The sequence below is a fragment of the Macaca fascicularis genome, chromosome 6, assembly GCF_037993035.2.
Source record: "Macaca fascicularis isolate 582-1 chromosome 6, T2T-MFA8v1.1".
NCBI classification, from domain to species: domain Eukaryota; kingdom Metazoa; phylum Chordata; class Mammalia; order Primates; family Cercopithecidae; genus Macaca; species Macaca fascicularis.
The window spans coordinates 41300007-41419421 of NC_088380.1; the positions used below are offsets into that span (position 1 = coordinate 41300007).

Below are 119415 nucleotides of genomic sequence, written 5' to 3' on the forward strand. Positions count from 1 at the left end.
TAACTTACTTAGAATACGTTAGATCTTTTAGTACAATCAAGAGCTACCATTATTATAGAGTTTATATTACATCCTTCCATTCTGGTTGGTACAAAATGATCCCTCCTTGTGTGAGTTAGGAATTGTTAGACTTAGTGGTTTCTGGTGCTTCTCTCCCTCACTTGTACACAGCTCAGCTTCCAGTCAGCATTCAGCATAGATCAGCAAGAGCCCCCCTCTGCTGAGCTCCGGAGCTCTCATTCCTCCTTGTGCAGCTCCTTTGTCTCAAGCAGTTTACTCTCTAAATTCTAATGCCTTGACTCCCCAAACTGAGATTTTAGCTCTTCAATTCAGTGAAGCCAATGGACACTGTTTGAAATCCACCTACCTGTGCAGTGGCCTGGAAATTGCCACAAGGAAGTAAGCCGTGGCAAGTCTGAGTCTCGCCTCATTTGTTTCCCTTCTCTTGAGGATCAGAATCCTTCAATGACTGTTGTCAAATGTTGTCAAATCAACTAGAAGCTGATTAAGGTGGAAGAGGAAATCTAATTCCTATCACTCCATATTGGTCAAAAGCAGAAATTTCTTTAATATAATAGCATTTAAAATAAGTCTCTCATTCAAGTCCAAACATGAACTGTGTGGTGGTCTGCTTGCCAAAAGTGGAATGCAGCATCAATGAAGGTACTTTTTTATTTGTTTGTGTTTGAGACAGTGTTTTGCTCTGTCACCCAGGTTGGCGTGCAGTGGTGCCATCATGGCTCCCTGCAGCCTCAACCTCCTGGGCTCCAGTGATTTTCCCACCTCAGCCTCCCGAGTAGCTGGGACTATGGATGCATGCTACCATGATCAGCTAACTTTTTAAATTTTTGGTGGAGATTTTTAAATTTTTTAAATTTAAATCATTATGTTGTCCAGGTTGGTCTTGAACTCCTGAGTTCTAGCAGTCCTCCCATCTTGGCCTCCCAAAAGGCTGGGATTATAGGCGTGAACCACTGCCCTGGCCTCTGAGGGTATTTTCTGATTTCCACGCTGTTCAGTTTTGGGAACAAGCACTTCTCTTGGGAAGAAAGTAGCTTCATTTTATTATCCTAGTCATTTAAGCTTAAATTCTCAGAGTTTTCTTTGATTCACCGCTTTAAATCTTTCAAGCAAAATTATCTCTGTCATTTATCTTTTTTCTTTTTTTAAAAAATTATACTTCAAGTTCTACAGTACATGTGCACAACGTGCAGGTTTGTTACATATGTATACGTACGCCATGTTGGTGTGCTGCACCCATTAACTCGTCATTTACATTAGGTATATCTCCTAATGCTATCCCTCGCCCCCTTCCCCCACCCCATGACAGGCCCTGGTGTGGGATGTTTCCATTCCTGTGTCCAAGTGTTCTCATTGCTCAATTCCCACCTATTGTGAGAACATGTGGTGTTTGTTTTCTGTTCTTGCGATAGTTTGCTGAGAATGATGATTTCCAGTTTCATCCATGTCCCTACAAAGGACATGAACTCATCTTTTTTATGGCTGCATAGTATTCCATGGTGTATATGTGCCACATTTTCTTAATCCAGTCTGTCATTGATGGACATTTGGGTTGGTTCCACATCTTTGCTATTGTGAATAGTGCCGCAGTAAACATACGCGTGCATGTGTCTTTATAGCAGCATGATTTATAATCCTTTGGGTATATACCCAGTAATGGGATGGCTGGGTCAATTGGTATTTCTAGCTCTAGATGCTTGAAGAATCGCCAGACTGTCTTCCACAATGGTTGAACTAATTTACAGTCCCACCAACAGTGTAAAAGTGTTCCTATTTCTCCACATCCTCTCTAGCACCTGTTGTTTCCTGATGTTTTAATGATTGCCATCCTAACTGGTGTGAGATGGTATCTCATTGTGGTTTTGATTTGCATTTCTCTGATGGCCAGTGATGATGAGCATTTTTTCATGTGTCTGTTGGCTGCATAAATGCCTTCTTTTGAGAAGTGTCTGTTCATATCCTTTGCCCACTTTTTGATGGGTTTTTTTTTCTTGTAAATTTGTTTGAGTTCTTTGTAGATTCTGGATATTAGCCCTTTGTCAGATGAGTAGATTGCAACAATTTTCTCCCATTCTGTAGGTTGCCTGTTCACTCTGATGGTAGTTTCTTTTGCTGTGCAGAAGCTCTTTAGTTGAATTAGATCCCATTTGTCAATTTTGGCTTTTGTTGCCATTGCTTTTGATGTTTTAGACATGAAGTCCTTGCCCATGCCTATGTCCTGAATGGTATGCCCTACGTTTTCTTTTTGGGTTTTTATGGTTTTAGGTCTAACATTTAAGTCTCTAATCCACCTTGAATTAATTTTTTTATAAGGAGTAAGGAAGGGATCTAGTTTCAGCTTTCTACTTATGGCTAGCCAATTTTCCCAGCACCATTTATTAAATAGGGAATCCTTTCCCCATTTCTTGTTTCTCTCAGGTTTGTCAAAGATCAGATGGCTGTAGATGTGTGGTATTATTTCTGAGGACTCTGTTCTGTTCCATTGGTCTATATGCCTGTTTTGGTACCAGTACCATGCTGTTTTGGTTACTGTAGCCTTGTAGTATAGTTTGAAGTCAGGTAGCATGATGCCTCCAGCTTTGTTCTTTTGGCTTAGGATTCTGTTGGCAATGTGGGGTCTTTTCTGGTTCCATATGAACTTTAAAGCAGTTTTTTCCAATACTGTGAAGAAAGTCATTGGTAGCTTAATGGGGATGGCATTAAATCTATAAGTTACCTTGGGCAGTATGGCCATTTTCACAATATTGATTCTTCCTATCCATGAGCATGGTATGCTCTTCCATTTGTTTGTGTCCTCTTTGATTTCACTGAGCAGTGGTTTGTAGTTCTCCTTGAAGAGGTCGTTTACAGCCCTTGTCAGTTGGATTCCTAGATATTTTATTCTCTTTGAAGCTCTTGTGAATGGGAGTTCATTCATGATTTGCCTGTCTGTTACTAGTATATAAGAATGCTTGTGATTTTTGCACATTGATTTTGTATCCTGAGACTTTGCTGAAGTTGCTTATCAGCTTAAGGAGATTTTGGGCTGAGCAATGGGGTTTTCTAAATACACAGTCATGTCATCTGCAAACAGGGACAATTTGACTTCTTCTCTTCCTAACTGAATACCCTTGATTTCTTTCTCTTGCCTGATTGCCCTAGCCAGAACTTCCAACACTGTGTTGAATAGGAGTGGTGAGAGAGGGCATCCCTGTCTTGTGCCAGTTTTCAAAGGGAATGTTTCCAGTTTTTGCCCATTCGGTATGATATTGGCTGTGGATTTTTCATAAATAGCTCTTATCATTTTGAGATACATTCCATCAATACCAAATTTATTGAGAGTTTTTAGCATGAAGGTCTGTGGAATTTTGTCAAAGGCCTTTTCTGCATCTATTGAGATCATCATGTGGTTTTGGTCTTTGGTTCTGTTTATATGATGGATTACATTTATTGATTTGCATATGTTGATCCAGCCGTGCATCCCAGGGATGAAGCCCACTTGGTCATGGTGGATAAGCTTTTTGATGTGCTGCTGGATTCGGTTTGCCAGTATTTTATTGAGGATTTTTGCATTGATGTTCATGAGGGATATTGGTCTAAAATTCTCTTTTTTTGTTGTATCTCTGTCAGGCTTTGGTATCAGGATGATGTTGGCCTCATAAAATGAGTTAGGGAGGATTCCCTCTTTTTCTATTGTTTGGAATAGTTTCAGAAGGAATGGTACCAACTCCTCCTTGTACCTCTGGTAGAATTCGGCTGTGAATCTGTCTGATCCTGGACTTTTTGTGGTTGGTAGGCTATTAATAATTGCCTCAATTTCACAGCCTGCTATTGGTCTATTCAGGGATTCAACTCCTTCCTGGTTTAGTCTTGGGAGAGTGTAAGTGTCCAGGAAATTATCTATTTTTTTCTAGGTTTTCTAGTTTATTTGCATAGAAGTGTTTATAGTATTCTCTGAAGGTAGTTTGTATTTCTGTGGGGTCAGTGGTGATATCCCCTTTATCATTTCTTACTGCATCTAATTGATTCTTCTCTCTTTTCTTCTTTGTCTTGCTAGTGGTCTGTCAATTTTGTTGATCTTTTCAAAAAACCAGCTCCTGGGTTCATTGATTTTTTTGGAGGATTTTTTTGTGTCTCTATCTCCTTCAGTTCTGCTCTGCTCTTAGTTATTTCTTGCCTTCTGCTAGCTTTTGAATGTGTTTGCTCTTGCTTTGCTAGTTCTTTTAATTGTGATGTTAGGGTGTCAATTTTAGATCTTTCCTGCTTTCTCTTGTGGGCATTTAGTGCTATAAATTTCCCTCTACACACTCCTTTAAATGTGTCGCAGAGATTCTGGTGTGTTGTATCTTTGTTCTCATCGGTTTCATAGAACATCTTTATTTCTGCCTTCATTTTGTTATGTACCCAGTAGTCATTCAGGAGGAGGTTATTCAGTTTCCACGTAGTTGAGCGGTTTTGAGTGAGTTTCTTAATTCTGAGTTCTAGTTTGATTGCACTGTGGTCTGAGAGACAGTTTGTTATAATTTCTGTTCTTGTACATTTGCTGAGGAGTGCTTTACTTCCAACTATGTGGTCAGTTTTGGAATAAGTGTGATGTGGTGCTGAGAAGAATGTATATTCTGTTGACTCGGGGTGGAGAGTTCTGTAGATGTCTATTAGGTCTGCTTGGTGCAGAGCTGAGTTCAATTCCTGGGTATCCTTGTTAACTTTCTGTCTCATTGATCTGTCTAATGTTGACAGTGGGGTATTAAAGTCTCCCATTATTATTGTGTAGGAGTCTAAGTCTCTTTGTAAGTCTCTAAGGACTTGCTTTATGAATCTGGGTGCTCCTGTATTGGGTGCTTATATATTTAGGATAGTAAGCTATTCATGTTGAATTGATCCCTTTACCATTATGTAATGGCCTTCTTTGTCTCTTTTGATCTTTGATGGTTTAAAGTCTGTTTTATCAGAGACTGGGATTGTAACCCCTGCCTCTTTTTGGTTTCCATTTGCTTGATAGATCTTCCTCCATCCTTTTATTTTGAGCTGGTGTGTGTCTCTGCATGTGAGATGGGTCTCCTGAATACAGCACACTGATGGGTCTTGACTCTTTACCCAATTTGCTAGTCTGTGTCTCTTAATTGGAGCATATAGCTCTTTTACGTTTAAGGTTAATATTGTTATGTTTGAATTTGATCCTGTCATTATCATGTTAGCTGGTTATTTTGCCCATTAGTTGATGCAGTTTCTTCCTAGCATCGATGGTCTTTATATTTTGGCATGCTTTTGCAGTGGCTGGTACCGGTTGTTCCTTTCCATGTTTAGGGCTTCCTTCAGGAGCTGTTGTAGGGCTGGCCTGGTGGTGACAAAATCTCGCAGCATTTGTGTGTCTGTAACGGATTTTATTTCTCCTTTACTTATGAAAGTTAGTTTGTCTGGATATGAAATTCTGGGTTGAAAATCCGTTTCTTTAAGAATGTTGAGTATTGGCCCCTACTCTCTTCTGGCTTGTAGAATTTCTGCCAAGAGATCCGCTGATAGTCTGATAGGCTTCCCTTTGTGGGTAACCTGACCTTTCTCTCTGTCTGCCCTTAGCATTTTTTCCTTTATTTCAACTTTGGTGAATCTGACAATTATATGTCTTGGAGTTGCTCTTCTCCAGGAGTATCTTTGTGGTGTTCTCTGTATTTCCTGAATTTGAATGTTGGCCTGCCTTGCTAGCTTGGGGACATTCTCCTAGATAATATCCAGCAGAGTGTTTTCCAGCTTGGTTCCATTCTCCCCGTCACTTTCAGGCACACCAATCAGACGTAGATTTGGTGTTTTCACATAGTCCCTTATTTCTTGGAGGCTTTGTTCAATCCTTTTTACTCTTTTTTTCTAAACTTCTCCTCTTGCTTCGTTTCATTAATTCGATCTTCAATCACTGATACCCTTTTTTTCAGTTGATTGAATCAGTTACTGAAGCTTGTGTATTTGTCACGTAGTTCTTGTGCTGTGGTTTTCAGCTCTGTCAGGTCATTTAAGGACTTCTCTACATTGGTTATTCTAGTTAGCGATTCATCTAATATTTTTTCAAGGTTTTTAGCTTCTTTGCCATGGGTTCGAACTTCCTCTTTTAGCTCGGAGAAGTTTGATCATCTGAAGACTTCTTCTCTCAACTTGTCAAAGTCATTCTCCTTCCAGCTTTGTTCCATTACTGGCAAGGAGCTGCATTCCTTTGGAGGGGGAGAGGTGCTCTGATGTTTAGAATTTTCAGCTTTTCTGCTGTGTTTTTTCCCCATCTTTGTGGTTTTATCTACCTTTGGTCTTTGATGATGGTGATGTACACATGGGGTTTCAGTGTAGATGTCCTTTCTCTTTGTTAGTTTTCCTTCTAACAGTCTGCAGGACCCTCAGCTGCAGATCTGTTGGAGTTTGCTGGATGTCCACTCCAGACCCTGTTTGCCTGGGTATCAGCAGCGGAGGCTGCAGAACAGCAAATATTGCTGAACAGCAAATGTTCCTGCCTGATTGTTCCTCTGGAAGCTTTGTCTCAGAGGGGTACCCAGCCGTGTGAGGTGCCAGTCTGCCCCTACGGGGGATGCCTCCCAGTTAGGCTACTTCAGGGTCAGGGACCCACTTGAGGAGGCAGTCTGTCCGTTCTCAGATCTCAAATTCCATGCTGGGAGAGCCAATACTCTCTTTAAAGCTGTCAGACAGGGACATTTAAATCTGCAGAGGTTTCTGCTGCTTTTTGTTTGGCCATGCCCTGTCCCCAGAGGTGGAGTCTACAGAGGCAGGCAGGCCTCTTTGAGCTGTGGTGAGCTCCACCCAGTTCGAGCTTCCTGGCCACTTTATTTACCTACTCAAGTCTCAGCATTAGTGGGTGCCCCTCCCCCAGCCTTGCTGCAGTCTTGCAGTTAGAACTTAGACTGCTGAGCTAGCAATGAGGGAGGCTCCGTGGGTGTGGGACCCTCTGAGCCAGGAGCGGGATATATTCTCCTGGTTGCCCTTTGCTAAGACCCTTGGAAAAGCGCAATATTACAGTGTGAGTGACCCGATTCTCCAGGTGCTGTGTGTCATAGTTTCCGTTGGCTAGGAAAGGGAATTCTCTTACCCCTTGCACTTCCCGGGTGAGGCTATGCCTTACCCTGTTTTGGCTCTCACTCGGTGGGCTGCACCCACAGTCCTGCACCCTCTGTCTGACAGGCCCCAGTGAGATGAACCCGGTACCTTAGTTGGAAATGCAGAAATCCCCCATCTTCTGTGTTGCTCATACTGGGAACTGTAGCCTATAGCTTTTCCTATTTGGCTATCTTGGAACCGCCTCTGTGTCTTTTCTTTTTTGTTTCTTTTTTTTTTTTTTTTTTTTTTTGAGATGGAGTTTCACTCTTGTTGCCCAGGCTGGAGTGCAGTGGTGCAATGTCTGCTCACCACAACCTCTGCCTCCTGGGTTCAAGTGATTCTCCTGCCTCAGCCTCCTGAGTAGCTGGGATTACAGGTATGTACCACCATGCCTGACAAATTTTGTGTTTTTAGTAGACATGAGCTTTCTCCATGTTGGTCAGGCTGGTCTCAAACCTCCCAAAGTGCTAGGATTACAGGTGTGAGCCACTGCACCTGGCCACCTCTGTCATTTATTTATATATTTCCTTAGTCTAAAAACCATTCGGCTAGTGTCTGATTTACCAGTTTATCTATTCTGTTAATCATGTCCTAAAGTGCTGATATTATCATTTTGCTATCTGGATCAAGAACCCCTTTTGGTTACCCACTGTCTTCTGAATAAAGATTAACGTAATTTGTCATTCAACGTTTGGTCCCTTTGCTATTTGATCATCTTTATCTCTTAACAAAACATTTCTGCTATTGTCAAAAGGGCTTCACTTTGTCCTCTGTTGAATGTAACAGATCAGGAAACTGCCACCATCAAGCCCTGCCCACAGGCCTATCTGCCCCATCCACAGGACAGGCACATTCCCACTGTCTCTACCCTGAGCACAGCCTCTCAGGATTGGATAATGAATGGTTTTCTTACAATTCTACTGGAAGCAGAGTAAAGATAGATTCGAACACCCCCTATTCTCTTTGAAAAATTGAAAAAGTCCTGGTTAACCTGTACTGCAGGCTAATAAGCAGTTTCCCAGGCTCTCCATCTCCATGATAGAGCCTCTTTTGACCACTGTGCAGTTAAGAAAGTGCTAGGGTATTGACTATTTTAATCCTCAGACCCAGAGTATTTGGAGGAAGTGGTAGGTAATGTAAGAGAAGCAATTTCTTATCTTGTGTTTTTCAGTGGCTCCCAAACTGAAAAAGAAGCTATGAGTCACATATATTTGGAAAGTTATATTCCCCAAATTTATCTTGCCTTTAGGATAACCACATAGCTCAATAAATAAAATCCAGGACAGTTTGTCCAGAAGGAATACAAATAAGTAAGGATGTTTTTGTTGGATAGAGAAAGTCTGACAAAGTAGAAGTAGAAAGCAAATGTCCTTTTTTCAGGTCATGACTTGGTGATTATATACACACACAGACACACACATGTACATACACACACACACACACATTTTTGTAATGAATTCCACTGTCCCTCCCTCATGTTCCTCTCCACTCTGCCACATTTTCTACTTGGTTTAAGGGATACCAGCAGTGAATAAGATCCCTGGTTTAAGGGATACCAGCAATGAATAAGAAAGAGAAATCCCAAGAAATGATAATTCCCAGGCTGCAGCTACATAAAATTGTTTATCAGAAAGTTTTTCTCTGCCAGGACTTTTGATTAGCTCACAGGTTACTAGCCCTTCTAATTGACTATGCATTCTCTACTTCTATACTCAGGAACTCTGAAGGATGATGGCCGGGTTGGAGACTAGCTCAAGTAAGAGTAAAGCACCATTAGAAAACTTTGCTCTAATTTTAGAGCCTGGTGAGTGCTTCAGAAGTGCCTCTTTCTGTACTTTATCCTTTGAAACAGTGGCAGTACTGGGGCAATTCCAGTTGAGCAATTTCTCTGGCTTCTTTCACTGGAAGCCTATTTGTTTCTTCCTGTCTGAGATCTTTGTTCTTCTTTATTTCTGGTAAAACTGCCTTCATGGCAGGGTCAGCCAAACTAAACAGGCCTGATTTACCAGCAGAACATTGGCTTCCACTGTTGGGTTAAAGGGCAGAGTTCTGAGTATCAAAATAACAAAATTCAGAGTTCTTCAAAGCAGTGCTCAGCCATTAGGCAGTTCATGAACATTACAAAATCTCCATCCTAAAGTAAACATAAATTGAAAAATGATTATGTGTGCAAATAATAGTGAGAAAAACAACAGGAGTGAGACTAAAAGAAATCTGTAATTTCTCCAAGAATACTTGAACATGCTATTCCTCTGCAACTCTATTTCCACGAGACCCTCAAGGAGACTCTATTAGCCCCTTCTCACACTACTATGAAGAAATACTCAAGACTGGGCAATTTATAAAGGAAAGAGGTTTAATTGGCTCACAGTTCTGGAAGGATTCAGAAAACTTACAATCATGGGGGAAGGGGAAGCAAACACATCCTTCTTCACATGGCAGCAGGAAAAAGAAGTGCTGAGAAAAGGGGGAAAAGCCCCTTATAAAACCATCAGCTGTCATGAGAACTCACTTGCTATCATGAGAACAGCATGAGGGTCATTGCCCCCATCATTCATTTACCTCCCATCAGGTCCCTCCCATGACATGAGCATTATGGGAGCTACAATTCAAGATGAGATTTGGGTGAGGACACAGCCAAGCCATATTATTCTACCCCTGGCCTGTCCCAAATCTCACGTCCTCACATAAAACACAGTCATACCCTTCCAACAGTCCTATCAAGTCTTAACTTATTCCAGCATTAGCTCAAAAGTCCAAGTCCACAGTCTCATCTGAGACAAGGCAAGTCCCTTCTGCCTATGAGCCTGTAAAATCAAAAGCAATTTAGTTACTTTGTAGATACAATGGAGGTAGAGGCATTGGGTAAATACAACCATTCCAAATGAGAGAAACTGGCCAAAACAAAGTGGCTACAGGCCTCATGTAAATCTGAAATCCAATAGGGCAGTCATTAAGTCTTAAAGTTTCAAAATGATCTTCTTTGACTCCATGTCTCACATTCAGGGCATGCTGATGCAAGAGGAGGGCTCCCATGGCCTTAGGCAGTTCTGCCCCTGTGGCTTTGTGGGATACAGCCTCCCTTCCTGGCTGCTTTCATGGGCAGACATTGAGTGTCTGTGGCTTTTCCAGGTGCATGGTGCAAGATGTTAGTGGATCTACCATTCTGGGGTTTGGAGGACAGTGGCCCTCTTTTCACAGCTCCACTAGGCAGTACCCCAGTGGGGACTCTGTGTGGGGGCTCCGACCTCACATTTCTCTTCTGCACTACCCTAGCAGAGATTCTCTATGAGAGTTTTGTCCCTGCAGCAAACTTCTGCCTGGACATCCAGGTATTTCCATACCTCCTCTGAAATCTAGGTATAGGTTCCCAAACCTTAATTCTTGACATCTATGGACCTGCAAGCCCAACACCACATGTAAGCCACCAAGTCTTCAGGCTTGCACCCTCTGAAGCAACAGCCTGAGCTTTACATTGGCCCCTTTTAGCCATGGTTGGAGCTGAAGCAACTGGATTCAGGGCACCATGTCTCGAGGCTGCATAGAGCAGGGTAACCCTGGGACCTGTCCACGAAACCATTTTTCCCTCCTATGCCTCCAGGCTTGTGACGGAAGGGGCTGCCATGAAGGTCTCTGATATGCCCTGGAGACATTTTCCCCATTGTCTTGGTGATTAAAATTCAGCTCCTTGTTACTTAAGCAAATTTCTGCACCCAGCTTGAATTTCTTCCCAGAAAATAGGGTTTTCTTTTGTATCATATCATCAGGCTGCAAATTTTCCAAACTTTATGTTCCGCTTTTTATTGAATGCTTTGCCACCTAGAAATTTCTTCCTCCAGATACCATAAATAATCTCTCTCAAGTTCAAAGTTTCACAGATCTCTAGGTTGGGGCAAAATGCTGTCAGTATCTGCATAGCAAGAGTCACCTTTCCTCCAGTTCCCAACAAGTTCCTCATCTCCATCTGAGACCACCTCAGCCTGGACTTCTTTACCTATATCACTTGTCAGCATTTTAGTCAAAGCCATTCAACAAGTCTCTAGGAAGTTCCAAACTTTCCCACATTTTCCTGTCTTGTTCTGAGCCCTCTAAACTCTTCTAACCTCTGCCTGTTACCCAGTTCCAATGTCGCTTCCCCATTTTTGGGTATCTTTACAACAGCAACCCACTCTCTGCAGTACCAATTTACTGTATTAGTCCCTTCACATGCTGCTGTGAAGAAATACCCAAGATTGGGTAATTTATAAAGGAAAAAGGTTTACTTGACTCACAGTTCTGCATGGCTGAAAAGACCTCAGGAAACTTACAATCATCATGGGAGTGGAAGCAAACATGTCCCTCTTCACAAGGCAACAGGAGAGAGAAGTGCTGATCAAAGGGAGAAAAGCTCCTTACAAAACCATCAGATCTTGTGAGAACTCACTCGCTGTCATAAGAACAGCATGAGGGTACCCATCCCATCATTCAATTACTTTCCACTGGGTCCCTTCCACGACATATTGGGATTATGGGAACTATAATTCAAGATGATATTTATGTGAGGACACAGCAAAATCATATCAGAGACTCTCTCACTTGAGTAACCTGCCTGTGTTTGAACTATAGAAATGAACCACAGAGGGCCCTGGGGGAGTGACTGGAAAAAGAAGTATCAAGGAGGAGGACTAGTGACAACTCTCTGAGGGGGAAATGGTAGAAATATTTGTTGAGGATGAAAAAGAGATCTAAATGTGTCTCCTGTTACAAAGCCTGACTGTGGTGTACTATATGTTATGAGAGCAAGTGAGAAGACTTTGATGGGGTCTGGCAAGAGAAACAACTATGAAGCAGCCAGAGCAGGAGCACCAGATGCTGAGCTGAGATCTCCTGAATTAGAGGGGCCACCTCATCTTCAGTCTCCTATGAAGGGCAGCAATATTCACAGGGTCAGGAATACGGCCACATGGGGCTGAAATCATCAGCTGGGTTTATATACCAACCATTAAGTTTATGCTAATATTTGTGATTATAATGATAAATTTGCTAATATCATTAATATTTATATTGCATAGTTAACAATATAAATATTAATTAAACAATGATTCTGTGCTGGGCTTCTAAATGCTTTACTTGTGCTATAGAATGAATGTTTGTGTTTCCCTCTAATTCATTTGTTGAAGCCTAATGCCCAAGGTGATGGTATTAAGAGCTGGAGCCTTTGGAAGTGGATTAGGTTTCACCCTCATGAATGGGATTAGTGCCCTTATAATAGAGGCCTGAGGAAGTTTGTCTGCCTCTTCTACCATGTGAGGACACAGCAAGAAGGAACTGCAGGAAGGAACATACGAAGAACGAGCCCTCACCAGACACCAAATCTACTGGCACCTTGATCTTGGACTTCTCAGTCCCAGAACTGTGAGCATAAATTTTGTGGCTTGCAGATTACTAAGATATTTTGTCTTAGCATCCTGAATGGACTAACATATTTAGTCAGATAATAATAATCAAATTATTATCCTGATTTTACAGTTGTGGAAATTGAAGTACAGAGAGGTTAAGGGGTTTTTCAAAGTCAAATGGCTAGTAAGTGGTGGATCCAGGATTTGTGAGAAAGAGAGTCTTAGAACAAGTCTTAGAACTGTCTAAGATGAGGGTTTAGACAGTTAAAGTTTTCAGAGGCAATGTGTGTTATGTGTGGCCATTCTACCTAATCTCTATTAATCAATCTATGAGAAAGGCCCTATGCTGCATGCCAGGATGGGGGCTGTGGTGAAGATATATCAATACCCGACAAAGTCCTATGTGAATGAATTTATACTCCTGTCTAGGATGTCCTATAGTTCTGGGGTGGCTCAACCCAAATTCTATTAATACTTTTTGCCCTACATTCTGAAACTGTCCTGTGCAATACCATAATTACTAGCTATATATGACAATTTAAATTTCTGTTAATTAAATTAATTAGGTTTGATTTTTTAAAAATGATAAATAATAAAATTATTAAAATTAAATAAAATTAAAAATAGAATCCCTCAACTACCTACATTTCAAATGCTCAGTTGATGCACATGGCTAGTGACTACCATGTTGGTCAGTACAGAAAGAAAAAATGATTTCCATCATTGCAGAAGTTATATTGGATAGCACTATTTTGCAAGGTCATCTGACTTAAAATATCTGCCAAAAGATTTCAACTAAACCCATCTCTTTTGCCTTCTTTTTTTTTTTTTTTTTTTTGCTCTGTTTCACAGATGTTGTGCTTGGGAATAGCTTCTGACTCCATTAAGAAGTTAATGAAAGCCATTACCCAGAAAATGTACCTATGCAATTCTATGCAGAAATTCTTATACAACTTTGGTGGGATCATGGACTCTCTGTGTAACAGTTACCTACTGGTGCCTAGCAAATTACCTCAAAACCTAGTGGCTTAAAACACTGAAGTTTTATTATTTCACACAGTTTCATGGTTCAGGAATTTGGGAATAGCTTGGTTAATGATTCTGGTTAAAGATTCTCATTAGATTTTGCTGGAATTGCTAGATTTTGCTAATAAAAATATAAGATGCTCAGCTAAATTTGAATTCACGATAAACAAGAAATATCGTGATATTCTTGAATATCGTGAATCACGATAAACAAGTGTAATATATAACTAGGTTATATTTTTACCAAAAAAATTCAACATTTATCTGAAATTCAAATTTAACTGGGAAGGTGTATTTTATCTCAAAATCCTAGGTTGCAGTCAATGTGTGAGTGAGCTGGGGTTTCAATCATTTGTAGACTAACGGGTTCTTGGGTCCATTCCGGAGATGATTCACTTACATGCCTTGCAGCTCAGTGCTCATTGCTTGCAGGAGTTTTTTTGCTACATGGACCTCTCCACAAGGATGCTTGGGTGTCCTTACAGTACATCATGAATGAATCAAGAAAATGCACTATCACTTATGACCTTGTTTTGGAAGTCATATTCCATCACTACTGAAATATTGTATTGGTTGCACAGGTCAGTTTTATTCTTTGTAGGAGGGGACTTCCCAGGGGCATGAATACCAGGAAGCAGGAATCACTGGGGCTATCTGGGAGGTTGGCTCAATTCCTTGGAATTTATACACAGATTTTATAGAATGTGAGCTCCATGAAGGCAAAATTTTTCTATTTTCCCTCCCTGTTGTGGTTCCAGTGGCTATAACGATGTCTAATAAAATATATAAAATGCATTCAATAAATGTTTGCTAACTGAATAAAGAAATTAACTCCTTCTCCATAATCTCTTACCCAAAGGATTCTATTGCTCCCTAGGTTTTATATAAGAGCTTGGCAATGAAGATATTAGAATACAAGTAATAAAAATTTGCAGGGACATTCTAAAGTAATATATTAACAGTGGTGCTAATAAATGATCATGATAGTGCTTTTAAGTGAGTGCCAGTATCTGTGTTAGAAACTTCATTTTAGGGCTAGGGGCTGTGGCTTATACCTGTAATCCCAGCACTTTGGGAGGCCAAAGTGGGTGGATCACCTGAGGTCAGGAGTTCAAGACCAGCCTGACCAACACGGTGAAACTCTGTCTCTACTAAAAGATACAAAAATTAGCTAGGCATGGTGGTGGGTGCCTGTAATCCCAGCTACTCAGGAGGCTGAGGCAGGAGAACGGTGTGAACCCAGAAGATGGAGCTTGCAGTGAGCCGAGATTGTACCCCTGCACTTCAGCCTGGGTGACAGAGCCAGACTCCATCTCAAAAAAAAAAAAAAAAAAAAAGGAAACTTCTTTTTAAGTACATAATTTCATGTATGTGACCACTCACTTATGCATTGTGAAAAACAAGAAATAATAATGATCTCGATACTATGAAGAAATGAATGCACTCACGCACACACATATACACGTGCTTGTGTGTGTGCATATGCACTATTGCTCTGGGATAAAAGCAGAAAGGAAATGATGACATTTAATAGAATGTCAGACAGGGTCTTTTGTAGAAAAGCTCCTGGCATAGTCTTGATACATAAATTATAACCTGGGAGAGAATAGGTAGGTTAAAGTTTATCATAAGACTGATTTTAAAAAGAGGAGTGTGGGTAGTAATTCAAAGCTGACAAAGATCTGAGAGGAAAGGGCTACATGTGGAAAATAACAGTGGACCTCTTTTTAGTGGCAGCAGAATTGTGTGGGTCAAGTTCTGCCACTTTTTGATATCTGCTGGGACTTACTTTCTCAAGATAGAGGGTTATCTTAGGCAAAGCCATGTGGCTGTCACTATCCAAATCACAGGTTATTCCTGAAGTGAACTTGTGGGATTTGCTTTTTGCTAATGGAAGCCACCAAGGAGATTCTTTTTATTATTATTATTATTATTATTATTATTATTATTATTATTATTATACTTTAAGTTCTAGGGTACATGTGCATAACGTGCAGGTTTGTTACATATGTATACTTGTGACATGTTGGTGTGCTGCACCCATCAACTCGTCAGCACCCATCAACTCATCAGCACCCATCAACTCGTCATTTACATCAGGTATAACTCCCAATGCAATCTCTCCCCCCTCCCCCCTCCCCATGATAGGCCCCGGTGTGTGATGTTCCCCTTCTTGAGTCCAAGTGATCTCATTGTTCAGTTCCCACCTATGAGTGAGAACATGCGGTGTTTGGTTTTCTGTTCTTGTGATAGTTTGCTGAGAATGATGGTTTCCAGCTGCATCCATGTCCCTACAAAGGACACAAACTCATCCTTTTTTATGGCTGCATAGTATTCCATGGTGTATATGTGCCACATTTTCTTAATCCAGTCTGTCACTGATGGACATTTAGGTTGATTCCAAGTCTTTGCTATTGTGAATAGTGCCGCAATAAACATACGTGAGCATGTGTCTAGAGGAAGAAATATACCAACACTTCAATATCCCCATCCTAGGCAGCATCTCTTTCCTCAAAATGCTGCAAGTTTGTGAGGTAATAGGATGAAGACAGGAGTCAGATATAGGAAAAGCCAGCAGTTTATTTCTTGATGGCTTACAGAGGAATGCTTGTCTCTTTACACCTTCTCAGGAGGGTCTGCAAAGCAGCCTCAGCTGCTCTCTGGACACGAATACATGGATCTCGACGAAGAGCTTGGAGCCCTGAAATGGCAAGAATAGCAAATAAGCACATGAGGAGAGTCAGAGCCCAGCAAGAAGGGCAAACCAAGCCAAGGCCCAACTTTTTAGCACTGAGGGTCAGATCCAAGTGGGGCTCAGGTCCTCATGCTCGAATTTTATCTTAAAAAGGTAGAATGTGGAACTACAAGAACTGCTTTTAACATTGAAATAAGGGAAGAGAAGCCCTGACCTTGTGATCAGTAGGTTTAGGCAATTGGAAAGTTGTAGTCTATTGGTGTTTCTGATGCCTGCAAAGAGCTGGAGCTGGAGGTTGCTTTATACCCTGGAGAAATTCTAGTGTCTAGAGAGCATCAGATACAATAACTGGTGCTAAGATTTTCAAGTTCTGGGCTCACGTAGAACTTAGAGTAGCAATATTTTCTCTTTTCCTAAGAATGTAACAATATGCTGGGAAGAAACTAGGTTGGTACTCACGTGTGATCAGTTGTTCTCTGTCTAGTAACTCCACATATTGGCTGGTCAAATTGAGAATAATGGCATCTAAAGTTAATAGGAGACAATGTTACTGATTTCATTATAGAGGAAGAAGCCATGAAAAGTAGATCAGGTTAGACTCTGCACCTGGTAAGAAGGTAAATGGTAGGCTGGTGAATGAGCAAACTATATGACTTCCTTTGCACCCCCTAAAATGATGTCAGGGTGACTTCTATTGGGTCCAGAGTGCCATGCCTGCAAGTAGTCACTTATCCAGAATATTTGGCAGAGTTCACAGAATGATCTTCTGAGGAGGCTAGTTGTTGTTGGGATTTCAAGTGTGTGTAAGATAGAATCTCTGTCTTCAAAAAATGTATAATATAGTTGGGGGGATCATATATATGAGTCAAGAAGGAACCCTCATATTTTTAATTTGGTCTTAAAGGTGGTGAAGGGAGTGGGCCTGTAGTCTCTTGGCTGAATTAGTTGGAACAGGCTTCAAAGTAAGACTTAGAATTTCATGATAGAAGGATCTTTAGAGACTTACTTATGTTTTATTTTATACATCAGACAGAGAGGTAACATAAAGTTAAGTCAATTTCCAGAATCACATGGCAGAGCCAGGGGTTGCTGGCCCCCACATGAACATACTTCCCACTTGTATCATGTTACCAAAGCTCTCAGCTTGAACTGAGCTTTGGATGTTGAGTGTGGGTTATCTTATGAGATGAGGTGAAGAAAAATATTTATGTAAGAGCAGCAGCTGGGAGCAAAGAAGGAGCAGGACTTGGAGCCAGAAGGAGCATGAAGGGCTCAGATGGGAGGAGAATTAGTGTAGGTGAGTCAGGAGAGGTCATGAGTTTTCACTGCAAAAGGAAGCAGGTTTCTTTGCGGGAGGATGTTACAAGATGTAAGATAAAAGCCCTTCCTGAGATTTAATAAAAAAGGTTATATTGGTCATACTAGTGTTTATACTGGACAGCTTCTGGTCAAAGCAAAACCAGATGGAAAGAGCAGACATATCTGGGTAGGAAATGGGGGTGTGTACTCACCTGTGAGTTTGACAGCTGCACTCCTGATCACCTCCCAGCTGCTAGTGAAGAAGGTGAAGGAGTGTGTGTGGAGGATCCACAGAATTTCCTGGCTTTTCTTGGCCTAGAAGAGATGTGAATTACAAAGAGAGCAACTGGAAAGTGAACCTTTGTGACATTCAGCATCCTATAGGTCCTCAGAATGGATCTGTAAAGGCCAGTGAGCACTCATACAGCCATAAATTAATTGACTGCAAATTGTCTTATGCGTATTTTGATCTACATTTAATCAGGAAGGCATCAGAGTTTAAGGGATTAATCAACTGATATGAATTTTAGGAACCGAGGAGAACATATCCCAGTCAGGACTTGGGAATGGAGCAGAGGGTCCTGTGGCAGGATACCAAGGATCACTGCCATCCTTCCAAGGCAGTTCTGGCTCTGGCCAGAGATTCCTTGCTACATTGTTTGCCCTTCTAGGATTTATCTAGACCCTTGTCCTGCCTGTTTTGGAGGCGGCATCTATTGGACACTCACCAGTTTCACACAGAATTGCCTATAGAAATCCCTGACCCTTGGTAGATCCTGATCAAGGAGATGGTCTAATACCCCGTAGAGTTCCTGGAGGCCCAAAAAGGGAATGCAGACCATCAAGACATCACGGCAAGCCTGGAAAACAGAGTTTTCTGCATCACAGTCCAGAACATTAGGATCTCATTCCAGAAGGGAAAAAATGCTGAACAGTACTGGGAAAGAAGCAGTAAAAGTCAGTGGTGTGAATGGCTTTATAGTCATTGCTGGCACCTTCCCAGTTTCAAGGATGGAAGAGTAAACTCGGGAAGAGACAGCAAGAAGAACCTAGAATTGGAGAAGAGGTTTTCAGATTCAGTTCTAAGGGGTGACTTTAGATCTGGCACTTTAGATCTGGCTTCTGGTGCAGCTAGACCAGGTTTATTGGTGCTTCTCAGCCATGGGGAGAGCAGGAGGTGCAGGTGTCTGTGGAGAGCACTTACAACTCCAATCTTGGGGTTGGGATCCCAAAGGTGCAGAAGGAATGAGATCAGGCTCTTTTTTATTTCTTCAGCAAAAAAAATCTTCCACCTTCTTCCTGTTAGGGATGCCAGGTCCTCAAATAAGAAGATGGCAGTCAATCTCACATCATCCTGCTCCTGTGGTGACGAATGCATGTCGTGGTGAATATCCTCTCAGATGCCATTCCCTGCCAGCACACTCTCAGCTCTAATCCCACCCTTCCCACTTCAGCAAAAGAAGGCTGGAACCCAGGCACTGGTCCATCATAGTCACAGCCTCTAAATGTTCCAAGAACTCGTTTTCCTTCCCGAAGCTTTCTCTCCACACTACATGAGTTTAAAAAAACCCTGGGTCTGGGGTTTATGTGATGCCAGAGAGTTGATTTCTGTCTTTGAGTAGCCAGTGGGGAAGTGTGAGGATGACCACAGGAATGATACACAGGGGTACTCATAGACAAAGCCAGGGAGGGCTTCTGCCAGTTGTGTATTTTACTTAGTTTGGTTGCGTTACTAACTTAGAATTATGAGGTCTCTAATCTTAATTGTCCAAGGCCTAGTACTGTTCTCCATGACACCAAATATTTTCTAAAGGGATTACAGGCAGTTTGGGAATTTGGGCCTTGGTTCTTAGAGAGGTTAAACACAGAAGTGCCTAGCTCTACTCTTGAGTATGTGAAGTTATGGAACTTTCTTTTTTTTTTTTTTGTCTAGGATGGCAAGCAATGATTTTAGGAAACCAAGAGAGGCCAGGTGCGGTGGCTCATGACTGTAATCCCAGCACTTTGGGAGGCTGATGCGGGTGGATCACTTGAGGTCAGGAGTTTGAGACCAGCCTGGCCAAAATGGTAAAACTTTGTATCTACTAAAAATATATAAATTAGCCAGTCCTGGTGGTGTGTGCCTGTAGTCACAGCTACTTGGTAGGCTGAGGCACAAGAATTGCTTTAATCTGAAAGGAGGAGGCTGCAGTGAGCCAAGATCATGCCACTGAATTCCAGTGGTGAAGGAGCGGGACTCTGTGTCAAAAAAAAAAAAAAAAAAAAAGAAAAAAGAAAACAAGAGAAAGGTGGTGGAGGAAGATGGCCTCCTGTTTTCTCGTTAGAGTTATGTTTCAGAGTTCCGACAGGGAAGAAATGAAGCGAGATGAATTTCATGGAAGTTTTTTTACTTTTAGGCCCAGAAAACCAGTTTAAAATACCCATATGAACAAAGAGGGATTAAAGAAAAAGCAGTCCTGAATAGCAGAATATTATTTAGATCCACAATAAAGTTAATATAGATCTTCTAAAAAAATGATGATTTGTTGGGAAAAGGCCGGAAAAGCTCAGATGTGACCTTGTATAATGAAAATGAAAGTAGAAACACATTCTTTAGATTTATTAGGAATAAGGTCAGGATATATTTTTAAAAGATATCTCTTTAGAAAGGGAAAGCTAACCAAAAACAAGGTACTAGAAAAGTAGAGAAGCATCTAGTTAAAAAAGTTTGAATTTTGCAAAATCAATGAGCTAATGATAGGTCCAGGAAAAATCGACCAATCGGGATGATGAAAAATCTGAAAGAAAAAGTGGCAAAAGGGTTTTGGGTGCTGGGAGAAATATTAGAGAACGTCTAGTCCAATGACCTCATGTTTGCTTGAGAACATTGAGTCACAGAGGGAAAAGCGATTGCTCAGGGTGACAGGGTAGGGAATAGTAGCAAGAAGGGAACGGAGCATGTGGCAGCAGCCACATTTTCTGTTCTGTCATTTCATTCAAGTGTCACCATGTTTTGAAAAGTCTAATAAAGTATTTAAATATTGAAAGAACCAAAGAAAGGAAACTTGGAGATTATAGAGAGCTATGCTTAATCTACAGAAAAATATCAGGGCAATAGATCATAGAGTTAAATATACTTATGTAAAGATGGCATTACTGGAGAACAAATAAGAGCCAAAGTTTTGTCCAACTTTACTTTTATGCAAACATGATGGAGTTGACACCTATTAGAGATGAGCAAGGTCTGAGCTAACAACCAGTAAGACTTTAGCACATTTTATCCTTCTCTGATGACACTGAGAAATAGTATCTTGACCACGAAATTGTTAAGTGGACTTGTGATTTACTGGAGGCTCAGATCTAAAAGAATGATTATCAGATCAACAACAATCCAGGAAACTTAACAGCTGGGGTTCTGAAGGAGTGACTTCAGCCCTGTGCAATGAAGAAAAAGAATAGCATTGTTACTTTTACCCCAGTAAGCATTTTTGAGGACAAGATAATTAAAAGTTGCTGTTTTTTTTTTGTTGTTGTTGTTGTTTGTTTTTTTTGGAGACAGAGTTTCACTCTTGTCGCCCAGGCTGGAGTGCAGTGGCATGATCTTGGCTCACTGCAACCTCTGCCTCCTGTGTTCAAGCGATTCTCCTATCTCAGTCTCTTGAGTAGCTGGGATTACAGGCACGCACCAGCACACCTGGCTAATTTTTGTATTTTTACTAGAGGTGGGGTTTCACCATGTTGGCCAGGCTGGTCTCAAACTCCTGACCTCAAGTGATCCATCAGCCTCAGCCTCCCAAAGTGCTGGGATTACAGGCATGAGCCACCATGCCTGGCCTAAAAGTGATACTGGTTAATTGGAGGAAGTAGTTGGAAACAAGCAGAAAGATATTTTCAAAGGCCAGGTTTAGGCTAGCACACACACAAGAAAAACCGCAAAAATACAAAACTGAAGAATGCTGTGGGCATATATTACAGACTAAAATCTAGAGGTTCATATAGTTAGCATGTCAAGATCAGGAAGAGAGGGCAAAATTTTAAAAAAATGAAGCAAAGAAATAGGAAAAGGTTGGATTTGAGAGATAATATTTCCTTAGATTCTATTCAATACTTCTTGAGCCTCATTTAGAGGTCCAACTCAGTCACAGGCTTGCAAAATATTTAATGAGCAGAAAAATTAGGTTTATGATGAATAATGAGGGAAATGAAGACTTCTCAAGTCTGCAGACTGTACGGTAACTAGGTAATCGAATAAAGCCTTAATGTTTATGAAGAATGCACTAGAGAAGGCAACTAGCAGTTTTCCATCTCCTTTGACAATAGCACACGAGGAAGCAGATTTAGATTACAAAATAATAGGTTTGGGTTAAAAATATTTTTACATCGATGGCAATGAATAACCAAAAATAAATACTAAAATGTGCTTCCTGGAAGGCATAAGGGAAAATTACCCTCTGCCTAGGACTGCTCACTGATCTTTTTTTGAAATTGGGATTATGGAGCAGGCAAACTTTTTCTCTAAAAGGCCAGACAGTAAATAGTTTAAACTCTGTGGATCCTAAGGTCTCTGTAACAGCCAATCAACCCTGTTAGTGGAGTGTAAAGGCAGCAATAGACAATAAGTAATCAATGAGTATGACTGTGTTCCAATAAAATTTTATTTACAAGAACAGGCTGTGGGTGGGATTTGGTCCATGGACTGCAGCTTACTGACGCCTAGATAAAATGAGTCTCTGAATGTTGGAAGTGGAAAGATAGTGTTAGAAGCAACATTGTCTTTACTCAGGTCCTAGTTCGTCTTTGAGCACTGTCATAATTTATGCTTCCCCCTAAAGCAACCTTGAGATGAGGACTTAGGTGCAAGTAATTTATTTGGGAGGTGAGCCCAGGAAGCAGGTCGGGGAGTGGGAATGAGATAGGAAAGGGAGGAAAGCCAAGAAAGGAAGTATTAATGAGTGTGTCACTGTTATGAACAAGTGGAGCTCAATCTTTCTGAGGGGTGAGGAAGCCGGGAAATTTATCTACAAACTCTTGTTTCTTATTGTTTGAGGGTCCTTCCCAGGGCATTTCTTCCCCCAACAATTCTGGCTCACTCAGCTTAGATCAATCATGACTGCCAAGCCACAGAGCACCCTCAGGCAGGGAGACACAGGAAGCCATCAGCTTGTATGGAGATTGTGCAGGTGACCTGTCTGGGGCAGGTCAAGGAACATGGGTGGGACACTGACAATGTCTTCTGTGAACACTACCTAAACCTTTTTCTGTTCCTTAACTTCTGGAGGGAAGATTCCTAAACAGGCTCACTTACATCTTCAAAGAAGGTCCTTGTTTGCAGCACTATTTCCTTGAAGTAGAAGCTCACGTCTCGGTCTGTGAGCAGATTCAGGATTTGTTTTAGAGCCTTCAAGCTTTCACAGACGACTTCGGTGCGAGCCAGGTGATACAGGCCTCTGATGATAGATTCTAGCATTAACTGCTTATGTTTCTTCACCTATTTTGAAATAAGACCTCTTAATCTTCAAAATTGTTCTGCGCATATCTGGAATAGGGAAGGAGTCCTCAGACAAGAGGACTGAAATTTTGTCAGGGTCACATGTACTTCAACCCAAGAACTACTACTTCAGCAATGTATCTGGATTTCCAATTAATTTTTATGCAACTACTAGGTGTGGGTTAGGAAGTAATTATTTCAAAACTCGACTTAAGTGAACCTTTTCCCCTTAGAACGCCTTTTACCTTGTGAGGAGCCCCAGATGCTGTGTTGCCGAGCCCTCGGATAGCCATCTGCCTCAGAGTGGCGTTGGAGTCCCAGGCACTTTGATCCATCAAGATCAGCACATCTCGCAGATTCCCATGCTTCCAAAGGATTGGCTCCTTCATGAGCTGAAACCAACACACTCCTCCCCTTTAGTTAAGGGTGTGGCCCCCTACTTCAGGAGAGTGCCAAAGACATCATAAGTACAATTAAAGAGAGGACCCCACTGCTTGTGGAGCAGAGGAGGAAGCCCTCTGGGGAACCAGCAAGTCTTGCTGAGGCTGAGCTCTAGATTTGAGCAGCGCACAGGTCAGGCTTAGGTGGTGCTGTGAACCCGGTTACCTGCATAAGAGATGTCTAGTCTCAATGGAAAACGGGGCAGGGAAAACAGGAATGACTGAAAGTTTTCCTTCTCTGGATTGGCTGGAATAGTCTTTAGGCCAGAATTTGAAGCATCAGTGCTACAATGCTTTGTTTCATCCCTCACAGATTTATTGTCCCCCTTTCTCTGTCTTGTGCAAACTAGAGGGCAGGAGGTGGGTGAGGTGGTTTATTTTTCCTCTTTCACCCCCTGCTTAGGTACCATATCTCTGGCAGTAGCTGGTCTCTCCTCTATTAAAGCCCCCCACTTTGAAGTCTCTCTTCCCTGGTTCCAGTGCACACTGGGCTCCAGACCCTAAGAGAAATACCCCAAGGGGACCCAGTGAGTGTGCTCTGGGGGCTGCTCTCCCTTGCCTCAGAGAAGAAAGCGGTGCCGGTTATCCGGTAGCTCTCCGAGGAGGAGGTGAGAGATGAGAGCAGCTGTTCCATGATGTCCAGTATGACTCCGTGTTGCCACACTGCCATGCTCCTAGAAAATGCACGTTTTAGCAGAGACTTATTTTTCTAAACAATGGAGGAAAGCTTAGTCTATTTGTTCATCAGGCAAGTAATTTGTCTAAAAAGGAATGCTTGGCTGGGGGTGGTGGCTCATGCCTGAAATCCTAGCACTTTGGGAGGCTGAGGCAGGTGGATTGCCTGAGCTCAGAAGTTCGAGACCAGCCTGGGCAACGCGGTGAAACCGCGTCTCTACTAAAATACAAAAAATTAGCCAGACATGGTGGTGTGCGCCTGTAGTCCCAGCAACTCAGGAGGCTGAGGCAGGAGAATTGTTTGAACCTGGGAGGCAGAGGTTGCAGTCAGCTGAGATTGCCCCACTACACACTCCAGCCTGGGCGAAGAGCAAGACTCTTGTCTCAAAAAAAAAAAAAAAAAAAAAAAGAGAGAGAGAGAGAGAGAGAGACACTTGATGAAAGCCCACCAGGGCTCAAATTTTAAAATGACCTATCCAACTGTCCAATTTAAATGTAGTTTGAAATCCCATCAAAAAGCAGGCTAAGGACATGAATAGATAATTCTCAAAAGAAGATATACAAATGGCCAACAAACATACGGAAAAATGCTCAACATCACTAATGATCAGGGAAATGCAAATCAAAACCACAATGCGATACCACCTCACTCCTGTAAGAATGACCATAATAAAAAAAAAAAAGATGTTGGCATGGATGCCATAAAAAGAGAACACTTTTTCACTGTTGGTGGGAATGCAAACTAGTACAACCACTATGGAACAGTGGAGCTTCTTAAAGAACTAAAAGTAGATCTACCGGTTGATCTAGCAATCCCACTACTAGGTATATCTACCCAGAGGAAAAGAAGTCATTATACAAAAAAGATACTTGCACACGCATGTTTACAGCAGCACAATTTGCAATTGCAAAAATATAAAACCAGTCCAAATGCCCATTAATCAATGAGTGGATAAAGAAAATGTGGTGTGCATATATATATATATAGAAATACTACTCAGCCATAAAAAGGAGTGAAATAATGGCATTCACAGCAACCCAGATGGAACTGGAGACTATTATTCTATGTGAAGTAACTCAGGAATGGAAAAGCAAACGTTGTATGTTCTGTCTCATATGTGGGAGCTAAGCTATTAGGATGCAAAGACATAAGAATGATACATTGGACTTTGGGGGTTTGGGGGAAGGAGCAGGAGTGGGGTGAGGGATAAGAGACTACACATTGGGTACAGTGTACACTCCTCAGGTGATGGGTGCACCAAAATCTCAGAAATCATCACTAAAGAACTTATTCATGTAATCAAACATGACCTGTTCCCCCAAAATCTAATGAAATTTAAAAAAAAATTTTTTTTGAAAGGCTGATTAAGAAAATGTTCAACAGAATTCTAGGTATGTGAATATTAAATATTTCTTTCAAAAAATAAGTATAGTTTGTCTAAAGATGTTCACCTGAATCATGTTTCTTGAGGTGAGTGGTGTGTGTGGGGCTGATCTTACCGTCCCTTCCCACTCCCTTTTCCTTCTTCCCTGTTTGTCCTCCTTCGACTATTAGTCCTAAGTGAATCATTATGCTCAGTGAAGTTGCCTGTATTGCACGTTTTTTTTTTCTGTTTTTGTTTGTTTGTTTGTTTTTGTTTTTTGTTTTCTTCTTTGTATCTGGTTCTAGAAAGTCTGCACATTACCTGGCCAGTGAACATACGCCTATGTGATGTGTACTAGGACTGCTGAGGAGAGTCCATAAGTTGTCCCCCTCATCAGATTCCTTTGCAAGGCCTTCTCTCATGGCTTGGGCTTGCAAACATCTTAGAGTAGCAGTTGAAAGCCTAAAGAAGACAGTCAGCGTTACAAAACTAAGTCAACCCTTATAGGGAATTGCAAATTCCCAAGTTTACCTTCCCACTCCTCACAATGCTTTCCCACCGCTGGACTAGGGGATGTTGTATAAGGGAAAAACAGGCAGCCCTATGCTCACATTTTAGCCTTAGGATCCTTGGGGACATTCAGATGACGTGGGTCAGTAAGTAACGCCACAAAATCTTGTCAACACTCCCCCCATGAGAAAAAATAAGCCATAAGAATAAAAAGTGAAAAATACCATATTTCACTGATTCTAAAACAGCATCTCTAAAATCAGGATGCATCCTGCAGTAGATGTGTGTTACAATTGTTCTTGGCCAGACAGTACTTGTGACGTAGTTGCTATTGTCTGTGCATTCACATCTGTTGCCTGTTAAGGTATAGCTCTTTATATTACCATCATTTTAGTAAAGTTACATGTATTATTGGAACTATTACTTTTAATAGTACAATCAGCAATTACTTTTGCACCAACCTAATACATGTGTTGAATCTAAATGGTGTTTAAAATGTCTTTAAAAATGTTGCACTGTAATTTTACATTGGAATGAAAAGTTCTGCAAAAAGCAAGGAAACAGAATGATGTGATATAAAATGAAAATTTATACCTCATAATCCTAAAAGAGTTCTTTTGATAAGTACAGAATAAAAATTTTAAAGTTTAAGAAAGCATTGATTCACTGCTTACTTTGGAGTCCTTTTCTCTTTTCTCAATGGTATGCAAAAATGCTTTTTTTCAATTGCTGAAGTCTCAGAATTTATGAAATATGGTATTTATTTTTATTTTTCTTCTTTCCCTGGTAGACTTGAAGATCACAAGAGTCCAGCCTCTTTAGGAAGATCTCAATGATAGAAACCAAAGATAATACAGTAGTTCCTCTAGGAAAGAAAGCATAGACCCTCATTCTTTGAGTGACTATTCTGTGTAGCTACACTGGATACTGGCTCAAGAAGAACTATGGTGTCATGGCTTAGGGACAGTAGAGCCTTGTTTCTTCATGGACAATGGATGTTATGACAGAAAGGGCAGACCCTGACTTCTGCAATGCTGCTCCTGGAGTCTGGGATTGGGACCTCTGTGGAAGATGCTTCCTGATTGGCCGTTTACCTGCAGGGGTCTGGGATCTGCTGCTGTTCTCCCTGCTGCATCACATGCCGCCTGCGGCTCCAGGAAGACGTGGGCATCTTCTGGCCCAGTGTGCAGCTAACCAGCTTCAGGAGGAGAGTGAACAGCTCTGAATACAAGCCGGTGACAGAGGTGCCTATTGAGATCACTTCATACATAGCACAGGCCACCTGAGAGGAGAAAGGGCCTCTTGGTCAGGCCGTCTCATCTCCTCCAACACCATCTTCTGTCTGGGCTGATGTTCAACTTTGTTTTCTCCACCAGTAAAAACACATAGAAATGGGAGGGTTTATTGTCTGGAAATTTCTCAACTCAGGGACTGCCATGTCAGTCCTGTGACTGCCAGGGGATACTAGTCATGTAAAATAAAATGTTTTCAGCACTGGGGTTTTTCGACAAAAAAGGGTCCTTCGGATATCTTCTAGACTAATCTAGAAATATAGATACATAGATTTTGGGGGTGGGGGTTGATGAGAAATTTGCTTCAAAAAATGATCAGCCACAGACAAAAGTACAGCCATAACTATAAACTGAATAAAGTTAGGGTATGAGAGAAGGAGGTGTCATTAATGTGAGAGCACCAAGCTCCAGGTGGGGATAGATCATAGAGGATGGCGCAGTCTCAGGCAAGTGATGGGTTCAGGCTGTCCAACTCACTGAAATTGCCTCAACCCTGGCGATGTCATCTTCTAACTCGGTCTCCAGTTTGTCTATTAAGGCTTGCAAGAGTTTCCCACTGGAGGCTGGCTTTTCAGCCAGCGCCTTCCACAATGTTTTTGTGTCCCTAGGTTGGCAAAGCAGGAAATTGGTAGATAAGGCACAACCCCTCAGGCTCTAAGCTTCTCCATCTGACTCACTCTAAAATCACATTATGACTAATCACAATTTCAAGGGCAGATGGACATGCTGCCATGCCTGGGGATAAGAAAGATGTTTTACATAACAATTCAGCAACCTAGCCTTGGGTTACAGAACTTTGTTAAAGTCCACTAAGATGGGAACCTCTCATGTAGGTGCATTCTAGGCCACCAGAAAGAGGAGAATATTCACTTTTTAATATTCTCTTATTCCTATGGCATATGGTTAAAAATATTATTATGCAATACATATATATCTTATATATATGAAAAGCACTTGGAAAAACCTCATTTGTGATTCAAATACCAATTGTTAAATTGTTATTCAGATGAGCTATTTTCAGCCTTTGTTTGCTATCTTGCTCTCAAACCATAAATCCCTCCCCAAGGCCTTTCTGAGTGGCCTTCTCTAGGAGAAGGAATCAGTTCAATAAGAATCTACCTGTCAAAGGGCAGAGGCTTCTGTAAAAGGTTGTCAACAACTGTTTCCATGTGAAAGCTGGCTATCTGGGAGATGGCTTCTAGCATGAACTGAAAACTTTCTTCTTTTTGTCTGAGGACTGGCATGTGATGGTAAATTGTGCTTAAGATCTCCAATAGCTAAAGAGAAAAAAGCGAAGTCAAACATTAAGTTGCCATTTTCCCTCTATGTGAATGACTCAGAACAGGTACCTGTCGTGGGTGGGCAGTTGATGAATTCTAAATAATGTTAAAAATAATAATTGATTTCACATGTGGCCTATTTCTCACTCGGGAGGATTATTCATGAATTGGGTATTTATTCCTAATTCAATTTAGGAAACATTTTGTGAAAGAGTGTATTATGACAGTTGCTGTGTTTGCCATTGTTGCAATTTACCAAAGATGAAAAAGATGTACCCCTTTTGCAAAAAGAGTGAGTGATCCAATAAAAAATATCAATCATAGACCTAAAGTCCTGTACTTCAAGGCAGTCTATGGCAAATGGTATACATGAGGTGCATACAACCAGAATCCAGGAGGAACTGATTCACATTGGAGGGCCATTTGGTTTGGGTCTTGAAGCATTTGTAGCAATTTCAAAAGGCAAGGTGGAGACAGATGGTGGGGAAGGGCATCCTTGTCAGAAAGAAGAAAAACAGATAAAGATGTGAAGTTAAAAGACATGAGAATAGGTGGAGCACAGAGGATTTTTAGGGCAGTGCAACCACTCTGTATGATCTTATACTGGTGGATACATGTCATTACACATTTGTCAAACCCATGACTGTACAACACCAGGAGTGAACCCTAAACCCTAAAGTCCATGGACCTGTGGACTTTGGGTGATAATGATGTGTAATTGTAGGTTTACGGATCATAACAAATCTACTCTGGCGGGAGATACTGATAGTCGGGAGGCTGTGTGCATGTAAAGGGAGTGGGTAGATGGGAACTGTGCTTAATTTTGCTGTGAACCTAAAACTGCTCTAAAAAATCTATTTTTTAAAAAATCATGGGAACATGGGCATAAGAAAATGCTGAGATTCCTAGTGTAGGAGAATGGTCCAGGCTGGAGTGTAGAGAGAACAAGGGTAATAAAAGGAAGATGACTTTATAGAAAAGATGAACCCAGATCTCAGAGTACTGAATGCCACCTTTATGAATTTGGATGTTAATCTGTGGGCAGTAGGGAATGATATCACACATTTGGATTTTTGACATGGACAAAGGCATATATCTATGCTAAAGTAACTTTGCTTCTAGTAGACATTTCTCTCTCTTATTTTGGATAGACATTTAAGTTAGACATTAATTTAAAATATATTTTCTCTGAATTACAACTCCTTAGTTATAAATAGCCCCCCTTTATGATTACCACAGATTCCCAGCTCAATGATGGTTGGAGAGTATTTAGGTCCCTATTGTAAGCCTTTGCCTACTGTGTGAACAACTCTTTATGCTATACACTCAAATATATGGACATTCCACATTTATCAATTTATCAGTTTTGGCTGTCCAGTGCCTACCACGTAGTATATACTCAATAAATATTTTCAAAAAGACTTATTGAAAAGTAATCAGCACAGAAGAAATTTTCAATGCCCTTGACACAAAAGCTGTGCTTTGGAGAGTCTTTAAATTGAGAGTAGTTGACTGGACCATAGGGACAAGAACTTCTTTCTCTTACTCCCTTTGAATTGCTTTCATTTAGGTAAAGATTTTTTTTTTTTTTTTTTGAGACAGAGTCTTGCTCTGTTGTCCAGACTGGAGAGCAGTAGCACAATCTCAGCTCACTACAACCTGTGCCTCCCTGGTTCAAGTGATTCTCCTGCCTCAGCCTCCCAAGTAGCTGGGATTACAGGCACCTGTCACTATGCCCAGCTAATTTTTGTATTTTTAGTAGAGACAAGGTTTCTCCATGTTGCTCAGGCTGGTCTCAAACTCCTGTCCTCAAGTGATCCACCTGCCTTGGCTTCCCAAAGTACTGGGATTACAGGTGTTAGCCACCTCACTCAGCCCATTTTTCTCTTCTTATTAATGTTTGAATAACTTGTATTCTATTTTTGACTTCAGAAGAGAAAAGAGAGGTATCTCCACTTGGAGCTCTTAACCAAGCTTCCTGAATTTAAATCTTGTTCATTCTGCTTAACTCTCCAGTTGGGAAGAAGAATTGAGGACTTTCCCCAGTCCAATGGTTATCAGACAATAAACACTATGGGGTGTGGGAGAAAAGCCTGAAGAGTAGCAGTGAAATTAGAAACTCCTGCCCTTGGTGGTTGTCTCTAAGGCATCCACATGGTCACTCTTATCCTTACAGCTCTAACAACCCAGTTTTCAATCATCCAAATGGCCTTGTTTCAAAGATGCTTCCTCTAGCCAGAGTGAGACAGTTTGAAAAGCTTTTATATTAAAAGACAAGAGACGCAATTGAGACAGGACCTCAACATGAGCCTTGTTGTTAAACACACAATGTGGGTCTCTAATGAGGCCTCTTGAGGCTGTGCAAGCCTTTGCATGCCGCCCATCAGTGGACAAACAGAGGCAGTGGCTGACTTGGCATTTTAGAAGTGATAGAATTCTGCTCAGTTGTAAAACTGGCTATCAGTTCACCTGATCTTCCAGAGCAGCTCCCTGCTCCTTCAGGACAGTGATCATCCATATGCCACAGGCCTTTGTGCATGTGGGGTTGAGGCTCTCCAGACCATCCAGCATTTCCTCTAAGAACATCAGAATTTCTTCATTTGGGATGAATTTACTGACAATCTGAAAATGCACCCAGAAAGATTCATGTAATCAACCACCCCATTTTATATCTAGATACTTACAACATGCTGTTATGGTTTGTTTTAGGGTATTAGAAGCCACTGAACTTTTCAACAGTTTTGACTGAGGCCCCAGAAACTAGAGAAAATACTAGAACAGGGCATAGACATGACCTGTTATTACTAAGCAAACTTTCCATGGAGTTGTCTTTTTATCATTTCATATTTATTGAATCCGAAGCCTGCTAAGGCAATTTCCTCTCCAAGCCTAAAGTTATAGCATACTACATAGGGAAAAATAATGTAGAATGCTTATATAGCAATATATACATTATAAATTCCTTTTACATACATTCCTATATCATAGAAACATGTCTTGAATCTGCCACATAATACTTAAACCTTGAGAATTCAGGAAAATCTATCAATATGTACTAATTACCATGCTGAATAGTCAGGTGGTGGACAATGTACATATGGAGTATGGATTATTATGAGCCTTGTTTCTTGCTCTTCCATATTTCAATATTAAGAACAGTCCATAAAAGGTCAATAAAATGGAAGAACTTTGCAATTGTTATCTCTAGGTGCAAGCACTATACAGAATGCTCGGTTGATAGCAGTGTGTGAATTTGAGTGTGTATGTCTGTGTGTGTGCATTAATGAAAAAGGAGTGGGAGGGCAGGTGAAAAGCTGGTGTTTGAATGAGTTCCAGGATCATTATCTGGGGAATTAACTAAGCAAAATGGTAATGATTATGAGTTTGTAGACATGAGAAAGTTCCTATTTACAGTGGTCTTCCCCTTGCATTAAGTGGCCGGATGATATTGTGAAGATATGAGCTCCTTTCCTTGAATATTTGCACATCCAAGCCATTCGCTGAGTTATTATGGTTCTAAGATCAAAGGACTATGCCATGGCTACCATTCTATGTAACTCCAAATGCTTGTCTGTTGTCCAAGCTTCATGATTAGCTGTTTTGTCTCACAGTGGGTTGGATGTTGATTCAGGAGCAAAGGAAAGAAGGGAGCTCATGTTTTTGAGCACCTATTATGTGTCGGGCCCCTTTTAAGGCATTTGACATATGTTCCCTTCCTGTCCCCCAAATGGCTTCTCTGTCATTTGCTGATCAACTACTCGTGTCTCTGCTACAGCCACCTTCCTTGGTCCCAATTGCCTCATTTGATAGCTGGAGTCTTGCAGTTTCCTCCAAACTGACTTCCCTAATTTTGCTCTTAACAGTCTACATTCAAGTCTCCACATAGCTGCCAGAGTGGCCCTTCAGAAATGTAAGTCTTGTTGTGTTTTTCCTCTCAGAACCACTCTTAGCCTAGAAGAGGCATTTGCACACAGGGATATGAGCCCCGTCCTCAAGATATTTCACTTCTCTCTTTAAGTATATTGTCATAACGTACTGATTTTGCTGGATCCTTTACTGCCACCTGTGGAAAATTGCCATTAACATCAATATAAATCTGTAATGTCTACATTATGAGTGATGTTGTCACACATGAGGGTGCCTTTTTGCATTTCAAAATTGGCATAATTATGTGTAGTGGCCTGACTCTTCTCAGAACCCTCCACTGGCTTTTGATTTCAAATAGAGCAAAAAAAAAGTTCCTTAAAAAGGCTCAGGAGGCCCTTGGATCAGCCTCTGGTTATCTTTTGGATCTCATTACTCCCTCTTTCTATACTTCAGGGGCTTTGCACTTGCTGTTTTCCCTCTGCCTGGAATTCTCTTTTCCAGATATTTCCATGATTATCTCTTTCAGGGTGTCCTTCTCCAGAGGATCACTTCATACCTATTCTTTATTCCCTTTCTTGACTTTATTCTTCTTGGTTATCATTATCTGATGTTTATTTTTTGGATTTCCTTAACTAAGATGCAAGCTCAGCGAAACAGGAATTGTATTTTCTGCTTTCTTAGTGCCTAGAATAGAGCTTTGCATATGGTAGGTGCTCAGGAGAAGGGAGGTAAGTGAATGCATGACTGAATGAGTGATTGAATTGATCGGCCAGTCCTCACAACAACTACAAAATGGTCTTTTGTTTTTGTTTCTTGAGGATGAGGAGACTGAACTTCAATCAGTGCACACAGAGTGCATCTGATTAACTCCAAAGCTCTTGTTCCTTCCACTCCAACCCACAGCATCCCACATTCTGGGGAAGAACACTTGGTCTACAAAGTTTCCCACCATATGAAATGATCAGTAGTGAGTGTTGACTAGGCATGTGTACTCAGAGTTAGAAAATGACAGGACCATGAGTCCTTCAATCAGCTTGAATATCTATCTTCCTTTGCAGTGGGGAGTATGTAGCTTACCCATTTGGAAATCAATCCAGAATCTTTATATCCACTGGCCACTCCTCCATATTTATTACCTTAGCTATTTTAGAAGAAATCTTGATCTGAACCTGCACGTCATCACTTTCCAGCCCTTCCTGCAAACCCTGCAGTCTTTCCACTTCCAGGCGAATGCCTAAAATCAACAAAGGGAGAAATGTTTAAGCATTCAAAGACCTGATAGGGGTTGACGAGGCTGGCTACATTTTGATATGACTCTAAATTAGCTGCTGTCCGATGAGAGGGTGAACATAAGCGCTAACACATACTGAGGGGTTTCTACATGCTGGGCACCATGCAAACACTCTGCATACAACGATCTCATTTATTACTCATAAGCATTATCTGAGGTAGACTCTCCTATTCCCTTCTTGGTTTTGCAGATGAGAAGGTGGGAACAGAGATGTGAAGATATGGCCCAAGGCACATGGTGAATAAAAATAGGAGAGTCTGAATTTGAGCCCTGGTCTGTCTGACACAAATGCCCAGGCTCCAACTACTCTGCTATGCTGCTATCTCTCTTGGATTTCTATTCTTCAGTGAGCTCCCTCATTGGGGAAACTGAAAAGTAACTATTGTAATGAGAAGTTTACATCAGCAACTGTGTAAGTGATTGTTGATATCAATTTGTAAATGCAGGCCTAACCAATAAAGATTTTGTTTGTTATTTGAATGTATATTAATCATGGAAACTAACACATGAACCATTCTACGGAAGGCAGCCTAGCCCAGTGCAATACATGTGGACTTTGAAGTCAGATGCGCCTGAGCTCAAAACCCAGATACTCTACTTTCAGTGGTCCAAGTAACTGGAAACTTCTTAATTTCAGATTCTCCCCTTTCAAAACTAAGTGAGAAATGTCCATGAGTATCGATGGGTATTTAATTTAGCATCACACTTGTTACTTGTGTCTAGTAGGTATTTTAGTAGTACATGTTCTTTCTCTCCACCATGCTTGTTTGGTCCATCAGGGAAAATGTCAATGTAAATTACAAAGTATGGGAGTTTTATTAACAAAGAGTGTTTGAGGACCTGAATTTTTCATATTTTAGGAAAATGAAGTAGGCTAAAGGAAAAATAGGTAGAACAATAATAGAATCCAAATTCCTTTCTTCCTATGAGTTCCCTACTGGCATATTTCTGTTATTACTGTAATGGTTTTTGTTTTGTTTTGGTTTGGTTTTTTTGAGACAGTCTCCCAGGCTGGAGTGCACAGGTACGATCTTGGCTCACTGCAACCTCTGCTTTCCAGGTTCAAGTGATTCTCTTGCCTCAGCCTCCCAAGTAGCTGGGATTACAGGCATCCACCACCACCTCTGGCTACTTTTTTGTATTTTTGGTAGATGATGGGGTTTCACCATGTTGGCCAGGCTGGTCTTGAACTCCTGACCTCAAGTGACCCACAGACTTTGGGCTCCCAAAGTGCTGGGATTACAGGGTGAACCACCACGCCCAGCCTGGAATGGTTCTTTAGTTCTCACTTCCTTAATTCTGCTTTTTTCCTGACTTGGTAAAAACATATATCCTTAATTATCTTCCTATATCCCAAAGGACTTTCATACCTACTTTGATTCTGCTGAAGAGTTTTTTCTTTTCTTTTGACTGACTATCTCTCTTCCCCTAACCAAATCCTACCTTTTGGCTTTAACACGCTTATAAAATGTGAATATTGGAACTGTAATATCTCTGTGTCCCCAGCATTAGAACAGTGCCTGACACATGGAAAGGCACTCAACAAATATTTTGAATACCTAAAAGAATGATGTGTGGAACACAGGCAGGCATGAGATGACATTAAGTCTAGACTGTTTCTGGCTGCGCCTGCTCTGCAGAACTGCACACACACAATGTAGAGCTATCCTTGATGAAACATGGACTCAATTAACCTGGACAGGAAGCCCTGATTGTTGGTTTCAGCCTGAGACGGAGGTTTAAAAATTCCTAATATCTGTGGTATTGACAGTTATTCACATGTACTTGGAGAGCAGGAGGAGCTCCTGCTCTGAAAATTTCCACAATGTTCTGTCTCTTGGAGAGCTTTGAAAGGCACTTAGTACCATGATAATACTGCAATTTTCTCCTGAAGAAAACCATGTGATAGAGGAAGCATTGCTAATATGCCCAATTGCTTAGTGATTTAAATCGGAGACTCTCAAAACATTTTACCTACTTTAATGGATCTTTATAATGCTTTGGTGTTATTATCTCTATTTTAAAAAATGGGAAAACAGAGCCACTGAGGAAAGAAATACTTGTTTCAGATCTAGGAGACAGATTCTGTGATATAATTAAGGTATTAAAACAGAAATTGCTGAACTGGAGAGGGAAGGAGGAACAGAGAGAGAGAGAGACAGAGAGAGACAGACTGAGAGAGAGATGGGGAGGGGAGAGGAGAGGAGAAAAGGAGGAAAATGAGGAAAGAAGAGACAGGAGAGGGGAGAAAGGAGAGAGACATAGGTGCATAGGAGAAAAGCTGAGAATAAAAGAAGATGGGTTTCTTTTCTTCATTTGTGGGCTCCCCACCTTTCCCTCACCTTTTATATAGAACAGACCAATAGTTGAGCTAGCAGCCGCCTGACGGATGGTGGGCAGGGTATCACAGGAGTGAGGAGCCAGGAGTCCAAGCAGTGAACCAATTTTAAAGTTCTCTGGTGCCTGCAGGATAAAGGAGGCACCCTGTTGTGATGAGGTAGCTTGGTCATATCCCAGGATATTCCCAACACTGGATCTCAAGTCTCTTATTTTCTCTCTGCAGGTCCTTGGAATGAAATCTGATCTTGCACTTTCTCCTACAAGATGCCTATTTTTAAGGGCAGTGGAAAAGTAAGCATGCATGTAAAGACAACCCAGTAGCTCAATTTGTATGTGTGAGCTGCACTCTGAAGTTAGAGCTCTCTCCAAAAATACTTCAAAAAGCACTTTGCTCTGAGATGCAAGATCCACCATGCAGGAGTTTTGGATTCCAGACGTCTCAGAGATCCCTGCCGTTCACAAGCAATAAAGTCTATTCATTCCAGGGGATTACTTACCACGATATCATTTGTCAGCACTTTCGCGGTGATCTGGAAGGCTCTTTCTCTTTCCCACTCTTTTTGTGAAACAAGCCACATTCGGAGAAGCTGTTGGTCAAAGAATAAATGTTCTTTCTTTAGTATTCTTCATATTCATCTAGTTTCATATTCTCTCTTTCTGTCTCTGCCTCTTCTGTAACAGGGTGCTCGCCTCCCCACAATTTTTAAGTAGATGGCTGTATGTGGGGTGTGGGTGGGTCCAGCTGGATGTCTTCATGTGAGGAAAATGCAGTAGAGTTTGGAGTGAACATTGAAGAACAGGTTAGGGAGAATGAGAATCAGTTTGAGTAGAGGCTCTACTCACATTAAACATTTCCTGACAGTCCTCTGCATTCACATTATCCCACATCATGGTCTTCAGAAGTTTTCCTAGGGCATCCATGGATCGTTCATAGAGAAACTGAAATCAAATACATGTGTGTAAGTCTCAGGCTGGGGTGAGAAAGTAAGGTCCCACTGCAGATTTTCATTCTGCTTAGGCCTCACTAGTGCATACTTGAATGTGCTCCTTGTCCTTGTCTGTCTGGCCTTCACTTTTCAGATTTTCCAGAGGTGGAAGGGGCAGCAGCCTCCGAGTATTCTCTTCAAGAATGTTAAGGTGATCTTGTAGTGACAGCTGAGGTTTCAGTTTACTGAAATGAGAACCAGGTGGAGGAATGGATATTACAACGACCAACAGAACATACCCAGTGGAGTTCCCAAGAACTGCCAATCACGTCTGACCATGTGACTAATGTGTCACATTTTCTGACATGTTGGGACGTTGAGAGAGGTGGTAACAGGAGTAGGGAGAGATGGGAACGTAGAATCACACTGCATTGGTGAGCATAGTCAATACACCTCCATTCTTTAGATTGATGAACAAATCACCACTCACTTTGTGTTCCTTAACACTTTATTACATGATCTGTGACCGCTTTAACCCACTTGTTTTCTCCGTCTTGTGTGTGTGTATGAGAGAGAGTGTGAGAAAGAGAGAGAGAGAGAATGACAGAGAGATATATATGTATCTCCTCAACTAGATTGTAGGTCTGCAGCAGTGACTTTTATCAGTTTCATGTGCCTTTTCATGTTCTAAATAGTGCCACATATACTATAGGTTCTTATGAATGCAAAAGTGAACAAATGACACTGGAGTGTTTCTTCCTTTCTGCCTTTCTTTCAAATGTTTACTATAGACTTCTTAAGGATATGAAAAAGTCTAGACATGACTTGGGAAAATGCACATGTTCAATAAGGCTGAAAAACCCCATTTACTTTTAAATAAATGTAAGTTAAGACAATAAGATACCATTAGTCAGCTACCAAATTAGCAAAGCAATTAAAAATGATGACACCATCAGGGAAATAAGGTTCTCTTAGAGAGGAATAAAATTCAGTACCAGCTGGGAAAGCTCTATGTAGTATTCTCGTCTTTATTGTCTGGCTCACTGCTAATCAATGTATCAAAGTATAATTTATGTATAGTAAGCTGCATCCATTAAAACAATTTTGAGCAGGGCGCGGTGGCTCAAGCCTGTAATCCCAGCACTTTGGGAGGCCGAGACGGGTGGATCACGAGGTCAGGAGATCGAGACCATCCTGGCTAACATGGTGAAACCCCGTCTCTACTCAAAAATACAAAAACTAGCCGGGCGAGGTGGCGGGCGCCTGTAGTCCCAGCTACTCGGGAGGCTGAGGCAGGAGAATGGCGTAAACCCGGGAGGCGGAGCTTGCAGTGAGCTGAGATCCGGCCACTGCACTCCAGCCTGGGGGACAGAGCGAGACTCCGTCTCAAAAAAAAAAAAAAAAAAAAAAACAATTTTGAGAGATATTCGTACTTACGAAAACACTGACGGTTAGATAACCAATATAGAATATTTCTATCATACTTTATTTTTTTTCTATTCCCCTTTGCAGGTTATCTTTTCCTCCCCCTTGACAACCACTGATTTGCTTGCTGTCATTAGAGATTAGTTTTCAAGTTCTACAGCTGTGCTGTCTCTAGCCACATGTGCTGGTGAACATGAGTTGTGGGCTGATCCGGATTAAGATGCAATGTAAGTGTAACACATGGGATTTTGAAGATTTAGTATGAAGAATAATATAAATTATACAATTTTAAAATACTGAATATATGTTGAAATAATATAATAAATATATTGGATCAAATAAAATATACTATTAAAATTAATTTAATCATTTCTTTTCACTGTTTTAAAAGTGGTTACCAGACAGTTTTAAATGACATATGTGACTTGCATTGTATTTCTACTTGACAACACTCTTCCAGAGCCTGGTTAATTCTTAATTCATCTTCAAGATTGATTTATTTGAGATTTCTACAAACCTCTCTCATTTTGTTAACATGGCAACCTGTACTTTCTCTTATCTTGCCTCTTACCACATTTGGAGAAATTACGTGGGTGCTTCTTACATCCGTTTCCCCCAGTAGGCTGAAACTCTGTCAGGGGAGGGTCATATCTTGTTCATCATCACTCTTTTGCAACCGAGTTCACTGACTGATATGACATAGATGCCACTTAATAATATTTATTGAATAAAACTATCAACTATTATACTTAAAAGTTCAGAAAATAATTTTTTGCACAAAGGTGTTCATCAAAGTATTATTTATAGTTTTTAAAATAGGCAACAATTATATATAGCAATAGGAGGTTGGTTCAGTAAGATGAGACATATTTATACAAAACACTAGGCAGCCATTAAAGATATATTTGTTACCTCAACGTAATCAACACCATATGTTAAAAGCTTATAACTAACATTATACTCAATGGTGAAAGGCTGAAAACATCCCCTGTAAGATCAAGAATAAGGCAAGGATACCATTTTTACAAGTTCTATTTAGCATAGTACTGGAAGTCCTAGCCAGAGCAATTAGGTAAGGAAAAATTAAAAAGGCATCTAAATTAGAAAATTAGAAGTAAAACTATCTCTGTTTAGAGATGACATAGTCTTATATGTAGGAACCCTAATGACTCTACCAAAAAACTGTGAGAACTAATAAATGAATTCAGCAAAGTTGCGAGATACAAAATCAACCTACAAAAATCTGTTGCATTTCTACATACAACTGATTTGTTAAGAAATGAACAAACTGAAAAGGAAATGAACAATTCCATTTACAGCAGCATCAAAAAGAATAAAGTACTTAGGAATAAACTTAACCAAGTGAAACACAGAAACCCACTAAACATTGTTGAAAGAAATGAAAGAAGGCACAAATAATGGAAAGGCATCCTGTGTTCATGAATTAAACAATAATGTAAAGATGATGAGATCTTAATATTGTTAAGATTAGATCTACAGAGTTAATGTAATTCCTATCAAAATACCAAAGGTGCTTTTTGTAGAAATAGAAAAATTCATCCTAAAATTCACAAGAAATCTCTAGAGACCCTAAATAGCCAAAACAATTTTGAAGAAGAACAAAGTTGGAGGTCTTATATTTACTGATTTCAAAACTTTTTACAAAAGCACAGTAATCAAAATAGTATGTAACTGGCATAAAGTTAGACATGTAGGCCAGGTGTGGTGGTAGGAATCTGTACTCCCAGCATTTTGGGAGGCTGAGGTGGGCTGACAGCTTGAGCCCAGGAGTTCGAGACCAGCCTAGACAACATGGCAAAACTATGTCTCTACAAAAATAGAAAAATGAGCTGGGTGTGGTGGTGCTCACCTGTGGTCCCAGATACTTGGGAGGCTGAGGAGGGAGAATCACTTGAGCCCAGGAGGTCAAGGGTGCAGTAAGCCGAGACTGTGCCACTGCACTCCAGCCTGGGTGACAGAGTAAGACTCCGTCTCAAAAAACAAAAACAAAAAAAGAGACATATGAATCCATGGAATAGAATAAAGAGCTCATAATAAACCATTAAATGAACTACGACAAGGGTACCAAGACCATTCCATGGGGAAAGGACAATTTTTTAAAAAACAAATTTTATTGAGTATATTTAAGGTTTACAACATGATGTTATCAGATATACATAGGAAAAGGTTACCATAGTGAAACAAATTAACATAGCCATCATCTCACATAGTTATCCATTTCTCTTCTACCCGCTCCCACCTCTGCCCCATGGCAAGACCAAAAGTAGGAGCAGCTATAATCTACTCACTTAGCAAAATCCTTAATACAATACAGTATTATTCAATATAGTCCTAGGTTGTACATTATTAGATCTTTAGACTGGTTCATCAGACTTCCTTGCTACTTTATATCTTTTGACTTACATTTTCCATTTCCCACCCACCACTAGAATAAAACAGTAGCCACTGTTTTTTATTCTCCATTTCTGTATATCTGACATTTAAAAAAATTCCACATACAAGTGAGATTATACAATATTTCTTTTCTGTGTCTGGCTTATTTTACATAGTATAATGTTGTACAGGTCCACTCATGTTGTAGTAAATGTCAGGATCTCCTTTTTAAAGGCTGAGTAATATTCCATTATGGGCATAAATATCACAATGTCTTTATCCATTCATTCATTGACAGACACCGAGGTTGTTTCTACATCTGAGCTATTGTTAATAATGCTGCAATAAATATGGAAGTACAGATAACTTAAAATTTTTTTAATTTAAAAAGCTATATGGGTACAAGTTGTTTTTGGTTACATGGATGAGCTGTATAGTAGTGAAGTCTGAGATTTTAGTGTACTTGTTACCCAAAGGGTGTACATTGTACCCCAATAGGTAATTTTTCATCTCTCAGGGAGTGCAGATATCTTTATGAGGTGGTAATTTCATTTCCTTTGGGTATATACACAGAAGAGAAATTGCTGGGTCACATAGTAATTCTATTTTTAATTTCTTTTGGGCCCTCTATCCTGTTTTCCATAATGGATGCACCAATTTACATTCCCACCAACAGTGTGCAAGGGTTTCCCTTTCTCTACATTCTTGCTAACATGTGTTAGGGTTTCTTTTTGATAACAGCTATCTTAGCAGGTATGAGGTAATATATCAGAGCAGTTTTTATTTGTATTTCCATAATTATGAGTGATATTGAGTATTTTTCATTTGCCTTTTAGCTATTTGCATGTTTTCTTTTGAGAAATGTCTACTCTGGTCCTTCGTCCATTTTTAAATCAGGTTATATATTTTCTTGCTATTGAGTTGTATGAGTTCTTTTTAATTTTGGATATTAACTCCTAATCAGATACATGGTTTGCAAATATTTTTTCCAATCCATAGGTTGCCTTTTCATTTTGTTGACTATTCCCTTTGTGCTGCAGAAACTTTATAGTTTGATGTAGTGGCATTTATTTGTTTTTCCTTTTGTAGGCCAAGCTTTTGATGTGAGGACAATCTTTATAAGAAACGTCGTTGGAAAAACTGAATATCCACATGCAAAAGAGTTAAGTTGGACCCTTATGTTACACCATATGCTAAAATAAACTCACAATGGATCAAAGATCTAAATGTAAGAGCTAAAGCTATGAAACTCTAAGAAGAAAACATAGGGAAAAGCTTCATGATCTTGAATTTGACAGTGATTTCTTGAAACACAGGCAAGAAAAGGAAAAATAGACAAATGGACTACTTAAAAATTATAAACTTCTGTGCATTTGGGGAATACAAAAGAGGGAGTGAGAGTGGGGAGCAAGGTTGAAAAAAGCTACTTATTGGGTACTATGCTCACTATCTGGGTGACAGATTCATTTGTACCCCAAGTCTCAGCATCATGCAATATAGAAACTTGCACATGTACTCCCAAATATAAAATAAAGGTTGAAAAAACAAACTGAAATAAAACTTTTGTGAATCAAAGGATAGAATCAGCAGAGTGAAAAGGCAACTTATTAGATGGGATAATGTATTTGCAAATCATACATCTGATAAGAGGTTAATGTCCAGAATAAATTTAAAAAATACTATAATTAAACAACAAAACACCAAACAACTTGATTTTAAAAATATGGAAAGGACTTGAGTAGACATTTCTCCATAAAAAATATACAAATAGCTAAAAAACCTATGAAATGATGTTCAACATAACTAATCATTAGGATAATGCAAATCAAAACCACAAGAAAATACCACCTCATACCCCAAAGTTTTGGGTCACAAAAATCAATATACACAAATCAGTAGCTCTACTATATACCAACAATAGTCCCTTTTACAGCAGCTGAAAAATAATTAAATACCTAGAAATATACTTAACCAAGGAAGTGAAAGATCTCTATGAGGAAAACTACAAAACACTGCTAAAAGAAATCATAGATAACACAAACAAATGGAAACACATCCCATACTCAAGGAAGGGAAGAATCAATATTGTGAAAATGCCCGTACTGCCCAAAGTAATCTACAAATTCAATGCAATTCTCATTAAAATACGATCATCATTTTTCATAGGACATAGGATAAACAATCCTAAAATTCATATGGAATAAAAAAGAGCCCACATAGCCAAAGCAATAGTAAGAAAAAAGAACAAATCTGGAGTCATTACATTACCTGACTTTATACAAAACTATAGTTACTGAAACAGCATAGCACTGGTGTAAAAATAGGCACTTAGACTGATGGAACAGAATAGAGAACCCAAAAATAAAGCCAAGTACTTTTAGCCAACAATATGAATGTACTTAACAATACTGAACTGTACACTTAAAAATGACTGATTATAAATTTTATATTTTATTTATTTTGCCACAATTAAACATCAACAAAAACTAAAAACTAAGAAAAGTATGATGTTTGTGAAGAATTGGTGATAATGTGGAAATATGTAAGGTGAAGTTAGAAAAAGCAGGATGAAAAATCATATGCAGAGTAGAATCTCAACTCTGTTATAAAAATGGAGGACTACAAATAAAGACTTAAAGGAATGTATTAGCACATTTTCACAGTGCTATAAAGAAACACCCAAGACTAGGTAATTTGTAAAGGAAAGAGGTTTAATTGACTCACAGTTCCACATGGCTCAGGAAGCCTCAGGAAACTTACAATTGTGGCCGAAGGCAAAGGGAAAGCAGGTACGTCTTCACAATGCAGCAGAAGAGAGTAAGCATGTGAAGGAGGAACTGCCAAACACTTATAAAACTATCAGATCTCATGAAAACTCACTCACTATCACGAGAACAGCATGGGGGAAACACTCCCACGATCTAATCGCCCCCTTCCCTTCACACGTGGAGATTACAGGTCTCTCTCTCAACATTTGGGGATTACAATTCGAGATGAGATTTGGGTGGGGACACAAAGTCAAACCACATCAAGGAAATAGACCAGAGTTTTAGCAACAGGGGCACGATGGGTGGTTTTTATTATTTCTTAAAAATTTTGTGTGGTTTCCCAATCTTTACAGAGGACTTCTATTTCTTTTTCTTTTTGTTTCTTCATCTTTTATTTTAGGTTCAGAGGGTACATGTGTAGGTTTGTTTTATGGGTAAATTGCATGTCATGAGGATTTGGTGTACAGATTATCTCATCAATAAGCATAGAACTAGATAGATAGTTTTTAAATTCTCACCCTCCTCCCAACCTCCACCCACAACTAGGCCCCAGTGTCTATTATTTCCTTATTTGTTTCCATGTGTACTCAATATTTACCTCCCACTTATAAAATTAGTGGTATTTGGTTTTCCTGCATTAATTTGCTTAGGTTTATGGCTTCCAGCTCCATTCGTGTTACTGCAAAAGACAGATTTAATTCTTTTGTGTGACTGTATAGTATTCTATGGTGTAATGTATCACATTTTCTTTATCCAGTCTACCATGGATGGACATCTAGTTTATTTCAAGTCTTTGCTGCTGTGAATAGTGCTGCAATGAATATATGCATGCATATGTCTTTATGGTAGAGCTATTTATATCCCCTGGGTATATACCAAGGAATGGGATTGCTGGGTTGAATTGTAGCTCTCTTTTGTGAGATATCTAAACTGCTTTCCACAATGGCTGAACTAGTTTACATTCCCAGCTGCAGTGTATAAGTGTTCCCTTTTCTCCACAACCTTATCAGCATCTTCCTTTGAGTTTTTAGTAATAGCCATTCTGATTGGCATGAGATGCTATCTTATTGTGGTTTTAACTTCTATTTATTTTACTGCAGGGTGAAAATATTATTTTTAAATTGTGCTAAAAATTATTTTCTTTTTCAGGATTATTGCTGCTAACCAACCAGAATGTGATTAGGGCTTTCATAAGATTTTAATTGAAAGTTTAAAATTTGCTTGGAGGCCAGGATCTAGAAAGAGGAATTTCCTTTTGCAGAGAAATTTTAGTCCATATATCAATACATGTAATTCATCTGAGTAGCTCTTCAGTCTCTGTCAGTCATCAAATGACCAATCTCTCAGCCAGATCCGTAACTCTTTGGAAGGAGAAAAAGCCCCAATTTGAAGCTCTTATTAATGAACTATGTTCAGTTTTTGGAGTGTGTACCGAAGTCTGCACTAATAGGTGTTAGTTGATCAGGAGGAGGATAATTGGGAAAATACTTTTTCAATAAAAACAACAAACAATTATCTACCTGAGATATCTAATGGCGATTAAGGCTTTCCACCGAACAGGGCTAGCTAAGGAATCCAGGGGCTCGCCTCTAATGAAGTCCTGCAACACAAATAAGGAGATCAAATGTTTCAGAAAGGCTCAGGAAAGTTTCCAGATGCAGCTGCAATCTCATCGGACCATTGGGTGCCCTGGGTCATAAACAAGGCAGAGATCTGTTATGTGGGACTGGTGAAGTCTATTCACTTTTTAAAAAGATAGCCCTGACGTCTTGGTAATAGAATACTCAGGACCTTCCTTATTCCCTCTCTGCACACTCACCAGCATGTAACCAATCAGCATCTCCTTGTAGGAAAACTGGAACCCCTGATCCTCAGCATCTTGGACAGCAATGCCAATCTCAGTGATGCTTCTTGTGAAACTCATTTGCAGATCCATATCCTAAAGAAAAAGCATTCACAACGCAAGTCAAGGTCTAAGGCACCACACTCAGGTCTATTAATATGTGACCTAGCTTTGAAATATGTTCCCAGACAGGAGTGAGGATCTTTGCTTCCTTTGCCATCTCTACTCCAGACTAGGGTTTAAGTTTCAGGGAAAGTGAGAAACAAAGGCCATTTTTCCTCCCTACCACACACAATAGAATGAAAGTTCTCTAGAGCAGTGGTTTTCAAACCTTTTTGACCATAAACAACAGTAGAAAACGTTTACAATTCCACCTAATATCTATATGCCCCAAATATGTTTAATATATAACAGAAATAATAGTTATAGTTTTTATATGTAAAGTACTCTGTTATTTCATTAAAGAATTTTTCTGTTTTTGACCTATTAAACTGATTTCATGGTCAACTGGTGGGTCACAACCCAAAGTTTGAAAAACGTTGCTTTAGTTTATAGCTCAACTTCTAAAGACCCTGGAACCAGAATATAGTCCCTTGTTCTGCCCTGGATTAGGATGATGGATTCTGACTTCAGAACTGGATTTTTACATGTTGGAAATCTTTCAAATGGAATCAAATCAAAAGAACATCTTTGCTTGGCATACTTCAGGGGGGCATTTATCTATCTATCTATCTATCTATCTATCTATCTATCTATCTATCTATCTTATCTATCATCTATATCTCCTACCTTGTTCATCACAGACATGCCAAGAACCTAAAAAAAAATAAAGGCAAAATTAGATTCTCAATGAGTAGCAGTCAGATATACACTCAACCCAACAAAATGACCCACCCATCAACCTGAAGGAAAACAGTAAAGCAGAAGGTAGAGCCTTGCCAAGGGGGGTCTTGCCAAGGGGAGGGAGGCAATTCACTTCTTCCATTTTTAAAGTGAGACCTTGTACATTTGCAGAGTCTTTCCCCCAGGTGAATCATGAGTAAGCTGCAGAAGGCAGGTTAGAGACCTCAAGTCTTGGGTTTTTAGCCTTCACAATCATTTAAAGAGGCTCAACAGACTTTGGTAAGGAAGGGTAAAGGCTCTTAGGGAAATGAGAAGTGAAAAATTATAAAATGAAAAGTCAAAGGGCAGCTAACTCTGGAACTGTGAGTACAGTGAGTTCTGCTATAACATTTGTGTTGAAAATGCAGATTTGTTCCAATGAGATTGACATACTGTATCAGAGAATACTTTTAGTACATGCTGAATTCACATTTGCTTGTGTGCAGTTTCCTCGGTGAGAGGAAAGGTGCACAGGTGAACCGAGCCACGTAGGAATACTCAAAGCATACACATGCACACACCCCATGAATCTACCAGCTACCTCAGTTTACTGTGTGTTATGAGTCTTTCCCATCCAAATCTGGTATTACAACAATCCATTAGACTTCAGATAACCCTCCTTCCTTTTACCATTTCATAGGAAATTCCAACCTTCATAACTGACCTCAGGTGTTTCAAGGTAAAATGCCATTTTTTAGGTAGCATTTCTGTATTTTTAATTTTTTGTAAAAAAATTCCTATTCACTGGCAAAATGATTGCATACACAGGAAACCCGAAAAACTCCACCAAAAGACTGCTGGAGCTGATTAATGATTTCAGTAAGGTTTCAGGATACAAAGTCAATGTATAAAAATCAGTAGCATTTTCATACACCAAAAATGTCCAGGCTGAGAGTCAAATCAAGAACATAATCTCATTTACAGTAGCCACAAAGAAAATGAAATACCTAGGAATACAGTTAACCAAGGTCATGAAAGATCCTTATGAGAACTACAAAACACTGCTGAAAGAAATCAGAGATGACACAAATAAATGAAAAAACATTCCATGCTCACAGATAGGAAGAATCAATATTGTTAGAATGATCATACTGCCCAAAGCAATTTACAGATTCATTGGTATTCCTATCAAATTACCAATGTCACTCTTCACAGAATTAGAAAAAAACTATTGTAAAATTCATATGGAACAACAAAAAAAGCCTGAATAGCCAAAGCAATACTAAGATGGAAGTATCATACTACCTGACTTCAAACTATACTATAAGGCTATAGTAATCAAAACAGCATGGTGCTGGCACAAAAACAGACACATAAACCAATAGAACAGAATAGAAAACTCAGAAATAAAGCCATACACCATATGATCTTTGACAAAGTTGACAACAACAACAAAGAAGTAATAGGAAAAGGACTCTCTATTCTATAAATAATGTTGCTGGGATAACTGGCTAACCATATGCAGATAAGTGAAACTAGACCCTTATCTTTCACTATGTATCAAAATTAACTCAAGATAGATTAAATATTTAATTGACAAATGGGATCTAATTAAACTAAAGAGCTTCTGCACAGCAAAAGAAAATATCAACAGAGTAAACAGACAACCTACAGAATGGGAGAAAATATCCTCAAACTATGCATCTGACAAAGGTCTACTATCCAGAATCTATAAGGAACTTCAACAAATCAACACGCAAAGAACAAACAACCCCAATAAAAAGTGGACAAAGGACATGAACAGACACTTCTCAAAAGAGGACATATAAGTGGTCAACAAACATGAAAAAATGCTCATCATCACTAACCATCATAGATATGCAAATCAAACCCACAATGAAATACTGTCTTATAGTGGTTAGAATGGCTATTACAAAAAAGGTAAAAACAAACAAACAAACAAAACAGAAGCTGGTGAGGTTGGGGAGAAAAGGGAATGTTTATACACTGTTGACGGGAATGTAAATTAGTTCAGTCACTGTGGAAAGCAGATTGGAGATTTCTCAAAGAACTTAAAACAGAGCTACCATTCTATCCAGTGATTCCATTACTGGTAATGTACTTAAAAAATAGATCATTTTACCAAAAAGACACATGCACTCATATGTTCATTGCTGCATTATTCACAATAGCAAAGACATGGAATCAACCATGGAGGACTGGATTAAAAATGTGGGATACACACACACACACACACACACACACCCCATATTTACATAGTTTGGCTGTATCCCCACCCAAATCTCATCTTGAATTCCCATATGTTATGTAAGGGACTTGGTGGGAGGTAATTGAATCATGGGAGCAAGTCTTTCCTATGCTGTTCTCATTATAGTGAATAAGCCTCATGAGATCTGATGATTATATAAGTGGGGAGTTTCCCTGCACAAGCTCTCTTCTCTTGTCTGCTGCCACATGAGACGTGCCTTTCACCTTCTGCTGTGATTGTGAGGCATCCCCAGCCACATGGAACTGTAAGTCCATTAAACATTGTTTTCTTCCAAGTCTCAGGTATGTCTTTATCAGCATAGTGAAAATGGACTAATACAGTACATATACCATGGATTACTATACAGCCATAAAAAATAATAATATCATGTCTTTTGCAGCAACATGGATGGAGCTGGAGGCCATAATACTAAAAATTAATGCAGGGACAGAAAACAAAATAAGTGTGAGCTAAATATTGAGCACATAATCATGGGAACAAGACACTGTGGACTATTAGAGGAGGACAAGGGTAAAAAAACTAACTGTGGGGTACTATGCTCACTACCTGGATGCAATATACCCATGCAACACACCTGCACGTGTACCTCCTGTATCTAAAAGTTGAAAAAAAAATTCAATGGGAAATAATTTTGTTCAGATCTATGAAAAGAAATAATCTGTCCAGGAGGGGCTTCTAAATTTCTAAAGAGTGTGTCACTGATGGAGTTTTTTGAGTGTTATGCCTCAACCTCATTTCCTCCTTATGTTTTTACCTATATTATCTTGTGTATATGTTGTTATAGCAGAACGGACTGTACCCTGAAAGTCTATAGTAATGTTTATCTTAATCATTCTTATTTTCTTTCCTCTTTTATTTATTTATTTTTAGAGATAAGGTATTGCTCTGTCACCCAGGCTAGAGTGCACTGGGACTAATGGTATGTACCACCCCACCTGGGCAATTGTTTTATTTATTTATTCTTATAGATGAGGTCTTGATACTTTTCCCTGGCTGATTTCAACCCCCTGGTCTCAAGTGGTCCTCCAACTTTGTCCTCACAAAGGGCTGAGATTACAGGCTTAAAAAATAATTTCTTGTAGAGATGAAGCCACACTATGTTGCTCAGACTGGTCTCTAACTCCTGGCCTCAAGTGATCTTCCCACCTTGGACTCTCAAAGTGGTGGGATTACAGCCATGAGCCACCTTGCTTGGCTCCTCTCTCTTGTATTTTCCTCATAATGTTCCTCAATTACTGACTATAAATTAATGTAACATAAAACATATTTTATTATGTTTTCTATTTTCATCATTGCTTATCAGATTTTGGGGGCATCAGAATCAACTCTTGAGGAGCATGTTGAAAATACAAATTCAGTGATTCAACTCTGAAGACTGGGATTCATTAGGCATCTCTATTTTTGACAGGCTCTCCAGGCAATTCTTATGCAACTAAGGTGTGAGGAAGACTGCCCTATACCCTTCCACTAGCATATACTGATGACTACAATTTCATGAGTCCTTATGAGTCTATTCTTATCACACGTACATATGAATAAATTTGAAGAGCACTTATGCATCAACATGTGGTTTGTGGAGACACAGACCAGAAGCTAAAGGAGTCAGCAAGGTGCTGACAATCTAACAGGAGAAGCAGATGTGCATATAATCAATGAAAGCCTCCTACATCGATCTATAAATAATCACTTGACCCTTTAAGCATATAGATTTCCAGAGTTTTCCCAAGACTTACTGAAGTAACTTCTCTAGAAAACAACTCTAGGAAGCTATATTTTAAACTTGATTCTTATGTGATTCTTAGGTGGCCAGCCTGGTATCTGTCAGCAAAATGGATGAATTCACAACATGTATAAAGCAATTTATTAAAGATACAAATAAAATGCTATGGAAGACAGAATGATCAGATAAATTTCAACCTGGTTTGGTGGCTCTGAAGGTAGAACATTCTTCGTATGTTTGAGAAGCATCAAGGAGGGTCAGGGTGGCTGGGATGAATGTGGAGAGGAAGACAGTGCAACATAGGTGAACTGAAAAGCCTGACGAATGACCTATTTTATTCACTTAAAGTATGTATATGACACTTACTATTTGTGAGACACTGTTCAAGGTAATTTGTAAGTCTTATCACATAAAAAGTTAAAGAACTACCATGGGCTAACACTTCTGATACTATTACAAGGAAGTAATAAGCCAGGTGCCCTAAAATAGTACAGGAGTAACTGTTTTAAGTTCAAACATGGGTGAGATCACCATGGATATGATTGATCTGGGATAATCACACATCACAGCAGTGGTAGGACATGAACAGCTCAGGGCCTTAGGAAAGAAAATAGATTACCTGATGCTATTTTAAAATGAATTTTTCTGTTCCCATATGTTCTCATTTCCCAAACATAGCAGATCCTATCTATCTTTCTTTTGGCCTGTATCCTTTGAGCCTGAAGGATGCAGCCATCCATGTTGCTGCAAAACACATGTTTTATTCTTTTTTTATGGCTGCGTAGTAATCCATGAGACATTTACTGTATTAGTCTGTTTTCACGCTGCTGATAAAAACATACCCAAGACTGGGAAGGAAAAAAAGCTTCCCAGGGGCTGAGTCCCTGCAAGTTTTAGGAACCCCAGCCTAGAAATGGAGGCAGTCCTGCAATGGGCGTTACCTGAGAGCACTGGCCATGAAGTAACAGGACTTGGGATATGATGTCTTGATTAAGTCTGGAGAGAAGTTGCTTCTTGGGAGCATGGAGGGCCACAGCTCCATAGATGACCATGACATCTGTCTTGGTCAGGCTCTTTTTCCCAGAAAAAAGGCTCTGAAGACCAGGAAAGGGAGATGTGAAAAATGTGACTGAAGGAGTTTTATTTTCTCTCATGTTTTTTTCCTAATCCCATGGACCACTATAGGGATAAGAAACTGAACTGGGATGATTCAAATAAGTCTAAAATGAATGTATTTTTGCCTGTTTAAATGTAAACACGCAGGATGGTCCTGTGGGACGATCAGGGCTTCAGAGAGATAACTGGGAGAAGCTTTTGTTAATTATTTACTTATCAGGCCCCTTTCCTTCAAGGTAAGCAGAGTATACATGAGAGGAGCTATTCCTGAAGGCTGAGCGGTTGGCAGAGCAGCAAACCTAGGCACATGCAGAGCGCATTTAGGATCTTCCAGATCAGCTTTAGGGTCAGAGAAAATAGACTTTTCATATAGCTGATCATCCTGCAAAGACTAGGCTTAGACGGTTCTGACCTGGAATAAGAACCTGGCGACAGGAGTAAGCGTAATGTAGAGAAAGGATATTCACTGAAGAAATCGGGGTTGTCTGGCCTTGCAATCCTGACAACCTTGAAGAAGATGATTCTTCTTACCTTACATCGATTCATGAAAAACTTTTCCTGATTTTGAAATGTTTTAAGTACTTTTAAAACAATATCCAAATGGTTCTCGGCACAGTATCCTAAAATAGATGTGATTCCCTAAAATCAGAGAAGGTATGACATTTTGAGTTTAACCATTTATTTACTCAACAAATACTTACTGAGCACCTATTATGGGCCAGGTACCCTTTTAGGTGCTGAGGGTACAGTAGTTTGCAGAACATACCAAAGTCCCCATCTTTGTGAAGTATACAACCAGGAGAACTGACAGGGAAGGAATAGGGAAGTGAAATAAGTAAACACATCAATTCAGTAAACAGGTAAATATACAGCGTGTGTGCCAGATGGTGATGAGTGCTACGAAGATAAGTAAAGCAGGAATAGGTAATGAGGATTGGGGGAAGTTTGCATTTTTAAAATAGGATAGTCAGAGATGGTCTCATGGACAAGGTGACAATAAGCAGAGCCCTGAAATGAGTGAGGGAGTGAGCCATTAGACTATCTGGAAAGGAGAGTTTCAATCAGAGAGAAGGTAAGTGCAAAGCTCCTGAAGTCCACTGAGAGGGCTGAGTGAGCAGTCAGGGAGGAGAGCAGTGCAAAATGAGTCAGACTGGAGGCGGGAGGTTCGTCATAGTAGGGCCGTTTAGGCTATCCCCAAGATTTTGGACTTGTAATCTATGATTTGCTGGGACGCTAATGGAGGTTTTTTCCAGCTTGAATTAACTGATGCTTTTAAAGAATCATTCTGTTCCTGAAACTTTATTGTATCTTAAGAGGTTAAATTTCTGAAAGTCGGCAGCTCTTGTTTCACACTCAGGTTATATATTCCGGCTGTCCCCACCTCTCTTGTCCAAAGCTGATTTCACCAGAGTTCCTTCATGGCAATTTGCTCCTGAAACCTGTTATATGTCTGTCATTCAGTTGCATAACCCTGCCAGAGCCATTATGAAAACTCATAGACTAGATCATTCTTGTAGAGTCTAGATAATAATCGTTCTAGTATGAAGCTAGAATTGGAGCTCTGGCATCACATGATTGAAAACATTATGCTTAGGAGATTGAAAACCAAATAGGTTTGGTGGGTTATGAAAGTCACGTGTTAACAGTTTATTCATCCAGAGGTCATTTACTAAGCCACTTTAGTATGTAAGACATATTCAAGGACTTAAAATTAAGTCAAAAAGGCATTTGAGAAGCTCAATTGGACGTCATAACTTTTTATTTTTTTATTTTTTGAGACGGAGTCTCACACTGTCACCCGGGCTGGAGTGCAGTGGTGCAATCTCAGCTCACTGCAACCTCCGCCTCCTGGGTTCATGTGATTCTCTTGCCTCAGCCTCCCGAGTAGCTGGAATTACAGGTGCATACCACCACACCCGGCTAATTTTTTGTATTTTTAGTAGAGACGGGGTTTCACTATGTTGACCAGACTGGTCTCTAACTCCTGACCTCATGATCCGCCTATCTCGGCCTCCCAAAGTGCTGGGATTATAGTCGTAAGCCACTGTGCCCAGTCACAATTTATTTTTTAAGTCTGTGAAACTCTCAGAGCTTGAATGCTTATTATATGCTTATATCTAAAATCAAGTTACTTTGTTTCCTAACCCATACCAGAGCTAAGATGGAAAAAAAATGATATTGAGATGGTGCCAATAGCAATAAATGATGATAATATCTGACAAGAAAAAAGGAAATAATAGTAACATAAAAGCAGTTTCAAAAGTTCAGTGAGGTCTAGTGGTTTCTGGTCATTTAATGTGTGAGAAAGAACCCTAAATATCTCATAATTTCTGAGGAGAAAGTATAACACACTATACTTTTTTTATACTGGTGGTCTTTATCAGCCTGGGAACTATTTTTTGTTGGTTTGTTTGTTTTAAAATATACATCTTCAGTGGGGCGTGGTGGCTCACGCCTGTAATCCCAGCACTTTGGAAGGCCAAGGTGGGTGGATCACCTGAGGTCAGGAGTTCAAGACCAGCCTGGCCAACATGGCGAAACCCTATATGTTAAAAATATAAAATTAGCCGGGCATGGTGGCAGATGCCTGTAATCCCAGCTACTTGGGAGAATGAGGCAGGAGAATAGCTTGAACCCGGGAGGCGGAGGTTGCAGTGAACCAAGATCCTGCCACTGCACTCCACCCCAGGTGACAGAGTGAGACTCTGTCTCAACAACAAAAACAACAGCAACAAAATGCACATCTTCTGCTTCCTCCATATTTACATATGCTCTATAGCCACAGGCTATGGTAGGAAGTAGGTAAAGCTTTGCAGAAACACTTCAGGTTATCTTTACATTCTCTCTAGATTAGTCTAAAAGTAGCTTTCAGCTTGTAAATTCAATCATTTTGATGCTCACAATCATGCTGTGAGTCAAGCTAAGGTCAAAATATATCAAATATACTCTCGTTAGGTAAGAATTATTGAAATTGATTTTTCAATATTTTCACGAACTTGGCTAAAAATGAAGTATTGATTTTTAAATAGAAAAGCCTAACTTTTCTGAAAAATTCTGTTAGGCTATTCTGAGTGTATTAATTGATAATTCTGATTAAGTAGAACATTATTATAAAAGCTGTCAGATGTTTTGTGGGTAGGATTAGTTGTTATCATCATAAGAGGAAATTGAGAGCAAGGGGTCCCACCTGTCTTTGATCCCCCAGTTGGCTGGGAGCAGTCAGAAACTCCTTAATCTGTGAGTTTACAAAGTCTGAATCTTGGCAGGATGCTAAGGTGGTTCCCAAGGCTTTCCAAAGGAATTTCTGGAAAACAAAAGATAAGCAAAGGATTTTAAAGGTTGGAAAGCAAGATTCTGATGAAGAGTGGAAAGAGTTAAAATAATCATCTGAAGGAAAGAAATTGGGGTGACTTAATCCACTTAATAACCAGGTACCTCAAGCATTCTGTCTTCTTCAGAGTGTTTCCTTACTCCAGGCTCTGCCCGCTGTCTGTGCTCTCCTATGTTCTTCTCTACTTTGTGCCCTGCCCCTAAAATATTCTTCACTCTCCATTGTAATTTTTTATTTTCTTGCTTGTCTCCATGCTTAGGATTTGGGTTCATTGTAGCAAAGGGTCTTATTCATTATTTCCACTGTATAGTTCCTGGTTGTTTATATGTGCTCAACAAATGCTCATTGAACATGCTCAATAAAAAGAGGGTTTTGTGTTGTTGTTGTTGTTGTTGTTTTTTAGATAGAGTCTCACCCTGTTTGCCCAGGCTAGAGTGTAGTGGTATGATCTCAGCTTACTGCAACCTCTGCCTCCTAGGTTCAAGTGATTTTTTTTCCTCAGCCTCCTGAGTAGCCAAGATTACAGGCATGTGCCACCATGCCCGGTTAATTTTTGTATTTTTAGTGGAGATGGGGTTTTACCATGTTGACCAGGCTGATGTCAAACTCCTGGTCTCAAGGGATCTGCCTGCTTCAGCCTCCCAAAGTGCTGGGATTTCAGGTGTGAGCCACCTTGCCCAACTGGTTATTTTGAAGATGGCTTTAATTTTTTTATAAGGTTCAAATCATTCCTAGCCATATAGTATCAGATTGGCATTTATTTAGAATCTCCATATTGTCACACACAAGAGACAAAACTGGCTAGTTGGTGATTGACTTCAAGGACTCTGCATAGCTGGCAGGACTGTTCCTAATGAGTGGTCATTATTGACCATAGGAGAATCTGTGGAGCAGGAGGACAGGACATTCTAATAGACACAGACCAAGTTAAATTAGTACATTCAGGAGAAATGTGCAGCTCAGTCTGGCTTGAAATAAGAGGGGTGCATAAGGTTAAAAAGAGGTGGAGCAGTTGCTGTTATCTCAACTCCCAGAGTGACAGTGGCCTCAATCAAAGTGAGAATCTGACCAGGTCGCATCCACCCCACTTTCACTTATTCAGGTCAAAGTCCCTATAATAAGGAAATTATACTGGAGAAAACTGTGTACAATACAGATGTAAATACAATTTGGGGACGAAGCTGCTAAAGTCTATTTAAGCCCACCTTGGAGGAAAGAGTGGAAAGAACCTGGGAAAGTCGTGCTGCAGGAAAAAATTGATGTCATGAAGGGAAAAGTTCGACTTAGGTGTAAAATATTAGTCTTAGTGCCTCCCAGTCCTGCTGACCTGTTGCTTCTCTGCAGATTTTGGTCCAGTGCATAGTACATTCCTGCTTTGGTGCTTCACATGGAATCCAAGAAATCAGGAGCCTAGCACTGGGAGAAAATGTGGTAGGGTGCAAAAATAGCAACTTTTCTATCCTACTTCTGTCCATGCCTCCTTACCATGGGGTGTTGCAGCTCCTTCAATCAAAAAAGGAGTCTATTTTTCCATTTATTTGAACCTGGGCTGGCTTTTTGACTTGCTTTGGCCAATAGAATGTGGCAAAAATGATAATGGGCCAGTTCTGAGCCTATGTTGTAACCAAGCGAGTGAGAGAGAAATGCCGCACTTTGAGACGAATTCAGGAGTCCTTTATCAGCCAGCGACTGAGAGACAGCTAACGCACGAAATTCTCTCGGCCTAAAGAAGGGGCTAGATTTGCTTTTATACTTTGGTTTAGAGAGGGGAGGGGGATTCTAGCTATAGCATTCTTACAGAAGTAAAACAGACAAAAAAGTTAAAAAGACAAATGGTTATAGGAAAACAAACAGTTCCAGGTGCAGGGACTTTAAATTCATCACAGGGTGATAGGTGTGGGGGCTCTGGGTATTATCTGCCAGACACAAAAGCAGAGGCTTTATTGTATTCTCTGCCAAGTGAACTCCTGGGAACTGCGGACATTACTTGCCTCAGTACCTTTTTAGTTAATTGCACTCTTTGATATGTTGAGAGTCAGCTTGCACAAGTTAAGTCCTTCAGGAAGAGGGTGGGTAAGGAGCCCTTGATGTCTTGTAAATGAAGGAGCCAAGGGTTTTCTCAGCTAATGGAGAGCCTACTCATATTAAAATAAGGTGAAGTATTTAAGGGAGAGTCTATTCATGTTAAATACAAGGTTGGTTATTACACCTATACCTCAAGAGTCCTTACATACTTTGTTGCTATCACCCTGAGAGTTAGCTTGGGCTAGCTTGCTAGAGGATGAGAGAACAACAGGAACAGAAATCAACTGTGCTATTTAAGATGCATCATAGGCTGGTGGTGTGGTGGCTCACACCTGTAATCCCAGCATTTTGGGAGGCTGACGTGGGCGGATCATGAGGTCAGCAGATCAAGACCATCCTGGCTAACATGGTGAAGCCCCATCTCTACTAAAAATACAAATAAATATATTTGCATTTTACAAATATATTTTGTATATTTTTATATACAAATATACATTTGTATTTGAGTTGGGTGTGGTGGCATATGCCTGTAGTCTCAGCTACTCAGAAGGCTGGGGCAGGAGAATTGCTTGAACCCAGGAGGCAGAGATTGCAGTGGGCCAAGATCGCGCCACTGCACTCCAGCCTGGGTGACAGAGCAATAGTCCATCTCAAAAAAAAAAAAGATGCATCATATACCAGCCAACCTCAAGTATACCTTGTAAGCCTAGTTAAGATTAGATGACTACCCACCTGAGCCCAGCCCAAAGTGTCAAGGTATAAAATTGTGAGATAAATAGGTAGCTATTATTTTAAGCCACTAGGGTTAGTTTGTGATTCAGCAGAAGCTAATTAGTACATTCTTACTTTACTCTTGTTCAGCGTAAGGCTTGAGAGCATCTCGGCAGCTAATTACTAAAATTGCTCTGCCTACCAGTACCACCATTATTCTGGAATAATCTTGTGAGTCTGGAAGCTGTTGAATACATGGCATGGACCTTTGAAGAGAGTAGTGGTTCTCCCACACGGAGTTTGAGATCTGAGAATGGACAGACTGCCTGCTCAAGTGGGTCCCTGACCCCCAAGTAGCCTAACTGGGAGATACACCCACAAGGGGAAGACTGACACCTCACACCTCACACAGCCAGGTACCCCTCTGAGACGAAGCTTCCAGAGGAATGATCAGGCAGCAACATTTGCTGTTCAGCATTATTCACTCTTCTGCAGCCTCCGCTGCCAATACCCAGGCAAACAGGGTCTGGAGTGGACATCCAGCAAACTCCAACAGACCTGCAGCTGAGAGTCCTGACTGTCAGAAGGAAAACTAACAAACAGAAAGGACATCCACACCAAAACCCCATCTGTACATCACCATCATCAAAGACCAAAAGTAGACAAAACCACAAAGATGGGGAAAAAGCAGTGTAAAAAAGCTGAAAATTCTAAAAATCATAGCACCTCTACCCCTCCAAAGGAATGCAGCTCCTTGCCAGCAACAGAACAAAGCTGGATGGAGAATGTCTTTGACGAGTTGAGAGAAGAAGGCTTCAGACAATCAAACTTCTCTGAGCTAAAGGAGGAAGTTCAAATCCAAATCAAAGAAGCTAAAAACCTTGAATAAAGATTTGACAAATGGCTAACTAGAATAACCAACATAGAGAAGTCCTTAAATGACCTGATAGAGCTGAAAACCATGACACGAGAACTACGTGACAAATGCACAAGCTTCAGTAACCGACTCGATTAACTGGAAGAAAGGGTATCAGTGATTGAAGATCAAATGAATGAAATGAAATGACAAGAGAAGTTCAGAGAAAAAAAGAGTAAAAAGAAATGAACAAAGCCTCCACAAAATACGGGACTATATGAAAAGACCAAATCTATATCTGATTGGTGTACTTGAAAGTGACAGAGAGAATGGAACCAAGTTGGAAAACACTCTGCAGGATATTATCCAGGAGAACTTCCCCAACCTAACAAGGCACACCAACATTCAAATTCAGGAAATACAGAGAACATCACAAAGATACTCCTCGAGAAGAGCAACTCCAAGACACATAATCATCAGATTCACCAAAGTTGAAATGAAGGAAAAAATCTTAAGGGCAGTCAGAGAGAAAGGTTGGGTTACCCAAAAAGGGAAGCCTATCAGACTAACAGCTGATCTCTCAGCAGAAACTCTACAAGTCAGAAGAGAGCGGGGGGCCAATGTTCAACATTCTTAAAGAAAAGAATTTTCAAATCAGAATTTCATGTCCAGACAAATAAGTTTCATAAGTGAAGGAGAAATAAAATCCTTTATAGACAAGCAAATGCTTAGAGATTTTGTCACCACCAGGCCTGCCCTACAAGAGATCCTGAAGGAAGCACTAAACATGGAAAGGAAAAACCGGTACCAGCCACTGCAAACACGTGCCAAAATGTAAAGACCCTCGATGTGAGGAAGAAACTGCATCAACAAATGGGCAAAATAACCAGCTAACATCATAATAACAGGATCAAATTCACACATAACAATATTAACCTTAAATGTAAATGGGCTAAGTGCTCCAATTAAAAGACACAGACTGGTAAATTGGATAAAGAGTCAAGACCCACCAGTGTGCTGTAGTCAGGAGACCCATCTCACATGCAGAGACGTACATGGCTCAAAATAAAGGGATGGAGGAAGATCTACTAAGCAAATGGAAAACAAAAAAAGGCAGGGGTTGCAATCCTAGTCTCTGATAAAACAGACTTTAAACCAACAAAGATCAAAAGAGACAAAGAAGGCCATTACATAATGGTAAAGGGATCAATTCAACAAGAAGAGCTAACTATCCTAAATATATATGCACCCAATACAGGAGCACCCAGATTCATAAAGCAAGTCCTTAGAGACTTAAAAGAGACTTAGACTCCCACACAATAATAATGAGAGACTTTAACACCCCCCTGTCAACATTAGACAGATCAACGAGACAGAAAGTAAACAAGGATATCCAGGAATTGAACTCAACTCTGCACCAAGCAGACCTAATAGACCTGTACAGAACTCTCCACCCCAAATCAACAGAATATACATTCTTCTCAGCACCACATCGCACTTATTCCAAAATTGACCACATAGTTGGAAGTAAAGCACTCCTCAGCAAATGTAAAAGAACAGAAAATATAACAAACTGTCTGTCAGACCACAGTGCAATCAAATTAGAACTCAGGATTAAGAAGCTCAATCAAAACTGCTCAACTACATGGAAACTGAACAACCTGCTCCTGAATGACTACTGGATACATAATGAAATGAAGACAGAAATAAAGATGTTCTTTGAAACCAATGAGAACAAAGATACAACACACCAGAATCTCTGGGACACTATTAAAGCAGTGTGTAGAGGGAAATTTATAGCACTAAATGCCCACAAGAGAAAGCAAGAAAGATCTAAACTTGACACCCTAACATCACAATTAAAAGAACTAGAGAAGCAAGAGCCAACATATTCAAAAGCTAGCAGAAGGCAAGAAATAACTAAGATCAGAGCAGAACTGAAGGAGATAGAGACACAAGAAACCCTTCAAAAAATCAATGAATCCAGGAGTTGGTTTTTTGAAAAGATCAACAAAATTGATAGACTGCTAGCAAGACTAATAAAGAAGAAAGGAGAGAAGAATGAAAAGACGCAATAAAATAATGATAAATTGATATCACCACCAACCCCACAGAAATACAAACTATCATCAGAGAATACTATAAACACCTCTACACAAATAAAGCAGAAAACCTAGGAGAAATGGATAAATTCCTGGACACATACACTCTCCCAAGACTAAACCAGGAAGAAGTTGAATCCCTGAATACACCAATAACAGGCTCTGAAACTGAGGCAATAATTAATAGCCTACCAACCAAAAAAAGTCCAAGATCAGACGGATTCACAGCTGAATTCTACTAGAGGTACAGGGAGGAGCTAGTACCACTCCTTCTGAAACAATTCCAATCAGTAGAAAAAGAGGGAATCCTCCCTAACTCATTTTGTGAGGCCAACATCATCCTGATACCAAAGCCTGGCAGAGACACAACAAAAAAAAGAGAATTTTAGACCAATATCCCTGATAAGCATTGATGCAAATATCCTCAATAAAATACTGGCAAACTGAATCCAGCAGCACATCAAAAAGCTTATCCACCATGATCAAGTGGGCTTCATCCCTGGGATTCAAGGCTGGTTCAATATATGTAAATCAATAAATGTAATCCAGCATATAAACAGAATCAAAGACAAAAAACCCATGATGATCTCAATAGATGCAGGAAAGGCCTTTGACAAAATTCCACAGACCTTCATGCTAAAATCTCTCAATAAATTCAGTATTGATCTAACATATCTGAAAGCAATAATAGCTATTTATGATAAACCCACAGCAAATATCATACTGAATGAGCAAAAACTGCAAGCATTCCCTTTGAAAACTGGCACAAGACAAGGATGCCCTCTCTTACCACTCCTATTCAACATAGTGTTGGAAGTTCTGGGTGGGGCAATCAGGCAAGAGAAAGAAATAAAGGGTATTCAATTAGGAAAAGAGGAAGTCAAATTGTCCCTGTTTGCAGATGACATGATTGTATATTGAGAAAACCCCATTGTCTCAGCCCAAAATCTCCTTAAGCTGAGAAGCAACTTCAGCAAAGTCTCAGGATACAAAATCAATGTGCAAAAATTGCAAGCATTCTTATACACCAATAACAGACAAACAGAGAGCCAAATAATGAATGAACTCCCATTCACAATTGCTTCAAAGAGAATAAAATACCTAGGAATCCAACTTACAAGGGATGTGACAGACCTCTTCAAGGAGAACTACAAACCACTGCTCAGTGAAATAAAAGAGGACACAAACAAATGGATGAACATTCCATGCTCATGGGTAGGAAGAATCAATATCATGAAAATGGTCATACTGTCCAAGGTAATTTATAGATTCAATGCCATCCCCATTAAGCTACCAATGACTTTCTTCACATAACTGTAAAAAATTACTTTAAGGTTCATATGGAACCAAAAAAAGCCCATATTGCCAAGACAGTCCTAAGCCAAAAGAACAAACCTGGAGGCATCATGCTACCTGACTTCAAACTATACTACAAGGCTATAGTAACCAAAACAGCACGGTACTGGTACCAAAACAGACATATAGACCAATGGAACAGAACAGAGCCCTCAGAAATAATACCACACATCTACAGCCATCTGGTCTTTGACAAACATGACAAAAACAAGAAATGGGGAAAGGATTCCCTATTTAATAAACGGTGCTGGGAAAACTGGCCAGCCATAAGTAAAAAGTTGAAACTGGATCCCTTCCTTACACTTTATACAAAAATTAATTCAAGATGGATTAGAGACTTAAATTTTAGACCTAATACCATAAAAACCCTAGAAGAAAACCTAGGCAATACCATTCAGGACATAGGCATGGGCAAGGACTTCATGTCTAAAACACCAAAAGCAATTGCAACAAAAGCCAAAATTGACAAATGGGATCTCATTAAACTAAAGAGCTTCTGCACAGTGAAAGAAACTACCATCAGAGTGAACAGGCAACCTACAGAATGGGAGAAAATTGTTGCAATCTACTCATCTGACAAAGGGCTAATATCCAGAACCTACAAAGAACTCAAACAAATTTACAAGAAAAAAAACAAACAATCCCATCAAAAAGTGGGCAAAGGATATGAACAGACACTTCTCAAAAGAAGACGTTTATGCAGCCAATAGACACATGAAAAAATGCTCATCATCACTGGCCATCAGAGAAATGCAAATCAAAACCACAATGAGATACCATCTCACACCAGTTAGAATGGTGATCATTAAAAAGTCAGGAAACAACAGGTGCTGGAGAGGATGTGGAGAAATAGGAGCACTTTTACACTGTTAGTGGGACTCTAAACTGGTTCAACCATTATGCAAAACAGTGTGGCGATTCCTCAAGGATCTAGAACTAGAAATACCATTTGACCCAGCCATCCCATTACTGGGTATATACCCAAAGGATTATAAATCATGCTCCTATAAAGACACATGCACCGGTATGTTTACTGCAGCATTATTCACAATAGTGAAGACTTGGAACCAACCCAAATGTCCATCAATGACAGACTGGGTTAAGGAAATGTGGCACATATACACCATGGAATACTATGCAGCCATAAAAAATGATGAGTTCATGTCCTTTGTAGGGACATGGATGCAGCTGGAAACCATCATTCTCAGGAAACTATTGCAAGGACAGAAAACCAATCACCGCATGTTCTCACTCATAGGTGGGAATTGAACAATGAGAACACTTGGACACAGGAAGGGAACATCACACACCAGGGCCTGTCGTGTGGTAGGGGGAGTGGGGAAGGGTAGCATTAGGAGATATACCTAATGTAAATGATGAGTTAATGGGTGCAGCACACCAATATGGCACATGTATATATATGTAATAAACCTGCATGTTGGGCACATGCAGCCTAGAACATAAAGTATAATAATAAAAAAAAAATACATGGCATGACATGACGTGCACAGAGCTAGTTTGTATTATAAGAAGATAGAGCATTACTCACCAAATCTTTCCCATGTGTGTTGGTGGGTTTGATAAACCCATATGGAAAATCAGTACTCTGCACCAAACTAGAGAGTTTGAAAATTACATATGTGAGGAGAATTTTGAAAATTACATATGTCAGTCAAAGATTGATAATGAATAATTTGTGGAAAGAAATACTGAGTACTGGAACTGAGAAACGTAAATATTTTTCCAGGAAAATAAACTTATGAATGGTATTAACATAATAAAGACTATGTTAAAAGACCATGTTCCAAGATACTATTACATGAAGCACACGCCCTGTGTTAAGCACTTCACCAGGGACTTTATATACTGTATGTCATTGAACCCTCAGAATACTACAACCCTCAGAGGTGGGTATTGTTTCTATTTTATTGATGAGTATGTTGAGCATCCAGAGAGATAAAATAATTTACCTAAAGCCCCATTAGTATTAAGTAGGGGGGAAACTGGCTCCAAACCCCATTGGGAATGGATGGCTACAAGGTGGAAGGTTAGGTAGGGGCCATTTAGAGACAGAGGGATAGAAGAACTGACTTTAAAAACATGGAAAAGAATAATGTTTGAAAAATACTTTATTGCTCTGACTTGTCCTGTTAACCGACACATGGATGTGGGGCCTTTAATCATTGTTCTCCATGGCCGTACCTCTTTGTCACTGGAAATTAAAACATATTTCTTTGGGCACCCTTTCCTAGAAGTAGCTTTTGAGTATTATTTTAGCTATAAGCCTATGTTAAATTGTAGTAGATTCTTTTTGATAGCCAGCATCACAAGACTGGCATAATGGAAGCCAAGACAGAAGCTGACATTAAGCATTGCTGTTAGCCTTCCAGTATCTATTCTTCTTCCTCCTCTAGAAAGAACCTCTGAATATTAGTCAGGCACATATCTATCTTATCTACCTCTCAGTCTTCCTCGCAGATATGTGAGGCCATACAAGTAAATTTGGGCCAAATGTGAGGTGCAGAGAAGGTAGTATTCAGCTTTCAGCTAGTGGCCTTAAAAAGAAGGAACTCTTTTTTCTAAATGTGCCTCCCTCCCTTTGATTGTAATACAGACAAGATGGAGCTATAGAAGCCATTTTGGATCACAGGTAAAAGCTAAGGTTTCCCCCTTAGCTGAAAAACCAACCTTCTCAATGGAGGTATTGCTGTAACTGCCCATTTGTTGTTTGAAATCCCGAGTCAGTTGAATGGTCCAGGCCACGTCATCGATCTTCCACAAGGATTCTTTGAGCAACTGTTGTAGGAAGTGGAAGTTAGATATGAATATGACAGTTTCATGTGCTTACTTGGTATTTTTTTGGTTACTTATCTTTTAAAAGTTTAAATCTATTTTAAACAGTATTATTACTTTTCCCATAAAATAATTAATTCCTTTGAAACATTCCTGTTAGTTTATTCTAAAAAACATTTTATGATATGTTCTGAATTTGCATGGAGAATAAGATACACAGAATGTGGAAAAGCAACTTCCTTTTCTTCCTTTAAATAAACATTGCTAAAAGACCTAAAATAGAAACTAATCTAATCTGAAACTTAAATTTGGCATTTTTCTAGTTTTGATAGATTTGGAAAAACTCCATTTGTTAATATTAATTTAACTTATTACATACTTAAAAAAAAAAAAACCCAAACAGGATAGAGATTTTTGGAATCAAGAATTAAATGTCTTAAAGAACAGGCACATTTCAATGTACATTTCTGCAAACTTCAACTCTAGTAACTAAAGATTCGTGGTTTTACCAATATCTATGAGACGGGGTCACATCAATCCTTTGAATCCATGTCCTTTTTCTTTGAACAATACATAGAAAGGTGTTCTTTTTTCTTTTTGACAAACACATTGCAATATATATATTATTTCTCCTATATTTTTTCAACTTAAAGCTTAGAAAAGGACACAATGCCAAACAAAACCAATGAAAGGATGTGTATGTATGCTCTTAATAGGAGCTCATTCATGGGTTCTTTAAAGAAACTAAACAGTTTTGGAAATTTAAGAGAAGAAGACATGGGCAGACAGTTTTGGGGAAAAAAAGACCAGAAATATATTCAAAATTGGAAGAGGAAAAGGAACTGTTGTCAAGGCTTCCCATTAGAAAAAAAAATATTTTTCTCCCTAGTAGAGATAGTTATTTTAAAACGGTAGCAGAAGAAAATCTGGTGGGAATTTTGAGAGAGGGAATGGAACATAAAAGAACCATAAATATAGGAGAGAGGTGGATCCTAGAATTGAGGACCAGGAGAGTAGAGCAGTCACTTTCTTTTTTTTTTTTTTTTTTTTAATTTATTTATTATTATTATACTTTAAGTTGTAGGGTACATGTGCATAACGTGCAGGTTTGTTACATATGTATACTTGTGCCATGTTGGTTTGCTGCACCCATCAACTCGTCATTTACATCAGGTATAACTCCCAATGCAATCCCTCCCCCCTCCCCCCTCCCCAAGATAGGCCCCTGTGTGTGATGTTCCCCTTCCTGAGTCCAAGTGATCTCATTGTTCAGTTCCCACCTATGAGTGAGAACATGCGGTGTTTGGTTTTCTGTTCTTGTGATAGTTTGCTAAGAATGATGGTTTCCAGCTGCATCCATGTCCCTACAAAGGACACAAACTCATCCTTTTTGATGGCTGCATAGTATTCCATGGTGTATATGTGCCACATTTTCTTAATCCAGTCTGTCACTGATGGACATTTGGGTTGATTCCAAGTCTTTGCTATTGTGAATGGTGCTGCAATAAACATACGTGTGCATGTGTCTTTATAGCAGCATGATTTATAATCCTTTGGGTATATACCCAGTAATGGGATGGCTGGGTCATATGGTACATCTAGTTCTAGATCCTTGAGGAATTGCCATACTGTTTTCCATAATGGTTGAACTAGTTTACAATCCCACCAACAGTGTAAAAGTGTTCCTATTTCTCCACATCCTCTCCAGCACCTGTTGTTTCCTGACTTTTTAATGATGGCCATTCTAACTGGTGTGAGATGGTATCTCATTGTGGTTTTGATTTGCATTTCTCTGATGGTCAGTGATGATGAGCATTTTTTCATGTGTCTGTTGGCTGTATGAATGTCTTCTTTTGAGAAATGTCTGTTCATATCCTTTGCCCACTTTTTGATGGGGTTGTTTGTTTTTTTCTTGTAAATTTGTTTGAGTTCTTTGTAGGTTCTGGATATTAGCCCTTTGTCAGATGAGTAGATTGCAACAATTTTCTCCCATTCTGTAGGTTGCCTGTTCACTCTGATGGTAGTTTCTTTTGCTGTGCAGAAGCTCTTTAGTTTAATGAGATCCCATTTGTCAATTTTGGCTTTTGCTGCTGTTGCTTTTGGTGTTTTAGACATGAAGTCCTTGCCCATGCCTATGTACTTTCAAATCATATATTGGATAAGAATCACTGATGGAAACCTTTAAAACATGCCAGTTCTCAGGTACCACCCCCAGAGATTCTGAATCTGGAAGGATGGAGATAGAAGGTAGAGGAGGTGCTGTGGAGAGATCATTGAAAACTGACTCTTCTAAGAAGCCATAGGTAATTCCTAGGTAGGTGCCTTATAAACTGAAAACCTATATTAAAAGCTCCCTATCTGTGGGCTTCTTCCCTCCTGCAAGTTTCTGAAGTCACATCTTTGTAAAGTCAATGTCCACCGCCTGTCTGCAATTTACTATTTCTGGGATTTGGTATCACCTGTAGTGCTGTTAGTTGTAAAGCTCCAAGAAGTTTATGGGTGAGAGAGGAAATTCGTTTTTGGAAATGGGATACAATGTGGCCGTTTGTTTTCTAGACATTAGGAAAAAGACATTAAGCCACAAATAGAAGAGGACATACAGTTGTGTTTAGGGGCACGGAAGTGGAAATTATGTTAATCTGTGCTTCATTATGTGGCTGGTAAAAGAATAAAGTTGCAAGAAGTAAAAAGTTGAAAATTAGAGAAGATTTAAGAAAGACACAGGAAAAATATTGCTAAGTAAAATCTTCAAAACTGTCTGAAACTTACCCAAGTGGATTTAAGATTGTTGTCCAAATTATGGCAATTTAAAGAACGTTATCCTTAAGTGATCACTTATAACATTCTAGTTCTTTTCCAAAGAAAAGAAAAGGTTATTATCCTCGGGAATCTAGTTCCTTTAATTTAGGATGGGTAACTTTAGCTGATTTCATCATGCCATTATCAACAATTATTCTAGAAGCCAGCCTTACCTGAAGCAGCATGGTTTCCCATAGAACGGTACTGATGTTCTTTCCTAGAAACAAAAATTGATGTAATAATCGCAAAAAAAACCAAAAAACAAAAAACAAACACAAAAACCACCCCTAGACTCAAATTCTCCTGGCCAGGCCTCCAGTGGTGCTGGAGTTCAATTTTAAGCTTTCTTTTTGCTCATAATGCTTATCTGAAATCAAATATACTACATTGGCTAGGTAGAGAGAAGGTCTTCAATCCATCATAAAAATCCAGGCTTTCCGCTAATTTCGATGACTACTGAAATGACCATATTTTGATATTCTAACATGATTAATAACTTTTTAGAACAGTACTAAAATAGAATTTCTCTAGATACAAGAAAAAGACAAGCGCGAAAGTAAAAATTCCCGTTAAGAATGTTACCCACTAGGTCTTCTTGTAGTATGAATATTGGCAGAGAAACAGAACATAAGGAGTCAAGAAGAAAAAAAATAGCTATCTACCTTGCATATCAAGTTCATTGTTTTTATTGCCTAAAATGAGCAATAATGGCTTTACACAGCGAAATGGTGCATCATTTCTTTATGTTCCTGCCCTGCTGGGTAAAGACCTGGCCCCACTCCCTCGTACCTTCCAGAGGCTGCAGAAGCTCAGGTAAACGTATTTTCCATAGGTCTACCAATTTTGGGTGAATGATCTCAGGCAGTATCTTCAAAAGCCCTATTGCACCAGCCCCACGTAACTCCCCTAAACTGGCAGGCATAGATATTACCTGAAGGATAGAAGAGAAAGAGCTTATCAATTTCAGGGGCCTTTAAAAGGCCCACTTATTTTTTCCTTTTACCATTGTTCCAATTCCTTTGATTTCTGCATTGGATAATCTTTTAACAAATCATCACAGTCTGTTCTTATTTATTCTAGAATGAAGCTAATACTTAGCCCTTCTCCCATTTCCTTTTCCCTGAGGATGAAGGTGAAAAATACATGGAAAGCACCAACCAAAAATAAATGGAAAGAAGACTTAGATATATCAATTAATTAAATAAAGACACGAGGAAAGAGTGCTTGAGTAAATGATCCATATGGGGCCAAAGAGAGAGATGGGAAATCCAAACAACAGATGTGGAATTTGTTTGATGGTACGTACGAATGCGATTCAGTATATGCTCACTTTAAAATTATAAGTAAAGTTTAACAAGTATTTCAGAGTGGGAAGGTAATCGTGTGAATAATAAATACTCATGAATGTCACTAGTATAGCAGAAATTTATTATGCTTTTTTAGTGTTTCTTTTTGTTTGGAGTCTCCATGTAATTTATATTAGCATTGATTTGGAACTGAATTATCCTTATCAACTTAAATTTGCTGTAGTTTGGTTCTTTGTAACTCACTCACCAGAAGTCTGGCCAGTAGCTGCTGTGGTGAAGGAAGTTTCACTAGAAAGAGAAAGCAATTTTCATCATCACTGTAGGGGTTAGAGATTGGGGTTGGGTTTAAGATCAAAGCACTGTAGCCTTCCTGGAAATGGATCCCTCATAATAGAAAAGCTTTTCTGTGTTTATGAATGTACAGACCAGCTCCCGTAGAGATGACAAGTGCTGTTGACTCCTTGGCACTGTGCTTCTTCTTCTCCTCTGCCATAATCAGGATTCTGATGATACTAAACAGGGGCTCCAGAGCTTCTGTGTATTCTGCAGGTACCACAAAGGTCAGGATCCTTGGCCACAGCACCTGTGGAAAATAGGGCAAGATGCAAGGATTACTTATTCTTTTCCATTACTTCTCCCTGGTCCTCACTAGATGTTTTTCTCTGATGTAGAAGCTTTTATCCTGTTATTATTTTGCTTTTCGGGCCAAGTCAAGATGAGATCATTAAATGAAGCCTCTGCATAGCACATTCATTTTCAGGTGTTAGCCGTAGTGAGTGTTGGTCAGTGTTTCTCCATGGGGATGTTGCTGGAATGTGGGGCAGGACAATTCTTTGTCATGAGGGACTGCTCCAGACACTAGGGGAATGCTGGCATCCCTGGGCCCCACTCACCAAGTGCCAGTATTCCTCTTGTCAGTGTGACAACCAAAAATCTCCCAAGTACTTCCCAAAACTCCAGGATTGGAGTGTGACTGCCCCAGTGAGAAGCTTGGGAGAGGATAGTGAATGGGCTGCTACTGTCCTCTGTGCTTCAGGCTCTGACCTGCCTGCTCTGGAAGTCTGAAACATTGTGTTTCTTTAGTATGTTTTATATCCTTTAGAAAACTCTCTTGTGGTAATGGAAACCTTGGTGTCAACTTGTACTCTTCTCTCTTCTTTGTCATCTATATTTAATCACCAGACTCAGTCTTTTTTTCATTGTAAGATCTCTTGTGCCCTTCCATGTCTCATTTCTATTGTAATGACATTGCTGTAGTTCCTACAAGTTGCATCTGATCTCCTAGACAGTCTCTTTGCTGTTAGTCTACTCATGTGTGAATCTACTGATTCCCTACAATTATCATTTTAAATGTTTAGCTCTTGCTTAAAATTCTCACTGGTTTATCAACCATAAGGTAAAAGTTTGGCATTCCAGGCCCTTTAGGGTTTGACCCTAGATTATTTTTGTCATCATTTACTTCTATATCAAAAAGTCTTAAACTTTAGTATGTATCAGAAATATTGGAACTTAGTTGATTGTAGACTTTTGGTCTCTATGTCCAGTTTTGCTGATTCAGTAGGTCTGGTATGTGACCTGGAAATCTGCATTTTAAGTAAATATCTCAGATAACTCAGGAACCACATATCATCCTAGATGAAGCCTCTGATCTACTACTTAAATGGTGTGGTCTGTTGTTTGTCTTCTGATTGTGCTATGTACTTCTGGGCACTACAGATTCTAAGGCTCTTCCCCTTGAGTTTCAAATGAATCAGGTCTCCAGTGAGGCCTGAGAATGGCTGCTTTTAACACTTTCCCAGATGGAATAGGGTAAGTTGGCATTGGTTGCATTAAAACCACTACTTAGTATTACTGTATGCATTAGAGGAAGAAGAGAAATCATATACTAATATTATATATATAAATTGTCATGAACTATCCAGATGTAAGATACTTTATATTAATTATCTTAATTAATTCAACATCTGTTTTTGAGGAAGCACTATGTGCTGGACACAGTATTGCCATACACCTCCTCTAGTCAGAGCATCAGGAAGCTGATGACAAATGGAGCACAAACTCATGCCTTTATTCTTACACAGACTGGACTTTAAGAAGGTGATCAAAGTAACTGTAAGTGGTGACAAAAGACCCCTTACCTGAGGCATTCCAATGACCAGTGGGTCCAGGGTTTTTAAGACCTCAAGGCTTGTTTCTCGGACAGATTCCTCTTCCTTTTCATTCTCATGAAAGTTAGTTTTCACTGGTTTCTCCTTTAAGAAAGGTCAAACAGGTGACTTGTTAGTGACTCCTAAGGTTAGTCTCCTCTGTCTTTCCTTGGGTGCATTCTCAGACTCTGGAGTAAAGGATGTAGTCCCCCAACTTAAGTGGCTCATGGAACCTAGAAACCTAGAATTCCTTGGAGGAATTAGTTGCGAAACACATCCCTTGCTAAAAGAGAGAAACAGAAATTGTGAGGCTCCTTTAACTGCAGATATCCCCTCTCTTTCTCAGACCTTTGTCATTGTCTTCAGGGCAACATTTTCAAAGCGTGCTTCTTTGTGGAGGGAACTGTGATTTCAGTTGCAACTAATTTGCTAAAATCACAGAGATCATAAGCGCATATTTTTCAGTCAATTGATCCAAAGAAAGCTGACCTCAGTTGCTGTGGTCTGAGTGTTTGTGTTTTCCCAAAATTCGTATGTTGAAATCCGAACGCCCAAGGTGATGGTATTAGGAGGTGTGGTCTTTGGAAGATGATTAGGTCATAAGAGAAAGGCCCTCGTGTTTGGAATTCATGCCCTCATGAAGGAGACCCTGGAGAGCTAGCTATTCCCTTCCACGGTGAGAAGGCACCATCTGTTAGGAAGGAGACACTCATTGGACAGTCTTGGACTTCCCCGCATCTTGAACTGTGAGAAGTAAATATTTTCTGTTTATAAACCATCATTTCACGGTATTTTCCTTTATATATGGTGAGTGTTTCTAAAGGATTTTAAAAGCCTGCTCCATCAGCATACAGCTTTTTCTCATTTATATAACAGATACATTTCTGTTTGTGCACAGCAAAGGGTTAGAACCCTAATAAACTTGTTTATGATTTCAGAAGTATGCTGTTTTAGAAATGCACTTCATAGAACTTACTTCACTGCTCCATGGTATTTTGCTATGGCAGCCTGAATGAACTAAGACATCATTGCAGCAAGTATTGATATCTCTTTTGCTTTCTCTGAAGCAATCCAGTTTCTGTGCCCCTCTCCAGACAATCCCAATCCAAGCTTTTGGTGGCTAGGTTAACTTAGAGAAAACTGATTTAACTTATCTTGTGCTTATTATAAGTTAGAGGTCATTTTAGAAAAAAAAAAAAAAAAGAACTGAGAAAACTAGAGGCTGTAAAAAATATCAGCAAAAGTGACAAGATTAAAATATTACTTCCAAATCAGTTATTTAATTGAACTCTAGTCATTTTTATTGTTTTTTTAAATGTATTTTTTTTTACTCTACTCCTGTGACAGATTAAGGACCCTAACAGTTTTTTAAAAAGAAACATAGTTGAGCGAACTGTACTTTTTATAGTGCATCACTCAGAACTGTAGCCTCTGCATACCAGATTCCTGTTCAACGTTGCAGACTGGGAGAAGACATAATCAATCAATGGCCATCCTTCCCGAGCTTCAATATAGGACTTTTCACACATGGTTTGGATGAGGAGAAGAACAGAATTTCTTACCTAGGGTAAGAACAACGCAATAGCAACATTTTACTATGTTTTGCAGAAGGGAAATTTACCTTCCTTTTTTCTATAATCTTAAGGATAATTAAGTGGGAACAATTTTGAAAAAGGAACATAAATTGAGTAATGTTAATACAGGTTGAATAATCCTTATCCAAAATGCTTGGGATCAGAAGTGTTAAAATTTTGGAATTTTTTTCAAATTTTGAAATGTTTTCATTATACTTACTGGTTGAGCATTCCTAATCTGAAAATCCAAATTCCAAAATACTATAATGAGCATTTTCTCTGAGCATGACCTTTGAGTGTCATGTTGGCTCAAAAAGTTTTGAATTTGGAAGCATTTCAGATTTCCTTTGGATTAGGGATGCTCAACCTGTAGAAAGTGACTGATAGGTTATGAAAGAGTCACCAGAAATGCTCTCTTTAGGCAAAATCTTTCTCCTTGGTTCCCAAAGACATATTGTCTATCACTATAGATTATGAATTGTTGGGTAACTTTGGGCTAAAACACTGCTTAGCTTTTAAAATACTCAATGAAAGATAACGTATTGAACTACAGGTCCACACCTGCTTATTCGCAATTTCAAAGTCCAAACAACTATGAAAACTGGAATTTTGTTTCTTAAGTTTAGTGCCAACTCATTTGGTGGCAAACCCAAACTGAACTGTTTTAAAGCTATTTGTAATCTTATTCTATGCTGTGTGGATATGCATTAATTTTCTTGCAGAAATATTCATGGATTTTGATTGTGGGTTACTATCAGAGAAATGTTTTTCTAAAAGCTGAAAAATTGTCAATTCTGAAATATATCTGGCCCCAGAAATTAGAGTGAAGTTTTATGAACTTGTATTATAGTATTTATAATAATTTGGTTTTAATTTGTTTATTATGTTGCTTCTCTGGTGAATAGAAACCTGAGAACCAATCCCTTAGTGAACAGGCCTTTGAAAAGAGAGTGGGAAGAAAAAAACCATTTTGAACAGGGAAGCAGAGTTATATGGTGGCCAAAACAATTAGCATAAAGACTCTGAGTAGTCTACCTAGAGAAGAGGTACACCTTTTCTCTATTTTTGCCTGGGGAGTTGGCCTTCCTCAAAGATCTGTGCTCTTTATGCTATCCTAAACTCTTCTCGTAATTCTTCTTTTGTCTTTTGTCAGTTACAAGGCCAGGTTTTTTTGTATAATCACTCTATTGCTTTTTATTGCAAAGCTTTTACTATTTTAAACGTAGTCACTGGCAGTCAAAGTTTCCTAAAAGAATTTATTCCTCTTAATTGGCTTCTGTCTAGCATTTTATTCCAAACAAAATGTGGTATTCTTACAAAAATGTAATAATTGATAATGTTTCTTGTTTTCCCAGTATAAGTTCTATAACTTCTAACATAGAATCCCCCCACCTTTTTTTTTTTTTTTTTTTTTTTTAAAAAAAAGAGAGAGTCTCACTCTCTTGCCCAGGTTGGAGTGCAGTGGTGTAATCTGGGCTCACTGCAACCTCCACCTCCCGGGCTCAAGTGATTCTTGTGCCTCAGCCTCATGAGTAGTTGGGATTACAGGCGTGAGCCACCACACCTGGCTAATTTTTGTATTTTCAGTAGAGATGGGGTTTCACCACATTGACCAGGCTGGTCTCGAACTCCTGACCTCAAATGATCCACCTACCTCAGCCTCCCAAAGCACTGGGATTGCAGGCGTGAGTCACTGTGCCTTAGAACACTTTAATCAAATAATCAGAAATATTGAGCAATCCACTATGTGCATTACTTGCTCTAGGTGGTGCCTGGTTGGAAATTAGGATGTCTATGCTAAGAACAAGGTTTAGGGATTATTATTTCCTGAATGAAGATACATTATCTTTATAATTAACAAGTAAGTTTTAAACTATCTGAAGTACATTGGCATAGTGAGATACAGTCTCTTTGCTCTTATTCTACTCATGTGTTAATCCACTGATGTCCTACAATTATTTTAAATAAGCAAAAATCTTCCTTTCACTGAGATGTCCTTTAGCTGTGTGTACTTTAGGCCTCTACCTTGATGAAGTTTATCTTTTTGGAAAAGATGGAGTTCTTTGAAAAACGGAATTGACCACAGAGTTCTTTATAAAATAGTCTCATAAGTAGGTCATTAAAGAATCAAAGTAATTTCATTTATTCTTAAAGCTACCATCGACAAAAGTTTCTATTAATTCTCTTACTTTTGTATTGAGATCACCCATGACGATTTTGACTGTTCTTTCTATTGAAATGATGTGATCCCTCAACCTGGGCTCTGAAAGACAGAGGGAGAAACTGAGAGGCCTGACTCAACAGAAGCACAGTATGTGCTAGGATTGACGAAAAGCTATTCGAATTATGGCACATAATTGCGAAGTCTCTTGTCTTTAACAACTTATTTGTTTTCAATTCCCTCCCATCCTCTTTGTTTCCAAATCTTTAATGATGTCCAGTGCTTTCTTTGTTTCTTATTACATTTGTTTCATTTTGTTTAAAATGTTAGGTTCCATAGTGGTTTCAATATATCATTCCTGGTAGATCAGATCTAAATATTGTGAGACTGCTTCATATTCATCTGCTGATTCTTCAGTAAATCAAAGTGCTAACTGAATGTTAAAAAACTATATCATACTATGCAAAAACTAATTTTTGTATTTTAGCAAGTCTAAGATATCACCAATTTTATGATGTACCATTATTTCATATTGCACCAAAAAATAGTGGCTAATTATAATTAAAGATGCATTCAATTGTAAGATGCATTCGATGTTATGAAAATATGTACTTCCTGGAATAAAATATGGCAATTCATTAAATTCTGCTTTTTTGTAACCATATCAATCTCTAGAGAATTGTACACTCTCTCCCACCCACCCCTTGATATTGGACCATTTAACCAACCTACAAGAGCTTCTAAATTCTAACTTTAATTCTCAAAAATTCTGCTCATTCTTCTCAACTGGGTGCATCCATAAATGTTATGAAAGAAGTGAAGTAACTAAAGATGCCTGTTAAAAGGAATTATAGATTGTGGAAGATTGAGAAGACAGAGTTTCATTTGCACATGATGTTATATAAGCATCCAAAAGATGTAGAATAGGATTAAAGAGTGCATAGGCTTCAGTCTGCTTCTTGGCATGAAATAAACCACGTTGGTTTCGACCCTCTTGCTTACCCTCAGCACTGACAGCCGATCTTAACAAAGTCAAGATTCCCATTCGAATGGCTTCATTATTACTTCTTATTTGTTCATCAAAAAATTCCATCAGCTCTCCAGGATTGGAATGGGCTGCAGGTTCAAGAAACACTAGGGCTGTAAGAACTCATTTTCATCTTTGGTAAAATACTTGTGAATGGGAGGAGGGAAATTCACCATGAAGATTATCCAAGGCACTCTTCAGTTGGTAATTTGATTTTATTATGTCCATGCTTCTTCAGTGTCACAGAATTAATCAAGCAGTTTGGTTCCTAAGAGAGCTTGCTATGCCTAGGCCATTTCTGTTCATATCCGTGAATGTGGCCTTATTTAAAAATGAGGGTCTTTGCAGATATAATGAGGTTAAGAAGGTTATTACAGTGGGCCTGAATTTAATATGACTGGTGTCCTTATAAGAAAAGGAGAAGAGACATGGGGCACAGTGAGAACACCATGTGAAGATGGAGGGAGAGAGGGCAGTGATGCTTCCCCAGCTGTGAGAGCTGCAGGCGTTGAAGCAGGGAGGGGTGAAAAAAGGCCTGGCTAGAGGACAGTGGTTTATTCTAGAAAGTATCATGGGTAAGGTGAATTAGTTAGGCAGGGATTGGGGAGAAGAAGAAAGTATAACGACAAAGGGGCCAGTCAGGAGAGAAGTAGAAAGTTATGCATACACATGACAGAAAGATATGCAAGGAGGTAGAAGTGATGTAGTATTTGGGGGAGTGAGGAGGTTCAGGAGGTATTGGATTGCTGCTATCCCTCCTCCTCAGGAACTGTATGGGAGCATAGTTTTGTATTCTGACCCTGGGATTTTGGTGCCCCCCGTGCATCCCATGTCAGGCCTTCTAATCAGGTGATATAACGTAAGGTCAAGATAAAGAAGGATAGAGTGGAGGACAGAGAGAGAGAGAGAGAGAGATACAGAGTGACTGATGGTTAAAGAGATGTAGACATTAAGAGATAACCAGGAAGAAAAAAGAGTGACTTTGGATTTGACACAGACTCAAATAATCTCAAATATCAAAAAAAAAAAAAAAAAAAAAAAAAGAAAGAAAGAAAAAAGAAATTTCCTATTTTTAGGGTTGTCAACTCATTCCAGTTTTCCTGGGACTTCCTTGGTTTGAGAACTGAAAATTTTATCTCCCTGGACCTATCCCAGTCGTGGGAACCCTGGCATCCTTGGCCATTCTTCCTGTCCTGCTCCTCCTGGGAACTTGTGGGGAGAGGGGCAGGCACAGAAAACTGTGAGTTAAAGAAACAGTGTGTGTGTGTTTGTGTGTGTGAAAGTAAGTTAATGCGACGGTTTGCCCTCCTTTTACCATTGTCATCATCATCACTTGGGGACATTTTTATTAAAAGCCTTCTGGATGCTGGTCCTACCTAGAATGAGAAAACAGCTTGAAGCTTCCATTTCATTTTCCTTTACTGGAGGCTCTGGAGCTCTGCAGATCTGAATGGGGGTGGAAATCAGGTGGTAGATGTTAAAAACAGAAAACAGGTTGAAATTAAAAATCGGAGTTGACAGCATGGTCTTCTTACCTGCTGCAGTAAATTGATAAAGATGGATCTTCTCAAACTCCTTGGCAGGCCAATGTCATACAGAACTGCTGCAGTCAGTATTTGCTTTAGACTCTAAAGTGGAAACTCCCACAGGTTAGTTGGAGGCTGCCAGGAAAGCAGCTGCACAGGATGTGGAAGGCAAATAATTGTGTTCTGAGAGAAAAACAAGCTCCTCATCTTCCTGCAGTTACAAGTTTTCTTGAATGATTCTGGCCCCTTCTACCCGGTTCAGTGCCTCAGCAGCTTGGAACGAACATCCTCTTTTATTTTTTTTTGAGACGGAGCCTTGTTCTGTCACCCAGGCTGGAGTGCAATGGCACGATCTCGGCTCACTGCAACCTCCGCCTCCCGGGTTCAAGCGATTCTCCTGCCTCAGCCTCCCAAGTAGCTGGTACTCTATGGGCAAGCACCACCACGCCCAGCTAATTTTTGCATTTTTAGTAGAGATGGGGTTTCATCATTATGGCCAGTCTGGTCTCAAACTCCTGACCTCAAGTGATTCACCCGCCTCTGCCTCCCAAAGTGCTGAGATTACAGTTGTGAGCCACTGAGCCAGGCCCAGAATGAACATTCTTAATCCCTTTCTGAAGTTCCCTTCATCCAGTGATACAATCCTTTTCCTATCTCATATTCTTCGAGAGATATTTAAATTCAGCTGCCCAAACAGGAGTTTAAGCTGCTTCGGCTCTTTTGAGACTTACTAGCCTCTGGGAGGGTTGCATGCGGGTTCTCTGATTCAGTTCCTTTAGGGTATGACTCTTACCTGAGTGACATGGAAATCAATCTCTTTGTCTTTATACTGGCTCAGGAGCCAGGGCACCTGGCCCAGAGCGTATCCGCAGAAGTCTTCCCGATGCAGCAGCAAGCTCACCGTGGGCCCGTGGGCCTTAATGATGCTCAAAGTCTGTACAGGCAGCAAACAAATACCATTTCTGAGACTTCCTTGGGTTTTTCATGGGTTTTCAGAACACCAAGAGCTTTAGGTACGCCCCAAAACTTTCCTCGCTGCTTTCAGTCAAGAAATAGTTCTTTAAATTCTTTAAAATCTTTTAAAAATGTTCAGATTAAGATCATTGCATGGGACAGAGCTGTATTTGTATTTACCTCTGTATTTATACTGATACTCATTTCAATACTTGCCCTTCTCTCCTATTTTTTATTTTATTGTATTTTTTTGAAACAGAGTCTCACTTTGTTGCCTAGGCTGGAGTGCAGTGGCACGATCTGAGCTCACTGCAACCTCCGCCTCCCAGGTTCAAGCAATTCTCCCCACCTCAGCCTCCTGAGTAGCTGGGATTATAGGCGTCCACCACCATGCCTGGCTAATTTTTGTAATACCAGATTGTATTTTATTTTATTATATTATATTTATTTTATTTTATTTTATTTTATTGAGACAGAGCTTTTCTATTTTTTAAACCTCTCTCTAATAGTCACTTTCTTTCAGTGTATTAAGCAATAGAACTTACCTCATTACTTAAAGAATCTTTAAGCTGTTGTGGTGGCTCATGCCTGTAATCTCAGCACTTTGGGAGGCTGAGGCAGGCAGATTGCCTGAGGTCAGGAAATTGAGACCAGCCTGACCAACATGGTGAAACCCCCATCTCTACTAAAAATACAAAAAGTAGCTGGGTATGGTGGTGGGTACCTGTAATCCCAGCTACTTGGGAGGCTGAGGCAGAAGAATAACTTGAACCTGGGAGGTGGAGCTTGCAGTGAGTGGAGATGGAGCCGCTGTACTCCAGCCTGGTTGACAGAGTGAGACTCCATCTCAAAAAAAAAAAAAAGAATCTTCATTGATTCCAGCTCACTTTGACCCCAACTATTACCCCCACCTGACTCTGTTTCTCTTTCCTGCCCTTGGAGCAAAGGGTTTCCAAGGTATGGTCTATATTTGCTATTTCTACTTCTCAGCTCCCATTCACCTCCCAATCCACTAGAATCTTGCTGCCATTCAGTGTAGAAAATCAACAACTTCCAGATTATGAAATATAAATGTGATAAATTCTGATTATAAAAATGTAGAAATCACAAATGTTATGATGAAGAAAACGTAATACACATAGTACTCATGGATAAACACTGGTATATTTTAGTATATTTTTTATTTATTTGACTTATTCTTTCCTATGTTTTCTGTGAATTTTAATTTATTAAAGATGACATCATTCTTACAGAGTTCTATATTCTGCCTTTTCTATCTAATGTTTGACAATTTTTTGTATCAGCTACATTTTACAACAAATCATCTCAAAACTTAATGGCTAATGGCAACTATCATTTATTTCATTAAAGACTATGTATTAGCTGGGTGGTTCTTTCACCATACATTTCCAAGCAATGGACACTTGTCAAGATTTTTCTTGAGTGCTGTAACACTCAGGACTAGATCTTTGCTTCTTGAAAACTTCTCCTTTCTAAGCTTCTAAGACCTCATTCTACTTCACTTTCCTACATTCTTAGCACATTCCGTATTCTCCATCATGAGTTCTTCTCCCTTGCTTTCCCCTTAATATTGATGCCCTCCAGAACTCTATTTTTGCCACTTTCCCACTCTATATACTCGCTTTAAACAACTCCATCTAAATCCACTTATTTGGTTGTTACTTATGCAATGATGATACTCAAATCTGTATGTTCAGTTTTTGCTTTTCTTTTTAAACTCCAAATGTGAATATCCTCAAACCTACTAATATCTCCACTTGACAGTACCATAGGTGTTCAAATCAAAATGTCTACATCAAACCCATTTTGTACTGTTCCATATTTGTAATTCCTCCTCGTTTAAATTGATGATCCCAAGATCACCTGAGTCAGAAACCTAGGAAACCATCCCAGGTGTTTCCATTGTAATAAGCTTCCAAATGATGCCAAGTGCTGGTCATTCTATTCTTCAGCATCTGACTACTCTGATCAGTTCCACAAACACTGTGTTAATTGATCTCTTTACCACTTATGAGCTGGAATATTTCTATAGCCTTCTAGCCAATAGTCTTATCTTAGTCCACCCCATACCCCTCTATTTTTAATGTTGATATTAGAATGATTTTGCTACTACAGTACTCAAATCCTTGCTTAAAACCTTTCAAGCATTTCTTGTTTATTAAAAAAAAGTCCAAACTTGTATGTAGCAGCTAAGGCTCTTCATTATATGACTAAGACCATCTTTTTGGTTTCATTTCTTTCTGCCTTATATCTTTTTTTCTCTCTTCCCTTCCCTGTCTCCCATCACACTAACTCAGGTGTGCCTGATCCCCCATTTTCAACCTCTGCCTCAGTAAGTTTTAGTCCCTCTGTAGGGAATGCATCTTCGCTGTGGTGAGCAGCTTCATGGGCTGCAAGGATCAATTCCAATGCTGCAGCTCACCAGGGCAGTTAAGTGCTTCCCTCTCTGTGCATCCTTCTCACTTTGTGTACCTTCTGTGCACTTGCCTGGCTCTTCCTGTGGGGAGCAAGGAGAGTAGTCGTTAAACAGATGCATTGAATTTGTTTTCCAGGTGCCTTGAAGAAAACACTTCCCTACAGAATATTTTTAAAGTTCCATGTTGCTAATGATTTAACTACCTCAGGATGTTAAAAAAATAAATGCTTTAATAGTTTAAAGTGTTGAAAAGAAACTAGAGAAAGTTGCTAAGTGTTAAACTTTTTATAATAAAGCAATGAAGAGACCTAAATAGGATATCATTTAGCCTTCTTAAAAAAACTATAGCAGTTAAGCAAGATAAAGGGAAGACACTTTTAAAGCAAGATATGTGTGAATGTACATTGTAATCTATTCTTTACAAGGACAAGGCACTGCAGTATTTTGAAGCAGCCAAGTATATTCTTTAGATGTTATTTTATTTAATCATGATATTCTTAGACACAAGAAGCATCTGTGAACTGCTATTTTTCCTAATTAGTGACTCAGCTCATATATGAGTTTTAATATATAAAACGTGAAATATCTAACTTTTTGGGTTTTCTTTACTCATTTTATCTTATTGATTGTTCTTTCCACGTACTGAAATGTCAGTTTCATGAGTGTGGGATTTTGATTTATTTAATTCCTGCTATAACCTCAGGATCTGGAACAGTGTCTGGCATGTCATGGGGATTCAATAAACATTAACTGAAAGAATAAATAAATGGTGATTTGAAATAGGTGGAAAAAAAAGAAAAAATGGATGAATCTCATAAAATACAACCAATGGCTTCCAAAAATACTGACTATAACTATCATGTTACAAACAGAAGAGAAATTTCAACCAGCATGTAGGGACATCCAGCTTGAGGCATCCTGAGGCCCACTCACCTGCATGGGTGAGGCCGAAGGAGCCCACTTCTCCATTATATACCGGAACAGCATGAAGATCTTGTCAGACAGTCGGTTGGCATCCAGTCTCGGGTAGGGAAAATCTCTCCAGTGGTTGACATATTTGTAAATGGCTTTGCTGAATTTCTCAAGGGCTGCATTTAAAACACACAACCACAGACTGAGAAAAATATAAAAATGGGACAGACGATAAAATAATTTGAGAAGAGAGTGCTGATGATTAGTAAATATGCAATGGTTTTTATATGATCTTACGACTGCATCAAATACACATATGGAAAGTACTCAGCCACAATAGTGAAATGCAAATTAAAAGCATAATAAGACACTACTATCCAGAATGTCTAAAATTTAAGACTGTCAATGCCAAGTGTAGACTAAGGTGCAGTTGCTATTCTCACATACTGCCGTGGTTCAAGCATTTGGCAGGACTCTTTGGCACTATCTAACAAAGTTGAATATGCATTCTATTTGACCCAACTATTCCAGTCTTATGTATATAGCCATTAGATATGTGTAGATATGAGCACTAAAAGTTTGTACAAGAATCCATTCATATTAGCTTTTTGTTTTGGTAATAGCCCCAAACAGAATATAGTATAAATATCTGCTAATAGGTAGAATTCTATTACATTCTATAGACATGTAAAAGAATACAGAAATAAAAATGGGTGATAGCTCCACAGAACAACATGGATGAGTCTTACAAACAGGCAAAGCTAATGGTGTTTGAAGTTAGGACTGTGGTTACCCTTTGAAGGTAACATGAGGGGGCTTCTGGGCTCTGACAATCTCCCACTTCTTGACCTAAGTGGTGGCCACATGGGCAACTTCACTTTGAAAGAACTCATCAACATGTACACTTCTGATTTGCGTGCTCTTCTGTGTCTATCTTTTACTTCAATAAAATTAAAAAGAAATCTAGGCCTGCCAAAATACCATTGGGGCAGTGAATCCACATATATTTGCATGAAATGCATAAAATAATAATATTATTTTCTTCAGCCCTTGTGTGCTACTTATTTTGCTCACATTCACAAAATACCCTGGAAAAGACCCTGAGCATGTTATAGCAGTAGAGCTGGCCATTTATTGGCTCATTCATGGTCTCTCCAAACTCCCTATAATTTCTTTGAGAATCTCCTGCTATACTTTCTAATAATTTATTTCTTGGTGTATGTGTGCATGTGTGTGTGCGTTTCTAACTGACTTGTAAGCAACCTGAAGTAAGGGATGATGTCTTGCTGGTTCATGGTATGTGAAGCAGCCAGCACAATGTCTGCTAATTTGCTGATTGATCAAATGACTAGGTATGAATGAATGGATGGATGGCTGAATGGCTGGCTGGATGGATAGTTATTTTTTATACCTTTTCTTTAGTTGCAGTCAGGCAAAAAGTTGCTTTAAGACCAAAGGGCGCTTAGATAATTTTATAACACAGAGAATTCCCTTAGTAATGTTCATGAGGATTTCCAGTTTTATTTAATTTTACATTCTTGGTTGTTAATATTAAATGTAGAAATGCTGTTAGAGGTTCCAAAGTTTTTTTTTGCAGGAACACAGTGTTAGCTATGATAATAAGTAGGAATAGTAAAAAATATTGAAAGTAGGTTAGTCTAGTATAGTTGCACAGGTCCTTGAGTCAGACTGTCATAGTTGACAGTCTTAGCTCTGCCATGTACTGGCTGTGTGACCTGAGGCAAGCTGTTTGAAACTTTCTAAGTCCAATGTTCTCACTTGTAAAATGGTGAAAAACATGCTACCCATCTAATGTGGTTGCTGTGAGAGTTAAATGAAATAGTAATCTTTTTATTTTTATTTTTTATTTATTATTTTTTTTGAGACAGTCTCGCTCTGTCGCCCAGGCTGGAGTGCAGTGGCGCGATCAAGGTTCACTGCAAGCTCTGCTTCCCAGGTTCACGCTATTCTCCTGCCTCAGCCTCCTGAGTAGCTGGGACTACAGGTGCCCGCCACCACGCCTGACTAATTTTTTGTATTTTTAGTAGAGATGGGGTTTCGCCATGTTAGCCAGATGGTCTCATCTCCCGACCTTGTGATCCGCCCACCTCGGCCTCCCAAAGTGCTGGGATTACAGATGTGAGCCACCGTGCTCTGCATGAAATAGTAATCTTAAAATACCCAGGGCAGTGCCCAGGCACACAGCAAGTTCTCAATATATATGAGATAAAAATATTACTTTGATGACAGAACAAGAAGAAATGGGAAAGATGGAATAGAAGAACCTTTGTTAATAAGTAAAGAAGACATTCCTGACAGTGTGGGCTTTTAAATTACAAAATAGTAGTGTTAGGGTATGTTGGAAGTGGAAGGGAACGTAGCAATCACTTATTCTGATGTTTTTGGAGTTGAAACTGGGACTGAGAGAAGGGCAGGGTCACTTGGTGGCTCAGTGGCTGAGCAGAGTCAAGAGACCAGGTCTCCAGTCTCATCCAAGAAACCTCCCTGTACACTGTAAACACTACTTCCTAGGAATTCCAAGGCACGTTTTTCTCTGTAGGCTCTTGATTTCTGTGACGTATTTCAGTTTTGGATAGAGGAGTTTGTGACCATAGTTTGCTTGCCTGTTTTTCTTGATTTTATGATTGCTTGTAGTTTGGTTACTTTGTTTCGTTATCATTATTACAATATTGCATTATAATCAGATGCCAAAATTTAACCTATGCTAAGAACTGGTAGGTGCTGACAATCATTGCCAAGAAAGTATCCTCCAATTAGAGAAGGAGGTCAGTTGAAATGGAAGTTTGTACAGGGCAGTGAAGAGTGTAGACTGGGTGGTCCCATAGACCTGGGTTTGAATGCCACCTCTGTATCTCATTGACTGTGTCATCATTTTGGGAAAGTTCCTTACTTTCCTTGCACCTCAGTGTCTCCTCTATACAATGGGAAAATAGTACTTATCTTGCAGAATTGCTGTGATGATTGAATGAGATAACTCCCCTGCTGAGGACTTTCCATGTGGTAGGCACTCAAAAAGTGGTAGCTATTATTATTCAAAAGGACAAGATTGGAATTAAAGGGAAAATAAGACTTTTGCTTAATTTGTAAGACAGTTCACAGTCTGGTTTTAAGCAAAAAGGAAATCATCGGGATACCCACCAATACAGAAAGTCCCCTTCATCCTTTCATCCTCGGCCAGCCTGAGCATGGTTTGCATGGTGAGCAGGGTCATCATCATGAAGGGAATACTCTGGGACACTGCAGTGAGGGGCAGAAAGGAGAGAGGTGTTATTTGTCTTCTCAAATTTGGGGTTCTGTGACTCCAAATCAACAAAAAGCATTTCAGGGCTGCATGGAGGAGGCAGATGAGGTGTAGTAGAAAGATGTTTCTATAATTCCCCCATCTCTGCCCCACTTTAATACCAGGCTATAGTTAGATAATCAAGGAGGGGCTGATTGAAAATAAGGTTCTAGCTACACAGCCATTTGTACCTGTTGTTAAGTGGCAGTTGCTTATTTGGAAGGCAGCTATTCTCACCACTATACCATCAATGCTGCCAGCAATTGCTTAGTTGGATAATTAATTTATTAATGTCAATCTCTCCCACCAGATCTTCCCTGTATCCCCAAAGTATATGTAAATATATATAACAGATGATTCCTAAATATCTGTTAAATACAGTAGTGTAGAAATAAATGATAGGGATCCCTATTTCATGAAAGTGTTCAGTGGTTAGTAGAATATACCTTACAGAAAATGTGCTTCTGCAAATGCAAAGCTGGATGAAGGGGAAGGTGAGGATGGGAGAGTGGCCAAATTCAGAGCAGTCTAGACTAGTGGCTGGGCAGCAGAATCGTCCATGCTCATTTTGAATAGCTGCCCATATCCCTCTATCAATATTTCTTGGTAGAGAAGAAGGTAGAGATGCTAGCTCTTCTACCATTTGCTCCCATTTAGCTTTTAGACAATTAGCAGTTGTCATTTCCCAGGGAAAACATGGAGAATAGTCCCACTATACCATAGCTGGCTGCCAATTCAGCCAGGGCAAGCACAACGAATTCATTTGGTAGCTCTAAGATCTTGAAGTTACTTTGTACTTCATACATCACAGAGTTGAAATCATGTGCAGCAAGAGACACCAAAACCTCACCAGCTAGCATTCTGATTTCTCTGAGCATCTGAAGAGGAAAAGAAAAATAACAATAACAACTGAAAAAGGGGTAGAGTGAGGCTATGGAGGGGAACTAGTCAGCATAATATTTATGTATGTATTTATTTATTTTTAAAATTACAGATTCACGGGCTACGTGTGCCGGTTGGCCACATGGTTCAACTGTGTAATGGTGAGATTTGGGCTTCTAGTGGACCCTCACCATTCCTCCCACCTTCCCTTCTTTTGGAGTCTGTGAAAACGTCTACTGACCCCCAAATCTGCAAGAACACTATTAAAACTAGTTTTTTAAAGTGCAATCAAGTTACCTCTGCTTTCCCAGCAACTGACACCTACCAAGAATCTTTCACCATGGTTTTCTAGCAGCCCGTTCTCTACTATCCAGCCATACTATTTATAAGCTACTCTAGCGTTGGGACGAAGGGAGAACAGGCTGTTACAAAACCGTAGTGAGAAACGCTTGGTAGGTGTCAGTAGCTGGGAAAGCAGAGGTAATTTGAATACGTTGAAAATGCTGGTTTTAACAGAGTTCTAGTAAACTTGGAGGTCAGTAGCTGTTTTCTTGCTGATTGATCTGGTACCATGAACACAGGACTTATATTTTATGTTTAAGAGATGCAAATTACTGTGGTTGAAAGACTGAAAGGAAAAGTGAAAGGAAATGAGCTAGGAATTGAGAGCTTTGGTTTCAGTGTTAATCTGGCCTAATTATCTCCAATATTGATGGTACTGGGAAAGACTTCCGATTTTGGTGATGGTGAGCTAGGTAAATTTGATCAACTCCTCCTCCTGAGGAAAATAAAAAAGACCCAGATAAGATATAAAAATATATACTCATAAAGCCATCAGCAAACTCACAATATAGGTTGGAACGAATTACTGAGTTGAGGCCTGGAAATGATTATTGATCTAGAGAGATAAGCCCTGCATTTGAGACTGTTTTGTTGCATTTTGAAGCAATAGTCAGAGTTCAGAGCCAACCAGTGGTGAGACTCTGCTCATCCCACCTCTTGTCTTTTGGGCTAAGACACCAAAGGGCTGTGCTCAGATGAAAGGTTAAATTGGTGTTCTCATGAATAACAATCCAATTTTGAGTTATAGAAGTGACCCAGAAATCTCAAGCCCTGAAAGCATCATAAATTGTTAGTGCCATTGGCGGGAACAAGTAATTCTTCTTTCTGGAAGAGATAACATCATCCTAGGATTCAAATTATTTCTACAAATTATTATTTTTTGCTATGTTGTCTATCAGACAATCTAAGATAAGTAGGTACATAAAAAATAAGTCATAAAGAAGCCAAGAAAATTGGTTTCTAGTTCTGTCAATAGACAGCTATGTTCCTTTGAAAAAAATATATCTCTAATTGTGAACTTCCTCTTCTAAAAGGAGGTTGGATAATATCACCTCTAAAATAACTCTTATCTTTGCCTCAGTTTCCTCATCTGTGAAGGAGTAAATATCAGGCATTATAAGGATATCCAAGTTACTGCAAAGAACAAATACAAGTGATTTGTGGTCCTGGCAACAGTGTAGAACAGTCCACATGGGTGCAGTTGGATCACTTAAAGACCCTTTTCACCATCATGAACCAAACTTACATTGTTGTCTCTCATGTCCTTAGAAGCATAATAAATCAACTGTTGGACAATTGCATCATCCAAGATGTCAGTATTCTGAATAACAGAAGTGAGATGACTGTAAATGTCTTCCTGTGAACATACAAAGGCATACATAGAAATTTGGATTGCAAAACTAAAGAATCAAATGAAGTCCTAATGAATAACACCATTAAAGTAAGCAATTTATCTTTTCTACACAATGAATTTCATATTATATGCCTTAATTAAGACTTTCTTTTTTTTTTTTTTTTTTTTAAGGTGGAGTTTCACTCATTTTGGCCAGGTCAGAGTGCAATGGCATGTTCTCAGCTCACTGTAACCTCCGCCTCCTGGGTTCAAGGGATTCTCCTGCCTCAGCCTCCTGAGTAGCCAGGACTACAGGTGTGTGCCACCATGCCCGACTAATTTTTGTATTTTTAGTAGAGACGGGGTTTTGCCATGTTGGCTAGGCTGGTCTCGAACTCCTGACCTCAGGTGATCCACTTGCCTTGGCCTCCCAAAGTGCTGGGATTACAGGCATGAGCCACCGTGCCTGGCCTTAATTGAGGCTTTCTGAACATAACGTGCATCTTTAGGAGTCAAAGGCTACAGAGCAAAGTTAATTCTAGAAACTATTTTAACTTGGCTACATTTCTATGGCAAGATCTGATTGAAGACCAGGATAGGCTACCTGCCATTCCATGTCTTTTGAAAATCACTGTTGTGGGACACTCAGGGGAATGGAAATGGCTGTCAGCCTAATTGCTGCCCTTACTACCAGGGAGTGATATGGTACTAGGGAACACACTGTAACTCCCCAAGAGGCTGCTAAACTATGAAACTGGATCCTAAGGGACATTTACAGGCCCTTGTTTCATTCATGCCTCTGCAGACAGAAAGTTGTGGACAACCTTTTAGACAGGGCCTCCGGTTGTGTGGCTTGACTCGATGCCCTGTGTGAGGGCTCTTGTAAATCTTTTAGGTGGCTATGTGTCCTCTGGAAGACAAGAGACTGGTGTTCTGAAATCTCCAACAGCTTCAACATGTACCTCCAGCCACTGCACCCATGCTTAAGTTGTTAAATAGCATCCTTTGCATTATTCCTCAGGGCTGGTCCTTGGGAAGTTTGAGAATAATGCATAATTTTTCTTTGCTTTCTTCCTTGTATTTTCTGGGCCTGCCTAACTATCTCTGTGAGTCTTTTTCTTCTGTGTGCTTACTCTTCTGTCTGCAGGCCTTGTTCTTTGGCAAGGCTAACATTTATGGAGCTCTCACCACATTCCTGGAACTGTGCCAGACTCATTATCTGGAACATTTTATTAATACTCACAAGTCCCTGTGTTAGGTACCACAAATATATTCATTTTATAGATCAGGAAATTGAGCTTCAGGGAGCTTAATGTACTTAGTATTACGTACTGATGCTACAATTTGAAACCAACAGACTGAATTTTAGCTGGCACCTTAACCTCCTGGTTATGCTGGCTATTATTATTCTTTAACTAGACTCATCATAAAATAAATAGGAAGTGCTTCTTAAAAACATGTATTCTCTGATCCCTTTACTGGAAATTCTTCTTCAGTGCTTCTGGGATCCAGAGGTTATTCTCCAAGTGATTCCCAATGTTTGAGAAAGAGTGCTCTTTGGGAAAGGTGACTTCTACTGAGAGATTAATGTAATGGTTTTCAACCATACCTAAATATTTGAATCACCTCCAAGAGCTTTAAATGCTCAAGATTTTCACAGACTGATCCAATAAGAATCCCTGGTGGTAGGGTCTGGGTGTTGATATTTTCTCAAAACTCTCTAAAGGATTCTAGTACGTGGTCAGGGTTGAGAACCATTGAATTAAGAGACAAAGGTATAGGCACTGCCCTTCACATGGAGACAACACTGAATAATGATTAGGAACATTTTTTTGGAGTCAGATGGACTTGCTTTTGGATATAGTCCTCTGTTCTTAGTTGAGCAAGTCGTGTAACTTCTCTGTGCCTAATTTTTTCTCAGTTATCAAATGGAACTAGCAATATCTACCTGATAAAATTGTTCTGGGGAGTGAATATTATACAATACACTGTTGTTTGGAAAATATCTAGCATTTTCCTTCCCAGGTAAGTGTTCGATGAAGGGCAGTTATTTCTTTTATTTTACAGAAGGTTGTTGAAATGTGAAAAGTCTTCAATTCTTAGGTAAACTTCTAGCTGTGAAATAGCATTATAGATGAGCAGGGAAGAGCTTTAGGGATTTTTGTAACAACCCTCAAATTATAAAGGAAACAGTCTCATCCACATGTTTGTAAGTCTGACATACACCTTTCAACATCTGCCTATATAAAGTTATAAAAAGGAACTTTTTTTTGCTATTTTCTAGACATAGATACTGTGATTCTTGAAATGCTAAATATCATTGCTTAAACATTACAATGACTTTCATTACAACAGTGTTTACTGAAAAATTGAATGCCATGTGACACGCCAGAGAAAAATGAGAAAGTTGAGGCAAAGAAAAATATATACAAAATATTGCAACAAGAAGACTGAAAAAGGGAAAAAGATTTTTTCTACATTCCCTACCTTGTTAACAATATCTTCCTTGTTCAGCATGCCAAGAGTGAGGTTAATATCCCCAAACATCTCTAAAATGTACAGAAAAATATGAATTAAAATATGTGCTGAAATGTCCTCCTATTAATTATTTTGTAATCAACACAGAAAGTTCATTCATTCATTTATCCTCTCTCTCTTTGTCTCTCTCCCTTGACTGCTAGCTCTTTGATGGCAGGAACTGTTTTATTCATATCCATGACATAATTGAAACTAGCAGATATTCAATTATTATTATTATTTTTTAAACCTGAATCAAATGTGAAAGGGAAGATAAAAGATGCTGGATTCCTCTTCATCCCTCTAGGCAAGTGGGCATTGCCTTGTAAATTATCTCTTGCAGGGTTTAGCTCTAAGTGTCAATGAGTTGAATTTCTCACTCCTGACTTGAGCATTAGAAGGCAGGGGTGCAACATAGCTGTTTATTTTTCACTCGTCCTCCCCTCAGTACCTCTCCCATCTTCTTTTTCCATGCCCTCTTCAACTCCATCTATTCTCCTGTGCCTGCTGACTCCCTCTTTTTGTCCCATCCCCATGTCCTGTTTTCTGACAATGACCTAAATGTGTTTGACTTGCATTTTCTATGAATATATGTTTTGGAATAATGCACTCTAGAAAACTGGAAAAAAATGGAGTCAAAGGAATTGAGCAATTTCAAGCTACATGGCAAGTTGATAGGAGAAATGCTTTTGGAGATGAAGATTTCTCATGAATTTCCAAACCAAACAATATACTCATTTAGGGCAATCTTTTTGGCAAAGCAGAAAGGCAACCATACCTGGAAATTGGGAGAAATACTTCCAAAGGACTCTTCTAGTATTTAAAATTAAATAACAAACTGCCTTTCTTTGATATGTAGCCACTTTCTCCTCAGGTAGACTATAAATTTTAAAGCACAACCATCCCTTAGGCTTCCAGTCTATTATTGATCCTTCACAATCAGCATAACTTTATTATGTATTTTGCATACCATTTCATAAATCCTTTGAGGTGTACAGACCTCCCACAATGACGCACCACCCCCAGACCTCATATATGCCTATAATTCCACAGACACAAAACACAGGGAAGAGCCTTGACTTCTCAGGATCTGATGATGCTTACCTATGAATTCCTCTGTACTGGGTGTCATGTCTTGGCTGTTTCAGGGTCTCTAAAAGATAGCACCTAAGTATTCGAAATAGTAAGGCTAGAAAATCAAACAGGCAGGTTGGCAAGTTTCTCATATAAGGTTCACATAAGCCTCTCTAAATGAAAGTGCCTCCTCCACTTGATTGGCACAATGGTCTGGGAGCTTCCAGCGATGGGCTTGCTGTTGAGGTTGATACTGTATTCTACCACTATGACATTTTCTTGTGTCTGAACTCCTGCTAACCAACAAAATGGCTGCATCTCACCAAATATTTCCCTTTGATTACCAGAGTATTTGGGAAAGAAGTAATTAGAGACTGGGATTCAAACCATAGTTGTAGACCAAAGGTGCTCCTCTCCCTAAACTTGAGTCCATGGATCACAAATTCAGGAATGGTTTTCCGTGGTCACTTTAGTGTCCTGATGTTGGGAAAGGCTTTCTGGTGAACTTGTTGATTGTTATACTTAGTGAAAGTCAGTCATATGAACTGAGCATGCTCAGTGGGCTGGAATGTACTTCAGGGGCAGTTGGATGGAATGTCCAACTGACAGCAGCAAAGCGAAGCCCTCTCTACCTCCCTCTCCATTAATTCTTCACTGGCATGTTCAGGATCTTGGCCTCACTCCAGGCTCAGGCTTTTTCTCTGTCTTCATGCTTTCTTTTTGTTTTCAAATTATTTTTTATCTAGACCAATTTTCCATAATGCTTTCAACTTTTCTAGCATGAACTGAAATCTGGTCCCCAACTATAAATCTATGTGATGACAATCTTCGATATATGTCCAGACGCTATGTGAATATGGAGGATGATAGAGAATGGAAAGAGGGTACTGCTAGTCTGTAGGGCTAAATGTAGAAGGCGCTGAGGAGGGGAGCTCATGACAATTTTCATCTGCTGCTGCTTTTTTGGCTATCTTACCTTCATCAGCAAAGCTTATTCCAGATTCAAAGGTCAAGTGCCTCCAACTAAACCATTGAATTCATCATTCTTCTCATAGACATTTTGCACTGTATTAAAGAGTTCCTCAACATTTTCCTCTTCCAAAGTCAGCATCACTTTCAGAGTTTTGTCTGGAAGTGACTTATCATGGGATTTACTTGGTGTCCTTATTTAAAATGTGAATTCCCAGTCCCCACTTCAGACCCAGTAAATTGGAATGAGGGGGCAGCAATCTATAGTTTTAATGTGCGCCCCTGGTGATTCTTAGGTTCGTTAAACTTTGAAAAGCATTGACCAAGGTCCTTCCCCAAATATTCATTAGTGGATCAGTAAATAGCAGTTAACTGAAGAATGTTTGTTGTGTTTCGGCAAGGAACTCTTCCCCAGCATCATGACTCACTCACTGAAGAATAGGCCAAGATTGGTGAGTCAGGGAAGTACTGGGGTGATTAGAGGCATTTTGAAACTCTTAACATCTTATAGGGAAAAAAGATATTACAAATTATGCGCTCTTAAAGTCTTAAAGAACCATGTACAGCAGAATCGATAATAAGAAAGCTAGGAATTTAGGTAATTGTTACAACCATTTTCTTAATATTTTTGTGAATGGTGACAAATGATTTTTCTGTATGTCTGTACATAAAGACTTCCTTGATTTCATAGAGATTAGAGAATTTAGGAGACAACTGATTTATATTGGCTTTAATTTATTAATCACTACAATCAAAACACGTTTTGCTAAAATCCTTTCAGACAAAGCAAATTCACTCATTGAAACCAATATTGTAGATAGTTTAAAAATCCCCAAATCCTCAAAACAGCTAATTTGCTGTCATTTCATTTCATTTTCAGTGGCCTGGTTGTTGCATCTTCCCATCATTTCTTCCTCTTCTCATTATACGAGGCTAGCACAATATGGGTTTGATTTCTCTAAGACTCTACGAGGATTCTAAACATGAATTCTCAAAGTGAATAGGATGGCATGTGCTAACTATGCCTAAATCTAGCCTGCTAAGGAACTACAGTGCCTCATTGGGTATGTGGTAGCCATCGCCTTTCAATGTAACTTATCAAATGAAGCTAGCCAATCCCAGGCCGACTATGTTCCCATGTGATGTTATCAGACAAGAATATTAATAAAGCAGTAAAGGTAAAATATAAAGCTATAGAAAAATAGATACATAGAAATAATACAGAAACATTATAAAAATTGAAATTTTGTGGTTTTATTACTTTTATTGTAGATGATTTTAATGTAGACAATCATTAATTTAAACTTTGAGATTTCTCCTTTTATTCTTCAAATGAAATGTTAGATTTTTATAAAGTATATTAAAAGTGAAATTAGGCTCTGTTTTGTTTGATTTGTCAGTTTCATGAGATAAGCCTAATCTCTTTTACTCTAAGATACAAAAGGGAAAGAAATATTAGCTGGCAATGTCATGTAGAAGTAATTATGCCTTTTGACGTTAGTAGCCCTAATTTCTCTTCTTTCCTTTTCCCTTCCTCCTCCCTTACTACTTCTTCCCTCTCCTCTTGTCTCTCCTATGTTCTCTTTTCCTCTCCTTTCCTATTCCCTGGTCTCTCTTTTCTTTTCTGTTATTATTATTTTTTACTCTTTTTCCTTTGCTTTTCTACTTGTAGTAAGTAAAACAACAGAATAACTTCCAGTAAAATTCACGTTAGCTGAATTCAGCACACATTTACTGACTACTTAGTAGGCAAGAAGCCCATGATAGGGATTCTTGGACAAATCGTAAAAAGAGAACCATGTCCTAACCTCAAGGAACTTGCACTCTAGGGGAGAAGCCAGTCCACTCATTCAACAAATGGAAAAATGAGCCAGGACAGTGATCGTTATAATAGAGGAGTAAACAAAGAACATGGAAGAGTTGTGAATTTTGTCTGCAAAGCATGATGGTAGGACTTGAGTTGGTCCTTGAAAGTAGAGATGAATCCTCTTCATAGCATTCAGAGAAACCTGTCTTATTCTCCAAGTAGAAGACTGCACATCCTCTAATTATTTTTTCTTCTTCAGCATGAGTAGCATGAGTAAATTGTAGCATTTTTACTATGATGATTACTTCTTTTGCTATGAAGAAATTCTTCAGTTTAATTAGGTTCCTTTTATTTATTTTTGTTTTTGTTACATTTTCTTTTGAGGTCTTAGTCATAAATTCTTTGCCTAGGCCAACATGCAGAGAGTTTTTCCTAGGTTTTCTTCTAGCATTTTTATGGTTTAGGTATTAGATTTAAGTCTTTAATTCATCTTAAGTTCAGTTTGGTGTATGGTGAGAGATGGGGATCCAATTTCATTCTTCCACATGTGGCTAGTCAGTTTTCCCAGCACCGTTTATTAAACAAGATGTCCTTTCCCCAATTTATGTTTTCGTATGCCTGTGGATCAGTTGTCGGTAAGTATTTGGCTTTATTTCTGGGTTTTCTATTCTCTTCCATTGGGCTATCCATCTGCTTTTATACAAATATCGTACTGTTTTGATACTATAGCCTTGTATTATAATTTGAAGTCAGGTAATGTGATGCCTCTAGATTTGTTCTTTTTGGTTAGAATTGCCTTGGCTATTTGGGTTCTTTTTTGACTCCATGTGAATTTTAGGATTTTTTTCCTAATTCTGTGGAAAATGATGTTGGTATTTTGATAAGGAATTGCACTGAATATGTAGATTGCTTTGGGACATACGTACATTTTCATGATACTGATTCTTCTAAACCATGAGTATGGGATGGATTTTTATTTGTTTGTGTCATCTATTTCTTTCAGCAGTGTTTTGAGTTATCCTTGTAGAGATATTTTACCTCCTTGATTAAGTATATTCTAAGGTGATTTTTTCTTTCTTTTTGTTTTGTAAAAGGAACTGAGTTCTTGATTTGACTCTCAACTTGTGATTTACCAAGATTTAGACTGTTATTGTTTTCAGTTGCTTTTTATTGGAAATATATAGTGTTCAGCTGTTACTATGATAAAATATATATTCAACATCCTTTTTATAGAGCAGGATTCATATCTGAAATAAAAAAGAAGAGGAGAAACAGTATGAGGCTTCTAGCTCAGAAACTTGAATTGCCTTTAGATTCTGCTTCAAACTAGTTTTATTACTGTGGGAAAATCAACCCAGTTGATATGGTTTGGCTGTGGTCCCACTAAAATCTCATTTTAAATTGTAGCTCCCATAATTTCCATATGTTGTGACAGGCACCCAGTGAGAGGTAATTGAATCATAGGGGTGGGTCTTTCCTGTGTTGTTCTCATGATAGTGAATAAGTCTCATGAGATCTGATGGTTTTATAAAGGGAAGTTCCCCTTCACATCCTCTCTTGCTTGCCACCATGTAAGATGTGACTTTGCTCCTCCTTCTCCTTCTGCCATGATTGTCAGGCCTCCCCAGCCATGTGGAACTGTGAGTCAATCAAACCTCTTTTTTTTTCATAAATTACCCAGTCTCAGGTATGTCTTTATTCGCAGTGTGAGAACAGACTAATATACCAGTCCCTGGATTGATACATGAAAAAGGAGGAGATAAGGTTAGTTGGCCTAAGGATCATTTCTTCTGCCAAGCAACTTTGTTTTCACTTTCTTTGTACCACTAAAAACATTTGCAATGCTGTTTCTAATTTTAAAGCAGCAAAATTATAAATAAAACTTTAAAATATTGGAACCTTGCTATGCATGGTTTGAATACATCTCTCAAAGTTTATGTGTTGGAAATTTAGTCCCCAGTGCAACAGTGTTGTGAGATGGGACCTTTAAGAGGTGATTAGCAGGGTCATCAGGTCTCTGATCTCATGAATGGATTAATGTGGTTACCAAGGGAGTGGGTTCCTAAGAAAAGGTTGAGTTCATTCCCCTTTTCCCAACCCCTCCCATCTTTCTTGGATGTGTGTGCTCTTTTGATCTTTTATTTCCTGCCATGGGATGATACAGCAGGAATGCTCACCAGATTCTGGTACTTTGGTATTAAACTTGACGTCTAGAATAAGAAGTAGTATATATTGTTTATAAATTACCCAGTCTGTGGCATTCTATTAAGCATCACAAAATGGACTAAAACAAATCTGTGAATAAGGAATTTCTTACACCTTTCCCCATATAAACCCAGGATGAAGATTTCCTTTTCCCTTGCAATTGATGTAGGGACAGGAGGTTAGAGAATTTTCTAAGGACTGAATGCACAGCAGCCATTGCTGTGGACAATAAGGTAAGGCAGGATAATACATCTCAAAGCTTAATACAATGACCAGGCTTCAGTTAATGTTTTTTGATTAAAAATCCCCCAGAGATATAAGCTATAAATTGCTAATATGAAATGTGTAAACAAAAGCTACTTTTCTGTATGTCATCAAGGTCATGCTTGATGACACTTTAAAATTGAGAGAATGGTTTGAAAATTATCCCTTTAGGAATTTAGAAAGAGCTTAAGAATATAATCTTGGCCAGGCATAGTGACTCCTCCCTGTAATTCGAGCACTTTGGGAAGCCTTGGCAGGAGGATCACTTGAACCCAGGAATTTGAAACCAGCCTGGGTAACATGGTGAAACCTCATCTCGACAAAAAATAATTAAAAAAGAAAATAGCCCACCCACTGTGGTAGTGCGTGCCTGTCATCCCACCTACTCAGGAGGTTGAGACCAAGTGCAGGGTGGGGTGGGCGGTGGGGGGTGGGGAGATCACTTGAGTCCAGGAGAGAAGGTGCAGTGAGCTGTGATTGCATCACTGCACTTCAGCCTGGGAGACAGAGTGAGACCCTGTCTTAAAAGAAAAAAAAAAATTAATCCCTCTAGAATTTGCAGACGATTTAAAAAAATGATTTCACTCTCAAGTGATAGAAAATTAAATTTCCTGTAGATAAGTAATTTACTAGTATGGTATTTCTCAGAGCCTCTTTTATTAGGCATGTCTAGCTTTGCTACTGACAGTAGCTGAGAAAAGAACTCAGCCTATCTTTATAATTTGGGGTAGTGAGAGAAACAACAGAGCCCTTTACCTCTGAAGATGTTACCTAGTGACTTGGCCTCATGGTAACTGGGGCTTTCTGCTTTTTGGAGCTCATTATACCTTGGCCAGAACTTTTAGGACTAGATTTTAACTGTCAGTTCCTGAACCTGTAGGTTGTGTTAGTGAGAAATTAGACATCTTTTTTTTTTTTTTTTTTAACTGAACAACTCACTTTTTGTGGCAGCTAAATAATTCAAAGCAGGATACTTTGATTATCTCAGCTTCTCATAATGAATGACTTGGATATCATAATTGCCCAAGTAAATAATCTTAGATGAAAAAGTTGTTAGTATTATATTTTTAAGGATTAAAGTACAAATTCATTGCCTCTGAATGATTCTCTTACATTTTGATTTTTTTCCCCTTTTTTAAAGAAGAAATAAACATTTTCCTGTTGTCTTTTGTTTACCTTTATGGGATTAAAAATATGCTTTTGATTCATTCTTTTTGTAGTTTCAATGGCCTCTAGATGTGCCATAAAAATGAGAAAATTCTCATGTTACAGTTAGAGACTTTTAGAATCCTAGAAACGGTCAGTAAGTTTTATAAAAATAATTTGTTGCTGAAACTATTAAAAAACATTTAAATCAAAAAGTGAAAGTAAAATATTAGATACAGTTTCAAGTAGTAAATTTTCTGGTACCAATAGCATTCAGATATGATAGGAATATTTGCTGGAAAAGAAGCAAATAAAAAAATAAAGTGGATCTAGGATTGAAAAACAAAACATAACTTTCATTGTTGGCCCTAGTATTCATATATGTAACTCTTCATCTGCGTCTGTAGTGCACAGAAATGAGTACAGAAGCTTAGAAAGATAAACCTGGCACTCATTTTCATAGTTGGTACTTACTAAAAGAGGAAGTAGATATATATCCGTTAATATTACAGATTTTTTACCAGTAAGGTTATTTAATCCACCTGAGTCTTAGTTACATTGTCTGTAAGATTGTTTGTTGTATAGATTAAGTGAATAATGCAAGGAAAATATGTTGTACTGAGGTAGCATTATTTATAATCTGTCATTTTTGCTGTTGCTGCTTTTGTTGACATAATTACACCAAAACAGCCTAATGAGACCACATCATTCCTGCAACCTTTCTGCTCATTGAGGTGTTAATATCATGATTTCTGGTTTTAAGAAAATGCTTGTAAGCTTTGTAAAATGTTGGAACCAAGCAATCTTAATATAGGGCTAATTTTAAGAGAAAGTGTTATGTATGTAATGTGTAGTTTTTCTTCTAGCTGATTTTTAAAGTTCTTTTTATCACTTATTTTAAGCAATTTGGCTATATTGCAGCTCAGCATACTTTTCTTCATGTTTCTTTGTTTGGAGTTCACTAAGTTGCTTGAATATATTAATTTATAATTTTTATCAAATTTGGAAATATTTTAGCCAGTACGTTTCCAATTTTATTTTTATCTCTTCTTCTTTCTTCTGCTTCACTTCATCAGGGATTCCAATGATACATATGTTAGGGCACTTGACGTTGACTTATAACTTGCTGATGCTCTGTTAATTTTTCATCTCTTTTTTATCTTTTTGTATTTTATTTGGGATATTTTCTATTGCTTTGTCTCCAATATTTCTTTCAGCATTGTCTAACCTGATGTACCGCCTGGTGTACTTTTTGTTTTTCTGTCCTGAGATGGAGCCTCATTCTGTCGCTCAGGCTGGAGTGCGGTGGTGCCATCTCAGCTCACTGCAGCCTACGCCTCCTGGGTTCAAGCGATTCTCCTGCCTCAGCCTCCCGAGTAGTTGGGATTACAGCTGCCCGCCACCATGCCTGACTAATTTTTATATTTTTAGTAGAGGCAGGGTTTCACCATGTTGGCCAGGCTGTTCTCAAACTGCTGACATCAAGTGATCCACCTGTCTCGGCCTCCCAAAGTACTGGGATTACAGGTGTAAGCCATTGTGCCTGGCCTGTATTTTTTATTTCACACAATTGTTTTCAATTCTAGAAGTTTTATTTGGATCCCTTTTTATATATACCTTTTGTGTCTCTATCTAATTGGATCAATTTTTCCTCTAGCTTCTTTAGCATCTCTAATAGTTATAAGACTGTTTTAATGTTCTTATCTATTAATTCTGTCATCTGTGTCATTTCTTAATATGTTTCTATTTGTTTTTTTATTATAATTGATTGTATTTTCTGCTTTTTTGAATGCTTTCCCTCCATTAGATAGCGGATATTGTGAATTTTATTTTGTTGGGTGTTAGATACTCTTGAGCTTTGTTCTGTGATTCACTTGTTATTTGGAAACAATTTGATCCTTTCAAAGCTTGCTTGTAAGTTTTGTAAAATGTAGGGACCAGACAATCTTAATATAAGGCTAATTTGGTGTATTCTTTTGAGTATATCTGATGTCCCATGAATTACAAAGCTTTCCACTCTGACTGGTTGAAAATATGGGTTAAGCTGGGCACGATGGCTCAAGCCTGTAATCCCAGCACTTTGGGAGGCCGAGGCGGGTGGATCACAAGGTCAGGAGTTTGAGACCAGCCTGGCCAATACGGTGAAACCCTGTCTCTACTAAAAATACAAAAAAAAAAATTAGCCGGGAGTGGTGGTGGATGCCTGTAGTCCCAGCTACTCGGGAGGCTGAGGCAGGAGAATCACTTGAACACGGGAGGCAGAGGTTATAGTGAGCCGAGATCAGGCCACTGCATTCCAGCCTGGGAGACAGAGTGAGACTCCGTCTCAGGAAAAAAAAAAAAAAAAAAAAAAAAAAGAAAATATGGGTTATTCCTAAACCTGTGTGAACTTTGGAGATTATTGATTCTTTTCTTTCTGCAAGACTTATTTCCCAGCTTCAGTTCTCCTCATATGCATATCCTAGTAGGTACTCAACTGAAGACTAGAGAGGAATACAATGGAGATTGTCAGAGTTCTCTCTGTATGCACCTCTCTGCTGTCCAGTATTCTTCCACTTAAACTGTATCTACTTTGCCATTCCTTGACTCCCAGCTCCATCTCTCCAACTCAAGGATACCTCCAGGCTCCTTCTGGTTTCTCTTTCCTGTGCTGAGACTTAGAAACTTTCTCCAGAAAGTAAGCTTGAGCAATCATTGTGGCTAACCTCATATTTTCTCCCTCTCTCAGAGATCAATGTCCTGCATCAATGGTGTCCAGTATCTGAAAACTGATATTTCTTAGACTGTGAGTACCTGGGTTGGTTTTTTGTTTGTTTGTTTGTTTTTGTTTTTGTTTTTGTTTTCCAGTTGTTTCAGTGGAAGAGTAAATTCAGTTCCTGTTACTTCATCTTTGTCAGCATCGGAAGTCTGCCAAGATTCTTACATATATTTATGCTGTTCAAGTCTTCTGAACTTCTGCCACCTATTTTGCTCCCAGGAATAGTAGTGTAAAAGTTAGGACTATGTTACCCTTCCCCTCCCACCAAAACCCCAAATAATGAACCCCCAAACAAAAAACAGACCCAGAAAGCGCTCTTAACAGTTGCTTAAATCTATAATGTTTTTGTTTACTTGTATAAAGCTCATCTGGAGACAGGTAGCCAGGGCTAAAACAGCTCTTCAGCAATGTGTTATGGATCTGTACTCTTTCTTTTTTGCTATCTTTAGCATGTTATTTGACCTTTAGTTACAAAATGACTGCTACATATCCAGAGCTCATGTTTACATTCCAGGCAGGAAGAAGGTAAAATACAAAACTTTCTTCATGTGAGAGTTTACATTTTCAATTTGGAAAGAGAAGACATCCACAGTGAATTTCATTCACGTATTATTAGTAAGAACTTGGTCACATAGCCACTCTTCACTACAGTGTAGGTTGGGAAACCATGTATTTTAACAGTTTCAATGCTTCTCAATAGAGGAAGGTAAAGAAGAAAAGGGCTGTGAGTATCTTTCAAATAGAGTGTCTATGGTATCTATTAGAATAATAATTCTTTCATGTTCCCAACGTTTAAGGATATGCAAGATTGCCACAAGCCTAAATCTGGAACTATGACTAAAGATCTGTGGGAGCCAGAAATAGCCACTTATTTCCTATGTTTGATAACATTTTTCTTATTAGTCAGTCTTCCATATGTAAATCATGAACAGTGAATGAGAGTAGAGGCAGGATGATAAAATTAGGTTATAAGCGATAAATTCAAATAGAGACTATACTTTATATCATTGTCCTAATTTGTTAGTTTTACACCATGTTGAATTATCGTTTTATTTAATTCAGAAGCTCTCAAAAGTATTCATTTTTTCAACTCTCATTTAAGCTTTTGGGCCTCTTGATCAAAGATGTACAGATGCATATATGCACGCATACCTGCGAGTATGTGCATGCATACACACACAATATATTAGATGCTGTTTTGATAATAAAATTTTTGGTAACACATTTTCTTTGTTTAAAATATCCTAGTGTAATGATATACAAGGAGAACCACACATAGGCTAGCTGATGTTTATATGTTTATATGTTTTAGTGTGAGAAGCAAGATATCAAAGGATAGGCTCTAAGCATAATTATTAATAATAATCTTTAATGTGCTGTTTCCAGGCTGGGGTTAGTTAGCTGCAAGACTTTTGTTTTTCTGGTTGAGGAATATAAGTGTGAGGTGAGAGCTGACTTACTTGGGAAAATATAGGAGTTTGGAAAAAATGTGGTGAAATAAGAAAGTTTGATTGTTGCTGGTTGAAGACTTTGGGAGACAAATGTCTAACTGAGATTGGACTTTATTTGTAAAATATGAAAATTATCAGACATATATAAAATGGAGATAATTGCATAATGAATAATTGTATATGTTTAAATCCTAGTTTTAATAATTATCAAGTTATTGCTCATCATGTTTTATTTCTATCCCCATTTCTTTCATTCACATATTATTTTGAAGCAAATACCAGATATTATATAATCTCATTCCTAAATATTGTAGATTTTCTTTTCCTAAAAGGTAAGGGTTCAAAAGAGTATGCCAAGAAAAAATAAGACCTAGTCAGAGCTCAATTTTCTCATAGTAGTGTTATATTTAGAGTTTGTTTAAATAAGATCCAGTTATGACTCATCTATTGCAATTAGTTGATATGAATCTTAAATCTCTTTTAATATATAGTTTTTAATTGGGACTTTACTAATTTGATTTCTATGTAAAGAGTGAAAACATTTCTCCCTCATCTTCAAATTAAATAATCAATACAATCTAAATAATTTAGTTGTGCTATTTGAAACATATTAGTTTCTGATGCAATGAAATAGTCATAGTATAAGAAAAAAAGCAGTATCAAGGAAAAGAAAAAAGTAAGCTTAAAGACATCAATACTGTACAATTCAGCTATAAACACTTACTTATAAAGACAAATTTATACACTCTAAGAAGGAATTCCTTAAAAAGCATGCATGGATGTGCGTATGTCTGTATACCTTATTTGCATTATAAATTGGCAAAGTATCTTATTCTAAAGTTATGGTATTTAGACAGATTTGTGGTTATAAAGTTGGCACTTAAATATTTATCTTGTCTGTCAAGAAATATCACTTAAAAATTTATTAAATAAGTACTATGGGCCAGGCGCGGTGACTCCCGCCTGTAATCCCAGCACTTTGGGAGGCCAAGGCGGGCGGATCACAAGGTCAGGAGATCGAGACCATCCTGTTAACATGGTGAAACCCCGTCTCTACTAAAAAATACAAAAAATTAGCTGGGTGTGGAGGCGGGCGCCTGTCGTCCTAGCTAACTGGGAGGCTGAGGCAGGAGAATGGCGTGAACCTGGGAGGCAGAGCTTGCAGTGAGCCGAGACCTCACCACTGCACTCTAGCCTGGGTGACAGAGCAAGACTCTGTCTCAAAAAAAAAAAATAGTAATAATAATAAAATAAATAAATAAAATAAAATAAATAAGTACTATGCACTTTTAAATTTATACAGTTTTATTTAGGTATTGAATTAGCATTCTCACAGGGGCCATTTTGTTTCAATTTGTGCTGACTTCATTGTTGGATATAACTTTCTCCACTGTGGGAACATCATCAGGCTAATTACCAGGAAATCTCTCTCTCTCTCTTTTTTTTTTTTGGTATATGGAGTAATATACATGGATGAAAGGACCTTAAAATTGGCGGATTTTTCGGTCTAAAATTAGATGCTCATACAAGAGAACCTCTTTCCTACTCTAGACTCCCTTCTCCTTCTGCTAATCCCCATCCTGTTCTTAGCAGATGGAGACTGGGCTTATGCTAAAAAACTTTCAGGGACAAAGACGTCGCTACTTGTACACAGGAAGACTATTCCATTTTGACGCAACTCAAATTACTAGAAAGTTCAACCTTATGAGACAATTTCTTTAATTATGAATATCCTATCTTTGGCCATAGTTCTGTTCTTTGTAGTAGGAAAAATTTATATTCTCTCTTCCATATAGTGGTACTTAAAATATTTAAAAAGATTTTCAGAAATCCTCTACACCTCAAAGATTTTTTATTTTCTAGGAAAAAAAGTTTCTAAATGGTCTCCTAATAGTTCCTTTAGTAATTTGATTTCCAAGTCTCTTACAATCTTTCTCACTTTCTTTGAATGATGAATAGTGTTTAGAAGCCCTTCTATGTTATCAATAACTGATCAGAATATTTCATACTGATATGAACATGAAATTTTTCTTAGTTTAGCCTAAGATGTAAGGTTTTAAAATTTCTTTGCAGTTCAGTTACATTGTGTTTCTATTCTTAAATTAACTCATAGATTTTTTTTTTTTTGAGACGGAGTCTCGCTGTGTCTCCCAGGCTGGAGTGCAGTGGCATGATCTGGGCTCACTGCAAGCTCCGCCTCCCGGGTTCATGCCATTCTCCCGCCTCAGCCTCCCAAGTAGCTGAGACTACAGGCACCCCCCACCACGCCCGGCTAGTTTTTTGTATTTTTAGTAGAGACGGGGTTTCACCATGTTAGCCAGGATACTCTCGATCTCCTGACCTCGTGATCCACCCGCCTCGGCCTCCCAAAGTGCTGGGATTACAGGCTTGAGCCACCGCGCCCGGCCAACTCATAGATTTTTTTTACTTGAACTACCAAAATATAAGAACCTCCTTATATTTGAGAGAGATTTTAAATCCAATTAAAATCAACCCCATCAAAAAGTGGGTGAAGGATATGAACAGACACTTCTCAAAAGAAGATATTTATGCAGCCAACAAACATGAAAAAAAGTTCATCATCGCTGGTCATTAGAAAAATGCAAATCAAAACCACAATGAGATGCCGTCTCATGCCAGTCAGAATGGCGATCATTAAAAAGTCAGGAAACAATAGATGTTGGAGAGGATGTGGAGAAACAGGAATGCTTTTACACTATTGGTAAGAGTGTAAATTAGTTCAACCATTGTGGAAGACAGTGTGGCGATTTCTCAAGGATCTAGAACCAGAAATACCATTTAACTCAGCAATCCCATTACTGGGTATATACCCAAAGGATTATAAATCATTCTACTATAAAGACACATGCACACATATGTTTATTGTGGCATTATTTACAATAGCAAAAACTTGGAACCAACCCAAATGTCCATAAATGATAGACTGGATAAAGAAAATGTGGCACATATACACCATGGAATACTATGCAGCCATAAAAATGCATGAGTTCTTGTCCTTTGCAGGGACATGGATGAAGCCGGAAACCATCATTCCCAGCCAACTTACACAAGAACAGAAAACCAAACACTGCATGTTCTCATTCATAAGTGGGAGCTGAACAATGAGAACACATGGACACGGGAAGGGGAACATCACACACAGGGGCCTGTCAAGAGGTGTGTGGCTGGGGAGGGATAGCATTAGGAGACATACCTAATATAGATGACGGGTTGATGGGTGCAGCAAACCACCATGACATGTGTATACCTATGTAACAAACCTGCACATTCTGCACATGTACCCCAGAACTTAAGGTATAATAATAATAAAAAAATGTAGCCTAGTAATGTCAGCAAGATGGCAGAATAGGATTGTTTGTGCTCATCATTTTTCAGAAACATCAATTTGAAAAACTCATTGTGTAAAAATACCTTCATAAGAGCTAAGGAATTTAGGTGAGAGATTATAGCACCTGGGTATAATACAGAATTAAGAAAAGAGAATCATTGAAGAGATTAGGAAGGACAGTTTCAAATTATACATGTCACACTTTCCCTCGGCCTAGCCAGCACGGCACAGAGAAAGATATACTCTGCTTCTGAGTAGGAAAGTGAAGTGAGCACCAGACTTTGTTGTGGACCTGACTACCAGGCCTGTCCCAGTGAAACTGAGTGCCAGTCTTGTGCTTAAGGCTTCAGGTTTTAGGTTGGCACTTGTAAATTGAGTTCCAGGCCTTCTCTAATGCTAGACCAGCCCCAGTGGCCTCAGGCTTCAGGCCACACCTACAGACTCAGACTCCAGACTGGGTCTCACAGACCCAGACATATCATTATCCCCTGCAGACTTAGGCACCGGGCCTGCCTGCCTGAAGGCTACAACAACAAGCCTACTCATGATCTCTGGGCTGACTGATGAAGGGCTTTGCTGGCCAAAGCCAATCTGTAAAGACTGGAATAAGTACCAACTTCTTCAAATGTGCGGACACCAATGCATGGCCACAGGGATCACAAATAATCAGGGAAACATTGTATCACCAAAGGAATAAAATGAAGCTCCAGTAACCTTAAAAATGGAAATGTGTAAACTACCTGATAAAGAATTCAAAATCGGCTGGGTGTGGTGGCTCACGCCTGTAATCCCAGCACTTTTGGAGGCCGAGGTGGGTGGATCACGAGGTCAAGCCCATACTGGCTAACATGGTGAAACCCCGTATCTACTAAAAATACAAAAAAAAAAAAATTAGCCGGGCATGGTGGCAGGTACCTGTAATCCCAGCAACTTGGGAGGCTGAGGCAGGAGAATGGCATAAGTAAACCCGGGATGTGGAGCTTGCAGTGAGCCTAGATCGAGCCACTGCACTCCAGCCTGGGTGACTCTGTCTCAAAAAAACAAAAAAACAAAAAACCCCAAGAATTCAAAATAATCATTTTAGTGAATTATAAGAGAACACGGATAAGTGACTAAATAAAATCAGAAAAGCAAAAACACAAATAAAATGAGAAGTACAATAAAGAGATGTAAATCATAAAAAAAAAAGCAGAAATTTTAGAGCCAAAGAATATAATGCGTGAAATGAAAAATTTCATAGAGAGCTTCAACAGCAGCCTTGATAAAGTATAAGAATTTGTGAGCTCAAAGACAGTCCATTTGAAATTACTCAGAGAAATAAAAAGAAAAAATTGAAAAGAATAAGGAAAGCCTGTGATGGAATACCAGCAAATGAACAAATATACGTATTATGGGTGTTGCGAAGAAGCAGAGAAAGAGAAAGAAGGCAGAAGCTATTTAAATAAAGCTCCGCAAATCTAAAGAAGAAAATGATCGTTCAGACCCAGAAGCCCAAGAAATCCCAAATAGGAGTTAAGTTACATGTGATTTAACTCCAAATGAAACTTTGACTCCATTAACATGGCTAGGCACTTGCTCACTACTCTCATCTATCTTGCCTAATTCTGCTTCTTTTAACTTTTCTTTCATGAGTAATTCTCATTCATGGATCGGTTGGAAGCCACTTAAGATTGAATCACCCAGCTTTATCCCTTTTATGTGTTATCAGTGACCCCCCTGCAACACTGACCTACTGTTCTTTTTCTAAGTCCTTCCTTCAAGCACTGTCCTCAAAGTCCTGTGGTCTTTCTTGCCTGCGTGCTTCACTGCCTTCTAAGTTTTGAACACCCCTAGATAATTCTTAGAGTCTCTTGCTTCTGTTTTGTATTTATCCTTGAATATGAAGTACTCAAAAAAGAGAGGAAAGGTCCCACCAAGACAAGAATTTAAATGTTGTTCCCCCTTTATGCCAACTCTTTCTTTTGCACACCTAATAAAAACTTCACACAATAAGCTTCCATGGAAAGTATTTATTGAACATACACTATATCCCAGACACTGTCTCTTAGTGCATTTTATTATTTTGATGTTTATTCCTTCAATAAACCTAAAAGGTGAGCATTACTATTTATATTTCATAAAGGAGGAAATCAAGACTCACAGAGGATGTGATAAGAGGGACGTGGGAAGAAAGCTAATTAACCTTTACAGCCAGACTTAATCCTTATTGTCTAGATTTGAGTTGAGTGATTAAGTAGATGAAGTTTCTCTGTAACACTGCCTCCACATTTCCCTTTTGAGACAAATCCTAATTTCATCCTGCTTGTGTCCTACCCTAGCACATAATTAGTTCAGTTAAACTAGACTTCTTTATTCAGTCCAGCTTTCCTCATGTTGTCCCATTTTCGAAGGTATCTAATATTCCATATGGCAAGACCAAAATGAAATAATCTGATACATTTCTCTCTGTATCTACCCAAGGTAAAGGGGGTCAGTCAATCTTAACTATGTTTTACTACTGTGGAGACCAAAATTCCCAGAGACCTGGCAAACTGTACAAGTTCTCTTGACTTCAGCGATAATCCCCCCTTCCTACTATCCTTATTGAGGCCAGCAGGTGCTCATTGTGTGTTAGAACATGGAATTCTTGGTTGTTTAAGTCATGCGATTTTGCTGAACACTGAGGAGGAGAGCAGGAGCAAGACACTTGTGTGGGCTTAAAGGCAGAGATGAGAATTGAGTGAATATCATCCTGGAGCCCATGGGTGTCATGGTAGAGGCAACAGTACAGAAAGGGGCAACTATTACAGGAGGCAGGGGCTACCGAGTGGGATTTTGTAAGAGTAGTAGTCATAAGATACTGATAATAACATAGAAAAATATTAGTGTGTACAATGAAAAACCCTAAAAACAGAAACCATGGTTCTCTAAAAAGTCCTTGATAACATATAAGCTAGAGCTGCTACTTCATTTTGCACCTTACTCTCCTTTAAAGGAAAACCTGTTTCTTTTTTTAGACCCAGAATCTTGGCACAGCAATGGCAATTTCCCAGCATACTCCTTCATTTCTGCTGAGCAGTAATTGTTGGCAGTGCTTTTAATGAAGTCCATTATCATTTTGGCAGTTCAATAAGACTTCCAGGAGAGAAACAGAGAGCATCATTTGGAACAAACACATCCTTGAGCTGTTTTCTATTATTCATACAGGCTACTCAGCTTTTTTTTTTTTTTTTTTTTTTTTAAGAAAACTAGATTAGAGTAAAAATTAATTGCTATATTAATGCATCACTCTTTTTTTTTTTAAATACATCACTCTTAACAGGTGTAACTCTGTGGTGTCTGGAAGCTAACAAGCTAACTTTCTGAGTGGCATGTTTTTTGGGAATCCCTTAGGTCTCCCCTCAATGCAAAAGATACACAAAGAGAGCTAGAGTCAATGCTGGAGTGCAAAAGGAGAAACTTTTTGTGGTCTCTAAGGGCTCATTTATCTTCATATCCCCATTGTCTACATACTGCCAGGCACTCTGAATCAGCTTTAATTGCACTTACTTCCATTTGTAGTCATGTTTCTATTTTGTGATTATGTGGATGATATCATGAAGGCAATGATCACGTGCATTTTGCTATGTATTCGTATGCCCTCTGCCTAACAAAATGACTTGCCCATGGCTGTCCTTCAATAAATAGATGACCACTAACCATGTAGTGAATAAATACAGTTCATCTGCCTGAGTATCATTTGTAAAAGTCATACGCTTTTTATTTCAAAATGAAGTTTACCCAATATTGATCCTGTGGTAGCAAGAAAAATCCTCTGACCATTTCAGGCAGACTAAAATTATGGTCCTATTTTAAATATATTTCTTAAAACCTCTTTCCTCAATATTTATTTAGTGGAAGTAAGGGAGAAAAGTGATTCGTATTAAAGAAATGTACATACAGATCTACTTATGAATTAACATGCACTGACCAAAGCAGAACGAGTGTTTAAAAAGTTGTCAAAATGTTTATCTGAATGTTACACAGAGACTAACTGTCTCTTAAATATATATTCTCTCCTTCAATAGTAGTTGAAAAGCTTTAGCTGGGTAGCAACATTTTCATAAAAACTACATTTCCCAGCCTTCCTTGCCATCAAGGAGCCATGTGACAATGCTCTGGCCTTTAGGATGTGAACAGAGGTACTGTGTACAACTTCAAGGTCATGCCTGTTTAAGTAAAGGAGGCCGACCTCTGCTTCCTTCCACCTCCTTGTGGACTGGAATGTGGATATTGTAGTAAGTCATTTTGACTTGAGAATAATGGTGTCATTTAGGATGGCAGAAAAGTACTGTAGAAGACCTCAGACACTGATGAGTCTGTGTACCAACCAGGACAGTGAAACAAACCTCTAGAGAGAGAAATAAACTTCTTTATGCATGACATTTTTAGTTATCCAGGATTAGTACTGCAGCCAACTTTGAATTGTCAGCTTGTTGCTAAATGAGATAGCTCCTATTTGTTTCAGAATACTCAATAGAGGTAAGCCAGTGATGAGGAGGAGGCTTATCAAATTTCCGTTCAAGGGTCCTATTTACTTTTGTAGGGTTTATGTATGTAATAGTGTGTGGAAACTCAAGTTAGTTTACTCTAGTGATGACTCAGCATCGTTTTGAGATTGATCTGCCCATAATCTGATTCTGCAAAATACGTTTTTTTATCTTTCAAAAGAATAGATTTGATGTAAAGTGGCAGTTCTTAGGTAAAACATTAGGTTTTTTTTTTTTTTTTTTTTCTATAATGGACAGAATGTTTGATATTGCAAAGACGAGAAACAAGGAAATTAAATAGAAGTACACTCACTATGAATGCCTATCATGTAGGACAGTTCTCCAGGTGTCCTTAGACCAACCCATGTCTCCCCACTTTCTTGCTTGTAGTTCTCAAAAATAACTGCAGAATGTGCTGAAGATGTAAGATCCTGAGATAAAGAGAAGCTGGCCAGAGTAGCCTAGGCTCTGTTCCAATCTCCCACTGGAAACATGATATCCTTCAATGATTTAGCCCAGAGAGCTGCACAACCTTGGTGTATAAAACCCAGGGCAGGCTGTTTTTTGGGGTCAGTTATCTGTGGTACAACTGGGGCATGTGCAGTTGAGAATCCATCTGCTGTGGGCAGCTTTTCTGAGCCTTGCGGAAATCCTAGGCTTCTGTTTTCTCTTGCAGTCTATCTGTAAGTAATAAAGCTGCTTTATGTAACTTGTTACATGTGAGTGTATTCTGTCTCATCAGCCTCAGTCAAGCTGGTAAGCAGTGCACAGTGAACCTGTTTCACACTTCAAAAAACTCCCGGTAATGGAGGTTGAGACCTAGAGGCTGTGAGTGAAACTTGGTTACCAGAATGTTTTGTGCTTTAACTTTTCTCTTAAAATGTAGGGCCAATTTTAAAAGTCAGATTCTAGACACAAAAATGTTGTGTACAATACAACCCTGGAAATCTCAACGGCACACAACACATATTTGACTTTTTTGCTCATGTGTCTTCAGGTCAGCTAGGGTGACTCTGCTTGTAGGTCAGGGTTCAGGTCTGCTTCATGTGTCTCTCATTTTGTGATCAGATACTACTGGTGGCACATTTAAAACTCTGGCTAGACTTGGAGTACAATGTACAGTCAATGCCTTTCTAAGTGGGGCAGGGTATTGCATTCTGCCCCAAGAAAGTGGGTATGTAATTTTATTACAGGAATAGAACGAATTCAAAACACTAACGAAATCTACCATAGCAATATTTTAAGATGAATATTTTCACATAAAGTTGCGAAATTTTACATAAAAATGTGAATTTTTTAATCTTCTTAAAAATTGGAAGATTTGTCAACTCTGATCTTATATTCTCCTGTTGACAAAAACTAGGTGGACCCAAGTGCAGTTTTCTCCCTTCTGATGGGATATGCTCTTTTGTTTCATTAGCACCCCCACCACCCTTGATTGCCATTCGCCAGCTCTATTTAATCATCATTTTCATCTTGGCTTCCGGAAGCAATTCAGCTTGTGACCTACTGTATAGCAGATGGGTTAGAATGCACAAAAATACCTCAAAACTCTACTGCAAAACATTAAGAGGCTATAAAAAGGGGCAGATAAATTGCCATGGAAAACTGTGTGAAACGTGTGACAGAGATTATTTTTGGCTAGTGGCAAGTCATTAGGATAGAAAGGGAGGCTAGCTGATAGCAATATTTATTAAAGAGAGAAAATTGGAGCTAAGTCTCCAAGTATGGGTAAAAGTTTGATATATAGCCACAAAGACCTATTCTTTTTATTTTTTTTTATTTTTTTATTTTTTATTTTTTTTCCTTTTTTTAAATTATACTTTAAGTTCTAGGGTACATGTGCATAACGTGCAGGTTTGTTACATATGTATACTTGTGCTATGTTGCTGTGCTGCACCCATCAACTCGTCAGCACCCATCCACTCGTCATTTACATCAGGTATAACTCCCAATGCAATCCCTCCCCCCTCCCCCCTCCCCGTGATAGGCCCTGGTGTGCGATGTTCCCCTTCCCGAGTCCAAGTGATCTCATTGTTCAGTTCCCACCTATGAGTGAGAACATGCGGTGTTTGGTTTTCTGTTCTTGCGATAGTTTGCTGAGAATGATGGTTTCCAGCTGCATCCATGTCCCTACAAAGGACACAAACTCATCCTTTTTTATGGCTGCATAGTATTCCATGGTGTATATGTGCCACATTTTCTTAATCCAGTCTGTCACTGATGGACATTTGGGTTGATTCCAAGTCTTTGCTATTGTGAATAGTGCCACAATAAACATACGTGTGCATGTGCACAAAGACCTATTCTAAGAGGTGGACTGCAGCCACTAAAGAATATATGAAATAGAAGCATACCCTGAGTGTTAGTAAAAGGGCAATAATAAGAAAAACTAGCAAGATTAAAAAACATTATAAACTTTAAGTGGGACTTTTTATTTCATAGTTGTTTAATTGTGTATCATGGCTGTGTCATTTCAATATTTCAAAGACTCTTAGGGAACACTTCTAGGATTATTTCTTTGAAAAATTTCCCTAAACTGTGTATAGAAACAATATTCAATCTTTTGTAAGTTGTGCAACCTGTAGGATTAAAAAGAAAAGAAAAACATGCATCACAACCTAATTCCTTATGCCTATGGTATAGAGTATAAGGAGGTATACTCATTAGCTATTGCCACAAAATTGTTGATAACAAATCATCTCAAAACTCAGTGGCTTGAAACAATAGCATTTATTTTCACAGATCTGTAGGTTGACCAAAGTGACTGAACTGGGGATGGTGTGGCTGGATGGTTCTGGTGGTCATGGCTACATTTACTCATGTGCCTGCAACTCACTGGGCTCACCTGGTACAAGCTGGGTGGATTTGATTCATGTGTTTTTCATCCTGTCTCTGGACCAGTGAGTCTTTCTCACAGTGCTGGTGCTCATTTGCATGATTGAACTTTCCCTGTTGCACAAGTCCAGTCTTGCAAATGCTCTTCAAGCCACTGCTTACATAATGCCTATTAATATCCCATTGGCCAAAGTAAGTTACATGTTGGAACTAGAATTGAGATATAAGGGGTACCTCTTTCCACAGTGATAGGGCCATATGAAGTTTCATGACAAAAGGCATCTTAATAGGAAGCAGTGAGAGTTGGGAACATTAATGCAACCTACCACTAAGGCCAGATCACATGCTTATTCAACATATGCACTGTAGTACACAAAGCTGAAAAGATCAGTGGTTTTATAACTAACAGACCTCGATTCACATCTTGGCTCTGCTATTTATATGATCAGTTTTGTCATCTGTAAAATGAGGATTGTAGTAATATCTACTTTTTATGATTGCATGAAGGATTTAGAACCTAGCATGCACTTAACGAATGGCAGGTCTCTCCCTCTGCAAACATTTTTTCGTTCAATTACCTTTTCATCTTTCTTTATGGGGTTGTTCTTTATTTATCAGACTCATTTAATAATCTTTATCTTTAAATGAATCATCACCTAACATTGTTTGGTGACATGAATCAAATACCTAGGACACTTTAAATTCTACCAGAGAGGTAGGGATGAACATATTCTAAGGCTGTCATGCCGCCCTAGGAAATTAGTTCCTTCAATTATCTTTCACAACATGTTTATTGAAACTCTCCTGGAACAAACATTTTTGTCAGAACACGAGTCTAAACTGAGTTAAGATAGATTTGTGATTTCTGATGGAAGTCATATAACTCTAAAAGTAAACATGAACTGCAGACAAACCATAGCATTCTCTAAAGCTGCAGCAGATTGAAGTCTAAAGTAACAGAGAGATGCTGCACCCTGGGAGTGCATAAGGGGATGTGTTTAAAACTAAATTGACATTATAAAACTGGATGGAAACAGATTTGTTGTCAAGGGATGCATCAAATTCCCCCCAAACAAAAAAAAATCAGGAATATTTTTATTGCAGAAGAATATAGGCTTTGGTTATGAAAGGATGCCAATTTGTGTAGATGAGGCAGAATGGAAGGATGAGACCAAATGAATTTTCCGCTTAAAGTGAAACAAATAATTCTGGGAATAAATATACCCTCTATTGGGTTCATTAGGACTATTAAACATATTTTTCTTTCATAGAGCACCTCAATTTTTATTTATTGTCTACAAGTTGAATGGGAGTGATAAAATAACTCTTATGTCAGAGATAAAAATAAACCATGACATTTTGTCTAGACTCATCAGCAACTGGAGTGCATTTACGAGCATGGAATAGAGGTCACCCAGCTTTGAGGATATTATGGGTATAATCTGGATAAAGTCAATACTAGCTCCTAGTGGCTGTTTCTGCAATGTCAAAGTTAAAGTGAAAGATGAGAATAAACCTCTAATTACACTCATTTGAAAAGGGTTACTATTAACTAATGTGGATATACAATATTAAATCAAATTGAAGGCTATAGAATAGGGAAAATGCACGTGGATGTAGAAGATTCATTTTAGTCTTTGCTGTATGAATTCTTAATTGATTGTTTTTGAGCAAGTTACCAATGGAAATATCTGTCATACCACTTCTACAGAATTGTTTTGACTGTCAAATGAAAGAAATAATATCTAAAAAGACAGTTTTCTTAAGTGTTAAATTCCAGTACATATTTATTTTAGTTGTTGTGAAAATTCTTATAGTGGAGTGCTCTTACATTTTCAGGAGCTTTTGGACTTGGAGGTTCCTTTGCTTTACAGAGTGTCTTTCAAGTCAAATGCCACGTTTTAAAAGTATTGTTGAGATTAGGCAGCATATACCAAGTGCTTTAGCAGTATTATCCTTTTGTGACCCAGTTGCAATTTCACAAACAATGAAACAAGGATAGCAATAACAGTGATATTTATAAAATGAAAATATATTTAAGACCTTAATTGTGCAATAATAAGAACATAATTGAATAAATTATGGCATATTCATAACACAGGCATTGTGATAATTTAAAAAATGAATTACATGGACATAGTATACCTGTATGGTACAGGTGCAACTTATCATATGGGATTCTGACCATTATGCTGGAGTAGACATCTGGAAATGTCTGGCAGTGTCAGAAATATTCCTCTAGTTGATGAAATGTAAGGAAGTCCAGTAGTGGAGCTGACGCAAGTTTCCTAGGGGCAAATGAGCAAACTTGGGGCGACAATCATTTCTGACCACGGTGGAAATATTTTAATATTTTCGGAACTAAAAGGGTTGTACTGTGCTTTCCATCTGAGTATCAGCCCATTCGTGAACTTAAAAGGATAGAATACAAGACTGCATTTATAGTATTATCCCATTAAATTGTATTTACGGATAGGAAAAATACTGAAGATAATATTCCTATATTTTCTTCTTTATTTTTGCCCATATTTTCAATAATGAGAATTTTTGTGACACTTAGTTTATTTCTAGTTTTTCTTTTTTTTAAAAAATTATACTTAAAGTTCTAGGGTACATGTGCACAATGTGCAGGTTTGTTACATATGTATACATGTGCCATGTTGGTGTGCAGCACCCATTAACTTGTCATTTACATTAGGTATATCTCCTAATGCTATACCTCCCCACCCCCCATCCCCACAATATGCCCCAGTGTGTGATGTTCCCCTTCCTGTGTCCAAGTGATCTCATTGTTGAATTCCCACCTATGAGTAAGAACAAGCAGTGTTTAGTTTTCTGTTCTTGCAATCGTTTGCTGAGAATGAGCACAAACTCATCCTTTTTTATGGCTGCATAGTATTTCATGGTGTATATGTGCCACATTTTCTTAATCCAGTCTGTCATTGATGGACATTTGGGTTGGTTCCAAGTCTTTGCTATTGTGAATAATGCCACAATAAACATAAGTGTGCATGTGTCTTTATAGGAGCATGATTTATAATCCTTTGGGTATAATCCCAAAGGATTATAATGGGATGGCTGGGTCAAATGGTATTTCTAGTTCTAGATCCTTGAGGAATCACCACACTGTTTTCCACAATGGTTGAACTAGTTTACAGTCCCACCAACAGTATAAAAGTGTTCCTATTTCTCGTCATCCTCTCCAGCACCTGTTGTTTCCTGACTTTTTAATGATTGCCATTCTAACTGGTGTGAGATGATATCTCATTGTGGTTTTGATTTGCATTTCTCTGATGGCCGGTGGTGATGAGCATTTTTTTCATGTGTCTGTTGGCTGTATAAATGTCTTCTTTTGAGAACTGTCTGTTCATATCCTTTGCCCACTTTTTGATGGGGTTGTTTGTTTTTTTCTTGTAAATTTGTTTGAATTCTTTGTAGGTTCTGGATATTAGCCCTTTGTCAGATGGGTAGATTGCAAAAATGTTCTCCCATTCTGTGGGTTGTCTGTTCACTCTGATGGTAGTTTCTTTTGCTGTGCAGAAGCTCTTCAGTTTAATGAGATCCCATTTGTCAATTTTGGCTTTTGTTGCCGTTGCTTTTGGTGTTTTAGACATGAAGTCCTTGCCCATGCCTATGTCCTGAATGGTATTACCTAGGTTTTCTTCTAGGGTTTTTATGGTTTTAGGTCTAACATTTAAGTCTCTAATCCATCTTGAATTAATTTTCATATAAGGAGTAAGGAAAGGATCCAGTTTCAGCTTTCTACTTATGGCTAGCCAATTTTCCCAGCACCATTGATTAAATAGGGAATCCTCTAGTAGAATTCGGCTGTGAATCTGTCTGATGCTGGACTTTTTTTGGTTGGTAGGCTATTAATTATGGCCTCAATTTCAGAGCCTGCTGTGAGTCTATTCAGGGATTCAACTTCTTCCTGGTTTAGTCCTGGGAGAGTGTATGTGTCCAGCAATTTATCCATTTCTTCTAGGTTTTCTAGTTTATTTGCATAGAGATATTTATAGTATTCTCTGATGGTAGTTTGTATTTCTGTGGGGTTGGTGGTGATATCCCCTTTATCATTTTTTATTGCATCTATTTGATTCTTCTCTCTTTTCTTCTTTATTAGTCTTGCTAGTGGTCTATCAGTTTTGTTGATCTTTTCAAAAAACCAACTCCTGGATTCATTGATTTTTTGGAGGATTTTTTTGTGTCTCTATCTCCTTCAGTTCTGCTCTGATCTTAGTTATTTCTTGCCTTCTGCTAGCTTTTGAATGTGTTTACTCTTGCTTTGCTAGTTCTTTTAATTGTGATGTTAGGGTGTCAATTTTAGATCTTTCCTGCTTTCTCTTGTGGACATGTAGTGCTATAAATTTCCCTCTACACATTGCTTTAAATATGTCCCAGAGATTCTGGTATGTTGTATCTTTGTTCTCATTGGTTTCAAAGAACATCTTTATTTCTGCCTTCATTTCGTTACATACCCAGTGGTCATTCAGGAGCAGGTTGTTCAGTTTCCGTGTAGTTGAGTGGTTTTGATTGAGTTTCTTAGTCCTGAGTTCTAGTTTGATTGCACTGTGGTCTGAGAGACAGTTTGTTATAATTTCTGTTCTTGTACATTTGCTGAGGAGTGCTTTACTTCCATGTGGTCAATTTTGGAATAAGTGTGATGTGGTGCTGAAAAGAATGTATATTCTGTTGATTTGGGGTGGAGAGTTCTGTAGATGTCTATTAGGTCTGCTTGGTGCAGAGTCGAGTTCAATTCCAGGTTATCCTTGTTAACTTTCTGTCTCGTTGATCTGTCTAATGTTGACAGTGAGGTGTTGAAGTCTCCCATTATTATTGTGTGGGAGTCTAAGTCTCTTTGTAAGTCTCTAAAGACTTACTCTATGAATCTAGGTGCGCCTGTATTGGGTGCATATGTATTTAGGAATAGTTAGCTCTTCTTGTTGAATTGATCCCTTTACCATTATGTAATGGCCTTCTATGTCTCTTTTGATCTTTGATGGTTTAAAGTCTGTTTTGTCAGAGACTAGGATTGCAACCCCGCCTTTTATTGTTTTCCATTTGCTTGGTAGTTCTTCCTCCATCCCTTTATTTTGAGCCTATGTGTGTCTCTGCATGTGAGATGGGTCTCCTGAATACAGCCAACTGATGGGTCTTGACTCTTTATCCAATTTGCCAGTCTGTGTCTTTTAATTGGACAATTTAGTCCATTTACATTTAAGGTTAATATTGTTATGTGTGAACTTGATCCTGCCATTATGGTATTAGCTGGTTATTTTGCTCATTAGTTGATGCCATTTCTTCCTAGCATTGATGGTCTTTACATTTTGGCATGTTTTTGCAATGGCTGGTACCGGTTGTTCCTTTCCATGTTTAGTGCTTTCTTCAGGATCTCTTGTAGGGCAGGCCTAGTGGTGACAAAATCTCTCAGCATTTGCTTGTCTGTAAAAGATTTTATTTCTCCTTCACTTATGAAACTTAGTTTGACTGGATATGAAATTCTGGGTTTAAAATTCTTTTCTTTAAGAATGTTGAATATTGGCCCCCACTCTCTTCTGGCTTGTAGAGTTTCTGCCGAGAGATCTGCTGTTAGTCTGATGGGCTTCCCTTTGTGGGTAACCCGACCTTTCTCTCTGGCTGCCCTTAAGATTTTTTCCTTCATTTCAACTTTGGTGAACCTGACAATTATGTGTCTTGGAGTTGTTCTTGAGGAGTATCTTTGTGGTGTTCTCTGTATTTCTTGAATTTGAATGTTGGCCTGCCTTACTAGGTTGGGGAAGTTCTCTTGGATAATATCCTGCAGAGTGTTTTCCAACTTGGTTCCATTCTTCCTGTCACTTTCAGGCACACCAATCAGACGTAGATTTGGTCTTTTCACATAGTCCCTTATTTCTTGGAGGCTTTATTCATTTCTTTTTACTCTTTTTTCTCTAAACTTCTCTTCTCGCTTCCTTTCTTTCATTTGATCCTCAATCACTGATACTCTTTCTTCCAGTTGATCGAGTCAGTTACTGAAGCTTGTGCATTTGTCACGTAGTTCTCGTGCCATGGTTTTCATCTCTATCAGTTCGTTTATGGACTTCTTTGCATTGGCTATTCTAGTTATCCATTCTTCCATTGTTTTTTCAAGGTTTTTAGTTTCTTTGCACTGGGTCCGTAGTGCCTCCTTTAGCTCTGAGAAGTATGATTGACTGAAGCCTTCTGTCAACTCGTCAAAGTCATTCTCCGTCCAGCTTTGTTCCGTTGCTGGCGATGAACTGTGTTCCTTTGGAGGGGGAGATGCGCTCTGATTTTCTGAATTTCCAACTTTTCTGCACTGCTTTTCCCCATCTTTATGGTTTTATCTGCCTTTGGTCTTTGATGATGGTGACATACTGATGAGGTTTTGGTGTGTGTGTCCTTTGTGTTTGTTAGTTTTCGTTCTAACAGTCAGGACCCTCAGCTGCAGGTCTGTTGGAGTTTGCTTGAGGTCCTTGTCAGGCCCTGTTTGCCTGGGGTATCAGCAGCAGAGGCTGCAGAAGATAGAATATTGCTGAATAGCAAGTGTTACTGTCTGATTCTTGCTCTGGAAGCTTCGTCTCGGAGATGTACCCAGCCGTGTGAGGTGTGAGGTGTCAGTCTTCACCTAGTGGGGGATGTCTCCCAGTTAGGCTCCTCAGGGGTCAGGGACCCACTTGAGCAGGCAGTCTGTCTGTTCTCAGATCTCATCCTCCATGCTAGGAGAACCACTGCTCTCTTCAAAGCTGTCAGATGGGACATTTACATCTGCAGAGGTTTCTGTTGCTTTTTGTTTAGCTATATCCTGTCCCCAGAGGTGGAGTCTACAGAGGAAGGTAGGCCTCCTTGAGCTGTGGTGGGCACCACCCAGTTCGAGCTTCCCGGAGGCTTTGTTTACCTACTTAAGCCTCAGCAATGGTGGGCGCCCCACCCCAGCCTTGCTGCCACCTTGCAGTTAGATCTCAGACTGCTGTGCTAGCAATGAGGGAGGCTCCGTAGGTGTGGGACCCTCCGGGCCAGGCGTGGGATATAATCTCCTGGTGTGCTGTTTGCTAAGACACTTGGTAAAGCACAGTATTAGCATGGGAGTTACCCGATTTTCCAGATGTTGTGTGTCTCAGTTTCCCTTGACTAGGAGAAGGAATTCCCTTCCCCCTTGCATTTCCCAGGTGAGGTGATGCCTCGCCCTGCTTCAGGTCTCGCTGGTTGGGCTCCATCCATTGACCAGCACTGACTATCTGACACGCCCCAGAGAGATGAACCCAGTACCTTGGTTGAAAATGCAGAAATCACTCATCTTATGTGTCACTTATGCTGGGAGCTGAAGGCTGGAGCTGTT

General features: G+C 39.1%; 1 protein-coding gene across 1 annotated transcript; it reads right to left on the bottom strand.

The window, feature by feature from the left end:
- Positions 1–16058: 16058 nt before the first annotated feature.
- On the bottom strand, positions 16059–91312 carry MROH2B (maestro heat like repeat family member 2B). The gene is made up of 42 exons (XM_005556793.5): positions 90815–91312; positions 89681–89742; positions 87107–87217; positions 85355–85514; positions 84495–84593; positions 81357–81511; positions 77826–77966; positions 77042–77134; positions 76883–76952; positions 75482–75595; positions 74508–74581; positions 72184–72306; positions 70736–70849; positions 69024–69180; positions 68845–68885; positions 68080–68221; positions 67464–67507; positions 64387–64494; positions 54505–54621; positions 51849–51956; positions 51143–51295; positions 46159–46185; positions 45346–45465; positions 45047–45126; positions 37049–37184; positions 36857–36952; positions 36511–36600; positions 36016–36136; positions 33519–33616; positions 30985–31137; positions 28355–28512; positions 27713–27839; positions 27038–27225; positions 25755–25895; positions 23954–24068; positions 23200–23346; positions 22772–22954; positions 18692–18847; positions 18216–18347; positions 17700–17802; positions 16648–16713; positions 16059–16194 (listed from the first exon to the last, which is right to left on the bottom strand). The coding sequence occupies exons 1-42, from the start codon at positions 90840–90842 to the stop codon at positions 16088–16090; spliced, it is 4758 nt and encodes a 1585-aa protein (XP_005556850.3). The 5' UTR covers positions 90843–91312; the 3' UTR covers positions 16059–16087.
- Positions 91313–119415: the final 28103 nt, after the last annotated feature.

Coding starts and splice junctions, on each gene's coding strand:
- MROH2B (XM_005556793.5), bottom strand. CDS start 90,842: ATGACACCCAGTACAGAGGAATTCATAG. Junction 77,967..81,356: donor CTTCGGCCTCACCCATGCAG/GTGAGTGGGCCT, acceptor CTGCCTGTACAG/ACTTTGAGCATCATTAAGGC. Junction 25,896..27,037: donor CAGATCCCAGACCCCTGCAG/GTAAACGGCCAA, acceptor TGTCTTCTTTAG/GCTTTCAACTGCTACTCTAA.